Below are 144,179 nucleotides of genomic sequence, written 5' to 3'. Positions count from 1 at the left end.
ACTCACAGTCTACGCTGGTGTGCCTGATTTCAGTAGTACAACAATGTGAACAATCAATACACAACTGCACACTCAAAGTCAACGCTGGTATGCCTGATTTCAATAGTTCAACAATGGGAACAATCATTACACTACAGCACACTCACAGTCTACGCTGGTGTGCCTGATTTCAATAGTACAACAGTGTGAACAATCAATACACAACTGCACACTCAAAGTCTACGCTGGTATGACTGATTTCAATAGTACAATAATGTGAACAATGAATACACTACCGCACACTCACAGTCAACGCTGGTATGCCTGATTTCAATAGTACAACAATGGGAACAATCATTACACTACAGCACACTCAAATTAACGATCGTCGGTAGACTTGGAGTGAAAGGCCTTAACTATAGATAGTGGTCTCGCACCCCCATTGTCTACACTTTCTTTACAAACAGTACCATATGAAATATCTCAAAATATTCAATATTTACCCAATTGGAATTGGGCCAGCATTTAGTCATTATTCTGTACCCTGACATACGGCTGAACAAACCTTGGACAAAACGTCTCTTCACTCATTTCGTACAATTGTTTTATGAGATGTGAATTTTCATAAAAACAAAACAACTCAACATCAATATCTATATATATATATCAATATCTGTACCAACATCTATATTGGGTAATATATAGCAAAGCGAAAGTATATATTACAGGTTTTAAAACAGACACTTATTATGTACTCATCTATACTGACAGGGGCGGTGGGGTAGCCTAATGGTTAAAGCGTTGGCTCGTCAAGCCGAAGACCCGGGTTCGAATCCCCACATGGGCACAATGTGTGAAGCCCATTTCTGGTGTCCCCCGCCGTGATGTTGCTCGAATATTGCTAAAAGCGGCGTAAAACCAAACTCAGTCAGTCAGTCTATACTGACAATATACAAACGCCTTCCTCAGTTCCGTAAATGTGTTCATATCATAACGTGGCTTTTTTTTCATTTTCAGATATACTGGACATTTCAGCATTAACGAAACCCTATATTTAAACTCAATAGAAATAATTCAAATTCATTCACCGTAATATATAAATGCTTATGTCTTTCGTTTTTCTCCTACTAAGCTATTTTGGGATAGGTTTGTTTTTGTTTTTGTGAAAATTTAAATCTCATAAACCAATTGTTCGAAATGAGTGAAGAAACGTTTTGTCCAAGGTTTGTTCAGCCGTATGTTACGGTATACAAAAGTGATAAAAATGCTTGATATCACTGGCCCAATTCCAAACATTATCTCATTCAGCTATTTGTATGCAGTTATCAGTATGTAAACATCAAACCACTTTAACCCATCTTCAGGCGCACCTTTATCCGTCAACATTGGATGTGCCGAATTACCCCTTCTATCCGTCTCATGTGATCACAATCCAGTTCACGCAAATTTCCTCTTTATTTAGTATCATTCATAATTGAGTTTCTCGAACTATATGTGACAAATTCTCGGTTGTCTCGAACTAATTTAGGGATGTCAAATGTCCAAGCTCAGCATAAACGTCCTCGCCATGACTTGAGTAATTAACATGAAACGACCGGTGTATGACATTGATAGCAAATGTTCCATAAATCCAATACAAGTTTTAATGCATACAAGCGACACAACCCTTACGTGTTTACGAGAAATATCTGCTAATGATAATTGTACAAATACCGCTGTTTCATGGACACGTGTTTATGAATCATAGGTAAACAATATGCGCCTTTACATTTATTATGATTGAGATTATCACAGTTTACATTTGCTCTCTCATCTCTTTGACAACCTCAACATTTTGATTAGCAACAGTTATTTTCTGTTGACGTGTCATTACTAAAGCATATCCATTCAAATACAACATACATAGACCGATAAACAAGCTATCATTAAACCAAAATTTATCGTCGACTGGGAACTTGGTAGGGGCATTGTCCTATTTTGATCCTGTCAATCTAGCGTGTGCCAGTGGCAGTTCTGCCGGCTATAGGGGAATACATCACACTGTATTAAAGGCACAGAAAAAGGCATTTCTTACTTGGACTGACGTCATGATGTTGTTTTCAGTGTTATCCGTGGCCTGGGCTGACGCTATGACGTTGTTTGTAGTGTTCTCCGTGGCCTGGACTGACGTCAGAACGTTGTTTTCAGTGTTCTCCGTGGCCTGGACTGACGTCATGTTGTTGTTTTCAGTATTTTCTGTGGCCTGGATTGACGTCATGATGTTGTTTGTAGTGTTCTCCGTGGCCTGGATTGACGTCATGACGTTGTTTGTAGTGTTCTCTGTGGCCTGGACTGACGTCATGACGTTGTTTGTAGTGTTCTCTGTGGCCTGGGCTGACGTCATGACGTTGTTTGTAGTGTTCTCCCTGGCCTGGGCTGACGTCATGACGTTGTTTGTAGTGTTCTCCGTGGCCTGGATTGACGTCATGACGTTGTTTGTAGTGTTCTCTGTGGCCTGGATTGACGTCATGACGTTGTTTGTAGTGTTCTCCGTGGCCTGGATTGACGTCATGACGTTGTTTGTAGTGTTCTCCGTGGCCTGGATTGACGTCATGACGTTGTTTGTAGTGTTCTCCGTGGCCTGGGCTGACGTCATGACGTTGTTTGTAGTGTTCTCTGTGGCCTGGATTGACGTCATGACGTTGTTTGTAGTGTTCTCCGTGGCCTGGATTGACGTCATGACGTTGTTTGTAGTGTTCTCCGTGGCCTGGATTGACGTCATGACGTTGTTTGTAGTGTTCTCTGTGGCCTGGATTGACGTCATGACGTTGTTTGTAGTGTTCTCCGTGGCCTGGATTGACGTCATGACGTTGTTTGTAGCCTGTGACGTCTCCGTGGCCTGGGCTGACGTCATGACGTTGTTTGTAGTGTTCTCTGTGGCCTGGACTGACGTCATGACGTTGTTTGTAGTGTTCTCTGTGGCCTGGATTGACGTCATGACGTTGTTTGTAGTGTTCTCCGTGGCCTGGATTGACGTCATGACGTTGTTTGTAGTGTTCTCTGTGGCCTGGGCTGACGTCATGACGTTGTTTGTAGTGTTCTCTGTGGCCTGGGCTGACGTCATGACGTTGTTTGTAGTGTTCTCTGTGGCCTGGACTGACGTCATGACGTTGTTTGTAGTGTTCTCTGTGGCCTAGTGTTCTCTGTGGGGGCTGACGTCATGACGTTGTTTGTAGTGTTCTCTGTGGCCTGGGCTGACGTCATGACGTTGTTTGTAGTGTTCTCCGTGGCCTGGACTGACGTCATGACGTTGTTTGTAGTGTTCTCTGTGGCCTGGACTGACGTCATGACGTTGTCTGTAGTGTTCTCCGTGGCCTGGACTGACGTCATGATATCGTTTATAGTGTTCTCTGTGGCGTGGACTGACGTCATGACGTTGTTGGATGTGTTTCCTGAGGTATCGTCTGACGAGGTATCGACTGACGTCATGACGTTGTTGGATGTGTTTCCTGAGGTATCGACTGGCGTCATGACGTTGTTGGATGTGTTTCCAGAAGTATGGACACGTTTTCGGGTGCATCCCGACATACGTCCATTCTCTTCTTGCTGTGTGCGTCCCTTGCACGTAGAACTGGCGGCATTGTTGTTTGGGGTTACGTTCCTCCTCGCACAGGACAGGAGGGATTTGGTGGTCTCCCACAACGGTGTGTAGAGAGACAGATAGAAACACAAGCGGAAACAATTATAAATTTTGTCCAGCACAAACGAGAAAGGGGCCAATAAGTTTATAACGTTGAGCGCTGCATTTGAATTTGAAAGACTGACAAACAGCTGAGTGCAAGTGAAGGTTATAGCTTGAATTATGACCACTACAAAGGTCAGTTTCATCAACTTCATTTTGTTTCGTGTAGCAGACATACTTCTGAGAGTGTAATCTGGTTGCACTCTATTTCTGTGAAAGCGGACCTTCAACAGTATAACTATACTCCCAGTTATGATAAAACTACTTTCTAGAAGGTACCCCACTGTCCGCCATCTTGTTGCAACATTCGGATTGGGTACCAAAAAGATTATATCACAGTCCAACACAAAATAGTCATAGGACAAGGGCAGAAATCCCCAAACAAAGCACACTATCCAAGTTGCTGTTATAATGACAACAACCCTTTTCCATGTGACGAGTGTCTTGTAGGAAGTGCCCTTGCACACAGCCAGATACAGATTGACGTTGATGACAAACAGGAGACATATGCTTACAGAATGAGCTGATTCCTTGATAACCTGCATTGTTTCATTAATGGTTCTACTTCGTGTTGTCCTCATGGTGTAGAAAAAAATCCCAGTTGAGATTCGTTGTATTAAACAGGCTACTTGTTCGTTCAGTAGCAAGACGCCTGAGAACCCCTTGAGTGAGGGAGTCAAGCCGATCAGCAAAATGAGAAAGACTGCGTTAACCACACATACTGATTCAGCTATATATATGGGGATATATCCCACGATAAATGTACTGTTACACTCCTCCATCGTTCTGATAGTAAGATGTCCCAACGTTGAACGTTGTAGGTACTAGGTATTGTCTAAGAAACGAACACACTCCTGTGGTCAAAACGAGTTGTTACACTTATTAATGATTTTGTCGTTAGATGTGAACACAAGACAAACTCCGATGTACTGTGAGACGAACCTAAGAATAATGCCGTCCTGTCATTTGAACCGGTGAATCTGAATAGCGGTGCAGTCCATTTTGCCATTAAGGGGCCGAGGGTATGTAAAGCCATAAACTGCTGTGTAGCGTGTCAGTCTACACTCGCTCTTCTGGAACGGGTTCTATTTGCTATTTTGCGGTTGATGATTTCCATACACAACCCAATACAACACTCGAATTATTTTTGTGTTTAACGATAAAAAAAATATACCAAAAGGTTAATTTCTGTCCTAGCCTAGGTTCTGTGTGTGTGAATATGTTATGGATAATACCTTTGTGCTGTCCTCGAGGGGAATGAAATAACAATGTCACTCCATCAGGACCTGTCTGTCTGAACGAGTTTTCCGCCTTTTGAAACCAATTTTTCTTAAACATTTACGCATTGTTTCTTTACTCCCTGTATATCCCAAATCATCAGTAGCCATTTTCATAATGCTTGTCAGTGTTGGCATAGTCTTGGTTACTGTGTAGCAGTGTTGAATATACTGGCGAATTGCGCATTTATCAAAATCATCAAATTCAATTTTCCCTTCCGTACGAGTACGCACTTTCCCTGGGCTTGTGAACTTACTGGTACCCATCGTGGGAACGCATTTACCTTCGTCATTTATTTTGCGCAAGGTACTGACAGATATACCAGTAGCATCGCTGGCTTTTTTTGAGTGCACTGTTTGTGCTGTCGGAAATAGTACACATGTACTGAATGACATTGTAGGCAACCTCACGTGTTTGTGAATGAATGACTTGACCCCGTTTACCCAGTTTAGAGTGCGACTTGATAAGTTTCAAATACCTGCAGAGTTTATACTCTTTTAACAGTCCACTTTACAAGATACTAGTATACAAATGCTCGAGCAGAAACACAACGCTGCCGAATCATTGCCTAGAAAGTGATTACTGCAAGGATCACACAAATCACCTGCGCGAAGTTTTCACACCTGTTCCCCCTTCGAGTGGGTAGTGGATCAGTTCACGGCACGCTCCGTCCTCTCCTTTCACAAACGCGTCTTTCGCGCACCTAAATCTTATGTTGGTTGGAGTAGTCCTTGCGGAGTTCCGCGACACAGACAGACATTAATAGTTGTGAATGATCTTCATAGCAAAGAATCACCCTTTCTTGTAACTACAGTCAAATCCCGATGAGTCGAATGCCGGTGTCTCGAATATTATGCATAACTCGAAGTACCTGTCGGTCCCGACCATTCCCTGTTATAGTTGTCATCATTTTTTTTCTAATCTCATAGACATACCTATGTCTCGAATACATCGATAAGTCGAATTTATTACTTGGTCCCCAGAGATTCGACTCATCGGGATTTGACTGTATAAGGTTTCGTGATCATATATCCATATAGCAAATAAACTTACCGGATTCCACGCCATTCACAGTTCCACGGATATGCTCTCACTAATGACGTACATGTTTGTGCGTGAAGATGTAATTGGGAGTTCCCCAAAAGGCTTACGACAATAGCCTAATGTCACATGGGATAATATAATGAAACACTATCGAGTTACAGAAAATGGTGTGGTGCTTGTAATTCCATCGCCATTCTTGTCTTCCTAATGATGTTTTGGACATGTGCCTGACATTGATTGCCAGCACCGTTAATACCCAGATCTCGACCTTGGTGCCTGGTATGGCTATGGTATGCTTTTTATATAGCATTTATTCAGAGTATTTTAACATTTTCCCAAGTTGAAACAAATCGTTAACCGGGAAACCGCCGGTAAAAGAAATTGGTGTGAAACCAACGAACAACAAAGCAATGTGATGTATTTATGAGTGAGTAAGATTTTAAGTCACATCGGCAATATTTCAGCCATATCGTGACTAAATCAAGTGAAAAATATATTAACAATTAAAGGTAAATTATAAAATTCTGTCATCGAAGGACAGCAAAACAACTACATTATCACAGATATAAATATAAAACTAGTAATTAAATCTAAAATAGTTTAACTATACATGACAATACAATATAAAGACAGGCTATAGGTTGCCAATGACTGAAGGTAGATCACCATACTAGGGACCACGGGGACTTACAGTACATTCGCTTCCTGCATGGACCCTAGCTGGATTTACACCATCCCCTCAGCCGTTAGCAATGTAGACACATGTAGCCATACTGTTAAAAAAACACATATACTACTATTAAAAATAGTGGAAAGTTTGAATTTACTTTGAATGTTTGTGGACTTGCGGATGTATTTATGATTGTGCTCCAAATTTAACTAATATTACAAACTAATACAAATCGTTTCTAATGTATTCCAGTGGCAGTACAAGTGAGTGAATTTAGTTTTACGCCGCACACATGTTGGAGTACAATATAGCATAGAGAGGCAGACAAATACAAAGGCTGGGTTGCGCAGTGGAGTGAGTGAGTTTAGTTTTACGCTGCACTCAGCAATATTCCAGCGATATGGCGGCGGTCTGTAAATAATCGAGTCTGGACCAGACAATCCAGTGATCAACAGCATGAGCATCGATCTACGCAAATGGGAACCGATGACATGTGTCAACCAAGTCAGCGAGCCTGACCGTCACTATAGCCCGATCCCGTTAGTCGCCTCTTACGACAAGCATAGTCGCCTTTTGTGGCAAGCATGGGTTGCTGAAGACCTATTCTACCCCGGATCTTCACAGGTGTTGCGCAGTGGAAATAAACAATGGTGCAGATGTAACTGAATGGTGCAATGTAACAGAAAACCTAATCAACTAAAAATTTGAAACTTACCTTTGGCCTAAACAAGGAACTAAACGTGATAACTTTTTTTAGTGAGAAAACTATGGATGATTTACAATGAACTAAACGTGATTCTCTTAAAGTGAAGAAATAAAGAAAATGAATTTGAATGAACCTCTAAATACTTCTGATTGTGAAACCTCTAAACACTACCATATTCCAACAGAAAGTTCAACAATTTAACAATCTAAACGCCACACGAGCAAATGAACCGATAAGTCTAACAATGCCTAAAATGAAACGAACAGCACGAACGAATAGGATAAAAGAGAAAATGCGCCGGTTTATCGTTGACCACCGTCTTATATATGTAAACCTATTTCGCATTTCATGTGCATTCATCACCGGGTATGATTGAGCTAGCAGCTTTAAATGAAAAACCTAAATGTCTTCAGAACAGGCAGCATAGTACAAAAGCAGTCGTTGTATACTCTTCACAAAAAGGGAACGCATATTCGTTTTCAGCAGTTCATTTCGAAATATTTTGACAGCATTCCTATGACGATTCCTATGTTTGAATCCTGTCAACTGCCTATCTCGCCAATGCAAGAGTCAATGTCCTTCCCTGGCCTTCCAAATCACCTGATCTGAACCCGATCCAGCATCAATGGGACGAACTTGATCGATGCGTCCGTAAACGTCCCCATCGTCCTCAGACAACTGCAGAACTTACCAACGCCTTGCTGGAGGAATGGCGAAAAACTCCCCAAGCAATATTCCGACGACTTGGGCAATCCTTTCCAAGGCAGTTTCGAGCAGTAACAGCTGCAAGGGGTGGTGTCACCAGGTACGGACCTGAACGCCCCCTTGTGTCCACACATGTGCAGTAAGAGAACTGGATTTATGCTGACAATGACAACAATACACATGTTCATCCGTGTGTCGAATTTCCTTCATCTGTGTTCAAGCTTAATCTTCTTAATTACGCTTAGGCCGTCCTTATTTTTTTCTGTGTTTCTCATCTCCCGACCGACCCCAATTTTCCGTCTGACGGAACAAAAAAACAATTTTTGTATTTAACAAAATGCCGCCCACAGCAATAATTTCAGCCCGATCAAACGAAAACTGTGTCTTAAAAGTCAACTTTAAAAAAAGATATTATATTTTGAAAAGTCTCTCAAGCATCTAAATGGGCAATCTTTTTGAATTTATCCTCCGTTCACTAATCCTCCGGGCGGTCCAACCTTAAACTGACAGCACATGTCTTATGCGCGATGGGAGCTGTACGTGTTACTAAACACTTAGAGACAGTTAACCAGTACAGCCTTCACCATCACCGTTAACGTTCACGATGGTGCATATTGACAGTATATCTTTTCACTTCACCGATGATATATCAAGTGTGACATCCTGAAATATTTGTTCCGTATTCCATGATACACCGGGGATAGCCATGACTGCTTATATTGCAATAATGAATCGCGAAATGGCCATTCGAAGCGAGGCGGTGGAATCAGCTGATCGTTTTAAGGTCATGTATTGTCGTTTTGTTGACGTTTTGCAATCGGTAATTTAAGTCTGGCACTAGATGTCTGATTATCACACTTTTAAGCCTGCAGTGTATTTTTATTGCATATGTACTCAAATCTATATCGTATTACGCCGATTATGCTGCATCCATGTAAATCAGTACGGCCGGGAGCTGATGCGGTGCGCGAAATGTGAAAGCATTGTTATGCAACGTGTGAATTTCGTCGAGAATTTTATCTGATATTTTTGTATGATGGTGCGTGTGTACTTTAATATACTCATGCCAATAATGGTTGTCACTCCCCTGACACCAACCCCACACCAGGTTAATTAGGGTAACACCTACGGGTATAATGGAACAATCCCTTGTGAGTAGACCCACTATCAATTACTATCGAATATAAAAACAGGTTTGTCACTGAGAGGTTATTGTTTATTGATAGAAAAGCCCCCTCCCAATAATAGATATATGTACAACAGAACTTAATTGAGAAATGACAACCATTCTGATTTGTAGTAAATGAGACACCTGCATTGCCATGTAAGATACGATTAATACCAATCAGTGTTCTAATTTTAGCAAATACTTTAACAGTTTATGTCTTTTGTGTAGTATACAATGGACATTCAAGGAAGTAATGAAAAACATTATGATGCGTCATTTTAAAAAAATTATTCTAAATATATCGTAATTAATTGCACTCGTCATATATCTTAATATTGTGTGCCCAATGCATATGATGATGCGGACTCCCGTTAGACTAGAAATGTTTATGAAAATAAACTGTTCAAATTACTGTCTTTTCATCCATCTTTCAAAAATAAATAATATAGCTTCTGTTTGTTGCTGCGTTTCTATTTTGCAGGTAACAGGTAGTAGATAATATGTTCACTCGTAAATGTTGTTGTTTTAAGGTGTCTGCGATGACTGGCTGTCTGCGTAATGGAGGACACCCACATGCATGACTTTATTCAGTCATTGCACATAAGTATTTCCTGTTAAATTTGTAAAATATAAATAATGCATACACACATCTACATGGAATGATTGTGGGGTTAAATTAAAATTTATGTCATCAAAAACATATTTGATTTCAAACATATTTTCTATGTTAATTCCTAACAAACAGACATAACGCTTAAGTTTTTTCCAGAACTGTTGAATGAAAATCAGAATATAAAGCTATAGGTGGTAGCATATGGTCTGTCATATGAATTATTTTATCAACATAATGTTCCCAAAACAAGAAGATACATACGTAATTCCATCATACACATCCTCTTGGGTGGTCAGAATGATCCGTTGTTTGTTGAGACAAATCTCTGTAAATGACTACTTATGTTTAGAGGTTGAATGGTGTTAAACTTTTGTATGAAATGGATCAATAAATTAACATATATAATGACTCACAGCACTGACTGATGATCACATTTTATAAGGGCTAAATCTTTTATTTCAAACTATGATGACTGGTATTTATGCTGCAACCGACTAATTGGATAATAGGTGTATGGTACATTAAGTATGCGTCAGAAACAGTGTCAGAATTTAGAAACAAAATGAAATGTGTGAGGAACTGCTGATCAAAACGTACAATTCATATGTATGATTAAATGTTACATTCTACACAGAATTTCTTCAATTGTCAGGGATGTGTAATAATTACACATTTGCGATAACGGCCTTCCAAGGGATACGGGTCCATTGGTTGGAGGTGTATCTACGATTCTTTCTACATTGAGGTCGGTGGTAGTATGAGAACTATTTGTTAAATTTGAATGCGGCAATAGTTGAAGAATTGACATCGGAAATAACATAAGGGCTGATATGTAAAGTGAGTTTTCATTATTCCATAGATGCTATGACACCCGAGACTTACACTGTCTCGTGTTCTGTCTCAGGAAATGCCATGACAATATACCGATTTTTCATGGCGTTTTCACCGTTATCTTCTATCGTGTCAATTCGTTTTGCGCTTGGAAATTAAACAAACTGTGGACCTGCAACCAGTGTGCTACCAGTGGACGACAGCCTTTGACCCGTGGCAAAAAAACCAACAACTTCAAAAGCGATAAATCTGTCCGAAAATAAGCAAAGTGGCAGTCTTGAAGAACTGACTTTGTTGTTGTATTGTGATTCAATGTGACATTTAAAGAGGCTCTATTAATAGTTTGTAGCATAACTTATTTAATTAAGAGTCAATATATGCATTCTCTCAGGATTTCATATAGTTCCTTTATATCTAATGTTATATGAACTGGCTAAAATTGAGAAAAAAGGATTCTCACAATACGAAAAAGCTCTTTTTATGGTCTGGGTACTGTTGTAGGGTTATGTTCTGTCACCAGCTTGAAAAGAAGATGGCAAACCTTTTTTTCTTCTTTTTTTTCATTTTTCGCCCGCCCGCCCCTCATTGGAGATAAGAAACATTAAAAAAAATGTGGATGGCCTTAAACATGTTCCATACATTTCCTTATTTTTGGCCTATGCGTTTCTTTTTCTTTCTTCCTTTGAAGAGTGTAGCAATAATGACAGAGACGATGATATTCGACTCACTGCAACAATGGTGAAGGTTCAAATATAGGCTGAGTAACCAGGGTAGGAATAATCTCAACACAACTGCTGGTATCCTTGTAACTTCAGATGGGAGGCAAGAGTTAGCTCCCTTACATACTTAAGGAAAAGGTTCCAAAAGATTCGACCCGTGAAGGTCCGGGTTAGAATGAACCTTCAGTAACCCATGCTTGTCACATGTTGGTTGACACATGTCATCGGTTCCCAATTGCGCAGATTGATGCTAATGCACTGATCACTGGATAGTCTGGTCCAGACTCGATTATTTACAGACCGCCGCCATATAGCTGGAATATTGCTGAGTGCGGCATAAAAGTAAACTCACTCACTCCATAAGATTCACCAAATTAATGAATTTATCTATTGTTAGATCAATAGATATGTTTAACCAAGAATGGAAATCCACCTAAGATTCAAGCTCACGATATGAATATTACAGAACATTTTTTAACTCCAGTCAGAAAAAAATATTTATCAATAATTACAACATGTAGTTTAAGAACAATGTTTGTATATGATATTATTGAATTATCACAGTTCACGGTCACATGCCGGTCACGTGACGGTGATGCGCTTGCGGGGTTGAAAGGTCAAAACGAGTCCTTACTTACAATAGATACGGATCACCTCAGATCGTGTATAAAGTGGTGTGTTGTTGAGGCAAAATGATGATGACCAGCGCAACGTTAACGTCAATACCCTCCACCCACTCCGTTACGTTTTACGTCACAATGAACCAATCAAACGCCTGACAGAACACGTGGCTATTTCAAATCCATATTGACTATTTCCACCAATATCTGTTCATAAATTCAGTTGAAAATCTATACCGTGTACTCACTACAAAAGACGCCCAGCGGGGGAATGGACTATGATTGTGAAAGGATTTTATCGACTTTTCAATGAAACGCGCCCTTAATGGCTGGAATACTTGCTCCGAGTTTTAGTAGTTTAATATGCGGCGTTTTATAAGTCAGTTGACTTCAAGCTGAGAGCGCAATGGATATATTCCGTCGAGTTTCAGGAGAATGTATGTATTAACACATATTTGTTTCGCTAGGTCCCTTTAAAACATGTTTTAATTGTTACCTTAATAATTACGTCCATATCTACACTACCAAGCGTTTGGTATATTTGGACGAAAGGTGTGTGATTTCCGAGCTCCATACACAGGCGACTCAGTCTCACAGAGCGATTTAATCCCTCGGTTGTCGTAGCAGTGAAGGTGTTATTGTAGCAGTGAATGATTCGTCGTAGCAGTGAATGTTTCGTCGTAGCAGTGAATGTGTTTTCGTAGCAGTGAAGGTGTTTCCGTAGCAGTGAAGGTATTATCGTAGCAGTGAGGGTGTTGTTGTAGCAGTGAAGGTGTTGTCGTAGCAGTGAAGGTGTTGTCGTAGCAGTGAAGGTGTTGTCGTAGCAGTGAAGGTGTTGTCGTAGCAGTGAAGGTGTTGTCGTAGCAGTGAAGGTGTTATCGTAGCAGTGAAGGTGTTGTCGTAGCAGTGAAGGTCTTGTCGTAGCAGTGAAGGTGTTATCGTAGCAGTGAAGGTGTTATCGTAGCAGTGAAGGTGTTGTCGTAGCAGTGAAGGTGTTATCGTAGCAGTGAAGGTGTTGTCGTAGCAGTGAAGGTGTTATCGTAGCAGTGAAGGTGTTGTCGTAGCAGTGAAGGTGTTGTCGTAGCAGTGAAGGTGTTATCGTAGCAGTGAAGGTGTTTTCGTAGCAGTGAAGGTGTTATCGTAGCAGTGAGGGTGTTGTCGTAGCAGTGAAGGTGTTGTCGTAGCAGTGAAGGTGTTGTCGTAGCAGTGAAGGTGTTGTCGTAGCAGTGAAGGTGTTGTCGTAGCAGTGAAGGTGTTGTCGTAGCAGTGAAGGTGTTGTCGTAGCAGTGAAGGTGTTATCGTAGCAGTGAAGGTGTTGTCATAGCAGTGAAGGTATTATCGTAGCAGTGAAGGTGTTATCGTAGCAGTGAAGGTGTTATCGTCGTAGCAGTGAAGGTGTTGTCGTAGCAGTGAAGGTGTCGTAGCAGGTGTTGTAGCAGTGAAGGTATTATCGTAGCAGTGAAGGTGTTGTCATAGCAGTGAAGGTATTATCGTAGCAGTGAAGGTGTTGTCGTAGCAGTGAAGGTGTTGTCGTAGCAGTGAAGGTGTTGTCGTAGCAGTGAAGGTGTTGTCGTAGCAGTGAAGGTGTTGTCGTAGCAGTGAAGGTATTATCGTAGCAGTGAAGGTGTTATCGTAGCAGTGAAGGTATTATCGTAGCAGTGAAGGTATTATCGTAGCAGTGAAGGTGTTTTCGTAGCAGTGAAGGTATTATCGTAGCAGTGAAGGTGTCGTCGTAGCAGTGAAGGTGTTATCGTAGCAGTGAAGGTATTATCGTAGCAGTGAAGGTGTTGTCGTAGCAGTGAAGGTATTATCGTAGCAGTGAAGGTATTATCGTAGCTGTGAAGGTATTATCGTAGCAGTGAAGGTATTTTCGTAGCAGTGAAGGTGTTATCGTAGCAGTGAAGGTGTTATCGTAGCAGTGAAGGTGTTATCGTAGCAGTGAAGGTGTTGTCGCAGTGAAGGTGTTATCGTAGCAGTGAAGGTGTTATCGTAGCAGTGTGTTGTCGTAGCAGTGAGGGTGTTGTCGTAGCAGTGAAGGTGTTGTCGTAGCAGTGAAGGTGTTGTCGTAGCAGTGAAGGTGTTGTCGTAGCAGTGAAGGTGTTATCGTAGCAGTGAAGGTGTTATCGTAGCAGTGAAGGTGTCGTCGTAGCAGTGAAGGTGTTATCGTAGCAGTGAAGGTGTTGTCGCAGTGAAGGTGTTGTCGTAGCAGTGAAGGTATTATCGTAGCAGTGAAGGTGTTGTCGTAGCAGTGAAGGTATTATCGTAGCAGTGAAGGTGTTGTCGTAGCAGTGAAGGTGTCGTCATAGCAGTGAAGGTATTATCGTAGCAGTGAAGGTGTCGTCGTAGCAGTGAAGGTGAAGGTATTATCGTAGCAGTGAAGGTGTTGTCGTAGCAGTGAGGGTATTATCGTAGCAGTGAAGGTGTTGTCGTAGCAGTGAAGGTGTTATCGTAGCAGTGAGGGTGTTGTCGTAGCAGTGAAGGTGTTGTCGTAGCAGTGAAGGTGTTATCGTAGCAGTGAAGGTGTATTATCGTAGCAGTGAAGGTGTTGTCGTAGCAGTGAAGGTATTATCGTAGCAGTGAAGGTGTTATCGTAGCAGTGAAGGTATTATCGTAGCAGTGAAGGTATTGTCGTAGCAGTGAAGGTGTTGTCGTAGCAGTGAAGGTATTATCGTAGCAGTGAAGGTATTATCGTAGCAGTGAAGGTGTCGTCGTAGCAGTGAAGGTATTATCGTAGCAGTGAAGGTGTTGTCGTAGCAGTGAAGGTATTATCGTAGCAGTGAAGGTATTATCGTAGCAGTGAAGGTGTCGTCGTAGCAGTGAAGGTATTATCGTAGCAGTGAAGTGTCGTCGTAGCAGTGAAGGTATTATCGTAGCAGTGAAGGTGTTGTCGTAGCAGTGAAGGTGTTATCGTAGCAGTGAAGGTATTATCGTAGCAGTGAAGGTGTTGTCGTAGCAGTGAAGGTGTTGTCGTAGCAGTGAAGGTGTTGTCGTAGCAGTGAAGGTGTTGTCGTAGCAGTGAAGGTGTTGTCGTAGCAGTGAAGGTATTATCGTAGCAGTGAAGGTGTTGTCGTAGCAGTGAAGGTGTTATCGTAGCAGTGAAGGTGTGTTGTAGCAGTGAAGGTGTTATCGTAGCAGTGAAAGGTGTTGTCGTAGCAGTGAAGGTGTTATCGTAGCAGTGAAGGTGTTGTCGTAGCAGTGAAGGTGTTATCGTAGCAGTGAGGTGTCGTCGTAGCAGTGAAGGTATTATCGTAGCAGTGAAGGTGTTGTCGTAGCAGTGAAGGTGTTATCGTAGCAGTGAAGGTGTTGTCGTAGCAGTGAAGGTGTTATCGTAGCAGTGAAGGTGTTGTTGTCGTAGCAGTGAAGGTGTTGTCGTAGCAGTGAAGGTGTTATCGTAGCAGTGAAGGTGTTATCGTAGCAGTGAAGGTGTTGTCGTAGCAGTGAGGTGTTATCGTAGCAGTGAGGGGTGTTGTCGTAGCAGTGAAGGTGTTGTCGTAGCAGTGAAGGGGTGTCGTCGTAGCAGTGAAGGTGTTATCGTAGCAGTGAAGGTGTTGTAGCATTGAGGGTGTTGTCGTAGCAGTGAAGGTGTTGTCGTAGCAGTGAAGGTGTTGTCGTAGCAGTGAAGGTGTTGTCGTAGCAGTGAAGGGTGTATTATGAAGGTGTGTATCGTAGCAGTGAAGGTGTTATCGTAGCGAGTGAAGGTGTTATCGTAGCAGTGAAGGTGTTATCGTAGCAGTGAAGGTGTCGTCGTAGCGGTGAAGGTGTTAGGGTGTTGTCGTAGCAGTGAGGGGTGTTGTCGTAGCAGTGAAGGTGTTGTAGCGGTGAAGGTCTTGTCGTAGCAGTGAAGGCGTTATCGTAGCGGTGAGGTGTTGTAGCAGTGAAGGTGTTGTCGTAGCGGTGAAGGTGTTATCGTAGCAGTGAAGGTGTTGTCGTAGCAGTGGTGTTGTCGTAGCGGTGAGAAGGTGTTATCGTAGTGGTGAAGGTGTTGTCGTAGCAGTGAAGGTGTTGTCGTAGCAGTGAAGGTATTATCGTAGCAATTGAAGGTGTTGTCGTAGCAGTGAAGGTGTTGTCGTAGCGGTGAAGGTATTATGTAGCGGTGAAGGTGTTTTCATGGCAGTGAAGGCGTTGTCATTGCAGTGATGAAGGTGTTATCGTAGCAGTGAAGGTGTTGTCGTAACGCAGTGAAGGTGTTATCGTAGCAGTGGAAGGTGTTATAGCATTGAGGGTGTTGTCGTAGCGGTAGAAGGTGTTGTCATCGTAGCAGTGAAGGTGTCGTCGTAGCAGTGAAGGCGCGTTATCATAATGGTGAAGGTGTTATCGTAGCGGTAGAAGGTGTTATCGTAGCAGTGAAGGTGTTATCAGTAGCGGTGAAGGTGTTATCGTAGCTTGAGTGAAGGTTGTAGCATTGAGGGGTGTTGTCGTAGCAGTGAAGGTGTTGTCGTAGCAGTGAAGGTGTAAATCGTAGCGGTGACGGTTTGGTATAATGGTGTGGCGTTATCGTAACAGTGAAGGTGTTATCGTAGCGGTGAAGGTGTTGTAGCATTGGGGGTGTTGTCGTAGCAGTGAGGGTGTTGTCGTAGCGGTGGAAGGTGTTGTCGTAGCGGTGAAGGTGTCGTCGTAGCGGTGAAGGCGTTGTCATAATGGTGAAGGTGTTATCGTAGCGGTGAAGATGTTATCGTAGCAGTGAAGGTGTATGTCGTAGCAGTGAAGGTGTTGTAGCAGTGAAGGTGTTGTATCGTATTAGCGGTGAAGGTGTTGTAGCATTGAGGGGTGTTGTCGTGGCGGTGAGGGTGTTGTCGTAGCAGTGAAGGTGTTGTCGTAGCGTAGCAGTGAAGGTGTTGTCAGCCAGCAGTGGATGTGTTATCGTAGCAGTAGGGTGACATCATGAAGGTGTTATCGTAGCGGTGAATGTGTTATCGTAGCAGTGAAGGTGTTATCGGTGCAGTGAAGGTGTTGTCGTAGCAGTGAAGGTGTTGTCGTAGCAGTGAAGGTGTTATCGTAGCGGTGAAGGTATTATCGTAGCAGTGAAGAGTGTATCGTTGCATGTGAAAGTGTTATCGTAGCAGTGAAGGTGTTATCGTAGCAGTGAAGGTGTTATCGTAGCAGTGAAGGTGTTATCGTAGCAGTGAAGGTGTCGTCGTAGCAGTGAAGGTGTTGTCGTAGCAGTGAAGGTGTTGTCGTAGCAGTGAAGGTATTATCGTAGCAGTGAAGGTGTTATCGTAGCAGTGAAGGTGTTGTCGTAGCAGTGAAGGTGTTATCGTAGCAGTGAAGGTGTTGTCGTAGCAGTGAAGGTGTCGTCGTAGCAGTGAAGGTATTATCGTAGCAGTGAAGGTGTTGTCGTAGCAGTGAAGGTGTTGTCGTAGCAGTGAAGGTGTTATCGTAGCAGTGAAGGTGTTATCGTAGCAGTGAAGGTGTTATCGTAGCAGTGAAGGTGGTGTCATCAGCAGCAGTGAAGGTATTATCGTAGCAGTGAAGGTGTTATCGTAGCAGTGAAGGTGTTATCGTAGCAGTGAAGGATTGTCGGCGTAGCAGTGAAGGTGTTGTCGTAGCAGTGAAGGTGTTGTCGTAGCGGTGAATGTGTTGTCGTAGCAGTGAAGGTGTTATCGTAGCAGTGAAGGTGTCGTCGTAGCAGTGAAGGTGTTGTCGTAGCAGTGAAGGTGTTGTCGTAGCAGTGAAGGTGTTGTCGTAGCAGTGAAGGTGTTATCGTAGCGGTGAAGGTATTATCGTAGCGGTGAGGTAGTTAGTCGTAGAAGTGGTGTTGTCGTAGCAGTGAAGGTGTTGTCGTAGCAGTGAAGGTGTTGTCGTAGCGGTGAAGGTGTTATCGTAGCAGTGAAGGTGTCGTCGTAGCAGTGAAGGTGTTGTCGTAGCGGTGAAGGTGTTATCGTAGCGGTGAAGGTGTTGTCGTAGCAGTGAAGGTGTTATCGTAGCGGTGAAGGTGTTGTCGTAGCGGTGAAGGGGTGTTGTCGTAGCGGTGAAGGTGTTGTCGTAGCAGTGAAGGTGTCTTCGTAGCAGTGAAGGTGTTATCGTAGCAGTGAAGGTGTTGTCGTAGCGTAGTGAAGGTGTTTGTCGTAGCAGTGAAGGTGTTATCGTAGCAGTGAAGGTGTTTGTCGTAGCGGTGAAGGTATTATCATGTAGCGGTGAAGGTGTTATCGTAGCAGTGAGGGGTGTTATCGTAGCAGTGAAGGTGTTGTCGTAGCGGTGAAGGTGTTGTCGTAGCGGTGAAGGTGTTGTCGTAACGGTGAAGGTTTTGTCGTAGCAGTGACGCGTGTTATCGTAACGGTGAAGGTGTTCGTCGTAGCAGCGGTGAAGTATTATCGTAGCAGTGAAGGTGGTATCGTGCCAGCAGTGAATGTAGCAGTGAAGGTGTTATCGTAGCAGTGAAGGTGTTGTCATGCTTAGCAGTGAAGGTGTTGTCGTAGCAGTGAAGGTGTTGTCGTAGCAGTGAAGATTGTTGTCGTGGCGGTGAAGGGTATTGTCATCAGCGGTGAAGGGTATTATCGTGGTGAAGGTGTTATCGTAGCATTGAGGTGAAGGTGTTGTCGTAGCGGTGAAGGTGTCTTCGTAGAGGTGTTGTCGTAGCAGTGAACGTGTTGTAGCAGTGAAGGTGGTTTTCGTAGCGGTGAAGGTGTTGTCGTAGCAGTGGAGGAATTATTATACAGCAGTGAAGGTGTTGTCGTAGCGGTGAAGGTGTTATCGTAGCAGTGAGGGTGTTATCGTAGCGGTGAGGGGTGTTGTCGTAGCGGTGAACGTGTTGTAGCAGTGAAGGTGTTTTCGTAGCAGTGAAAGGGTGTTGTCGTAGCAGTGAAGGTGTTATCGCTGGCAATTGGTGAAGGTATTATCGTAGCAGTGAAGGTGTTATCGTAGCATTAGAGGGGTGTTGTCGTAGCAGTGAAGGTGTCGTCGTAGCGGTGAAGGAGGTGTCTTCGTAGCAGTGAAGGTGTTGTCGTAGCAGTGAAGGTGTCGTAGCAGTGAAGGTGTTATCGTAGCAGTGAAGGTGTTGTCGTAGCAGTGAAGGTATTATCGTAGCAGTGAAGGTGTTGTCGTAGCAGTGAAGGTGTTGTCGTAGCAGTGAGTGGTGTTATCGTAGCAATTGAGGGGTGTTGTCGTAGCGGTGAAGATGTGTCGTAGCAGTGAATGTGTTATCGTAGCAGTGAAGGGTCTTGTCGTAGCAGTGAAGGTGTATTATCGGCGTAGCAGTGAAGGTGTTGTCGTAGCAGTGAGGTGTTGTCGTAGCAGTGAGGGTGTTGTCGTAGCAGTAGACGTGTTGTAGCAGTGAGGTGTTGTCGTAGCGGTGAAGGTGTTATCGTAGCAGTGAAGGTGGTATGTGGCGTGAAGGTGTTGTCGGTAGTAGTGAAGGTATTATCGTAGCGGTGAAGGTGTTGTCGTAGCAGTGAGGGTGTTGTCGTAGCAGTGAACGTGTTGTAGCGGTGAACGTGTTGTAGCAGTGGGGTCTTGTCGGTAGCAGTGGAGGTATTATCGTAGCGGTGAAGGTGTCGTCGTAGCAGTGAAGGTGTTATCGTAGCAGTGAAGGTGTTGTCGTAGCAGTGAAGGTATTATCGTAGCAGTGAAGAGGGTATTATCGTAGCATTGAGGGGTTGTCGTAGCATTGGGGGTGTTATCGTAGCGGTGAAGGTGTTGTCGTAGCGGTGAAGGTGTTATCGTAGCAGTGGAAGGTATTATCGTAGCAGTGAAGGGTGTCGTCGTAGCAGTGAAGGTGTTGTCGTAGCAGTGAAGGTGTTGTCGTAGCAGTGAAGGTATTATGCGTAGCGGTGAAGGTGTTATCGTAGCGGTGAAGGTGTCGTCGTAGCAGTGAAGGTGTTGTCGTAGCAGTGAAGGTGTTGTCGTAGCGGTGAGAGGTGTGCTTCGTTGCAGTGAAGGTATTATCGTAGCAGTGAAGGTGTCGTCGTAGCAGTGAAGGTGTTGTCGTAGCAGTGAAGGTGTTGTCGTAGCAGTGAAGGTATTATCGTAGCAGTGAAGGTATTATCGTAGCAGTGAAGGTGTTATCGCAATGAGGGGTGTTGTCGTAGCGAGTGAAGGTGTTGTCGTAGCGATGAAGGTGTCTTCGTAGCGGTGAAGGTATTATTATCGTAGCGAAGTGGAGGTGTCGTCGTAGCGGTGAAGGTGTTGTCGTAGCAGTGAAGGTGTTGTTGTAGCGGTGAAGGTATTATCGTAGCGGTGAAGGGTATTATCGTAGCAGTGAAGGTGTTATCATGTAGCAGTGGGGGTGTTGTCGTAGCTTGGTGAAGGTGTTGTAGCAGCTTGATGAAGGTGTCTTCGTAGCAGTGAAGGTGTTGTCATGGCAGTGAACGTGTTGTCAGCGTAGTGAAGGTGTTTCTCGTGGCAGTGAAGGTGTTGTCGTAGCGAAGGTGAAGGTATTATCGTAGCAGTGGAAGGTGTTGTCGTGGCAGTAGAAGGTGTTATCGTAGCAGTGAAGGTGTTGTCGTAGCAGTTGGGGTGTTATCGTAGCAGTGAAGACGTGTTGTAGCAGTGAAGGTGTTGTCGTAGCAGTGAAGTCTTATCGGCTAGCGGTGAAGAGTATTATCGTAGCAGTGAAGGTGTTGTCGCGGTGGGGTGTAGTCGTAGTGAAGGTGTTGTCAGTAGCGGTGAAGGTGTTGTCATGTAGCAGTGAAGGTGTTGTCGTAGCGGTGAAGGGTGTGTTATCGTAGCGGTGAAGGTGTTATCTCGTAGCAGTGAAGGTATTATCGTAGCAGTGAAAGGTGTTCGTAGCAGTGAAGGTGATATTATCAATATGTGAAAGGTGTTATGTAGCAGTGAAGGTGTTGTCGTAGCAGTGAACGTGTTGTAGCAGTGAACGTGTTTGTAGCAGTGAGGGTTTTGCTTGTAGTAGCAGTGAAGGTGTTATCGTAGCAGTGAAGGTGTTGTCGTAGCAGTGAGGGGTGTTGTCGTAGCAGTGAACGTGTTGTAGCAGTGAAGGTGTTTTCGTAGCGAGTGAAGGTGTTATCGTAGCAGTGAAGGTGTTGTCGTAGCAGTGAGGGAGGTATTTGTCGTAGCAGTGAAGGGTGTTATCGCTAGCAGTGAAGGTGTTGTCGTAGCAGTGAAGGTGTAGCAGTGAAGGTGTTATCGTAGCAGTGAAGAAAGGTGTTATGTAAGCAGTGAGGGTGTTATCGTAGCAGTAAAAGGTGTTGTAGCAGTGAAGGTGTTGTCGTAGCAGTGAGAGGTGTTGTCGTAGCAGTGAAGGTGTTATCGTAGCAGTGAAGGTGTTGTCGTAGCGGTAGAGGTGTTGTAGCAGTGAAAGGTGTTTTCGTAGCAGTGAAGGTGTTTATCGTAGCAGTGAAAGGTGTTGTCGTAGCAGTGAAGGTGTTGTCGTAGCGGTGAAGGTGTTATCGTAGCAGTGAGGGTGTTGTCGTAGCGGTGAAGGTGTTATCGTAGCAAGTGAAGGTGTTATTGTAGCAGTGAAGGTGTTATCGTAGCGGTGAAGGTGTGTATCGTAGCAGTGAGGGTGTTGTCGTAGCAGTGAAGGTGTTGTAGCAGTGAAGGTGTTGTCGTAGCAGTGAGGGGTGTTGTCGTAGCAGTGAAGGTGTTATCGTAGCAGTGAAGGTGTTGTCGTGGCAGTGAAGGTGTTGTAGTGGCAGTTGGGTGTTATCGTAGCAGTGAAGGTATTATCGTAGCAGTGAAGGTGTTGTCATGGCGGTGAGAGGTGTTTGTCGTAGCAGTGAGAGCGTGTTTGGCGTAGCAGTGAAGGTGTTTTCGTAGCAGTGAAGGGTCTTGTCGTAGCAGTGAAGGTATTATCGTACGCGTGCAGTGTTATCAAGGTGTTGTCGTAGCAGTGAGGGTGTCTGTCGTAGCAGTGAGGTGTGTTATCGTAGCAGTGAACGTGTTGTAGCAGTGAGGGTGTTGTCGTAGCAGTGAAGGTGTTGTCGTAGCGGTGAAGGTATTATCGTAGCAGTGAAGGTGTTGTCGTAGCAGTGAAGGCGTTGTCGTATGGCAGTGAAGGGTATTATCGTAGCTTGGTGAAGGTGTTGTCGTAGTGGAGCGTGTTGTAGCAGTGAAGGGACGTTGTCAGTACCAGTTGAAGGTGTTATCGTAGCAGTGAAGGTGTTGTCGTAGCAGTGAAGGCGTTGTCGTAGCAGTGAAGGCGTTGTCGTAGCAGTGAAGGTATTATCCCGTAGCAGTGAAGGTGTTGTCGTAGCAGTGAAGGCGTTGTCGTAGCAGTGAAAGTGGTGTTATCGTAGCAGTGAAGGTGTTGTCGTAGCAGTGAAGGTGTCGTCGTAACGGTGAAAGGTGTTATCGTAGCAGTGAAGGTGTTGTCGTAGCAGTGAAGGCGTTGTCGTAGCGGTGAAGGTGTTATCGTAGCGGTGAAGGTGTTGTCGTAGAGTGAAGGCGTTGTCGTAGCAGTGAAGGTGTTATCGTAGTGTGAAGGTGTTGTCGTAGCAGTGAAGGCGTTGTCGTAGCAGTGAAGGTGTTATCCTGTTAGCAGTGAAGGTGTTGTCGTAGCGGTGAAGGTGTCGGTGCATTGGCGGTGAAGGCGTTGTCATAATGGTGAAGGTGTTATCGTAGCGGTGAAGGTGTTATCGTAGCAGTGAGGGTGTTGTCGTAGCAGTGAAGGTGTTGTATCCTCGTAGCGGGGCGTTGTCGTAGCAGTGAAGGTGTTATCGTAGCAGTGAAGGTATTATCGTAGCGGTGAAGGTGTTGTCGTAGCAGTGAAGGTGTTATCGTAGCAGTGAAGGTGTTGTCGTAGCGGTGAAGGTGTTATCGTAGCAGTGAAGGTGTTGTCGTAGCGAGTGTTGAAGGTGTTGTCGTAGCGGTGAAGGTGTTGTCGCGGTAGCGGTGAAGGTATTATCGTAGCGGTGGAAGGTGTTGTCGTAGCGGTGAAGGTGTTATCGTAGCAGTGAAGGCGTTGTCATAATGGTGAAGGTGTTATCGTAGCGGTGACGGTGTTATCGTAGCAGTGGTGAAGGTGTTATCGTAGCAGTGAAGGTGTTGTAGCATTGAGGGCGTTGTCGTAGCGCTTGGTGAAGGTGTTATCGTAGCAGTGAAGGTGTTGTCGTAGCAGTGAAGGTGTTATCGTAGCAGTGAAGGTATTATCGTAGCAGTGAAGGTGTTGTCGTAGCAGTGAAGGCGTTGTCGTAGCAGTGAAGGTATTATCGTAGCAGTGAAGGTGTTGTCGTAGCAGTGGAAGTGTTATCGTAGCAGTGAAGGTGTTGTGGCATTGAAGGTGTTGTCGTAGCAGTGAAGGTGTTGTCGTAGCAGTGAAGGTGTCGTCGTAGCAGTGAAGGTGTCGTCGTAGCGGTGAAGGTGTTATCGTAGCAGTGAAGAAGGTGTTGTCGTAGCAGTGGCGTTGTCGTAGCAGTGAAGGTGTTATCGTAGCGGAGTGAAGGTGTTGTGGCGGTGGGGTAGCAGTGAAGGCGTTGTCGTAGCAGTGAAGGTGTTATCGTAGCAGTGAAGGTGTTGTCGTAGCAGTGAAGGCGTTGTCGTAGCGGTGAAGGTGTTATCGTAGCAGTGAAAGGTGTTGTCGTAGCAGTGAAGGTGTCGTCGTAGCAGTGAAGGTGTCGTCGTAGCAGTGAAGGTGTTGTCGTAGCAGTGAAGGTGTTGTCGTAGCGGTGAAGGTGTTATCGTAGCGGTGAAGGTGTTGTCGTAGCGGTGAAGGTGTTGTCGTAGCAGTGAAGGTGTTCGTCGTAGCAGTGAAGGTGTTATCGTAGCAGTGAAGGTGTTGTCGTAGCAGTAGAAGGCGTTGTCGTAGCAGTGAAGGTGTTATCGTAGCAGTGAAGGTGTTGTCGTAGCAGTGAAGGTGTTGTCGTAGCAGTGAAGGTGTTATCGTAGCAGTGAAGGTGTTGTCGTAGCAGTGAAGGTGTTGTCGTAGCAGTGAAGGTGTTATCGTAGCAGTGAAGGTGTTGTCGTAGCAGTGAAGGTGTTGTCGTAGCAGTGAAGGCGTTATCGTAGCAGTGAAGGTGTTATCGTAGCAGTGAAGGTGTTGTCGTAGCAGTGAAGGTGTTATCGTAGCAGTGAAGGTGTTATCGTAGCAGTGAAGGTGTTATCGTAGCAGTGAAGGTGTTGTCGTAGCAGTGAAGGTGTTATCGTAGCAGTGAAGGTGTTGTCGTAGCAGTGAAGGTGTTGTCGTAGCAGTGAAGGTGTTATCGTAGCAGTGAAGGTGTCGTCGTAGCAGTGAAGGTGTTGTCGTAGCAGTGAAGGTGTTGTCGTAGCAGTGAAGGTGTTATCGTAGCAGTGAAGGTGTTGTCGTAGCAGTGAAGGTGTTATCGTAGCAGTGAAGGTGTTGTCGTAGCAGTGAAGGTGTTGTCGTAGCGGTGAAGGTGTTGTCGTAGCAGTGAAAGAAGGTGTTATCGTAGCAGTGAAGGTGTTGTCGTAGCAGTGAAGGTGTTGTCGTAGCAGTGAAGGTGTTATCGTAGCAGTGAAGGTGTTATCGTAGCAGTGAAGGGCGTTGTCGTAGCAGTGAAGGTGTTATCGTAGCAGTGAAGGTGTTGTCGTAGCAGTGAAGGTGTTGTCGTAGCAGTGAAGGTGTCGTCGTAGCAGTGAAGGTGTTATCGTAGCAGTGAAGGTGTTGTCGTAGCAGTGAAGGTGTTGTCGTAGCAGTGAAGGTGTTATCGTAGCAGTGAAGGTGTTGTCGTAGCAGTGAAGGCGTTGTCGTAGCAGTGAAGGTGTTATCGTAGCAGTGAAGGTGTTGTCGTAGCAGTGAAGGTGTTATCGTAGCAGTGAAGGTGTTATCGTAGCAGTGAAGGTGTTGTCGTAGCAGTGAAGGTGTCGTCGTAGCAGTGAAGGTGTTATCGTAGCAGTGAAGGTGTTGTCGTAGCAGTGAAGGCGTTGTCGTAGCAGTGAAGGTGTTATCGTAGCAGTGAAGGTGTTGTCGTAGCAGTGAAGGCGTTATCGTAGCAGTGAAGGTGTTATCGTAGCAGTGAAGGTGTTGTCGTAGCAGTGAAGGTGTTGTCGTAGCAGTGAAGGTGTTATCGTAGCAGTGAAGGTGTTGTCGTAGCAGTGAAGGTGTTGTCGTAGCAGTGAAGGTGTCGTCGTAGCAGTGAAGGTATTATCGTAGCAGTGAAGGTGTTGTCGTAGCAGTGAAGGTGTTATCGTAGCAGTGAAGGTGTTGTCGTAGCAGTGAAGGTGTTGTCGTAGCAGTGAAGGTGTCGTCGTAGCAGTGAAGGTGTTATCGTAGCAGTGAAGGTGTTGTCGTAGCAGTGAAGGTGTTATCGTAGCAGTGAAGGTGTTATCGTAGCAGTGAAGGTGTTGTCGTAGCAGTGAAGGTGTTGTCGTAGCAGTGAAGGTGTTATCGTAGCAGTGAAGGTGTTGTCGTAGCAGTGAAGGTGTTGTCGTAGCAGTGAAGGTGTTGTCGTAGCAGTGAAGGTGTTGTCGTAGCAGTGAAGGTGTTGTCGTAGCAGTGAAGGTGTTGTCGTAGCAGTGAAGGTGTTATCGTAGCAGTGAAGGTGTTGTCGTAGCAGTGAAGGTGTTATCGTAGCGGTGAAGGTGTTGTGTAGCAGTGAAGAGGTGTTGTCGTAGCGGTGAAGGTGTTGTCGTAGCAGTGAAGGTGTTGTCGTAGCAGTGAAGGTGTTATCGTAGCAGTGAAGGTGTCGTCGTAGCAGTGAAGGTGTTGTCGTAGCAGTGAAGCGGTGTTGTCGTAGCAGTGAAGGTGTTGTCGTAGCAGTGAAGGTGTTGTCGTAGCAGTGAAGGTGTTGTCGTAGCAGTGAAGGTGTTATCGTAGCAGTGAAGGTGTTGTCGTAGCGGTGGGGTGTTGTCGTAGCGGTGAAGGTGTTGTCGTAGCAGTGAGGGTGTTGTCGTAGCTGTAGGTGTTATCGTAGCAGTGAGGGTGTTGTCGTAGCAGTGAAGGTGTTATCGTAGCAGTGAAGGGTGTTGTGTAGCAGTGAAGGTGTTGTCGTAGCAGTGGAAGCGTGTTGTCATGTAGCAGTGAAGGTGTTGTCGTAGCAGTGAAGGTGTTGTAGCAGTGAAGGTGTTATCGTAGCAGTGAAGGTGTTGTTGTAGCAGTGAAGGTGTTGTCGTAGCGGTGAAGGTGTGTCGTAGCGGTGAAGGTGTTATCGTAGCAGTGAAGGTGTTGTCGTAGCAGTGAAGGTGTTATCGTAGCGGTATGAGGATGTTGTCGTAGCAGTGAAGGTGTTGTCGTAGCAGTGAGGGTGTTGTCGTAGCGGTGAAGGTGTTGTCGTAGCAGTGAGGGTGTTATCGTAGCAGTGGAAGGTGTTGTCGTAGCGGTGAAGGGGTGTTATCGTAGCAGTGAAGGTGTTGTCGTAGCAGTGAAGGTGTTATCATGGTAGTGAAGGTGTTATCGTAGCTGTGAAGGTGTTGTCGTAGCAGTGAAGGTGTTGTCGTAGTAGCGGTGTTGTCGTAGGTGTGAACGCGTTGTCGTAGCAGTGAGGTGTTGTCGTAGCAGTGAGGGTGTTGTCGTAGCAGTGAAGGTGTTATCGTAGCAGTGAAGGTGTTGTCGTAGCAGTGAACGCGTTGTCGTCATGTGAGGGTATTTGTCGTAGCAGTGAAGGTGTTATCGTAGCAGTGAGGGTGTTGTCGTAGCAGTGAACGTGTTGTCGTAGCAGTGAAGGTGTTGTCGTAGCAGTGAAGGTGTTGTCGTAGCAGTGAAGGTGTTGTCGTAGCGGTGAAGGTGTTATCGTAGCGAAGTGAAGGTGTTGTCGTAGCAGTGAAGGTGTTGTATCAGTGAAAGTGTTATCGGTGAAGTGAAATCGTCGTATCAGTGAAGGTGTTGTGTCGTAGCAGTGAAGGTCTGTGATATATACAGGAGTTACTATTGGCAAAGCCTCTCTGACTGTCCCTTTGATTTTACAGTGTTTGTTGTTTGTTTTACGCCGCATTTCAGTAATTTCCCGTTATATCAGTGTATTGAATGATACAGATATATGCTGCCCTGGTTTGTAAGCCTATAAGTGAATGAAGACCCGTGATATCCAGGTTAGAATTGATCTTCAGTAACCAAGGTGCTTGTTGTAAGGAGCGACTAACGGGATCAGTGGATCTGACTCGCTGGCTTGGTTGACACATACGTCATCGTATCCCAATTGCGTAGATCGATGCTCATGCTGTTGATCACTGGATTGTCTGGTCCAGACTCGATTATTTACAGACCGCCGCCACATAGCTGGACCATTGCTGAGTGCGGTGTAAAACTAAACTCACTCTTCTTGCAGTGCATTCTATAGCTATTATATTGCAATAAAGAAGTTGTCAGACCACAATGCTTGATACCTCTTCATCATGCCAACTTCTCCATGCCGCTTAAAGAACTTTATAAGTGAGTGAGGGAGTAAGTTTGAAGTTTTACGCCGCACTCAGCAATATTCCAGCTATATGGCGGCGGTCTGTAAAATAATCGAGTCTGGACCAGACAATCCTGTGATCAACAACATGAGCATCGACCTACGCAAGTGGGAACCGATGACATATGTCAACCAAGTCAGCGAGTCTGACCACCCGATCCCGTTAGTCGCCTCTTACGACAAAGCATAGTCGCCTTTTGCAGCAAGCATGGGTTGCTGAAAACCTATTCTACCCCTTATAAGTGAATTTGTTTGTGATACGATGATGGTGACAGAAACTGATAGGTATCAGTATCCATTGTTGTCTCATCTTAGGCATAAATGTATCTGTGTTTTGTTTGGTTTCCATGTGTGTGCGACTTTAGATCGTTGATCGGTAAGATCATGAATATTTGAATAAATATATGTTGGTACACAAGCGGAAATGATGGCAAGATTACATATAGTGAAGGAACAGAAGGTGTTGTCGTAGCAGTGAAGGTGTTATCGTAGCAGTGAAGGTGTTATCGTAGCAGTGAAGGTGTTATCGTAGCAGTGGGAAGTCTTGTCGTAGCAGTGAAGGTGTCGTCGTAGCAGTGAAGGTGTTGTAGCATCGAGGTGAAGGTGTTATCGTAGCAGTGGAATGATATTATCGTAGCAGTTATCGTAGCGGTGAAGGTGTTATCGTAGCAGTGAAGGTGTCGTGGTAGCAGTGAAGGTCTTGTCGTAGCAGTGAAGGTATTATCGTAGCAGTGAAGGTGAAATTATTATCGTCGTAGTAATGAGGTATGTCGTCGTAGCAGTGAAGGTGTTATCGTAGCAGTGAAGGTGTCGTCGTAGCAGTGAAGGTATCATCGTAGCAGTGAAGGTATTATCGTAGCAGTGAAGTTATTATCGTAGCAATGAAGGTATTATCGTAGCAGTGAAAGTGTCGTCGTAGCAGTAAAGGTATTATCGTAGCAGTGAGGGTGTTGTCGTAGCAGTGAAGGTGTTTCGTAGCAGCGAAGGTATTATCGTAGCAGTGAAGGTGTTATCGTAGCAGTGAAGGTGTTGTCGTAGCAGTGAAGGTGTTGTCGTAGCAGTGAAGGTGTTGTCGTAGCAGTGAAGGTGTTGTCGTAGCAGTGAAGGTGTTGTCGTAGCAGTGAAGGTATTATCGTAGCAGTGAGGGTGTTGTCGTAGCAGTGAAGGTATTATCGTAGCAGTGAAGGTGTTGTCGTAGCAGCGAAGGTATTATCGTAGCAGTGAAGGTGTCGTCGTAGCAGTGAGGGTGTCGTCGTAGCAATGAAGGTATTATCGTAGCAGTGAGGGTGTTGTCGTAGCAGTGAAGGTATTATCGTAGCAGTGAGGGTCATGTCGTAGCAGTAAAGGTATTATCGTAGCAGTGAAGGTATTATCGTAGCAGTGAAGGTGTCGTCGTAGCAGTGAAGGTATTATCGTAGCAGTGAGGGTGTTGTCGTAGCAGTGAGGGTGTTGTCGTAGCAGTGAAGGTTTTGTCGTAGCAGTGAAGGTGTTATCGTAGTAGTGAGGGTCTTGCTAGCCAAGCTAGGCTCGGGTTCGGTTCCCTACTAGAGGACAATTTCATTGGGCATATATTTTTTATGGATTAACGTTTGTTGTCTTTTATGATAAAATTGACCGGATTCGTAAAAATTAGCAAATTTGCAGCATATAAACGGATATTAGAGATAATTGAATTTGCACAGATGCACCTGGTAATTATTACATTTGATTATTACGTATTGCCTTTGATGTACTCCAGAGCGTGGGCGGTGGGGTAACATAGTGATTAATGGGTTTGCTGATTACGCTGAAGACCTGGGATCGATTCTTAATATGGGCGCAGGGACCATTTCTGGTGTTTCCCCCGTGATAGCTGAAAAATTGCTAAAAGTGGCGTAAAACCTAAGCTCACTCACTCACACCCAGTGTGCGAAATAGTTTCCAAATTATGCTAGCCAGTCGGGCTAGCTAGGCCTGAAACCTACTAGCCCATAAAATAATTTCACTAGCCCGAAATTTGAACGTAGATGAGAATACAATATTATCGGCATGACACGGCATGAAACTTCTTTAATATCATGGATTTTATCAGGTCATAATCTTGCATGATTTAAAGGTGTATGATATATTAACAAGTCGGAGAGAATGATGTATTTACAAGATGACCCAATGAAAATTCACTAGCCAATTGGGCCAGTGAATGTGGAGATTTACTGGCCCGACTGGATTTTTACTAGCCATTGGCTGCTCACACCACAGTGACGCAGTCAATGATTACATTGTCTATTACGCCATCCGTAATTTAATATGTTTTTCATTTCCAACGGACGGGTAGGCAATCTACATATAAATAAAATATATATAAAATGTTTTTCACTAACTGTGTTTCATATATTAGGAAATACAAAAAATTAGATCAGTTGGTAGTAGTCTTTAGTTGATTTGTTATGTAAACCGAGGTGTTTCCTAAGGAAACATGTTTTTATAGAGTGTACAGGAAGAGAGATTAAGGGTGGGGTGGATATGTGTGTGCAAGGTTGGATAGGGTGAGGATTGCGGCTGGCACGCATAGGCGGATCCAGAGGGGGTGCAGGAGTGCGCATCCCCCTTTGGTGCTGAAAGTTTGTTAAGTGACCATTGAAACTCGGGTGAAAATGAAATGTGCACCCCTACCTTTCTCAACAGTGTGCAACCCCACCCCCACCCACCCCCCTTTTTTTTTTCTCAAAAAGCTGTATCCAGCCCTGGCACGCCTGGGCTTACATTTATACAGCGAGAGGGTGAACTGAGACAAAATTACCTCTTATCGATTCACGTCGGAGTGGAAATTTATGGCGGGAATGAGATAGGTAACACGGGCACCGTCTTATAGTTGTTCATTTCATGACATCTGACGTGGTTGACAGTTGATTGACGTAAACCACGTGATCTTCCTTCGCCTGGATTTCACTCGTTACAAACCTTCATGATGAAAAGTGAGAGAGAGATCAGTTTTACGCCGTTTTCATCAATATTCCAGAACTCGTGAAGGTCCGGGTTAGAATATTGATCTTCAGTAATCCATGCTTGTCGTAAGAGGCGACTAACGGGATCGGGTGGTCAGGCTCGCTGACTTGGTTGACACATGTCATCGGTTCCCAATTGCGCAGATCGATGCTCATGCTGTTGATCACTGGATTGTCTGGTCCAGACTCGATTATTTACAGACCGCCGCCATATAGCTGGAATATTGCTGAGTGCGGCGTAAAACTAAACTCACTCACTCACTCAATATTCCAGAAATATCACGGCGGGGGGCACCAAAAATGGGCTTTAGTATGTTTCTTAAATTCACAATGCGTGGTTAAAAGAGGTTCTTAAAACCATTTTCACTATTACCCTGCTGATCATCGGTTTTGCATTCAGACAGCTTTCTCATCTCCATGGGGATCATACTAGACGCCGCATATATTCCAGCAATATCACGGCGGGGGACACCACAAATACGTTTCACACATTGTACCCATGTGGGGAATCCAACACTGGTCTTCGGCGTGACGAGCGAACGCTTTAACCACTAGGCTACCCAATAATGGAAATGTCACATTCTACGCTTATACGTTTAGTGTTTTATTACTGATAGTTGATTAAGAACGAGAATTTCGTAGCTAGGGTTTGAAGTACATGACAGAATCAGCTAGAATTACATTTATATCTACGTACAGATTTAAATAAAATAGGACGGAGCTCGCTTTAATGTTCAAACCGTATTGTGTTTAATTAATATCTGGCAACAGCTGGGATGTCAGCAGAGGAAATTGCTACTTTCGCTGAAATGCCATGTTGGTAGATGTACACACGTCAAGCATAAAACCTGCTGTGTTTGTTACATTAGAGGTTTCAAACGTAGATTTGATACTCTTAAACTTTATCCGAATACGATCGCTCTGTCGGCTTTATGTTTTTTTACGTCAGTATTTAGTACACATCTTTATCAGTGGACATTACTTAGAATTTAATTACTTCGCATTTATTTTATTTCGATTCGTTTACTAGTATGTGAATATGAAAGATAAAGATTCTGCTGCAAAACCGCTCACGGATTCTGGTGGCTAGAGCGAAGCGTCGTAACAATTATGTTGAAAGGTGGTACTTGTTGTCACCTTGCCTGGCGCTCGGCATTGGGGGGGTGGGGGTTTAAAACAAGAACTTGTCGACTTGGAGTTCCTCTGAGTGGGATATCCATGATATACTGCGGTATGGTATCTTATTTGGCTACCATGGTATCAAGGCTACCATGGTATCAAGCATGGTTATACCACTCCTAAATCCTGACGAGCATGCAGGCGCACACTCACACGCGCACTCGCAAACACGTGCAATGGTCTTGAACTCAATTTGTCCTCTGTTCATCACCCAAATCGCTTGTAAAATATAAAGATTCTTGAAATCACGAGGGGCATTCAAAAAGTAATCAGCCTCACCTAGAATATGATACAAATGCAGCTGTTTTATGTTTTATGTTTCTACACAATATCTGTCAACCTCAAAAAATTGGTTTTGCTATGGTTTAGCCCCATGATCCCGATATTGTTTGACTGTTTAACTTGGTACCCCAAAATAGCACAAAATCTGCAATAAATGCATCACAAACATCATGAAACAAAATGTGCAAAGAACATTTTGTGTGTTTGAGATAAGAAGTCCGCTAGAGTCAAAATTAGATCTTAAAGTGCATAAAAAAGCAATTTGAAACTACAATCGAAGTGACACTCACACACACACACACACACACACACACACACACACACACACATATTTACTGAAAGAGATTATTTTGGAGACACTACCTACCCCTTAACAGATGACGTAATCATAAGGACATAACATATTCTATTGTTTTCACTTATTCATACATGATGCCAAGGGTTCAAACTTAACACTGAATGGTCACACAAGTGTCAGCTCACAATATATTGTAAACAGTACCAGCTTGAATATCTGGATACATTGTTTTTGGAAGATAAAACTGGGGGTGTCCTTAAAAAACAACCCCCGTCTAATTATAAATTAAGCAATCCAAATATTTGACTGTTGATTATGACGGGAAGTCATCCAATACTATACTTGACATATTTTATATGATATTATCTGAAGGCATACCATTATCCAAGAGGTACCAAATGACAGGTCGTTTTTCATTTTCTGCAATTTTTAAGAAATATTATACCCCAAATGTTGTGATGACTAATGTCTCGTTAACCACATTACCCACACATGTGAAATTTTGGATATGGCTTTGCTAATGATTCCTTAAAAATGAAATGGAAGCTTTTCTAACATTGGACATGGAGAATATAGTTAGGCTGACTACTTTTTGAACGTCCCTCGTAACATGAGGACATCGAAACCACGATCGGCTAATGAAGTGTAAATACTCGGGACGGTAGGGGTACCTAGCCTAGTGGTTAAAGCGTTAGTTCGTCACGCGGGTTCGATTCCCCCACATGGGTACAATGTGTGAAGCCCATTTCTGGTGTCCTCCGCTGTGATATTGCTGGAATATTGCATAAGGCGGCGTAAAACCTCACTCACTCACACATAGTATTACAAGTTTTGGGCATACATTAAAAAATAAATCATTTTGACTTCAGTCTCTTTGGTCCATCCTACATATTCCGTTTCCTGGGCTGAGGTTAGGCTGAGAGGTAAAATATAGTACACACAGTTTGGTCTGGGTTTATTTTTTACAAACTGAAACAGCTGTGGTTAGATTATTACCCACTCAATGAATGGATCACTGAGCACTCTCAACTCATTCTCTACTCCATGGGGTGCATGAGGCATGACGTCACACACTGAGGCTTTAGTGGAGTCTCTCTGCAGGGTTGACGTTTTACGTTTTACTTCATTTTCTTTCTTAAAATGTCAATGAATATTTTTTATAATAATCAACTATCTATCGAAATTATCAGTTATACGTCCTTGGTAGTTGGTAATTAATAACGTCATGCTCAAGAAATTTAACGTTATTTGACCTTTGGGGACGTTTTACATTTTACTCCATTTTCTTTCTTAAAATGTCAATGAATATTTATTTTATTTTAATCAACTACTCGAAATTAAAATGATCAGTTATAGGTCCTGATAGTTGGTAATTCATAACGTCATGCTCAAGAAATTAACGGTATTTGACCTTTCGGGACGAGGATAGAAAATCGCCGATTTACGTTGACAACCGTTCTTAAGGGGACTCTTTAGCCGGGCTCGGAGAACATAAACCGACATGGATGGGGACAACAATTCACGTCACCCAAACGGCCAACAGACAACGAATATATTTTTCTACCCACACACCTAATTACAATACATGCATCCTGAAACCTTTCCAATACATTTTGAAAACATCGTAATTATCCGGGAGAAGGAGACTAACATCTTGAATCCGAGATGCAAAATTGTGATTGGTATGCTGTAAATGTGATGCCAACAGTTAGGCATTTATCACCCTCGATCTCTTTCATTTGGAAAACATCGTAATTATCCGGAGAAGGCGACTAACATCATGAATCCGAGATACAAAATTGCGGTTAGTATGCTGCAAATGTGATGCCAACAGTTCGGCAATTCGATCGGGGAATATAAGAAATATTAAATGTCGCCGGGGTTCATTGACAGCAATAGAATTTGTCTCAACCATTCAGAAACCGACATTTATGTCTCCGTTAAAATATTAGCTAAAACTATTCGATTACATGTCAACCGTTTATACACCAGACCTCTACAGGATATTAAATGCCTGATCTTGAATATTAGTTAATTAAACCATATCTCCGTTTACCGAGGTCACAGTTCCGTTCAAAACTCTGTTTTAATCACTGCAAAAATGCTGCATGTTTTGAAACACAAATATTGACGTAACAAGCACAAGCTCCTTTCATGTCAACATCAACTACACATTAACGAACACTACATGGAACGACATATTAAGATTTTATGAAAGCTCGTTGTAAGATCAATGACCCCGTGACTTTAGTAAATATCAATATGGCGGATTTATGATCAGTCTGTATTGTGTTCACACCAACACACCGGCAACAGGTGGAACGACAAGTCACGTGATACTGTCGGGCGGATCACGTGACATCGAGACATCCGCGCCAGCTGTTATCGATCAGCCTGTGACGTACAGCTATAATTCTGCGACTTGCTAACACCCCTCATTTATATTGTTACTTTAACAGAACGTATTAAATAAATGTGACATTTACCTCAGGCCAAAGGGTAAATGCGTAGAATAATTGTGCTTCATAACCATCCATGAAGTAAGGTTTATAGCTGTTTAGACGTAAAATCCATTTCTCGAAATTTTGGATTGTGTCTCATTCAGGTTGAAGGGCATTATCTGAACGTATCTCATGTCTGGACGTATAATTGACAGATCGTTCCGTACGGTGTCGAGGTTTGCTGTCCAGGCAGGCGACAGTCTGTCTGTTTCTGGAATAACTGTCGCGTACATCTAGCATGTTGAACACGTCGTGCGGTGATTACAATCCCCTGCCTTGATCGCCGATATGGAGTTGCATTGACGGTGTTGTTGTGGTTGTAGTTTCGAGGACGATGGGCGGAACGCTGGGGTTGGTCAAACCTGAGCTGAGTCAGTTCCAGAAAAACAAGCTTCTGCACGAGTTTCACACGTTTTTCGGTGAGTAATTGATTACCGTTATGTTGTGTATTTGGTGTTGGTTAATAACGCGTGTGTAGTCTCGGAAACTCATCATCATCGTCATCATCATCATCATCATCATCATCATCATCATCATCATCAGTTCCCCTGGTTTCCGGTGCATGTAGTCACCAGGAATACATATAATCATCATCATCATCATTAGTAGTAGTAGTTATGTTGCTGGTGATGGTGATGGTGGTGGTGCAGATTGGAAATGATAATTTGTAAGTGTTATGTGAAAATAAATTGACGTTATGAGAGAGAGAGAGAGAGAGAGAGAGAGAGAGAGAGAGAGAGAGAGAGAGAGAGAGAGAGAGAGAGAGAGAGAGAGAGAGAGCACAAGAACACGAGTACACGGTCCTTTGACTCAACACGTAACTAAGGTTTAACCTATAGTCGATCATCCACATATTGGGTAGCTCATACGGTAGAGTGTTTGTCGGTGTGACCACGATTCCAGTCTCGAATTTCCCGAGGCCTCATGTACCCATGCTCTCATTCAAGATAAAGAACAGAACAGTAAATCTCTGGAATACCGTTATTATTACCGTTGGGTGACGCCTCTAGTAACTCAGCATAAGTTAGTCGAGAAAAACATAGTAGCCATAGATATCAATTTTCTGTTTATTACAATTTCACTTACACGCTGTGCCATACTGCCGACCCCGCTGTTTACCTGCGCGCCATATGTATGCTCTTCTATTACCACTGCGCGTATTGATTCAGAATATAACACTATATCAGACGCGAGGTATACTGACATATGTACATATCGACGGTGTGTCGGGCGCTATAATTCAATATCGCAATAGCACAATATTGCTATTTATACTATGATGTTTCCGATGTCATGTTTTTTATTTATGCTTTGCGTGAATTCAGAATTGGTTTTATTGCAGCTCCCATCGATTTTTTTTCATGGAAATGTGTATGGATTGAGATGTTCAGTTAAAAAAAATATATGAGTAGGGGACTTGTCATTGATTATAATATAACGGTGTGAGTCTTTATTGTACGTTTCTAGAAGGGGAATTGTCATATTAGATATCAAGTCATTAAATGTTTGTATCAACGTCATTGTATTTCGTTGGGTTTGATGGTTTTGATGGGTTGGGGGTTGTTCTTGTCTTGGGGGATGTTTTTGTTTGTTTGTTGTTATTATTTGTTGCTTGGAGGTTTTTAATTTATTTTTATATATATATATATATATATTAGTGTGTGTGTGATTGTGTTTGTGTGTGTGTATTATTTGTTGTTGTTTTTTTGTTTAGGGTGGTGGTGTTTGTGTATGGTTCATTTGGGGGGTTGGGGGTACGATTTTAATGAACAGTCTTTGCTGATATCTATGGATGTTTCTACACAGTTTAGTCTTGTGTGGTTACACCGCATTTTTTAAAAAATTTTTTTTTTTGGGGGGGGGGCTTATTCACTTGAAACATTATTATATCACAGCCACATAGTAACGTAAAAAAGGCAATGCAAAATGTCCCCTTTGTGTGATTTCTGTGTATCTGTGTCAATGGCGATCCGCGATGTACATTCTGCAGCATCTTTGCTTGTTCTGTATTTTTGTTGATTCTATTTGTGTGTTTCAGATTTAAACAAAGACGGGTCTCTGGAATGGAGGGACTTTGATCTGGCGAGACAGGTATATCTGATATTATGTGCAGACTTTTACAATTGTAAATCAAAAGGTTTTGTTTGTTTAGTTTGTTGTTTTACGCCGCACTCAGCAATATTCCAGCTATATGGCGGCGGTCTGTAAATAATCGAGTCTGGACCAGACAATCAAGTGATCAACAGCATGAGTGTCGATCTACGCAACTGGGAACCGATGACATGTGTCAACCAAGTCAGCGAGCCTGACCACCCGATCCCGCTAGTCGCCTCTTACGACAAGCATGGGTTACTGAAGATCAATTCTAACCCGGATCTTCAAGGGAATAAATCGAAAGGTATACGTACTTGATCTCAAACATAAACATCATTGACATTAAAACAAATTACAGCTGATTTAAAAAAATATTCTCTCTTGCTTCAAACACGCTTCTTCAGCTTTCTTATTCCTACTGGCCGCCTCCGTGGTGTAGTGGTTAGAGTCTGCCCGGAGAGCGGAAGGTCGCGGGTTCGATCCCCGACCGCGTCATACCCAAAATACGTTTAAATATGGTACTTGTTGGTCCCTGCCTGGCGCTCGGCATTAATGGGTACAACAAGGACTGGTCGGCTCGGAGTCAGTATAATGTGTTTGAGTGGGGTATTCATGCTTCACTGCGGCATGGTATCTCAGTGGGCTAGCACTATAAAACCAGCTTCAGTCTGGGCTAGTACAAGCAGCCGCACATACACATACACGCATGCACGTCGTCATATGAGCGAAATATTCTCAAGCACGACGTTAAACCTAATTTCACCTCACCTCACCTCACCTCTTATACCTACTTTATAAAACTCTTGGTCATGAATAAAAGTAAGTTTGTGTGTTTTGAGTATACTTCTTGTTTCAATGAAAACATAAGTCAAATGAGTGAGTGGTCACATTGAAACCATGTGTGGAATCGAACCCGGGTCTCCAGCGTGACGAGCTAACACTATAACCATCAGGCTACCACACCGCATCTTTCAGCCGGGAAAAGTCTGAAATGTTATGTTTGATTCTAATGGCATACTTTCTTTTGCTCGTCAGTATAGGTTAAAGATTACGCATGTTGTGGGGCACAACTAAGAGTCAGGTGATATGTTACAGAAAATCTGCGCATTGAGCGGATGGAAGATCGGTACAGAAAAATTCATGCGCACACAAGAACTGTTTGTTGAAATATGGCGGCGGCTGTCAGACGAGGCCGACGAGAATAATGACGGCAAGGTCACAGAAGATGAATGGGTAAGTGTTTGGGGTCGTTGTTTGTTTGAATTTCTTCTGTTTTCATTCAGTTATAAAGATTAATTTGAGATATTTCGACAATTTTTGATAATGATAAAACACATCAAGGTCGAGGTCAGTTTCAAGGTATTTTCTATCTCAAAAGCTTATTCACATATTCCATCTCACTCACACACCTACCCACCCACTCACTCACTCTCATTCACTCACACACTCACATACCCATCCACTAGTGGTGGTCCGATTAATTGAAATAATCGAAGATTGGTCGTAGTGACTAAACGACCAAGCAATCGATCATAATTTCTCATAATCGAACACAACCAATTTTGGAACACTTGTTTTCATTAACAATATTTTTCACATGGTTGGTTTTGTCTGTTACATTTTGTAAGCACTACAAGCTCGTTTCAAGTCATGATTGAATTTATCTTAAAGGCTCCAAGAAATTTATGTTCCTAACATACTAGTCATCCTTTAAAGATGTGAAATTTTGCCAAAATCAACAAAAGAACTACATGTTTTTTCCTTATTTTTATGTGCATTAACAAATTTCATACATGACGCTAACCAATTATTTTCGATGATTGATCGGTTGTAATGAACCAATCATCAATTATGAGATTTTAACCAATGCCCAACACTACCATCCACTCACTCACAGACATACCCACCCACTCACTCACTCTCGGTCTAGCCGCATAACATCCACACAATGTCAAATGTTCTCGTCACGATATGGCTGAAATATTGCCGATGTGACGTTAAATATGAACTCACTCACTCGCTCATAACATGCCCACGACGTACATGTAGATGTCTGTATGTGTCGTAGCTGAAGATGTGGGAGATGTTCCACAAGGATGGCTTCAAGAAGAACGAGAGGAAGACCGACAAGGAGAAGAGGGAGATGGACAAACTGGAGGCGTATGACCTTCCCGACTGGCTGAAGCGGTATATCGAGTATAAGTTCAACCTCTATGACAGGACGGGTGGGTACTTGTATCTTCATCTTTTCTAAATATCATATTCTCCTCTGTAGAATTAATAATCGTGTGCGATGCAGTCTGACGTCTCGGTGCTAACATTATTTCTCAAAACGCAGCGTTGCTGATAGCCTAGCTCCAAGGTTGTTCTGCGCGTAGATCGGTGCTCATGATGTTGATCACTGGATTGTTTGGTCCAGACTGGATTATTTACAGACCGCCGCCATATAGCTGGAATATTGCTTTATGCGGCGTAAAACAACAAGCAACAATAACATCACTATAGCTCGTTTCTCAGACAACTAAAACAAAATCCTGATACGTTTCAGCTCCTCCCACTAAAATAAGTCTCGACACTTTGTCTGAACAGGAACAAATTTATATTTTCTTATTGTTTAGATTCAGTTGGCATTACTGGGGCGGTGGGGTAGCCTAATGGTTAAAGTGTTGGCTCGTCACGCCGAAGACCCGGGTTCGAATCCCCACATGGGTACCATGTGTGAAGCCCATTTCTGGTGTTCCCCCGCCGTGATGTTGCTGGAATATTGCTAAAAGCGGCGTAAAACCAAACTCAGTCAGTCAGTCAGTAGTTGGAAACTCGTCCTTAATGACACAGTCCTAATATTCATCTAGTCAGTCTTAATTATACATAAAGAGAACTACACACAAAACCATCCAACCAAGGTTGTACTGAATGCTTAGCTACGGGTGTATAGTAATTCTATCCTATAAAGATGCAAGCATAGATAAGCGGACAGTACTAGAACGCTAGTCTGTTTTGGACAATGTGTTCTTTTTAGCCCTATTATTTAGAAATTATTACTTGAAATTTATATTACCTTAGGGACTTCTGCAAGTCTCAGTTGCTGGATTTCTGGGGTGATTGAAGCTTGGGGGTGAGGTGTGGTGAAATTGAGTTTAACGTCGTGCTTGAGAATATTTCGCTCATATGACGACGTGCATGCGTGTGTACGGGTATGTGCGGCTGCTTGTACTAGCCCAGACTGAAGCTGGTTTTATAGTGCTAGCCCACTGAGATACCATGCCGCAGTGAAGCATGAATACCCCACTCAGACACATTATACTGACTCCGAGCCGACCAGTCCTTGTTGTACCCATTAATGCCGAGCGCCAGGCAGGGACCAACAAGTACCATATTTTAACGTCTTTTGGTATGACGCGGTCGGGGATCGAACCCGGGACCTTCCGCTCTCACCACTACACCACGGAGGCGGTCTGAAGCTTGGGGACTCTTCGAGGGGTGCACGTTGGGATACTGTATCAGCGCTCGTCCCCCGGACCACATTTTTGTCTTGAGCGCATAAAATTAGAATTTACATCTGAATGCATCCGAAAACAGTTCGTTTGGTAAACAAACATTAGGCAATTAATCGTCGTTATTTCCACCACGACATATATTTTATATCTGTGTCTAAATACATTAGTTTGTACTCTTGCTAAAGGAAAAACCTTCGAGGACCCGGGGTTGCAACTGATCTCCAGAAAGCCATGTTCCTCTTAAGAGAGCGTCAGGGGCCCGATCCACAAAGCGTTCGTAGCAATAAGTCATTCGTAATTGTGTGATAAGCTATCCCGTTACGATAGCTCGTAAAGTTACGAACGCTTTGCGGGTTGGATGCCAGCCTCTCTGATTTGGTTGACACGTCATTGTGTCCCAATAGCGTGGCTCGACGCTCTTCATGTCAGTCACTGGATTGCCTGGTCCAGACACAATTATTTACAGACCGCGGTTACATAATTGGAATAGTGAGTGAGTGATTATGGTTTTATGTCGCTTTTAGCAATATTCCAGCAATATCACGGCGGGGGACACCAGAAATGGGCTTCACACATTGTGCCCATGTGGGGATTCAAACTCGGGTCATCGGCGTGACGAGCCAACGCTTTAACCACCAGGCTACCCCACCGCCCCTAATTTTAATAGTGCTGAAACATAAATAACATAAATATTATGTTTATAAGAAATGAAATGAATGTGAAGAGCGTGAAGAGTTTCAAGAAATGTTATATTCTGGACATTTGTTGGTGATGTTGATCAGTAGGCCTCAGAACGAAATGATTTGATTGAGACTTGTATAGGGCGTTCTGGTACGGTATTCTGGATCATTACTGCGAAGATCCAGGGCCAGTGGATCCACCAGTATTGTTTCACGATGTGGCGGATAGCGCAAAACTCGGAAGTTGGAATAAATGAGTGCGAAATCGTTTCCAAGTTTTGCTAGGCAGGCGGGCTAGCTATGCCTGAAAGTTACTAGCCCACAAAATAATTCACGCGCCCGAAAATTGAATGTAGAAACTAAGCAAAAGATAACAAAAGGTAAAATACCATCATTTATCTGGCCATTATCTTGCATGATTTAAAAGTGTATTATAATTTAACAAGTCGGAAAGAGTGACTTATTTCCAAAATGACCCCATGGAAATCCAGTCGGGCCAATGACTGTGGAGATTTAGTAGCCCGACTGGATTTTCACTGACCACGGACTAGCGGTGAGTGGCTATTTCGCACACTGCACAGGCTGATAGCCAGGTGATAGTGGAATTTGTGCTTCATGTTGAACTATTAACAGCTGATACAAAGCATCTGTTGCACTGTCTATTTCTAGCTTTGAAAGGGAAATCGCCATTGAAAGATATGTCAAATAAATGTCATACAATCGACTGGACAGATTTTAAATTAGGATTAATTTGCTCAAAGGCCTTGGGTCAATTAACAATGGCAACGTAATGGGTGTCACCTCACACACCATGCTAGGGCTGTGTATGAGCAAATAAATTGTATTGCAAGATATTCTGGTACCCTGTTCCGATACGTATTGCGATTCATTGGGAGCTTCAGTCTTTCACAGTGAGTGACATGAATATTGAACATGCAGAGAACAGGCGGACCGATGAATTGCAATCTAACTCGAAACTAATAAACATAAAATACTCAATGAAACGCTGATCATAATCAAAACATCATACCCACTCTGTGAGGTTTTTGCAGAATTTTTGTCCTAAAAATAATAAAGTTGTTTAACAAACTATCATTAAAATATTGACACAGTTCACTATTTGTTACGAGGGAGGAGTGCAGAGAAAGGGACAGCCAGGTGTTAGAGAAGCACGTTCACAGACAAAGTTATTTATTCATTAACCTGTGCTGTGCCGTCTCCATCCGTTCTCAAACACCTGGCTGTCCCTTTCTCTGCACTCCTCCCTCATAACAAATAGTGAACTGTGAATTTTAATATATATATTTAAAAAAAAAAATCTTTCCCCACGTGCCGCTTTTAGCAATATTCCAGTAATATCACTGAAGGGGACACAAGAGATCATAGGCTTGACACATTGTACCCATGTAAGGAATCGAACTTGGATCTTCGGCGTGACGAGTGGACGCTTAAACCAATAGGTTTCCCCACCGCCCTGCTAAGACTTCGTAGCTGATGGCCTTTTTCAGCCTGAAATCCCCACTTGCAATTTTCTTTTGTAGGTGCAGAACCGAATTCAAGGAAACCATAACAGCACTATGTAGATGAAAAGACTATTATACGTATATAAAACGTGCACTTACAAATCAAATCCGTGTAATATCAACGTTTGTGAGTGAGTTTAGTTTTACGCCGCTTTCAGCAATAATCCAGCAATATCACGGCGGGTGACACCAGAAATTGCCTTCATACATTGTACCCATGTGGGGAAACGAACCCGGGTCTTGTGCGTGATGAGCAAACGCTTTAACCACTAGGCTATGTCCACCGCCCCTAGACAGGTAAAGAACAGTATATTGTTACAAGTTTGTTATTGCCTGCAGGAGACGGTGTCATCGACGTGGATGAGTTTGAGTACGTCCTGGGGGATTTCGGCGTCTCCTGTAAAGATGCCCGAGCATGCTTCCTGATATTCTCCATGGTAAGTAGCATATATAGTCCATGATCCATAACAGTAGTATGTATAGTTCATGATATCCGTGAGAGTAGCATGTATAGTTCATGATATCCTTGACAGTAGCATGTATAGTGCATGATATCCGTGACAATAACAAGAATATTTCATGATATCTGTGACAGTAGCATGTATGTACATGATATCCTTGACAGTAACATGTATAGTTCTCGATATCCTTGAAAGTAGCCGACTTAGTTCATGATATCCTTGACAGTAACATGTTTAGTTTATGATATCGGGGACAGTGGCATGTATAGTTCATGATATCCTTGATACTAACATGTATGTTTCATGATAACAGTGGCAGTAGCACGTATAGTTCATGATATCCTTGACAGTAGCATGTATAGTTCATGATATCCTTGAGAGTGGCATGTATATTTCATGATATCCGTGACAGTAGCAAGTATTGTTCATGATATCCTTGAGAGTAACATACGTAGTTCATGATATCCTTGAGAGTAGCATGTATGATTCATGATATCCTTGACAGTAGCATGTATTGTTCATGATATCCTTGAGAGTAGCATGTATAATTCATGATATCCTTGACAGTAGCAAGTATTGTTCATGATATCCTTGAGAGTAACATATGTAGTTCATGATATCCTTGACATTAACATGTATAGTTCATGATATCCTTAACATTAACGTGTATATTTCATGATATCTGTGACAGTAACATGTATGGTTCATGATATCCGTAACAGTAGCGTATATAGTTCATGATATCTGTGACAGTAGCATGTATAGTTCATGATATCTTTAACAGTAACACGTATAGTTCATGATATCATTGGCACTAACATGTATGGTTCACGATATCCGTTTCAGTAGCATGTATGTTCCTGATATCCGTGACAGTGACATGTACAGTTCATGATATCCTTGATACTGACACGTATGGTTCATGATAACCGTTGCAGTAACATGTATGTTTATGACATCCTTGACAGTAGCATGTATAGTTCATGATATCCTTGACAGTAGCATGTATAGTTCATGATATCCTTGACAGTAGCATGTATAGTTCATGATATCCTTGACAGTAGCATGTATTGTTAATGATATCCTTGACAGTAGCATGTATAGTTCATGATATCCTTGACAGTAGCATGTATTGTCAATGATATCCTTGACAGTAGCATGTATAGTTAATGATATCCTTGATAGTAACATGTGTAGTTCATGATAACCTTGACATTACCATGTGTAGTTCATGATATCCTTCCCCAGTAGCACGTATAGTTCAGGATATCCTTGACGGTAGCATGTATGGTTCATGATATCCTTGACAGTAGCATGTATAGTTCATGGTATCCTTGACATTAACATGTGTAGTTCATGATATCTTTGACATTAACATGTATAGTTCATGATATCCTTCCCAGTAGCACGTATAGTTCATGATATCCTTGACATTAACATGTATAGTTCATGATATCCTTGACATTAACATGTATAGTTCATGATATCCTTCCCGGTATCACGTATAGTTCATGATATCCTTGACAGTAACATGTGTAGTTCATGATATCCTTGACATTAACATGTATAATTCATGATATCCTGGACAAAGCATGTATAGTTCATGATATCCTTGACAGTAACATGTGTAGTTCATGATATCCTTGACATTAACATGTGTAGTTCATGATATCTGTGCTAGTAGCATGTAGAAAATTATAGGCTGATCTTGAATGAATATTTATTCATTTTAGAACCATGAGAAGAAGATCAACCTGGAGTACTTCAAGGAGCTGTCCTCAGAGTACTACCGTGCAGACGACCCCGGTGCTCTGGGAAACTTCATTACAGGAAGATTGGATTTCTCCTGAACATTACAATATTTACACATACCATGCAGGAGAGCAACTCGTCTGCTGACCCCAGAATTCATGGACATCTTGCCAAAGAATTATTCTTTACGTATATTATTAATCTTATTTTATTTAATAGTCAAAGAAGGTTGACATCGGCGAATTTAATCTTTGATAGACATTTATAAGCTGGAGGAACATGACATCTGTTGTGGACGACCTTTTTAATATTTATATTCTTTTGAGACGTTACAAGAGTTCACAAAGTCGTTATCCATGAAATAGTGTCATGTGTTCATATTGAACGTCAGAGCTTGTTGTTTATTTGTAGGTGCCGGGATGTCAGGTGGGTGGCAGTAGTTGTCATTTAAAAATGTTTCATAAGATGGCAGGGTATGAGAAATATGATCCAGTCTTACAATCATGAGACTATTCTCACCCTCTCTCTCTCTCTCTCTCTCTTCTCTCTCTCTCTCTCACTCACTCTCTCTCTCTCTCTCTCTCTCTCCCTTTCTCTCTCTATCTCTCTCTCACACACACACTGTATTTTTTAAAATCCACACACACACCACTCATTGTAACAAATCACCAGTCACTTAACACAATTGTGTACCACACAAAATACACGAATATGGTGGTCAAATGTAACATGTGTTATATTTGGGATTACACTTTCTTAGTAAAGTACAGATTCTAGTACTTTTGTTGGGTTCAGTCCCATGGGTATTTGAACTCACACCCTACATTTGACCAATTTCTAAATGGCATTGTGTAATCATAGCCGTGCCAATTTACACTTATCAGAGGGGTAAACAAAGTCCGCAGTCTAGACTACCAGTTGTCCGACTTCCAATAATTTGTGGACGGGTTATAGGCGGCTGACTTTGTGTGCTGGCGATTAGGTGCCTAACTCTGAGGGTGTGGGTTCGAATCCCAGATGGGATTCAACCCAACAAAAGTACTCGAATCTGAACTTTACTACGAAAGTGTAATCCCAAATATAACAAATGCTACATTTGCTATCACTCTGGTTTAAAAGTTCATGTCACGATGTGCCTAGTGCAGTGTCCAGTGTTGACCATGAGTAAACCCTAGTCCTATACATCTTGTCCTTTATTGTGCGTAGTGTTTGAAGTTAGGTTTAATTATATTCATAAGGTAATGGTTCATTGTTGTTTTACACTATTGTACAAAGGGTTCACATCTTCTGTTGTATGTACAAAATAACAAATTTAATGTACGCACATCTGATTGGTTTTAGTTGTTTATCTTATAAATTCATCACTATTCAAGCTCTATCACTGCAGCCTGAACATAATCAAGTCGAGAAAAACCAACGAGGAAGATCATTGATCATTCTCTTATAGTCACGGATGGCATTGCAGGCATCAGCTAGTGAAGATCCAGGTTAGAATTAATCTTCACCATCCCATGCTTGTTACACTCCAAGAAGATCCGGGTTAGAATTAATCTTCAGCATCCCATGCTTGTTACACTCCAAGAAGATCCGGGTTAGAATTAATCTTCAGCATCCCATGCTCGTTACACTCCAAGAAGATCCGGGTTAGAATTAATCTTCAGCATCCCATGCTTGTTACACTCCAAGAAGATCCGGGTTAGAATTAATCTTCACCATCCCATGCTCGTTACACTCCAAGAAGATCCAGGTTAGAATTAATCTTCAGCATCCCATGCTTGTTACACTCCAAGAAGATCCGGGTTAGAATTAATCTTCACCATCCCATGCTTGTTACACTCCAAGAAGATCCGGGTTAGAATTAATCTTCAGCATCCCATGCTCGTTACACTCCAAGAAGATCCGGGTTAGAATTAATCTTCACCATCCCATGCTCGTTACACTCCAAGAAGATCCGGGTTAGAATTAATCTTCAGCATCCCATGCTTGTTACACTCCAAGAAGATCCAGGTTAGAATTAATCTTCACCATCCCATGCTTGTTACACTCCAAGAAGATCCAGGTTAGAATTAATCTTCACCATCCCATGCTTGTTACACTCCAAGAAGATCCGGGTTAGAATTGATCTTCAGCATCCCATGCTCGTTACACTCCAAGAAGATCCAGGTTAGAATTAATCTTCACCATCCCATGCTCGTTACACTCCAAGAAGATCCAGGTTAAAATTGATCTTCAGCACCCCATGCTTGTTACACTCCAAGAAAATCCAGGTTAGAATTGATCTTCAGCATCCCATGCTCGTTACACTCCAAGAAGATCCGGGTTAGAATTAATCTTCGCCATCCCATGCTCGTTACACTCCAAGAAGATCCAGGTTAGAATTGATCTTCACCATCCCATGCTTGTTACACTCCAAGAAGATCCGGGTTAGAATTAATCTTCACCATCCCATGCTCGTTACACTCCAAGAAGATCCAGGTTAGAATTGATCTTCAGCATCCCATGCTCGTTACACTCCAAGAAGATCCAGGTTAGAATTAATCTTCACCATCCCATGCTTGTTACACTCCAAGAAGATCCAGGTTTGAATTGATCTTCAACATCCCATGCTTGTCGTAAGAGGCGACTAACGGGATCGAGTGGTCAGGCTCGCTGACTTGGTTGACACATGTCGATAGATCGACGCTCATGATTTTAATCACTGGATTGTCTGGTCAAGATTCAAGTATTTACAGACCGCGAAATACAGCTGGAACATTCCGCATTGATGCATTATGCAACAAACAGACAAAGCAGACATCAACCAGCACCATCAACTCTGACTACCTTGTCATGTTATCTGTTTCGTTTGACTATGCCTACTATTTTTGTGGGGGCGGTGGGGTAGCCTAGTGGTTAAAGCGTTCGCTCGTCACGCCGAAAGCCCGGGTTCGATTCCCCACATGGGTACAATGTGTGAAGCCCATTTCTTCTTCTGTTATGATAGATAGCCAGATAGGTCTGATGGAGTAGGCAAGCTAGATAGATAGGTCTGATGTTCTGGTGTTCCCCGCCGTGATATTGCTGGAACATTGCTAAAAGCGGCGTAAAACTCACTCACTCACTCTATTTTTGTGTCGTTGGTTTACGCAGAAAGTCTTAAGATCTTTGTATTGATTCTCTCAATGGGCTTCTCAAATCCAACAAAATTGAAAGGTGCATCCATTGCTGACACACAAGAGAATAAGTTAGCTCGGTTTTCAGCTGATTTTCAGAATATTCCAGCAATGTCATAAGAGGTACATCGGGCACCTGTTCCACTATGTCAAACCTCTTGTCATAACCACTTGGCTATCGTACTGTACCATATTGCTCATAAGACAATCAAGTAAACTAATGTGTCAGCTTTGACACCACTTTTAACATGACAAATCTTATGGATAACAACTTCTTTCTAAGGCGCCAGGCTACTGATCCAGCGAGGTTGAGGTGCCAGGATCTAGCCCACCTGTGACCGGGTGTAAAAACCTTGGAGTCAACTTTGTGTGCAGACTCTATCAGTGTTGTCACTACTCCTAGTGTAGAGTACACAATCCTGTACACTTAAAAGAACCCACGAATCCGTTGGTAAATGACCAGATGGTGGCCACATGAATACGTGCAAACACCTAGTTGCGAGTACAGCAAAGTACTGTGACTATGTGTACCTCGTAAGGATGGGAAAGCCACATTAACTCGGTGCGCCAAGTGGCTGCAAGAGATTGAAAAATACGATGTGCCGTTGAGATTGATATCCTATGATCGAGGGAAAAGCACAGCGCCTTTGAGCAGCTGAGCTGGATATTGCCGCCTTACAAATATCACATAATAATAATATTTGTTTCTCACGATGTTACTGAGTTACTTCTTGTCCCTTCTTCAGGTGGATGAAGAAGGGACAAGAACTAGCCCAGAAATGCCATGAGACACAAATAAAAAAGTTGTTATCCATAAGATTTGTTTCATATTACTACACCAACTTCTAAATGCCTTTGAAGAATTTCACCCATTTAACACTATTTTTAACACTATTCCAGTCATACCACATGCTGACTTAAAGCAGCTGGTCCGGACTTGATTATTTACAGACCGCCGTCATAAAGCTGGAATACCGTGTGGTGTTAAACAAACAGCAAACAAACAAACAACATGGCTGGAATGTTCTTAGCAATGGAAATCTCAAATATTTACAACTTTGGTGACGTCCATGCGCATGGCTATGGCGTAGAAACACAAACACGGATTTGAACCCATAATCATAGGTTCCTGCTATGCTAAAGGGACACAACTCTGCACATTTTATGCATTGCATGAAAAGGCAGCCTATGTCCCCTCCAGTCAAGCACAAGGAAAGAAGTATGTTGTGAATATGATAGAAATTAAGCAAATAAAATGTCCATGAAATCTTTTCTTTATTCACTGAAACAGGTACAAAACTATGGAATCCGAGAAGGGACATTGTCGCGTTGTCGCATTGTCGCGTTGTCGCCCTCTCAAAAACAAGCAAAATGAGGCAAAATTAACCAAAGCGGGACAATGCGACAACGCGACATTTCGCCCATTTGTCGCATTGTCGCGATGTCGTCGTCGCGTTTTGAATAATATTTTTTATTCCTCCAAAGGGCGACACGCGACATAGCGACAATTTTCAAGGTCAAAATATGTCGCGTTGTCGCATTGTCGCCTATCTATCTAAAAAGCCTGACTAAAAATTGACTAAAATTATTTTATATATTGTAAATTTATTTAGCCAATCAAGTGTGTTTTAGCAGCAAGACAAATTATTAGCGCTACTATTCATTGTAATCACGGCACACGGTGGCCCTGTCATTCAAGGCGGGGCAATTTGCTGTGCAGAGTTGTGTCTCTTAGTCACACCAGAAAACTATGATCATAGGTTCGAATCCCAGCACCATACACATTCATCACTTTGGACATTTCGCCGATATCAAGCTGACAGGTTGTGAAAAAACTGAAATATTGTTAAAATTCAGGCCACATCGGCATAAACATCAGGTGATGTCCTCGAATGGGTCACTATGTTCGACAGTGTGGCTCCTGACAGAGTTTCTTGGTACAGTCCTGTCCGACGCTGATGAATTTGTCCGAGATCTGCCTCTGTTCAGCCAGCAGTGGATGGATACCAGGTAGAATGAGATGGTAATATCACTTAACCATCCAGCACCTCAAAGACAGTTTAGGTCGGCTTTGAACGTGATATTCTTCTTGGGAAAACGCCATACAAATGGACTGTTATCATTATGATATTAAAAACGATGAAATCGCTTGGCAGAGTTGCGTACCCTTGAAGTGCCAGAAACCAACTCCTCACTCACTCACTCACTCACTCACTCACACTCACTCACTCACTCACTCACTCACTCACTCACTCACCACTCCACCACTCCGCTCCTCTCGCTCACCACTCCACTCACTCACTCACTCCACTCCACTCCACTCACTCACACCACTCAAGGTTTAGGGAGCTTGGTAAATTAGCAAGGTATTTCATTACAATAATGTGTTGTGATGTCTGTTTTCAATTCTATTTGAATCCTATATAACTAATCCTGGACATGACATGACTCACATTATATCGATAATGATACTATACCCAGCGATACACATGTATTTGTATCGTTTCAAACATACACCTACTCAATCATAATAATTTTCAGCAAAATGGCCCGTTTGAATACATCCATTCCATTAAGCAACGACTCTTAACCCACAGACTTCACGGGTTATTGTTCTGAGTTTGATCCCTGGGTATCTCAGCCCTTTAAAAACATCGAAAATAACCATGCTTGTGATAGTTTTTAAATTCCGCCGTAACTAATAAAACGCGACACGCGACAATGCGACAACGCGACATTTTGATGAAATGTCGCGTTGTCGCATTGTCGCGTGTCGCGCTTTGTTAAAATATTGAGTATAGTATGTATTATAACGTATTGACTAAAACGCGACAATGCGACATTTTGATGTTTTGTTGTTGCTGACACAGCAGCATTGCATGGGGCTGATGCTTCTTGATCATCTAATTGGCATTTCCTCAGACAAGAAGAGATTAATCTTTTGTTTCTGATAACCCGACCAACCCAAAGATATATATAACATGTGCTCCATAAGGTTCCAGTAATCTATTTCAAACGCAATGATGCAAGAACGCGACTATTAGACAAATGATGAAAATGTCGTGTTGTTACGAAAGCCTAATTGTGCCACTTTGGTAGCATAAAATATTTTTTCCGCGAAAGGTTTCGCTGCTTCAAATATTCATTTCGCTGCTTGGATTACTTTCTCGCTGCTTTGATATATTTCTCGTTTCATCTTTTTTTCAAAACCTTGAAATTTCAAGTATTTACTTGTTGCTTGGAGTATTTGCTAGTTACTTCAAGTTTTTGAAAGAAAGGTGAAGTAGCTCGTCTACTCCAAGAGACCTGTCTAGCTCGTTCCCTCACCAGGCCTGTCCAGCTCTTTCCAACATCAGACCCGTCTAGCTCGTTCCCCCATCAGACCTGTCCAGCTCTTTCCAACATCAGACCTGTCTAGCTCGTTCTCCCCATCAGACCTGTCTAGCTCGTTCCCCCATCAGACCTACCCAACTTGTTCACCCATCAGACCTACCCAACTCGTTCCCCCATCAGACCTACCCAGCTCGTTCCCCCACCAGACCTGCCCAGCTCGCCTACTCCAAGAGACCTGACTATCTCGTTTCCCCATCAGACCTGCCCAACTTGTTCCCTCATCAGACCTGTCCAGCTCGTTCCCCCATCACACCTACCCAACTTGTTCACCCATCAGACCTACCCAACTCGTTCACCCATCAGACCTGACTATCTCGTTTCCCCATCAGACCTGCCCAACTTGTTCCCTCATCAGACCTGACTATCTCGTTTCCCCATCAGACCTACCCAACTCGTTCACCCATCAGACCTGACTATCTCGTTTCCCCATCAGACCTGCCCAACTTGTTCCCTCATCAGACCTGACTATCTCGTTTCCCCATCAGACCTGTCTAGCTCTTCTCCAATATACCGTCAGATCTAGCTATTACACCCCAATAGTCCTGTCAGGTTGTGGTTACATATGAACACTGCATTATACATTCTACAGGCTGACACTATAATTTAATAACATAATGAATGTTCATATTCTTTAGATAACTGAGATTTTAGTTTTCATTCTGTGCATGATTTTGTCTGTTTCATACACCTTTTTCTGTGACATTTGATGAGCTCACGATTTTAATTTAATTCGTGCAGGTATGAGTAAAATGCATCCCTGAAACACTAGAAATTCATTATTTAGAACTGTGATTATTTTGTGACTGATTCGATACTTAAGTTGCCTTTAAATGCAGCAAGAAAAACAGAACACATTCATCATGAAGAGTAGTATACAGAAGACTATAAAGGTTATCAATAAACGGCGAATCACTGGTGAGCAGTTTTCAGTAATTCAGACAAGCACGAGGTCATGGTGTGGTATGTTTTCAAACAAATCGCAGAGGAACAGCAGTAGGTAACTGTTGTGGTCCATTGACATCCCGAACGCCAATTACTCTTCGAAGGGGATGGACCCCTAAAGATATAATCAATAAATAGATAGATAAATGAAATAAATACATAAATAAATGAAATAAATAAATAAAACATGAATAAATCAATGAAAGAATGATTGAATGGATGGATGGATGGATAATAGATAAATTAATAAATGAATGAATGAATTATTTTTTTAGTTTTTGAATGAATGAATTCTTAACTAATAATACATGAATGAAGACATGAAAAGAGAAAGAAATCGGCCATTGTCTGACAAATGAGCTGTGTGTCTTGTTGACAATGTCTGCTGATTATTCCTCCAGAATAGATCATAACTGACTGACTGACTGACTGAGTTTGGTTTTACGCCGCTTTTAGCATTATTCCAGCAACACCACGGCGGGGGACACCAGAAATGGGCTTCACACATTGTGCCCATGTGGGGATTCGAACCCGGGTCTTCGGCGTGACGAGCCAACGCTTTAACCATTAGGCTACCCCACCGCCCCGAATAGATCATGACGAACATCCAGATGGACAACAACCAGAAAACATCTGCAACCCGTCGTGTTTAGGGCAGGGAGTCACATCAGTCAGCTTGATTGGGATTGAATAACATTTCAACAAAACACGAGTTTCATGATATCCCACGCATACCACTGTAAAGTAAATCTGGGGTTTTGTGGGGTGCAACACGTACTTAATTTTTGCGACTTGTAACTCACAATCAAAACACTTTTCAAATTTACGTAATCCTAAAGCAGGTGATGTGTACATTCATTTGTATGTGAGTAATTTATAAAGTACAAGGAAATCCAAAGCCTAGCTTGCCTACACCAACATACCTATCTAGCTTGCCTACTTTAACATACCTTTCTAGCTAGCATACACCAACAGACCTATCTAGCTTGCCTACACCAACAGACCTATCTAGCTTGCCTACACCAACAGACCTATCTAGCTTGCCTACACCAACAGACCGATCTAGCTTGCCTACTCCAGCAGACCTACGTAGCTTGTCTACCCCGTTCAGACCTATCTAGCTTACCTACTCCAGCAGACCTATCTAACTTGCCTACACCAACAGACCTATCTAGCTTGCCTACACCAACAGACCTATCTAGCTTGCCTACTCCAGCAGACCTACGTAGCTTGTCTACCCCGTTCAGACCTATCTAGGTCTTCAGCTTGACGAGCGAATGTTTTAACCACTAGGCTACCCCACCGCCCCAGAAGTTGAAAAGTGAGTGAGGTTAGTTTTACGCCGCACTCAGCAATATTCCAGCTATATGGCGGCGGTCTGTAAATAATCCAGTCTTGACCAGACAATCCAATGATCAACAGTATGAGCATCGATCTACGCAATTGGGAACCGATGACATGTGTCAACCAAGTCAGCGAGCCTGACCACCCGAACCCGTTAGTCGCCTCGTACATTTGTGTGTATCTATCTGGGACATGCATGGTACTGTTGAAAGAACATGCTATTTTAATTGCCTATTCAGGAAAAATTCCATTTGCGATTCTTAAACCGTATATTAGAAATATACATTTGGAAATATAACTTCTTTGAGTGGCATATTGGAAATATAGGTGAACGACTGGTTACAATTACGTTAGAATACGTGTTCAACTAATCATCATCATTGTTATTGTTTAAAACAGGTTAAAATCTTTTAAAACAGCAATTTTCGAATGTTCCAGTAATGTTATTACTGTTGGAATTAAACGTAGTAGTACGCCAATATGAAAAGCTGGGTCCCGTCTCGCATATCCCAATATAGCTTTGGTGCAAAGGTGGTGCGAGCCAGCTTGAATTCTGCTTGGGGGGCACGAGCAGCCTGGTTTCCTAAATATGATGCGCTGAGGATTTCACCTGGGTAAGCTGGTTCCTGGCTCCCTTTGCGTATGTTGCGATATGCGAGACGGGGCCCAGCTTATCAACTGGGCTGAAGCGTCAACGAGGCAAGGGAGGTGACTCTAAAACAATACAAGAACTAAGGTGGCGTCTCTTGTTGCTAGTCAAACGTAAACAAAGATATTTAAAGGTATTTGGTATACTGAGGTCAGTGATTAATCATTTGACTGCGTGATATTAGGCAGTATGAAAGGTTTTTCGTCTCAGCGCTAGAATGTAGTTAACAAAGCTTCGCCTTGGTGACATGATAATTTCGACTTTCTTTTCAAATGAAATCATGATTGGTCTGTAACTGTAAGCGGTTGAACATTTGCCAAACAAACTAGACATACCCCTGTCAATGTTAGAAATGTTTTGGGACAATACAAGCAAATCTGTTGAGATATTCAAACATACTATCAGTGTATGAAATACGCCAAAAATCCAGCCAGACATGAGGGCAGGTAACATTGAAGTTACCAGCCCATAATGGATTTAACCAGACCAAATTTGGTGAATTTACTCAGATGTAAAATTTTTACCAGACCATCGGACTGTCTAGCTGTAAATTTAGACCGCCCGTCAGAAATTTAGACCATCTCGGGCGGTCAGACGGGCCTTATTTCATACACTGATAATATGTCTGATATACCCACTGGCAGTTGTGTATTAGTTGTACTTTATACGTTTTGTAGTCAAATTATATATTTTAAAAAACTTGAAATGATGTTGGAGTTTTTTTTTAAAGTTCTGAGTAAGCATCAGTACAGTTACATTTTGAGATAACTATCTTGATATTTAAATTTGAGGTGAGGTGAGGTTAAATTGGGTTTACCGTCGTGCTTGAGAATATTTCGCTCATATGACGATGTGCATGCGTGTGTATGTGTATGTGCGGCTGCTTGTACTAGCCCAGACTTAAGCTGGTTTTATAGTGCTAGCCCACTGAGATACCATGCCGCAGTGAAGCATGAATACCCCACTCAGACACATTATACTGACTCCGAGCCGACCAGTCCTTGTTGTACCCATGAATGCCGAGCGCCAGGCAGGGACCAACAAGTACCATATATTAACATCTTTTGGTTTGACGCAGTCGGGATCGAACCCGTGACCTTCCGCTCTCCGGGCAGACGCTCTAACCATTACACCATGGAGGCGGGTATATTTAAATTTGATCATCAAACATGTATTATAAGATCATAGGTTTCCAGATGGCAGTGTTTACTTGCACTATAACAAGGCTGGTGGCTTCTCACAGGCACTGTACATGTACTTGATTGCTGGCTTGTGTTTACGATGATAATCGAGACAATTTATGTTCTAAGCAAGGCTGTAACGAGTCACTTGCATATTTGGTGAATCGAACCAGTAGCGCTTCATGAATTCAATTCGTTATTCGTGGTCACCAGAACCGAATATTAACAAATATTTACTATTTTTTAAGGGAGCATGTTTTACTTGAACCTTTATGTCCTTTCCAAAGTGAGATATGCAAGCAATGGAACATGTACTTAGAATCAGTTTGCAAATGTATTTTTGCCAAGACTGTATTGTTTTTATTGTTCATTATACCTATTACATACTTAAGAATTAATGTTGTGAGGTGTGATACATGATATGACAAATCAAAAGTCAACATGATACTCCATATTTAATATCATTCACTTACTACAACATTGTATTTGTGAATAATTATTCCAGTACTACTCCAATATTCATGAACAAATATCATATTCACCACATAGTCTGATGTTGCAGCCCTAGTTCTCTGGTCCGAAAATCCATAATACGATGATAAAGTCAGCTGAGAGGTGACGTTTCATGTGCTTTCCATACACAAATCATTATAAACATTTGCAAAACTGTATTATAAAAGCGTCTGTATTCCTAGATAAGTTCTTTATCCTCCTATGTTTTCAGGTCAGAGAATCCATAAACTGTTGTACAATAAGTCTTGAATGAATGAAGAATGAATGTTTGAGAAAATGTCCCCAAGTGAGCCCAGTATCTGATGGGTTGTGGAAGCAGCACTTCGAGCCCCAGAGAAGATGTGGGGAAGAAAGATGAGGAGGCAGAATTAGCACAACAAAGTCAACAGCACGGGAACTTCCAAACAACACCAACTAAACAAGTACCTCCTACAGCATCAGGTTAGATTTAACATCTGGGTTAGAACTGGTCTTCACTAACCCATGCTTGTCGAAAGAGGCAGCTAACGGGATTGGGTGGTCAGGCTCACTGACTTAGGCCAAAAATAAATGTTGTGGTTCCGATTTCCTACATTTCAGAACTAGGGTAGGTAGGTAGGGTTGTTTGTTTTTTTTGCAAAATATTTTTACATTACTGTGAATACTCATGTGTCAGAAAATAAATTTAATTTATTTTGTGGTGAGTAAAATTGTTAGGCTCGGTGGAAATATTTAGGGTCAGTCGGGAAATCGGAACCACAAGCTTTTTTTTTTTAGGCCTTAGTTGACACATGTCATTGGTTCTAAATTGCGTAGATTAATGCTCATGCTGTTGATCACTGGATTGTCTGGTCCAGATTCCATTACGTACAGACCGCCACCCTATAGCTGGAATATTGCTGAGTGCGGCATTAAACAACAAACCAACCAACCAACAAGGTGAGATTTGGATACTACTGACCAGTGAAGGCCCAGTTTTGAGCCGACTAATTACATCGGGTTGTTAGGCTCGCTGACTTGGTTGATGCTTGCTCCTAGTTCCCCTGTTGACTATTAATCTCTCGATTCACTGGATTGTCTGGTCCAGACTGGATAATGTATGGATCACTGTCATATAGCTGGAATATTGTAGACTGTAGCATTAAACAAACAAACAACAAGCCACTATGAATGAAAATATTATGTAACTGTGGTTTAAAAGATGCTGTATCAAGAAGATGAAAAAAGTACCAAAACTTTCACTTTTAAATTTTAATTTGTCCCCAAAATGATCTGCTACAGAAATGCAAAACACCAAACCTCGGCCCCTCCACACCCCATATATCACTGGTTCTTCCTAATGTTAATTTCACCATCCAGCTACAGCACTGTTAATGATAAACTGTCTGTAATCCCTCTCAAGAAGTATAAACCTTGCACTGTCACTTAATGTATACTGCAGGGGTGCTGGGGTAGCCTAATGGTTAAAGTGTTCGCTTGTCATGCCGAAGACCCAGGTTTGATTCCCCACATGGGTACAGTATGTGAAGCTCATATCTGGTGTCCCCCGCCATGATATTGCTGGAATATTGCTAAAAGCGGCGTAAAACCATACTCTCTCACTCACTCACTCACTACTGTATATTACCGAAAGTATTCAGGGTCTCAAGAAGTGAAAGACTTTACATATACACTCAGTATACTTCCAATAGGCTGAGTTAGTAAGATAAAAATGTCCTTCCTAAGAAATATAAGACTTACTTTGAGTTAACCATAAACTGCCAAGTATAATTTCTTAGCTATTGAATTCCATCGCATGATTTGTAAGACATACCCTTTTACTTACTATATATTTCCAAGTAGAGGTCAAGTTTCTAAGATCAAGGCATAACAGTGAGTGAGTGAGTATAGTTTTACACAGCTTTTAGCAATATTCCAGCAATATCATGCCGAGCAAAGCATAAGAGATGTAAATTATAAAATTGTTTTTCTGTGAAGCAATCCTGCTTCTTTTGTTACTGGGGTGGTAGGGTAGCCTAGTGGTTAAAGCGTTTGCCCTGTTAGATTTCCCTCCTGGGTATAATGTGTGAAGCCCATTTCTGTGTTTTGTGATATTGCTTGAATATTGCTAAATGTGGCGTAATATTGCTTCACTCACGTCTAAAAAAACCTATCACTCACTGTTCACATTACTGTGTAAAATGGTATCAGCTATCATGTTCAAGACTGGTTCCTTTGTATAATGGGGCACAATGTGTGAAACACATTTCTGGTGTTGCCCCCGCTGTGATATTGTTGGATTATTGCTAAAAGCGTCATGAAACCCAATTCACTCACTCACTCACTCACTCACTCTTTTGTTACTGTGATAGGCAATGACATAGATTAGCAGGTTTTGGTACAGTAATATTATTAGTTGATCCAGATATCAGATACAGTCACACTCCATGCCAACCTGTCCTTGTTTTGTTGTCTTATTGTCGACCACCAAGCAGAGAAACAATAAGTACCATCTGTGCATGTGTTTGACAATGTCACCAGGGATAGAACGTACAAATTTACTCTCTCCCCCAATACTCTCCATTCCATATTTGCCTCCTTTTAGTCATTTTGCAGTGTCTCAGTAGGGCATCCAAGTAATAAACTGTGGTCCGGTATCTCCATGGGTTAGAACAACACCAGCATTATCCCATATTAGGACAAGTAGCCTCCACTGGAGGACACATATGAATTTACTTGGTATCCAAGCTAAACTATGTCATGGGGCAGTGGGGTAGCCCAGTGGTTAAAGCGTTTGCTCATCAGATTCAATTCCCACACAATGTGTGAAACCCATTTCTGGTGTCCCCGCTGTGATATTTGTCTTGAACTCACTAAAACCACCTCACTAAGCTATGGCATGTTATCTCAGTAGGCCTTTCATTATAAAGCCAGCTTTAGTCACTAGGACAACCAGTTCCTACCAGCATGTTTGCATTTTACATCTTAGGCCTGGCCAATTTTATTTCTTGTTTTATGAATAAAACTAAATTTTCCCCGCTCGAAAAATAAAATCCCAATGTTAAGATATACGGGAGCGAGACTTCGACTATGCCAAGCAGTTTGTTGGACACTAAAACACCGGTATCTGTTCTCAGAGATTTTAAACTGAAATTATCCAACAATAATTATGTTAGAAATCGGTGCTTCGAGCACCTCAGTGAGTGTGAACTTTAAACAAAATACCTTTGAAAAACTCATAATGGTTTTGGCTTTGGCTGGTGATTTTTTTTCCCCTACTGCCTTTAAGATTTCTGAGGACAAAAATCCATAAAATAAGAAATATTATTGGTCTGGCCTTATATCAGGGCATAAATCTTGAATTTCTGCATCATTTTAAATATATGTCATGACATTTTGGATGACAATAATGAACTGATCTAAAACAGACTGCTGTATTTCAGTACATATTTACACCATTTATAGCTATTAATATGTTGTTCTGTTTTCCATTGTAGCTGAAAACAAAACCTCCAATGCCAATGAACCTATGCCAGAATCCAAGCCAGAACTGAAACCTCAAACCCAGGAATTGGCAACACCTACAAAACCAGAACTGAAACCTCAAACCCAGGAATTGGCAACACCTACAAAACCACCAGAACTGAAACCTCAAACCCAGGAATTGGCAACACCTACAAAAACCAGAACTGAAACCTCAAACCCAGGAATTGGCAACACCTACAAAACCAGAACTGAAACCTCAAACCCAGGAATTGGCAACACCTACAAACCACCAGAACTGAAACCTCAAACCAAGGAATTGGCAACACCTACAAAACCAGAACTGAAATCTCAAACCAAGGAATTGGCAACAACAAACAAACCAGAACCGAAATCTCAAACCAAGGAAATGGCAACACCTACAACACCAGCAGAAAACTCCCAACAACTTGAAGAAGATCTAGTCATGTCAAGTTCACCCAAAATATGCCAGTCCCATCAGTCTCCCATGGAAAGACAACTCCTGAAGCAAAGAAAAATGAGAGTGAGGCAAATGAGAGTTATCTCCCCTTGGAACCTGAATCACAGCGGCGGTTTGACAAAACATTGGGATCTTGTTGTTTGTTGGTGAATCCAAACAGTGTTGTGAATGCAGTAGATAAGAATGTGACAAGGTTACAGCTACATAATGGTTTGCCTCACACATATTCTGTGTATCACTTGCTGAAGAAACTTGAAAATTTACAGGTATGTATGAAAATCATACTTGTTGATTGTGAAGACACTTGTTCAGTAAATAACAACAGCTTTTCATTGACATGAATTACTACTGTAATTTGAAATTTGGTTTGAATTGATCCTTAATTATCCAAAGTGAGTCTATAATTCTGTAGCCCTGTACTGTTCTATGCAGAGGCTGTAGACACAAAAAGAAAACTTGGTTGGCAGTCTTTAGAGAGAGTCAGAGAGACCTTATAATGAGTATTAGACAATTCCAAACTCCAAAGTTTTTTTCTCGTTCTCTCCCTCTCTCTTATCCACTGCCTCACTCCTTCGGTCTTTCAATCCCGCAATCGTTCACTTTCTCACTCCTTCACTCTCTTACCCACTGCCTCACTCCAGTATTTAACTCCCTCAATCCTTCATTCACTCCTTCACCCTCTAACTCCTTCCCTCTCCCACTTTCACTCTCTCAAACTTTCAATCTCTCACTCCTTCACTCACTCCTTCACTGACTGCTCCTTTCACTCCATCACTCTCACTCCTTCACTCTCTCACTCCTTCATTCTCTCACTCACTCACTCCATCACTCTTTCACTCTAACTCCTTCATTCACACCTTCACTCTCACTCACTCCTTCACTCACTCCTTCACTCTTTCACTCTCACTCCTTCATTCACTCACTCACTCCATTCACTCCTTCACTCTTTCACTCACTAACTCCTTCATTCACTCCTTCACTCTTTTACTCACTCACTCACTCCTTCATTCACTCCTTCACTCTCACTCACTCCTTCATTCACTCCTTCACTCTTTTACTCACTCACTCACTCCTTCATTCACTCCTTCACTCTCACTCACTCCTTCATTCACTCCTTCACTCTTTTACTCACTCACTCCTTCATTCACTCCTTCACTCTCACTCACTCCTTCATTCACTCCTTCACTCTTACTCACTCACTCACTCCTTCATTCACTCCTTCACTCTTTCACTCACTCTCACTCCTTCATTCACTCCTTCACTCTTTCACTCACTCACTCACTCCTTCATTCACTCCTTCACTCTTTCACTCACTCACTCACTCCGTCATTCACTCCTTCACTCTCATTCCTTCACTCTAACTTACTCTCTCACTCCTTCCCTCTCTCACTCCTTCACTCTTACTATTTCACTCTCTCAAACTCTCTCCTCCTTCTCTCACTCCTTCACTTCAGAGGCTGTGGGGTAGCCTAGTGGCAAAGCTGTCGCACGCCAAGACCTGGTTCGATTCCCCACATGGGTACAATGTGTGAAGCCCATTTCTGGTGACCCTCGCTGTGATATTGCTGGAATATTGCTAAAAGCGGTGTAAAACCATACTCACTCACTCACTCACTCTCCTTCACTTACACCTTCATTCACTCCTTCACTAACTCACTCTCTCACTAACTCTTTCACTCCTTCCCTCTCTCACTCCACTCACTCACTCCTTCATTCACTCCTTCATTCTCATTCCTCCACTCACTCCTTCATTCACTCGTTCACTCTCAGTCACTAACTCTTTCACTCTCTCAACCATTCACTCACCCACTCACCCACTCAGTCACCCACTTAACCACTCACTCACTCACTCCCCCTCTCACCCACTCACCCACTCACTCACTCACTCCCCCTCTCACCCACTCACTCACTCACTCACTCAACCACTCACCCACTCAACCACTCAACAACCCTCTCAGCAACTAGTTTCTGTTTACAGGTACTGGACCTCTCAGGCAATAATCTTGGTCCCCAGGGTTTCCGCAGTGTCTGTTTGGCGATGTGTTCCAACACATCAGTCGTCAGTCTCAACCTCGCAGACAACAGATCCGACACAGACAGTGCCGTGAGTAGCAGCAATAACTTAAAGCAATGCATGGACTTAGTGGTCTGAAGACAGAAATACACTCTGCTCCCTGCTCCTGCAACACAATCAACAGCTGTTTTGCCCTCTTTGTCAAATTCAATGAATAACTCAGACGATACAACCTTGTCGAATTCTCCACATCAGTTCGTAATTTTTGATCATATGATGTTAAATTGGTGCTATCGTGGTTGGAGCGAAAAAACGTACCCTCACGAACATGGTAAGAGGAAGTTGTACGCGCATGGAATGGGGTAAAATAAGAAAAGCCAGTTTGTTGACATGTGATCGTCCAGCTACAATAAGTATGATATTTAGCGAAACAATATATATTATCCATTTTCTGTCAACTATACTTCATTTTGAGGCGTGAGTAGATGTAATATGATTGCGAATTCTGTGAATAATGTGGACAGAAGCTATAATTATTTGTAACTGTCAGTTGTCTGTGATCTGTGGCCCCATCGTGAGGGGTCGGCTTATGTACGAAACATACCATTTTGATACTGATTTTAAGGGTCAAGTTTTGGGGTCAGCTTCGACCGCCTCCATGGTGTAGTGGTTAGAGCGTTCGCCCAGAAAGCAGAAGGTCGCGGGTTCGATCTACAACCGTGTCATACCAAAATACGTTAAAAGATGGTACTTGTTGGTCCCTGCCTAGCACTCGGCATTAATGGGTACAGCAAGGACTAGTCGGCTCAGAGTCAGTATGTGTGTGAGTGGGGTATTCATTAGTGTTGGGAATTGGTTAAAATCTCATAATTGATGATTGGTTCATTACACCCGATCAATCATTGAAAATAATTGGTTAGCATCATTTATCAAATTTTCCTGGTTATGTTTGTTAATGCACAAAGAATAAAGAAAAATGTAGTTTTTCTGGGTACTTTTTTCAAATGCATGTTGTCATATGAGCGAAATATTCAGAACTATGACGTTAAACCCCATTTCACCTCACCTTGTTCCCTTCAGGAGTGTGTTGGTAGACTGTTGTCTCACAACAAGTCTTTGGTGTACCTGGATGTCTCCAGTAACAATTTGGGCAAGGATTATTTTTCTCGCTGTGTCGGGCCAGCACTCAAGTCCAACTCCACTCTTCAAACTCTGAGGTAGGTAGTTCGAATTCATATATGACATTTTAGAATCTTCTATTCCTGTCTTCAGTAACCCATGCTTGTCATAAGAGGTGACTAACAGGATCGGGTGGTCAGGCTCCCTGACTTGGTTGACACATGTCATCGGTTCCCAGATGCATAGATTGATGCTCATGTTGTTGATCACTGGATTGTCTGGTCCAGACTCGATTATTTACAGACCGCTGCCAAATAGCTGAAATATTGCTGAGTGCGGCATTTAACAACAAACCATTCTGATGGGTCCGAATCTATGTTAGATAGTCCTGTTGACAGTACAACTGCAAACTGAAATAATTACTCAGAACCTCTTCTTATGTGAATTTGCCTGTTTTGAAATTTCATGAAGTGATTTCAGTTCCTTAACATTCCTAGGAGATGTGTTGCAGTTCTTACATAATATACAGCAAATATATATCAGATGAAACCTAGTGTCAGCTATTGCCTCACCACCACAAAACTCACATGGGCAATAACGGGACACAGTCACAGCACTGTGCAAACAAAACAGGAACAGGCTCCGATTAACACCACGATCAACATGATCGAGGTCACTTCCTGTTTAGACACACATGCGAGTGTGTTGTTTACATTGCAGATTTACGAGTCAGGAAACTGCCTCAGTTGTGTATGTCTTGATTTAATGAACAAACCAATAAGAAACATACTTTGTAAAGTTTAATTTTGTATGAATAGTGATTTTTTTATTATCGCTCCACTAATGAAATCAGTAATTTAACAAATTTTATGTTTACCTATGTATTTGGTGTTCTGGTTAGATGCATGCATGTCATAGCTGTCATTGACACAATTGACTTGATGACTTACATTGTACTTGTAGGCCTTTGTGATGTGCATTTATTTCACAGTCTAGGCCTTTGTGATGTGCATTTTTCTGCTTTCAGGGCAAAAAGTATCGGGTCTACGAACATGAAGGTTTTGCTCGACATCCTGGTGGACAACACAACACTGACCAGCATAGATCTCAGCAGTAATGGACTGTCCGATCGGGCGAGTCTTGGCACAGCATTCTCCCACTGGATCAAGGTAGGGGCTAGTCTTGGTACAGCATTCTCCCCTGGATCAAGGTAGGGGCTAGTCTTGGTACAGCATTCTCCCACTGGATCAAGGTAGGGGCTAGTTTTGGCACAGCATTCTCCCACTGGATCAAGGTAGGGGCTAGTCTTGACATAGCATTCTCCCACTGGATCAAGGCAGGGTCCAGTCTTGGCACAGCATTCTCTCACTGGATCAAGGTAGGGTCCAGTCTTGGCACAGCATTCTCCCACTGGATCAAGGTAGGGTCAGTCTTGGCACAGCATTCTCCCACTGGATCAAGGTAGGGGCTAGTCTTGGCACAGCATTCTCCCACTGGATCAAGGTAGGGGCTAGTCTTGGCACAGCATTCTCCCACTGGATCAAGGTAGGGGCCAGTCTTGGCACAGCATTCTCCCACTGGATCAAGGTAGGGTCCAGTCTTGGCACAGCATTCTCTCACTGGATCAAGGTAGGGTCAGTCTTGACACAGCATTCTACCACTGGATCAAGGTAGGGTCAGTCTTGACACAGCATTCTACCACTGGATCAAGGTAGGGGCTAGTCTTGGCACAGCATTCTACCACTGGATCAAGGTAGGGTCCAGTCTTGGCACAGCATTCTCCAACTGGATCAAGGTAGGGGCTAGTCTTGGCACAGCATTCTCCCACTGGATCAAGGTAGGGGCTAGTCTTGGCACAGCATTCTCCCACTGGATCAAGGTAGGGGCTAGTCTTGGCACAGCATTCTCCCACTGGATCAAGGTAGGGGCTAGTCTTGGCACAGCATTCTCCCACTGGATCAAGGTAGGGGCTAGTCTTGGCACAGCATTCTCCCACTGGATCAAGGTAGGGGCTAGTCTTGGCACAGCATTCTCCCACTGGATCAAGGTAGGGGCTAGTCTTGGCACAGCATTCTCCCACTGGATCAAGGTAGGGGCTAGTCTTGGCACAGCATTCTCCCACTGGATCAAGGTAGAGGCTAGTCTTGGCACAGCATTCTCCCACTGGATCAAGGTAGGGGCTAGTCTTGGCACAGCATTCTCCCACTGGATCAAGGTAGGGGCTAGTCTTGGCACAGCATTCTCCCACTGGATCAAGGTAGGGGCTAGTCTTGGCACAGCATTCTCCCACTGGATCAAGGTAGAGGCTAGTCTTGGCACAGCATTCTCCCACTGGATCAAGGTAGGGGCTAGTCTTGGCACAGCATTCTCCCACTAAATCAAGGCAGGGGCTAGTCTTGAGATTCCAGGGCTCGAAGATTCCACTTGTACACTCGTAGTAAAATTTGTTTCGGGCAAGTGAAAAACATAATATGCTCGTCCTACAGAAAGAGTACGTTTTCTGACCCAACTATTTTTGAAAACAATGAGTTGAAGTTTTAACATCGTCATTCCCGATTAGCAGTATTTTCAAATTCCCCAAAAACTAACCGCAAAGTTTAAGTCTTGATGTGCGTTTGGTATCCATTTTTAACAGATATCATGCAGCATGGTTTTGTAACCTAAATGCTTCAATATCGTGATTGGCTGCTGCTATTAATAACTTGACCAATGAGAAAAATCATCACAACATGCATGTTACTGCTGTCAAATCAGAATAAGCTTTATAGCATTGAATACCCAGCTTGTTATTACCGATCGTTTATCGTCGTCAACTTTTCTTTTGGGTGATGATTTGTTTTTATTATTATACATAGGTAATTTCCAGGTTAGATAAAATACTTGATATATTTTACCACGTACACTAAACCGAAAATTAGATTAAACAAACATTTTGTACAGAAGACAAAGTAAGTAATGTTTATTGTAGTTTTATTCCAAGCCAATATTCTGAAATAAAATAATTTTTCCTTATCCTGACTCATGATCTTTGCTTATCTCCCTCTTCTATGCGAATGTTAGTGGAACACTTGAATCCTTTGTAGTTCCCTAAAGCGGACGTAAAAGTACACTCACCCATGAGTTACCTCCCTTTTCCCACGCAAACAGTCATGTGACCAGCTTTACTTGTCACTCTCTCCTTTTCCCCAAGAGGATGGTTGGGCGAGCACTGGAGTCCCGTATACGGCATATATCCTTTATATCTAGATCCTATTTATCGAAATTATGCTGTGTATGGTATTTGGCTATAACTAGCTTGTATTATATGTAAAATTTTGAAGAAATTATTTGTATTTTGTGACATATTTTCATTGTAATGTAACTTGTTTACATTTCATGAAATCTTGCCTTGTTTGCAGGTACCGGCTATCAGTGACTGATCCTCACCCCCAATGCCCGTCATGCATTAAGCCATGTTCTTTCACCTTGCGTTGTACATATTGCATTGGTTTATCAAATTAACAATTTAATCAATACTTGTCTTACATCTATAGACGTGCGATGGATCGGGTGAGGAAGTCATCACAAGTCACGGTTGATAAACCTGGAGATCAAGCCGGTAACCGTATGTTGTTTGCTACCGCTGAGATACATAATTCAAGTGCTATGTCGAGTACGTTGCAGGGGCAGTCTGTTATGGGGTCGAAGAAGAGGTCTGCTACGACGGAGTTGACGCCCTCTCAGAGTAAGAAGAAGACATCTTAATCATCCACAATGCAGAAAAGGGCATCTATAACTAGATCAGTGTCGAAATCAACGTGACCTAGCAAGTCAACTCATCAGAGGTCATTTAATGATGAGATCATCCCACCTCATGAAGCAGACGTGTTTGATGAACCACCGATACTTCTGCGTGAAGTACCTACTAGATCGGCGACGTAGTGGACGACTAGATCGTCTCCTGCAACTACAACAGTGGGCCAGCTGTTTGATGACCAACCACCAACTTCTCAACGTAGTGAAGTTGAAGCACACAACACCTCAGCATTTGCGAACGCGTCGTCTACGCAGCATCAGTTCAAGACAACGCAGAACTTTGATCCAGCATAACCTCATGTTGGCAGGCAATGTTCACAAACCCTCGGACCTGCGCGAACATGATATGCCTCACAGATCTACATTTGAAGACAACGTTCGTGAAGATCATCACAATCAGATGATTCACATCTAGGACTTAGATGGGACTTTATTGCAAAGAATCAACTACCTGGTCAACCAGATAGACAGTTCCATGTACCAGCACTATCTACGATCCTTGGACCAGAGGACACCCAGGAATTATCCTTGTACAGGACGTATCTAAGGACAGCTGATGAATCCAGGAAGTGGCTTGACGCACCACCAACCCGTTGGATTTGTTAAGCAAAAGATCATGAGTCGGGATAAGAAAAAATATGTAATTTTTAAAGTAAAATTGATATTTTATACTTATCCTGACTCATGAGGACAAGCCCACCCAACCTCCCCGCTGGAAACACTTCGGATTTCACAGTAGATCCAGGTGCAGAAAATCAGGAGAGAGTGGCAAGTAAGGCTGGTCACATGACTGTTTGCGTGGGAAAAGGGAGGTAACTCGTGGATGAGTGTACTTTTACGTCCGCTTTAGGGAACTACAAAGGATTCAAGTGTTCCACTAACATTCGCATAGAAGAGGGAGATAAGCAAAGATCATGAGTCAGGATAAGTATAAAATATCAATTTTACTTAAAAAATTACTTTTTTAAAACTTCGGGGGAAAATTAGCTATAAAAAAATAAATTAAGTTCAGAAGTTCAGAATTTGCATATGTTTCTTTCCTTTTCAGATCAGTGAGACTGCCAGCATGTTTACTTGTCAATACCCACGAATATCCGGGTTGGTCTTCAGTAACCCATGCTTGTCATAAGAGACGACTAATGGGATCGGGTGGTCAGGCTCCTGACTTGGTTGACACAGGTCATCGTATCCCAATTGCTCAGATCGATGCTAATGCTGTTGACCACTGGATTGTCTGGTCCAGACTGGATTAATTACAGACCGCAGCCATATAGCTGGAATATTGCTGAGTGTAGTGACAAACAGCAAACAAACAAATAATCTTGTCACTTAAACAAGTCTGACTGAGTTATGATGTAAGGTTAAACAATTTTCATTTCAGAAGCTGGACTGTTGTCTCACGTCTGTCTCACTCAGCAGCTGTGAGATGAACCCTGCCAGCCTGTCTCTCCTGTGTGATGCCATGTCTCACAACACATGTCTCACTGAAATCAATCTCAGTGGCAACGAGGTAATACAGCTGTTTTCACTACTTTCTCAAACTAAATGTTCTCATTTCACTGTCGGTGGTACAGGCAATCACAGTTTGCAATACATGGTTATATCATTTTGACACCTAGAACCTATGCCATGAGTATGTTTTTTGATGTATTTTATTTAAATGTGGGATATTTTTGGAAGATTGCTCAAAGCTGTCCTTACTCAATTACTCATTCACTACATGGCCCAGTTGTGTGACATGAAGATCCGTGTTAGAACTGGTCTTTAGTAACCCATGCTTGTTGTAACCCGTGAAGATCCAGGTTAGAACTGGTCTTCAGTAACCCATGCTTGTTGTAACCCGTGAAGATCCAGGTTAGAACTGGTCTTCAGTAACCCATGCTTGTTGTAACCCGTGAAGATCCGTGTTAGAAGATCAAGGTTAGATTTGTCTTCAGTAACCCATGCTTGTCGTGAAGAGACTCCACTAATGGGATCGGGTGGTTAGGCTCGCTGACTTGGTTGACACATGTCATCGTATCCCAATGCTCAGATCGATGCTCATGCTGTTGACCACTGGATTGTCTGGTCCAGACTGGATTAATTACAGACCGCAGCCATATAGCTGGAATATTGCTGAGTGTAGTGACAAACAGCAAACAAACAAATAAACTTGTCACTTAAACAAGTCTGACTGAGTTGTGATGTAAGGTTAAACAATTTTCATTTCAGAAGCTGGGCTGTTGTCTCACATCTGTCTCACTCAGCAGCTGTGAGATGAACCCTGCCAGCCTGTCTCTCCTGTGTGATGCCATGTCTCACAACACATGTCTCACTGAAATCAATCTCAGTGGCAACGAGGTAATACAGCTGTTTTCACTACTTTCTCAAACTACATGTTCTCATTTCACTGTCGGTGGTACAGGCAATCACAGTTTGCAATACATGGTTATATCATTTTGACACCTAGAACCTATGCCATGAGTATGTTTTTTGATGTATTTTATTTCAATGTGGGATATTTTTGGAAGATTGCTCAAAGCTGTCCTTACTCAATTACTCATTCACTACATGGCCCAGTTGTGTGACATGAAGATCCGTGTTAGAACTGGTCTTTAGTAACCCATGCTTGTTGTAACCCGTGAAGATCCAGGTTAGAACTGGTCTTCAGTAACCCATGCTTGTTGTAACCTGTGAAGATCCAGGTTAGAACTGGTCTTCAGTAACCCATGCTTGTTGTAACCCGTGAAGATCCAGGTTAGAACTGGTCTTCAGTAACCCATGCTTGTTGTAACCTGTGAAGATCCAGGTTAGAATTGGTCTTCAGTAACCCATGCTTGTTGTAACCCGTGAAGATCAAGGTTAGAACTGGTCTTCAGTAACCCATGCTTGTTGTAACCCGTGAAGATCCAGGTTAGAACTGGTATTCAGTAACCCATGCTTGTCGTAACCCGTGAAGATCAAGGTTAGAATTGGTCTTCAGTAACCCATGCTTGTTGTAACCCGTGAAGATCCAGGTTAGAACTGATCTTCATTAACCCATGCTTGTTGTAACCCGTGAAGATCCAGGTTAGAACTGATCTTCATTAACCCAGGCTTGTCGTACCTCATGAAGATCCAGATTAGAACTGGCGTTCAGTAACCCATGCTTGTGGTAATCCGTGAAGATCCAGGTTAGAACTGATCTTCATTAACCCAGGCTTGTCATACTCCGTGAAGATCCGGGTTAGAACTGGTGTTCAGTAGCCCATGCTTGTTGTAACCTGTGAAGATCCAGGTTAGAATTGGTCTTCAGTAACCCATGCTTGTCGTAACCCGTGAAGATCCAGGTTAGAACTGGTATTCAGTAACCCATGCTTGTGGTAATCCGTGAAGATCCAGGTTAGAACTGATCTTCATTAACCCAGGGTTGTCGTACCTCATGAAGATCCAGGTTAGAACTGGTATTCAGTAACCCATGCTTGTCGTAACCCGTGAAGATCAAGGTTAGAACTGGTATTCAGTAACCCATGCTTGTCGTAACCCGTGAAGATCAAGGTTAGAATTGGTCTTCAGTAACCCATGCTTGTTGTAACCCGTGAAGATCCAGGTTAGAACTGATCTTCATTAACCCATGCTTGTCGTACTTCATGAAGATCCAGATTAGAACTGGTGTTCAGTAACCCATGCTTGTGGTAATCTGTGAAGATCCGGGTTAGAACTGATCTTCATTAACCCAGTCTTGTCGTACCTCATGAAGATCCAGGTTAGAACTGGTCTTGAGTAACCCATGCATGTCATAACCTGTGAAGATCCAGGTTAGAACTGGTCTTCAGTAACCCATGCTTGTCGTAACCCATGAAGATCCTGGTTAGATTTGTCTTCAGTAACCCATGCTTGTCGTAACCCATGAAGATCCTGGTTAGATTTGTCTTTAGTAACCCATGCTTGTCGTAAGAGGCGACTAACAGTATTGGGTGGTCAGACTCGCTGACTTGGTTGACACGTGCACATGTCATTGTATCCCAGTTGCGTAGATCGATGCTCTTGCTGTTGATCACTGGATTGTCTGGTCCAGACTTGATTACATACAGGCTGCCGCCATATAGCTGAAATACTGCTGGAATACTGCAACAAACTAACCAACCCAGTTGTCTGATGTGCTACTATACTGACTCACAAAAGCAAGTACACACCTTGTGCTTTGGGGTTATTTTCCGTCAAACAATGTTAATTATTTTCTGAAAAGTGATTGTGATTTACAAGTATTTGTTCCTAAACCAACACAGAAATCATACCCATTTGTTCCTCTCCCAACATTGACGATTTCGGTCGATGTTGACAGATTAATGACATTCCCTCAAATGGTCGATATCCCAGGATGCCTACAACACACTGTTGTCTCATCACTATGATGCAGAGATCCAGCACTGTTGATGCTGATGATGTCACTCTGAGTGTCCAGTAGCGCAGATGGAGAATGCTGGTCATCTTGCTGGGTGGTCACTCTGATGCAGAGATCCAGCACTGGTGATGCTGATGATGTCATCTCGCTGGGTGGTCACTCTTGGTCTTCCAGTTCAGAGACTGTCAGATGCTTGACCAGTCTGGTGGATGAGCCTCATTAGATTGATGATGGTCTACCTTGAACAGACAACACAGTATGGCAGACTAATGCTGAGTCTCTGAATATATATCATTCTGATAGCAACAAATAATCCCATTTAAATTGAAAAGAAACCCCAGTGATATGTGGCGGTGTGTGGTCCTGTGCGGAGAGCTCGGGTCACAATCAGTTGAAGTGAAGCAAAGTTGGTCGCGGACAGTTCTCGGATGGACCCCTGAGTGTTTACTCAAATGGTGTCCACCAGTGAGAGACAGCTGAAACAAAGAACTAGCAGAGTTTCTGACCAATCATCAAACAGTTCAAAGGTCATGTGATGTAGACGACACAACTCAGAAGTGAAGTGATGGGATGGCTTTAACTTTGTCAATGGTACTTTGCTGGAATAAATTAATGTACTTAGTTGAAAATGGCTAAATTATTTATGAAACTGTTAAACTGGAAGCCCAAGAGACCTCGCCACTCCGTGGCTTGTGGCACTACGCATGCAAATTTCCATTATCTATGCGTTTTAGGAACGCAAAACTTTGTTTCCTACCTCAAACACTCTAATTGTGTAATATTCAACACAATAGATCGTTGGTCACAATACTAGTCATTTGATTGTCTGGTCCAGATTTGAGTATTTACAGAAACTCGTCATACAGCTGGAATATTGCTGAGCATGGAAGTACACAAGCAATTTTCCAGCTACTTGATGACTGTCTGGAAACATGGACCAAACAATCCAGTGATCGACAGCACTAGCATTGATGTTAGCCTGATCCCCAGATCCTGTTAGTTATCCCACGCAACACGTTTTGCGGGGGGTATTAAAATGGACTCCGTCAGTCCATGCATATTTGTCTTTTCCGGAGCAGAACTCTAAAACCGTTCAATATTTCTTCCCCAAACTTGGCACATAGATAGATCTGGTGGAGTACTGGTGCCTTTTGGTAGTTTTGGAATTTTGAATAAAACATTTTTTGCGTTTCCATGGCAACAAGTTTGACTTAGAATGAAATTAGTGGTAGTGCTCTTATTTTCCGGAGTTGTCAGTTGCCTCTTACCACTTGCATGGGTTGCTGAAGACCAGTCCTAACCCAGATCCTGTTAGTTGCCTCTTACCACATGCATGGGTTGCTGAAGACCAGTCCTAACCCAGATCCTCAGGGGTCACTATATGATACTTGTGTTGACAGTTCGGCAGTCTCAAGCTCGTGGCAAGGTTCATTGCATCAGCGTGTTCTCAAGGAAAAGTGAGGAATCTCCACATGAACGATGCCAGAGTCCAAGACCAGGTTGTCTCATTACAAGGTCAGTGTCAAACCAGAAGATAATTTAACCTTAGATATCAGGGATGTGATTCGCTTCTACCTCAGCAGCCTCCATTGGTCCTGGAGAACATGTAACCTGTTCAGATCATCTGTCAAATGCTTTGTACAGGTCCATCTGTTGTATACACATGGGACTTTTTATCAAAATCACAGGATACCAAAATACTTGATATCAATATACGCCTGAAATAGCCTGAAAATTTTTGCAAAAAGATATCAATATACGCAGAAGTGACTATATAATGTGTTTCATGTTTAGAGTTAATTGGATTCATACATTGAATTGAAACTTGTGTACTTATGTAATTTAATACATACGTTACTATCCTGACCATTGAGCAAAGGCAGCTTTTCAAAACCGACTGTTCATCAACAAAATAGACTGTCTCAGAAGTGACTAAATAATGTGTTTCATCCTTGATTGGCATTTTAGAAGATGCTATTTGATGAACATAAAGAATTTCCTGGATTTCATCTTCTTTTTATTCTTTGATACAACGTTTCGGGCCTTTTCCGGCCCCATCATCAGGTAAAACTAATGAATAATAAGAACTGTTCACCAATGTGTTTCATGTTTAGAGTTAATTTGATTCTTACACTGAATTAAAACTTGGATACTTGTGGAATTGAATAAATGCATGAAAGGTTCATTTCAACACTGACTGTTCATCAACAAAATAGACTGTGGAGCAGACGGACATTTTAAAGCGCTGCATGTGAGTGTTTGACCTTTCCTCATCCAAAGCATTCATGTCTTCAGACCTGCCCGAGTCACCAGACCCTCAGTCGGTTTCACCAGCGCTGCAAGTCCTGAGTCTACATTCCAGCAACATCGCCAACTCTCTTTTCTCAGTAGTTAGAGAGTGGTCAAAGGGGAGACAACTCCATGTCACGGATCTAGATATCACCAACAACCAGTCACTGACGCCTGACTGTATAGAGGATATCATCAGTATTACTTCAGGTAGCACTAATGTGTGAACAATCATTTGAAGAAAATCTATGTCTGGTTCAAGGAGTTAGTAATCAAAATATAGAAGTTATGTCAATTATATTTGAGATTTGGTGGATGGATGGGGTTGACATTTGGATGACATCACAGGATCACAGAATGATGATCAAACAGTCTGTTATAGCTAGATTGGTAGCTTGTCATTAATGCCTTCATTTTATCACATGTCAAGATTTATGTTAGTGTCCCATTGTCGAAATACTGTAAATCATGAAATTGAAATGGTTCCACTTTTAATAGCGCAATTCTCAGCGAGGACACCAGAAAATCTAAAATGCATTTTGATTAACCTGCCATGTTTAGGATCACCCTGAGTTGGTATTGCCACTATTTTGTCTTTTGACAACATTTATATATGTAATCCGACTTGCAAAGTATTCCAAGTCATCTACCAAGGCCACAACAAACAATGGCTGTACAAGAGAATGAAAAGGTTTCTAACTGATGTGCTCTAAAGTGACTTTAAACAATGGCCAGTGATTATGACCAGTGATAATTGCATTTGGCTTATTTATACTCAAAAGTAGACATGGTCAGACTGAAATGTGTCATTATAATAATAGAACATTCTCAAAACTATTAATGCATAATAATAAAATGTTCGCATTAATTTCATGATTTACAGTAACAGAAATATTAGCAATTGAGTGAGTATGGTTCCACTTTTAGCAATAGTCCAGCAATATCTCAGAAGAGGACACCAGAAAATGGGCTTCATGTATTGTAACCATGTAACCATGTAATCACTAGGCTACCCCACCAACCATCTGAAATATTAGTTAAAGCTTGATCCCACACATGCTGTTTTACAGATTCTTCTGGTCACAGCTCTCTACAGAGGTTTACCTATGGAATGAATAGCTCAGAGACTTTGCCACAGAAGCTGAATATGAGTTCACTCCCTTGCCTTACCTACCTCAACCTGAGAAAAGCTAAGATTTCTCCTGCAAAGATTGTTGAAATATGTGCTGGTTGTCTATCTGGGGAGTCATTGCTGTCTGCGATGGTGTTGGATGGTCTCAAGCTTGCCGGTACAGATGCAGTACCTCAGTTGTGTGGTGAGTGATGATGTAGTTTGGTGTCATTGCCGTCCATGTTGGTGTTAGCCAGCCTCAAGACTGTTTTGATGTGAGACTTTTCAAAATTTCAATACACTGGAATGGGGGTCTGATTCCGTGTCTAGGTTTATTGCCTGAAAGACTCGATTCAAGAGAGGTTGTCGGGTTTTGGAGTGGTTTTGAAGGAGAGGAGTTGGGGCTGTTTGTCCATGAGGAGACTGACATGCTGTGTGTTTAAAATTGAGCAAGCTTAATTACCTACAAGTTCAACCCACACTCAACTGTTTGAAAGTTTGAAATGAACATGCCTTCATGTCACGCTCATGATGCTAAGAAGTATGATTTGACCACCAGGTATAGGAAAGCACCAGATGTGTTGTCCTTGAAACATGTAATAAACTTAGTTCTCTTCTGTAATGGTTTCTGTTCAAAATTGCCACCAGTACCTTGAATGTTGCTGTAACCACAACTTAGAAGGTGATAGGCTTTCATTGTACAAATATGTTTATTACTCACTGTTTAATAAATCTACAGTGTTATTACTCAGTGTGTAATAACATCACATGATGCTGAATGTATGACGTCATAATGGTTTACAGTTATGACGTCACAATGCTAATACCTCTGTCACAATAATATTAGACCTTGCTGTAGACCACACTGTAGGCAGTTTCTATGAACTTATGTTTCACTTGTTTGATACCCAAATCATTAACTTGTTAAATAAAAATGATATTACACAGAAGGCCATTTAGTATCTTCTAAATTACAAAGTACCACCGTCAGTTTTAAAATATTTTCATTTCAAAGACATACTGCTCATGTTGGTCCAGCCATATCTAGTGCCATATGTGTTCACATTTTTCAGGTCACTTGAAACAATCAAAGGTCACAACCTTGAGTTTTGGTGGATGTTCATTGGCAGATAGTGACCTTTCACCCCTCTGTGACCTTATTGGTCAAGGTCATCCAATCCACATGCTCAAACTGTCAGCCAATCGGATCACTGACACAGGAGTCGGGTGTTTGGTGGAGTGTCTTCTAAAGCAGCCGTCACATCCTCTAGGAGTTTTGGATCTCTCCAACAACACGGTGAGATGAATAGATTTTTGCTGCTCTTGCTTTCATCTTAGACATTTGAGAATTGTTGTGTATATGAAATGGAGACAAACATCAGTAATTATCACTTTATTTTGTGATGTCATTGTTGCAATTATTTAAATATTTAACATTTTTAGTCAGTGAAGTAAGTTAAAGAGCAGTGTGTTTTGGAAGACATTGTCTGATTGATGAATTTATAGCATAGTGCGAAATGGTTTGCACAAATCTTCTGATTTTTATCTTCTTTTTTATCAGCAGCATTGCCATCCTTGTGGAAGACCAGCATCACTCTGGCCACCTCGGTCAGATCACTGATAACTGTAGCTCTTTGAACTATGGAATACTAGAAGGGACATTGTCGCTTTGTCGTTGTTGGCCTTACAAAACAAGCAAAATGTGTCAAATTTAACCAACAAGTGACAATGCGACATTTTGGCCAATAGTTGCATTGTTGTGTTGTCACATGTCTAACACTTTCTTTATACATCTTAGATAGGACGACATCGCAACGTATTTGGACCTTGAAAACTGTCACTATGTCATGTTGCCCTTTAGGTTGAATAAGAAAATATTTCTTCAAAGCGCGACAATGCGACAAAAGGCCAAAATGTTACATTGTTGCATTGTCACACTTTGGTTAATTTGGACACTTTTTGATCTTTTGTTTTAAGGTGACAATGCGACAATTTCCCTTGTATTATTCCACAGTTCACAGCTGCGATAAATGTTTTTGTTTGTTTCTTAAGACCACATTCAGCAATATGTAGACAATTCAGTGATTGACGTCATAAGCATTGATCTATACAATGGGTTCTTCAGTGGATCATTATGTTGCATTATGGGTACTTGCTGTATCCATGTTTGGGGTTCTGGGTAAGAATTGGTGCCCAGTTATCCATGCTTGTCATAAGAGGTAAGCAAATAAATCAAGAGCCAGATTTGCATATTTGTTTGACACATGTCACTGTAACCTGACTGAGTGGATTGATGCTCATGATGTTAATCACTGGACTGTCTGGTCCACATTGGATTCTGAACAGTCAAATAGCTTGAATTTTGCTGAGTATAGTATAACCAGGATATTTAGAGTTGAAAACATTATATACATTTTATAAATATTTAAGGAAAATTTGAAGTCAAGTTAAGAAGGGTGAATGTACTGGGAAAGTGCATTGACCAAGCTCTTATTGATTCACTTTTCTTGGGGAATAATAATTTCTCTGAATTGACATAAATGAGGGTGAATGGTTCAAACTGGTGTTTCTACACAATTGGGTGGATGGACATTTGGGATACAGATGGTCAGTTTGGTCAGTTTGACAATAAAGGGACATGCATAGGATCTGAAATGATTTGATTAAGTATCTTCTGGCGCCTACCAGTCTGAGATATTAGTTAGATATGTCAACGTTTGGTTGATGGATGACTTAAGGATAACTAGCAATGTCATTTTATCACTGGAAGAAATTGATGGTACCAAATAAAGTCTCCGAAAGGGACTAATGAAAGTAACTAATTATTAAGATTGGATATGAGTCATTTTTGTATGAGGTAGGACATTATTTCGGGGGGAGGAGCCAAAATTGTCAGAAAATAGTTTTCTCACATGTCGAGGGGAACAGAAGCGACTCTGGGCCCCACCGTTGACTTGAGAGGTTCTCTCTGTATATTGAGAGAATGGCTCAGATGAACTTGTAACTTTAGGAGTTGTACAAGAAACCAACAAGTTCTTCCGTGAGATTTGTGAATATGTGTTGTGTGTAGACCAGGAAAGCTAGAGAATATCTGAGGACCTTTGTGAAAGAACTCATTCCAAAATAAATGGACTTGAACACCATACCGGACTTATGTTTGACTATCCATCTTAGCTACATCATCCCCAGAACCAGAGTGGATAGACAGTTTGCCTAGGGAGAAGGGTATAACACCCGGACACCTTCAGGTAACAATAGCAATAAACAAACCTGGCATGTACCTTGTAATGTGTTGTAAATTCAGATTGGCAACGATGGCGCTACAGCTCTCAGTCAGCTTTACGTTACGAAGACACATCAGTCATCTCTCCACAGTCTAAACCTGGCAGGCAATACTATTCGTGAGTGCCCTAATAACGTACACTTGTGTGCCACATTTGATTATTTAGCAGCTCAATGTTTTCGCACCAATATGAGGTTTACAAAAAGTTTGGGTGCTAAAAGACAAATAAGACATAATGATGTGAATTTGTATGATATGTGAACGATCAAATGAGCGAATGATCAGACAAACAAATGAATATTTTTATTAAAACATTGATACAACTGTCACATAACATTTTCAGCCGCAGAAAATGCATATTACGTACCCCAAGGACGATTCTCTTCAAAGAATTGGAAACCTCTACAAGTTTATCTAAATTGTTTGTGCCTGTTATCAAGGAGTTCTTCATTTGGAGCACTGGCCCCTAGTTTTCAACTTATTTGTAAACACTAACTTGTGAACTGGCAATGTCCTGGCGTTGCAGGTAAAGATGGAGTTACCTCCCTTGTCTCTGTGTTGGGCGGAAGGCGGTGTTTGAAGACACTCTACCTCAATGACCAGCGTGATGCTATAGATGAATCTGACATGGAGGATGTATATGGGAGATTGGCCATAGCGCTTGGTGAGTAGCAAGACATCCCTGGTGTCATGATCCTTGAAACAATCCACCCCTGGTGTCATCCTTGAAATAATGCATCCCTGGTGTCATGATCCTTGAAACAATCCACCTCTGGTGTCATGATCCTTGAAACAATGCATCCCTGGTGTCATGATCTTTAAAATAATGCATCCCTTTTGTCATGATCCTTTAGATAATGCATCCCTGGTATCATGATCCTTAAAATAATGCATTCCTGGTGTCATGATCCTTAAAATAATGCTTTCCTGGTGTCATGATCCTTGAAACAATCCACCCCTGGTGTCATGATCCTTGAAACAATCCACCCCTGGTGTCATGATCCTTGAAATAATGCACTCCTGGTGTCATGATCCTTGAAATAATGCATTCCTGGTGTCATGATCCTTGAAATAATGCATCCCTGGTGTCATGATCCTTGAAATAATGCATCCCTGGTGTCATGATCTTTAAAATAATGCTATTCTTGTCACAATCTCATTAAAAATCCGAATCAGCAGAGTAGCCTAGTGGTTAAAGCATTTGCTCGTCACACCGAAGACCTGGGTTCCATTCCCCACATGGGTACAATGTGTAAAGCCCATTTCCGGGAATAATACTAAACGCCGCGTAAAACTAAACTCACAACACTCACTACCTCAAAACAAGATCAGAAGACTTGGTCATGACCCATAATTTATCACCGAGCCGTGAAGATCCAGGTTAGGATTGATCTTCAGCAACCCATGCTTGCTGTAAGAGGCGACTAATGGGATCGGGTGGTCAGGCTTGCTGACTTGGTTGACACATGTCTGACTGACTGACTGATTGAGTTTGGTTTTACGCCGCTTTTAGCAATATTCCAGCAACATCACGGCGGGGGACACCAGAAATGGGCTTCACACATTGTACCCATGTGGGGATTCAAACCCGGGTCTTCGGCGTGACGAGCCAACGCTTAACCACTAGACTACCCCACCGCCCCTGACACATGTCATCGGTTCCCAATTGTGTAGATTGATGCTCAGACTGTTAGTCACTGGATTGTCTAGTCCAGACTCGATTATTTACAGACCGCCGCCATGTAGCTGGAATAATGCTGAGTCTGACGGTAAACAACAAACCAACCAACCCATGAATTTTCACGAACTTTGGCCAACTAATGAAATGATGGCATACATTGTCCAGTGATAAAGTTTGTATTTTGAATTATAGGCTGACCTTGACATGCTGTTCAAGTTACCTCCCATGTGATCTAATGTTTCCATGGAAACGTTGGTACATTCATGATCAAGATGACACATTCGCATCAATATTAGTCTGTGACTACTATTTTAAACATGCTGAATAATTAAATATTATCACTGCGACTATCGCAAAGTTATTAAAGGATGTGAGTATAATCATCCTAATTGCAGAGATAGATTTGTTGAACCATCCAAAGACCTGTTCAGTTTACACACTGTGTGATATGATGTGATGACTACTATCTCTTACAGATTTGAAAGTGTCCAAAGTGGATGGCAATTTTCAGCCCAACAGCAGTGATCTCCCTTCCTTGCCAGAAAACCTCATGGTAAACCTGAAAAACCTAGGGGGACAGCCAGGTAGGTATTGTAGATCTATCTGTAACAGTGAATTCTTTTTCAGAAGAAGTGCTCCTTGGGGTACATATAAGCATTAAAGTGTCCATTTTAAATACCTACGACATAACAATATTTCAATAAAATATTTTACCAAACAAAAACTCGTTTTGTTTAGTGAGACCACCCCTACAGGGCCCCTCACAGGGCCCCCTACAGCCAAGAGCAGCTAGGTAACTCTGACTGCTTACCTCGTACCTCACTTTTCATGCTGTCGTTGTCTAGAAGGGTTAACACAATTGTGCATGGTCCAGTAGAAGACACTTCTTCGCCTTATCTACGGAAGAGAATGAATGAGAAAGAGTCAAATTCTGTATGTTTGGTTCCTTCTTTTCGCACGGGCGCTAGCTGGAATCTTCGTATGACTTTTTTCATTCATGCTTTGTTGTAACTTTGCCGGCGTGTTACGCTGTTTCCAGTTGAGTGATTTTGTAGCGTGTTCGTTTCGTATCGCTCACAAATGTTGCCCTTTGTTAGTTATGTGCACAATTAGGCTATTGTGCCCTATTGTTGCTTTATGCTCGTATTTAATAGCTTTGCTGTAGCAGTGAAATATCGCCCGTGCGTTGTATTTTTCTGTATTGTTGTGTGCATAGTCTACTATGTTAAACAGTCCTTGCTATTAGTCATAGCACGGTTCTGTTTTTTGCAGTCAAAGGGGTGTGTTACCTGTAGCACTACATTTTCGTCTCAGGATTGCCACCTTTGCGTTGCTTGGCGGAGGAAGCCCATGATGACCAGGGTTGTACCATGTGTCAGGCATTTTCCCCTCGTTCCATCAAGTCGCGACATGCGGACATGATGTTCTACACGTCTTTGCTTCAGTCGAGGGGGGGAACTAATTTGAACTAATCTCCGATCTTTTACAGCAACAAATGGTGTTGGTTCACTTGCTCATATCTGACACGTTGTCTGGTCTCCGTCAGGAGATAAGCGTCTGTCCAGGTACTGGGGGGTGTCCCGTTTCTGTGGCGGGCAGTGTCCCCAACCTTAGCTTATGCTCTGGTGTGGGGATTTCTGTCGGGAGTGCGTCTGCACCGAGTGTCATCTTGGTTGACGGCCACCCCTCCGCTACTGTGCCTACTGCCAGTCCAAGCCTCGGCTCTGGGTCTAGGTCGGTAGTTGGTGCCGGTGCTACGGGTACTGTCCCCGTAGTTTCCGCTACCCCATCACATTTGGCCCCACCGCTTGGCGCCGGCCCCGTTTGGTTTGCCATTGGGGAATCCCATGTGGTGCTCTTCCTCGTCTCGCCACCGTGACTCAGCGTCAAGTCTTGGGTCGGTCGCACCGGGCACCTCGGCTGTGCTCGAACCTCTGTTACTCTCCCTAGACCTCTCGGACGAACCCTCGGAGCTATCTGTAGATACAGAGACTTTGCTCCAGGAGGATGGGTTCGAGGGAGCTATGGAGGAGGATGAGGGTCGGGGAGGGTCTGGTACACCTTCAGTATTGCTCGTTGTGTCCCTGAGGGAGGGAGCCCATTGCCTCCGTCCTGCCTCAGGTTGTCGTCAGTTCTGGCGCCCCCCACCCTGCGGAGTTTCGCCTCCCAGGGGAGGCATTCACTCCTTACTAAGGTGGCAGACTCACGGCTACGCATTTTGCCTTCACTCCTAACTTCACTCCTCAGTGGTACCAGGTCCAGGTTCGACTTGCCCGAGCTGGACCGTCGGTACCTCATGGGTGAGGCTGGTCTATATAATCCCCCAGTGGTAGACGATTGTGTCTATGCGTCGGTTGCCCTGGGGGGTTCATCTGGTAGCTCGCTTGCTTCCGCCAAACAAGGCCATCGGCTTCCCCCATTCGACCCCAACACCACGGCATTCAAGTCTGCATATCGCTCCTTCGAGGAGCAGTACCGCAACGAGGTCCAGAGCCTCAAGGTTATCATCCATTCTGCCTATATCTTGGTATTGCAGAGGCAATTAGTGGATGTGGGCGGGTTTAAGGGAGATGCGTGTCCCTCCACCTTGGCTAAACAGTTGACGGAGGTCCAGTTACATCGGGTGCACGACTCTGTTAGGTCGTCGGCTTTGGCTCTCTGTTGCGAGGTATTCTCCCGCAACGCAACAGGCACTACTGGCGTTGCCATTCCGGATAGGTTCTACCCTGTTCTCCGGTGCAGCTACTGTAGTCCGGGAGGCCGCGGAGGCTGTGTCAACCTTCAAGGACTCTAAGCCCTTGTTGGAACAGCCTCGCTCGTCTTGCTCGCGGCCCCCGGTGCTTGCCTCCACTTATCCTTCTGCCTCGGTGAAGAACCTGTTAAATGGGCTCAGCCTTTTCAGAGGAAGGGGAAGCCAGCACCGGCTTCCCAGCAATAATTCCTCCGAGCTCTTGTCGGTACCAGATCAAGCAGTCGGAGTACTGCCAACTTCTGGCATCCATTGCCTCATGCCAAATATCCTTGTGGGTGGTCGACTTACTCTCTTCCTTCCACACATGCCACAGTGGAAGCGAGACCCACCTCCCTTCTCTGGGATCCGTTGCACTCCCGTGCCGGCTGCCCCGGAGAAGGCGGAGGTGCTCAATGCCGAGGTCCAGTCATCACTTGCTTGAACTGTGTCAAGCATCACTCGCAATAGATGCAACTTTTCGGTGTAGATGCTAACACTGTTGTCAAGCATCACTTGCTTGAACTGTATCAAGCATCACTGGCAATAGATGTGACTTTTCGGTGTAGATGCTAACACTGTTATCAAGCATCACATGCTTGAACTGTGTCAAGCATCACTCACAATAGATGCGACACTTCGATGTCAATGACAACACTGTTATCAAGCATCATTTGCTTGAACTGTGTCAAGCATCACTCGCAATAGATGCGACTTTTCGGTGTAGATGCTAACACTGTTACCAAGCATCACTTGCTTGAACTGTGTCAAGCATCACTCACAATAGATGCGACACTTCGATGTCAATGACAACACTGTTGCCAAGCATCACTTGCTTGAACTGTGTCAAGCATCACTCACAATAGATGCGACTTTTCGATGTCTAGCTAACACTGTTATCAAGCATCACTAGGCTTGAACTGTGTCAAGCATCACTCACAATAGATGCGACAATTCGATGTCAAAGCTAACGCCGTTGTAAAGCATGACTTGCTTGATACCAGTGCTAGCATCAACACCAAAACGTGGCATCTATTGCAATAAAAAAGTTGTCTGTCCATAAAAAGTGTTCTTCTTCATCACACCAGCTTCTCAATGCTACAGAAGTATTATATGTGGTATGATGTGAGTTTGAACTTGATAGTTAGTGCGGTACAAGTATGTCTTCTTTCTATTGTATTTTCTAGAGTATTGATTTTCAGTAACCCATGCTTGTCGTAAGAGGCGACTGACGGGATCGGGTGGTCAGGCTCACTGACTTGGTTGACACATGTCATCGGTTCCCAATTGCGCAGATCGATTCTCATTCTGTTGATAACTGGATTGTCTGGTCCAGACTCGATTATTTACTGACTGACGTCATATAGATGGAATATTGCTGAGTGCGGCGTAAAACTAAACTCACTCACGCTATTGTATTTTCCCTACAGGATCACTTGGGAAGCTATTGCACTCTCGTACTGTTGTAACAGACACTACGCAGGATCTGCTGACTGGGCTCACACTGTCAGGAGTTCTAGAGATGAGTGCTGCACTGAAAGGACTGGGTAAGAAAACCAGCAGGCACGTACAGGCCTACCAAAGAAACCTTTCCCACTGTGCAGAAAAACGCAGTAAAGCCCACATTAATTGTGGGAATAGCAACATAAACATATTACCTCGCTACTGAAACAGTAAAAACTGCAACGAAAGACTATGAAACTTTAACCTCTACTGCGCAAAAAGTATTCAATTTGTCGAAATAAATGCTGTCAATCATTTCATACAAATGGAAAGTAAACTAAACAAGTGTGCACACAAGTATCATGATGACAAATGCCAAATAACACAACAGAAACACTTTAAAAAGGGAACAGAATTTTTGTCCTAGCTGGAAAATGTCAACATGCGGTCGAGACTTCCTCTTCCATGTGCGCATGCGTAAAATCGAAGTTTTTATCCAGTTTTAGTGATTAAAGTTGCCGTTTTTGCTGTTTCTGTAGCGAGGTATTTACTGTTTCAGTAGCGAGGTATTATGTTTATTTCCACGATTAATGTGGGCTTTTCTGCGTTTTACTGCACAGTGGGAAAGTTTTCTTTGGTAGCCCTGGCGTAGCAAGCCAAGTTTTTAGTGTAAGCTCAAAAGTTTGCAAAACTTTATATCTAGATAGAATTGAGGGCTTGCCCAGGCTTTTTTCATAATGGTAGCTACACCCCTGACCAGGAACCTGTCTATGATTCCAAACTAGGTGCCCTCGTGTAAAAGAATGAACTGTTCTTGTTTTCTTAATTACAAGCCTTTAGCAACATATATATCAACATTCCATTCAGTGTAATAACATAAAACTAAGTATTAAAGAATCTGTCTTTTTGAACTCATGAAGATCCGGGTTAGAATTGGTCTTCAGCAACCCATGCTTGTCGTAAGAGGTGACTAACGGGATCGGGTTGCCAGACTCGCTGATTGGTTGACACATGTCATCGGTTCCAGTTGCGTAGATCAATGCTCATACTGATGATCACTGGATTGTATGGTCCAAACTCAATTATTTTCAGCCCTAAAGCTGTAATATTGCTGAGTGCGGCGTAAAACGAAACTCACTCACTCACTGTCTTTTTGATTGGCTGTGTCATCAGTGAAATATGTGTCCCATCTACAAAATCATCTTTTCACAATGTTTGATTTGGTAATGATTGCTGACATATGTTGTAGACTTTCTGCAGACTTGCAGACCCTGTTTTTTGGCCTCTGAGCAGGTCACAGAGAACTGACTGCATCCTTTCAGTATGATTTGGTCCTCGTGGAATTTTCAGCCTGGAATAAGTCCCCAGCAATGCTCAGTGACTTAGTCGGCCCATGTCAATGTTGTTTTCTAGAGGGTTCATTGGACTTTTCTGTGCTTTACGCAGCCTTATATCCCGGTTGATTTAAATGGACACATTGTGACCATTACAAAGCAAAGAGGCCATGTATAGCCACAGATGATGTAGGAACTTAGTGTTATATGTACATTGCTGTTGTGATGCTGATGTACTTTCTGTTTCGGTGTACAGGTTCCTCTGAGTGTGTAATGTCTGTCGAGGAGTGGAATCTCATCACAGGTGCCAACAAGGACAGAGAAGTGCCGTCTTGGCTACAGGTGAGAGAATGAGGAACAGGTGATACATGTTCAGCCATATTGGGGATGTTGTCTAAGTACTTGACTTCTTGGCTACAGTGAGACAATGAGGAGAGGTGATACATCTTCAGACGACTTGACTCTCTTGGCTACAGTGAACAGGTGATACATCTTCAGCCATATTGGGGATGGGGACGTTGTCTAAGTACTTGACTTCACTGTGGTGTGTGGTGCTGTGCATAGAGCCAAAGTCACTCATCGGTGGAAGTTTAGAGTTTCTAGGACTTCATGAAATGTCTTTTTCTGATGCGTTTGATGTGTGACGTTTTTGATTCAATTTCATTGTGGATCATTTCATTTCATGGATCGTTGATCATGATTTCAATCACTGGAATGTCTGGTCCTGATTTGATTATTTACAAGCTGTGTCATGTGGCTATACTAATGATCCATGTGGCATTAAAAAACATAGACACAAATTTGAAGGATTCAGGATTTTGTCATTTTTATTCCTTGTGTCATCCATGGAATGATAATGAGGATTTTTTTTCAGGTTTTACATTTGCGTATAGATCAGTCATTATGTATAAAAACAATGAAATATGTCAAAATTTCTCTGCTATAGGTGGGTGGTGGGGTAACCCAGTGGTTAAAGCACTCACTCGTCACTTGAAGACCCGGGTTCGATTCCCCACATGGCTACAATGTGTGAAGCCCATTTCTGGTGTTCCCTGCCATGACATTGCAGGAATACTGCTAAAAGCATCGTAAAACCATACTCTCTCACTCTGCTATTGATGGACCAGCTCCATAGAGTAATTTACCTTTATTGTTTCCTAACTGGCAGCTTCCAGATCGTCGAGAACGAGCGGTGTACCTGTGTAGTCTCCCTGGCAATGTGTCGGTACAGAAGCTGGAGGGGATGTTGGAGATGGAAGCTGACTGCAATGTGGAGGAGGTGGTGCTCATCAAGGTGCCGGGGATGGGGAGACTGGTTTAACGTAACTGTGATCAGTGTACCAGGTGTATCACGTGTGTCAGCTTGATCATGGAGTCAGCTTGGTGTGGAGGAGGTGCCAGGGATGGGGAGAATGGTTTAACGAACTGCCAAGGTGCCGGGATGGGGAGGACTGGTTTAACAGGGATGGGGAGACTGGTTTAACGTAACTGTGATCAGTGTACCAGGTGTATCATGTGTGTCAGCTTGATGAGGAGGAGGTGGTGCCTCGTCAAGGTGCCGGGATGGGGAGACTGGTTTAACGTAACTGTGATCAGTGTACCAGGTGTATGTGTCAGTGTGTCAGGAGGAGGTTGATGTGGAGGAGGTGGTGTAACCGTGATCAGTGTCAGGTGTCAAGGCGCCGTGGATGGGGAGACTGGTTTAACTGGTAACTGTGATCAGTGTACCAGGTGTATCATGTGTGTCAGCTTGATGTGGAGGAGGAGGTGGTGCCTGGGGCGTTTAACGTGAACTGTGAAGGTGCCGGGATGGGGAGACTGGTTTAACGTAACTGTGATCAGTGTACCAGGTGTATCATGTGTGTCAGCTTGATGTGGAGGAGGTGGTGCTCGTCAAGGTGCCGGGGATGGGGAGACTGGTTTAACGTAACTGTGATCAGTGTACCAGGTGTATCATGTGTGTCAGCTTGATGTGGAGATGAGGTGGTGCTCAGCATCAAGGTGCCGGGGATGGGGAGACTGGTTTAATGTAACTGTGATCAGTGTACCAGGTGTATCATGTGTGTCAGCTTGATGTGGAGGAGAGGTGGTGCCGGGATGGGGAGACTGGTTTAATGTAACTGTGATCAGTGTGCCGGGTCATGGGGAGACTGGTGCTAGATCAAGGTTTAATGTAACTGTGATCAGTGTACCAGGTGTATCATGTGTGTCAGCTTGATGTGGAGGAGGTCAAGGGTGGTGGCTCGGTCAAGGTGCATGTGGGATGGGGAGACTGGTTTAATGTAACTGTGATCTGTGTACCAGGTGTATCATGTGTGTCAGCTTGATGTGTGGAGGAGGTGGTGCTCGCCAAGGTGCCGGGATGGGGAGACTGGTTTAATGTAACTGTGATCAGTGTACCAGGTGTATCATGTGTGTCAGCTTGATGTGGAGGAGGTGGTGCTCGGCCAAGGTGCCAGGGGATGGGGAGACTGGTTTAATGTAACTGTGATCAGTGTACCAGGTGTATCATGTGTGTCAGCTTGATGTGGAGGAGGAACACTTACTACCTGGTGAAACCCCACCAGGACCGTAAATCTATGAATGTTATTTTGGACCAGTGAAGTACAGACAGGACCATAATTATTGTCCACCCACTGGTCCTGTGGTCTAAAGGGAAATTTTGAAAGATTTCTTTCCTGTTAGCCTGAACAGACTCTGAACGTTATATATTATTTTCAGTGGATTTTAGTATTGTTATATTGGCTTCATTGACTCAGCATGCTACTTTACTAGACTTGGCTTCAAGCTGTTGGCTAAAGTTGTTGTTCTTGCCTGAGCAGGATCCAGTGACAAAATCCAACACTGGAGTAGCATGGGTGCTGTTCTCTGATGGAGATTCGTCAAGAAAGCCATTGACTTCTACCGCCAAGGGAGGTAAGTCAAAAATATTGAGTCTTTGATTAACAGATCAGAGCATTGTTGTCGCTTTCACCAGTACTGCAGGATTGTTTTGTGTGGTTTTGGCTGTTGTGGACCAGACAATCAGGTGATCAACATCAAGAGCATCAATCCACGCAATTGGGATACAATAACATGTGTCAACACCAGTCAACGAGCTTGACAACCTGATCCCATTAACGACTGGGATCCGCTACCGCCGAAGCGAGAGAGTGTTAGTTAAGAGAAAGTGTCTAGGATGTTATTTGGTTGTGTTTGTATTTCTGTTGTTGATTAACACAACATTCAGCACACTATAAGAAAGTGGTCTGTAGATAATAAAGTCTACACTGGACAATCCAGTGACTGGACATCATGAGCATCTCTCTGGTACAGGATCTAAAGTGTGGTGGTCATTAGGGGTCACTTATTGAGGGTAAACAACTGGTCATGAGTAGCGATATTCATGGCATTAAAAACATAGACACAAATTTGAAGGATTCAGGATTTTGTCATTTTATTCCTTTGTGTCATCCATGGAATGATAATGAGGATTTTTTTTCAGGTTTTACATTTGCGTATAGATCAGTCATTATGTATAAAAACAATGAAATATGTCAAAATTTCTCTGCTATAGGTGGGGTTGTGGGGTAACCCAGTGGTTAAAGCACTCACTCGTCACCTGAAGACCCGGGTTCGATTCCCCACATGGCTACAATGTGTGAAGCCCATTTCTGGTGTTCCCTGCCATGACATTGCAGGAATACTGCTAAAAGCATCGTAAAACCATACTCTCTCACTCTGCTATTGATGGACCAGCTCCATAGAGTAATTTACCTTTATTGTTTCCTAACTGGCAGCTTCCAGATCGTCGAGAACGAGCGGTGTACCTGTGTAGTCTCCCTGGCAATGTGTCGGTACAGAAGCTGGAGGGGATGTTGGAGATGGAAGCTGACTGCAATGTGGAGGAGGTGGTGCTCATCAAGGTGCCGGGGATGGGGAGACTGGTTTAATGTAACTGTGATCAGTGTACCAGGTGTATCATGTGTGTCAGCTTGATGTGGAGGAGGTGGTGCTCGTCAAGGTGCCGGGGATGGGGAGACTGGTTTAACGTAACTGTGATCAGTGTACCAGGTGTATCATGTGTGTCAGCTTGATGTGGAGGAGGTGGTCCTCGTCAAGGTGCCGGGGATGGGGAGACTGGTTTAATGTAACTGTGATCAGTGTACCAGGTGTATCATGTGTGTCAGCTTGATGTGGAGGAGGTGGTCCTCGCCATGAGGTGCCGGGATGGGGAGACTGGTTTAATGTAACTGTGATCAGTGTACCAGGTGTATCATGTGTGTCAGCTTGATGTGGAGGGGAGGTGGTCCTCGTCAAGGTGCCGGGATGGGGAGACTGGTTTAATGTAACTGTGATCAGTGTACCAGGTGTATCATGTGTGTCAGCTTGATGTGGAGGAGGTGGTCCTCGTCGAGGTGCCGGGGATGGGGAGACTGGTTTAATGTAACTGTGATCAGTGTACCAGGTGTATCATGTGTGTCAGCTTGATGTGGAGGAGGTGCTCGTCAAGGTGCCGGGGATGGGGAGACTGGTTTAACGTAACTGTGATCAGTGTACCAGGTGTATCATGTGTGTCAGCTTGATGTGGAGGAGGTGGTGCCTCGTCGAGGTGCCGGGGATGGGGAGACTGGTTTAATGTAACTGTGATCAGTGTACCAGGTGTATCATGTGTGTCAGCTTGATGTGGAGGAGGAAGTAACGCACTTCTTCTTATTTTACCAATTTGTCGAAACCCCCAATCATGGGGCAAACAAACCAAGAAACATCACCAGGGCTAACCAGGATTCGAACACATACTGGTAACAGGACCATTAAGCAGGGCCAGGGTTTAAGGCATTGCTCAACATTGCTTTGTAAGAATATCACTGAAGTCAACAAAATAAACTTAAAACAACATTTTATTTCCCTGATTGTCTCATGAGAAAACAGGATCTAGTTCTAACAAGATTGTCCCTGATTTGGCTGCCAGCTTTTAGCTGGAAATCGTGAACAAAAACTATGAAATGAAGGAAAGTTATCAGTCTGCTCCAATAACTTTTAGTTGTTAGCCCAGTGTGCGAAATTTATGCTGGTCCTGTGGTCCTTGGCTAGTAAAAATTCATCAGGACCACTAACTGATAAGTTTGCTGTGGTCCTGGTGACCAGTGAATTTTGTATTGATTGTAAATCTATGAATGTTATTTTGGACCAGTGAAGTACAGACAGGACCATAATTATTGTCCACCCACTGGTCCTGTGGTCTAGTGGGAAATTTTGAAAGATTTCTTTCCCTGTTAGCCTGAACAGACTCTGAACATTATTTTCAGTGGATTTTAGTATTGTTATATTGGCTTTCATTGACTCAGCATGCTTTTACTAGACTCTGGCTTCAGGCTGTTGGCTAAAGTTGTTGTTCTTGCCTGAGCAGGATCCAGTGACAAAATCCAACACTGGAGTAGCATGGGTGCTGTTCTCTGATGGAGATTCCGTCAGGAAAGCCATTGACTTCTACCGTCAAGGGGAGGTAAGTCAAAATATTGAGTCTTTGATTAACAGATCAGAGCATTGTTGTCGCTTTCACCAGTACTGCAGGATTGTTTTGTGTGGTTTGGTTGTTGTGGACCAGACAATCAGGTGATCAACATCAAGAGCATCAATCCACGCAATTGGGATACAATAACATGTGTCAACACCAGTCAACGAGCTTGACAACCTGATCCCATTAACGACTGGGATCCGGCTACTGCCGATGAGAGAGTGTTAGTTAAGAGAAAGTGTCTAGGATGTTATTTGGTTGTGTTTGGTATTTCTGTTGTTGATTAACACAACATTCAGCACACTATAAGAAAGTGGTCTGTAGATAATAAAGTCTACACTGGACAATCCAGTGACTGACATCATGAGCATCTCTCTACAGTGGGATCTAAAGTGGTGGTCATTAGGGGTCACTATTGAGGGGTAAACAACTATTGCGATAGCGATAGTCTATTGCAACATACTATTGCAATATTTTGTTTCTCCTTGAATTGTCTCATTTGAAGTCATTTTCCAAATGAATGTATACTTTGTATGAAATAAAAACAAGTAGTTTCGGTCTCTTTTAATAACTGACAAGAAACTTGAAGGTTGTTTAAGAGATAACAGGGGCCGAAAACTCTAAATCAAAGTGAACGAATCTCGTACTTCGTGTATTTTGCGCCGCTGCGCATTTATCAACGGAAGTCAAGTACTAAACTATCGATAGCCACACATACTATCGATGCATTGATAGTTTTTCGCTTTTACCACCGATTAATAGCTATCGGAGACTCAACAGTTGCAATCCATCAATAGTTGGATGCATCGTTACAGCCCTAGTGGTGATGTAACCTGATTTGTATGTTATCTTGATAGGTCACACATGGCCTCCGAGGCCTTGCATGATCTGCTGTGATGCCCATCTGTTGCACACAGGGCTCTGACTGTGTATTGTGTGACAACTACAGCCAAGGACATTGTCCAGCATTACACGGTGGTGGTGGGGTAGCCTAGTGGTTAAAGTGTTCGCTCATCATGCCGAAGGCCCAGGTTCCATTCCCCATATGGGTACAATGTGTGAAGCCCATTTCTGGTGTCCTCGCTGTGATATTCTGGAATATTGCTAAAAGCGGCGTAAAACTAAACTTACTCACTCACTTCAGCATTAAGTCTTCCCATGGTGCACTCATATTGAGGATTTGTGAATTGTGTCATACTGGATGTTTTATTAAATTTGATATTTGCTTTTTTCACTGCACATGATTGTTGTGTTTCACGTTGTTTTTACACTTAGTGACCACGTTTTTCTTGACAAGACCATTTTTAATCAGACTACATACGTACAGCACAACAAGAAACTCTTAATTATTACCAATAGTGTGGATGTTGAGTTTGTGGTGAGTATATTATTATTCATCTAAAAGAACAGCTTGCCACCATTCACTGTTCCATCGCTTATCAATTATGTGTCACTGTCTTTATATTCGGATATCGATTACTTTGCAGGCGAAAATATTTGGTCAACCATTTTCCATCTCTCGGATATGTGTGAAGATTGATGATGAGATGAACTCTGACCTTGAAGCAAAAGCCAGGTAGGGAACCGGATTGAATTACACAAGGGTCAAGATACATGGGTACAATGTGTGAAGCCAATTTCTGGTGTCCCTTGCCGTGATATTGCTGGAATATTGCTAAAAGTGTCGAAAAATCATACTCACTCACTCACTCACTCTCTGAGGCGGTGGGATAGCCTAGTGGTTAAAGCGTTTGACTTGTCACGTCGAAGACCCGGGTTCGAATCCCCACATGGATACAATGTGTGAAGCCCATTTCTGGTGTCCCCCGCCTTGATGTTGCTGGAATATTGCTAAAAGTTGCGTAAAACCAGAACTCAGTCACTCACTCACTCACTCACTCACTCTCTTGGTGGGGATGTGGTAGCCTAGTGGTTAAAGCATGCATTTCTCATGCTGAAGATCCAGGTTCGATTCCCAACATGGATATTATGTGTGAACCCATTTCTGGTGTCCCTGCTATGGTATTGCTGGAATATTGCTAAAAGTGGCGTAAAACTAACTCACTCACTCTCCTTCCAGACAGGACCAGGAGACCCGCGTCAAGGCCCGTCGTGCTGAGGATGCTGCTCACCGGGCCCTCATACAACAGAACACAGAGGAGTCATGGAAACGCCACGCCTACCGCCTCGCTCACCCGGCATACGCTGACGGCAGGATTTGGTGAACGGGTCCGAGAATGGCGGAAACACTGCTCCTCCTGCATGACATTTTGAAGGCAGGATGTGATGATGTGGTTGTTACAACAACGTCCAGAGTAGGACATGGCTCACATGGACAGAACAACAAGATGGAGCCACCTCTGAAGGGTTATACTGCTTATTTACTCTACACAGCTGAAGGAAAGTCAGTCCTGTTAGTCTTGAAGTGTCGGGCGTTATACCCTTCCAGATAGCCACTTAGTCTGACCACTCCACTGGTCTGGGATGATGTAAATCAAGATTTTGTTATTCAATGTTAACACTGGTGTGTCGTTCAAGTCCCTTTCCGGTGTCCCCAGCCGTGATATTGCTGGAATATTGCTAAAAGCGGCGTAAAACCCAACTCACTCACCCATACTGCCTAGCAATCCCTGCAATGCTAAAGCCCTATATGAAGCAATTCTAAATTTCCTTAGAATCCCCCTGGGTCTCCTTTTCAAATTAAATGGATTATTTGTTACGATCAAAATTATATTAAAAATAAATTATATATATATTCAGAGACTAAGCATTAGCCTAGATGTCATTTGGCAGTAGAGATTGTTTTAAGTTTGTGTGTACAGTCCGTTTGAGTCAGAAACGGACCGATGAATTGCAAATTTTATCATTGTACAAAATTGCCACATAAATATAAATAGTACACATGTTTATCATTTACTAATACCCAACAGCCTTCTTATATTTGAAAATTTTCCGGACTCCACCAAAAAAGTTCTTTAAGAAACTATCATTAAAATTTTGACACAGTTCACTATTTGTTACGAGGGAGGAGTGCAGAGAAAGGGACAGCCAGGTTAATGAATCAATAACTTGGTGGGCACTTGTGCACGTGCTTCTCTAACACCTGGCTGTCCCTTTCTCTGCACTCCTCCCTCGTAACAAATAGTGAACTGTGTCAAAATTTTAATGATAGTTTCTTAAAGAACTTTTTTGGTGGAGTCCGGAAAATTTTCAAATATAAGAAAGCTGTTGGGTATTAGTAAACGATAAACATGTGTACTATTTATATTTATGTGGCAATTTTGTACAATGATAAAAATTTGCAATTCATCGGTCCGTTTCGGACTCAAACGGACTGTACATGTAGTTAATTGCAAAGACAGCAAATGATTGAAGTGTCAGTAAAATATCAAACACTGTTGTGGTAATATTGTACACAGTTCTTATGACAATATTTTTATATCTGTGAAGAACAAACATCCACCCATGTTTAACCTTTTGTTCTGACTGTATGATAACATAGAGTTATTCATCTAACATTCCAAGTAAGTCCATTGACGCTGTACCAGCTATCACTTGTTATGGCAACAGTGTTTCGGCGCCAGGCATCTTCAGCCTGTCATCCCCTAATTCAATAAGTCCACTTTGAAAAGGACAGGTGGGAAATTGGTTCTCAATGAGTTTGACTGATTCATAGAATTGAGAATGAATCTTATTAAAATGGGATGATAATGTAGTGTGACCTTTCAGTCATAAGGTAACAAGGACGAGTTAAGGTGTCACATAAACTCATGACAATTTTGAGACCCATGAAGGTCCGGGTTAGAGTGAACTCCCCCAGTAAGCGATGCTTATCGTAAGAGGTGGAGGCTTGCTGGCTTGGTTGACATATGTCATCGGTTCCCAATTGCGCAGATCGATGCTCATGCTGTTGATCACTGGATTGTCTGATCCAGACTCGATTATTTACAGACCGCCGCCATATAGCTGGAATATTGCTGAGTGCGGCATAAAACTAAACTCACTCACTCATGACAAGTTTGAACTGAAATCGATGCGGAATGTTCTTAAAGAAATTATATTTCTGCAGCCAAAACATGGTTTTTTTCTGGTTTTACTGAGATTCTCTCGTTATTCTCTGTGATATGTGAAATGTATTGCCAAAATAGTTAATATATTAATTGTTACTGTTTAAAATATTATTGAAATATTTTATCATTGTTGTGGTATATATTGTTGAAGCATTTATGTTATCCTACTCAAAGCAAGTTGAGGAACACCCACCATTTGAAATCTGAAGTCCTCCACCCAATAGAGCTTCAATTAAAAAATGTGTTATCTTACCTTCATGTAAAATACTTTAATTTCATTGGTCAATGATAAGTATCCATGTCACCCCTTTCCACAAGGCGACAACTGGTAAAAATATTAACGGTACTAGTAACCGCCAAACTCTCCGACAAGAAGCTGTGTCACGTATGACGTCATAATATGGCGCATGCAGTGCACTGAATTGGAAAACCATTCGATCACTGTTTTTTTAGATCACTATGTACACATTTATTTTACCGACTTTCACTGCTTTATTTAAACTGTTTTATACATTGCATCGTTTGCACACTCAACTTAAACATAATTAACCATTTTTAAAGCAGTTTTAAGCTTGTCAGAATATGTTTCACTGATTTTAAAAATCCAGTCGCGAGGCAGACGCCATTTTGTTTACATGTCATATAGTCGGTAACGACCTTATCGTTTTTCAAAATAAAACAAAATGATAGATTTTGTACATTTAACATGGCGGTAAGATAAATAGGTTGTAAAGGGCTCCCTCGGGGAACATGTTGTCTGCCTTTTGGTAACAGTGTTACCTCTCGATTGCCGACACTGCTACAAAAAGGTATACATCAGACCGTATTAACCTTGAGAGAAGCATACAACCTATAATGTTCTCCACTTGTTTTGAGAAGTATAGACCAGTATTACTCAAATCAAAGCATGCTTAAAATATTCTATATTTGATATGGCTTCCTGAATCTTTTATTCAATGTATGACACCAGACACGAAGAACTTGTGACATTTTACAACTGTTACAGAATACGTTTCTGATATGTGATGACATTGTTATTTAAAACTGTTCATTTTCGCGAGTTTGTTTTGTATCTGTTTCAGTGAATGAAGAAAAGATTTCATGGACATTTTATTTGCTTCATTTTTATCATATTCACAACATACTTCTTTCCTTGTGCTTGACTGGAGGGGACATAGTTACAAATCTACACTGAATAAGCACAAAGAAAACATAACAGGTGTAGCCAGTGGGCGTGATGAATTGTGAATCAATTTACGACCTCATCAAACGGGCAGTCTGTGACGTCTTAGTTAAGGTCATGCTGCCTACACCTCGCCATAAAATATAGAAATACGATGTTATTAAAGTTTAAAATTAAAATTAACTTGTAAATACCATTTATGAAACAAGGAATTGGAATTCAGTGTAACCATAGTTCTTTGTAGTGTCTCTTTTCACTTTCACACGAGAAATTCGGATCGGCAGAAAAGTAGGTCATTGTCTGAATTGGTTAATGAGACTCGTGTTTCGGTTTGCTGCCACGGAAATCATTCAGCCTTTTCTAGGGATTGTCCCATTTGGAAAAAGCAGATGGAGATCAACAGGATTAAATTCACCAATAATATCAGTTTTACTGAGGACAAAAAGTTGAAACAGTCAACTTGAACTACTGACACATATGCATCCGTCGCCAGGAAACCATCAGAAACAACCCCAAAAGAAAATGCTTTACCAGTAATTACTGCGTCACATGCCTGTCAAACAGGCTTGACATGGATAAACACGGACACAAATATTGAGTGCAGCGTTAAACAGAACAGATATTCTTTTGTTGGTCAAACAGCTCTCAGGGTTTTCCGAAGTTTTGCTGCTAAACGAACTGGCGGCCTGTTGAATTTAAGAAATGTTTAGGATAGTGCGCATCAGTGCTTGGGGAGGTAGGTCCTTCCGTCAGAATCCGAAGTTTTCCCACGTACTTTATATCTGTTATCCTATGTCTCATGTTTGTCAACATGCATCTTTTTGTCTGAGTGAGAAACGCTACATTCCATACACTCCATACAGTGTGTGAAATCGTTTCCAAATTTTGTTAGCCAGTCAGGCTGGCTATGCCTGAAAGTTACTAGTCCACCAAATAATTCACCAGCCTGAAATTTGAATGTAGAAACAAAGCAAAAGATTGCAAAAAGGTAAAATACCATCAAAAACAAAAAAAGTCTGAAATATTTGGTTTCGGCTCAAATAAGTCATCATTAAACTGCTAAAATGATGAACATTTTTATCAGACCATAATCTTGCATGATTTAAAAGTGTATAATAACTTACCAAGTCGGAGAGAGTGATATACATGTATTTACAAAATGACCCCCTGAAACTTCACTAGCCAGTCGGGCCAGTGACTATGGAGATTTACTGGCCCGACTGGATTATTACTAGCCACGGGCTAGCGGTCCAAAATAACTTCATCTTATTGTGATTATAATTCTCAGTTTAAATCGCTTTTTCATGTTGAAACATATTTATCTTATCAACAGGAGAAATATGTTTCAGTGTAATCAGTTGAATGCTAAATGTATGTCTGCCATGCAAAGAATTGGCAAAAGGAACACCTCTGTGTACTCTGGCATTCTGAACATAGAAAATGAACAACATATATGACTGATATGCATCTGCTATTGCCAGACGAGATGAGGATGGTTTGCAACCGTCTCATCCATTCACAAGTAAATGGGACCTTTGCAAGATTTATGTCAATCGACAATATCAGTAATAAGCTGAGAGGCAAATGAAACTCTACCGAGTTGTCTTCTTAGGTAATTGCAAAATGAAAGCGCTGTGGTTAAATTATGTATATTAAACCATCTCTCATTAAAGCAAGAGAAACAAATCATCTCAGTATATGGTGGGTACAGGCAAATTGGTTAAATGAAAACTGGTGAGAGAAATGAATTGGAAACCACATGACCCACACCATGTTGTTAATGTTGTAAAGAGTGTGTAAGAGACCCTTGAAGATCCGGGTTAGAATTGGTCTTCAGCAGCCCATGCTTTTCTTAAGAGGCGACTACCGGGATCGGGTGGTCGGGCTCGCTGACTTGGTTGACACTCGTATACCAGTTCCTATCGATGCTCATGCTGTTGATCACTGGATTATCCAGACTCGATTATTGACATACCGCCGCCACATAGCTGGAATATTACTGAGTGTGGCGTTGAACAAAAAAAATATAAGTGTAGGACGAAATGATATATATCAAAATAAAACCCCGTAAAAGCATTCTTTAAATTCTACAGCATATAAACTTTGTACTACAAACTTACTACAGTATCTAACGTTGTGCTACATAACTTTCTACAGTATCTAAACGTTGTTCTACATAACTTTCTACAGTATCTAAACGTTGTACTACATAACTTTCTACAGTATCTAAACGTTGTACTACATAACTTTCTACAGTATCTAAACGTTGTACTGCATAACTTTCTACAGCATCTAAACGTTGTACTACATAACTTTCTACAGTATCTAAACGTTGTACTACATAACTTTCTTCAGTATCTACAGCATCTAACGTTTGCTACTACATAACTTTCTACAGTATCTAAACGTTGTACTACATAACTTTCTACAGTATCTAAACGTTGTACTACATAACTTTCTACAGTATCTAAACGTTGTACTACATAACTTTCTACAGTATCTAAACGTTGTACTACTACATAACTTTCTACAGTATCTAAACGTTGTACTACATAACTTTCTACAGTATCTAACGTTGTACTACATAACTTTCTACAGTATCTAAAACGTTGTACTCACATAACTTTCTACAGTATCTAAACGTTGTACTACATAACTTTCTATCAGCATCTAAACGTTGTACTACATAACTTTCTACAGTATCTAAACGTTGTACTACATAATAACTTTCTTTCTACAGTATCTAAACGTTGTACTACATAACTTTCTACAGTATCTAAACGTTGTACTACATAACTTTTTATCTAAACGTTGTACTACATAACTTTCTACAGTATCTAAACGTTGTACTACATAACTTTCTACACTTTCTACAGTATCTAAACGTTGTACGTTGTACTACATAACTTTTCTACAGTATCTAAACGTTGTACTACATAACTTTCTACAGTATCTAAACGTTGTACTACATAACTTTCTACAGTATCTAAACGTTGTACTACATAACTTTCTACAGTATCTAAACGTTGTACTACATAACTTTCTACAGTATCTAAACGTTGTACTACATAACTTTCTACAGTATCTAAACGTTGTACTACATAACTTTCTACAGTATCTAAACGTTGTACTACATACAACTTTCTACAGTATCTAAACGTTGTACTACATAACTTTCTACAGTATCTAAACGTTGTACTACATAACTTTCTACAGTATCTAAACGTTGTACTACATAACTTTCTACAGTATCTACAGTATCTAAACGTTGTACTACATAACTTTTCTACAGTATCTAAACGTTGTACTACATAACTTTCTACAGTATCTAAACGTTGTACTACATAACTTTCTCTACAGTATCTAAACGTTGTACTACATAACTTTCTACAGTATCTAAACGTTGTACTACATAACTTTCTACAGTATCTAAACGTTGTACTACATAACTTTCTACAGTATCTAAACGTTGTACTACATAACTTTCTACAGCATCTAAACGTTGTACTACATAACTTTCTACAGTATCTAAACGTTGTACTACATAACTTTCTACAGTATCTAAACGTTGTACTACATAACTTTTTCTACGTTGTATCTAAACGTTTGTACTACATAACTTTCTACAGTATCTAAACGTTGTACTACATAACTTTCTACAGTATCTAAACGTTGTACTACATAACTTTCTACAGTATCTAAACGTTGTACTACATAACTTTCTACAGTATCTAAACGTTGTACTACATAACTTTCTACAGTATCTAAACGTTGTACTACATAACTTTCTACAGTATCTAAACGTTGTACTACATAACTTTCTACAGTATCTAAACGTTGTACTACATAACTTTCTACAGTATCTAAACGTTGTACTACATAACTTTCTACAGTATCTAACGTTGTACTACATAACTTTCTACAGCATCTAAACGTTGTACTACATACAGCATCTAAACGTTGTACTACATAACTTTCTACAGTATCTAAACGTTGTGTACTACATAACTTTCTACAGCATCTAAACGTTGTACACTTTCTACAGTATCTAAACGTTGTACTACATAACTTTCTACAGTATCTAAACGTTGTACTACATAACTTTCTACAGTATCTAAACGTTGTAACTTTCTACATAACTTTCTTCAGCATCTAAACGTTGTATAATAACTTTCTCTAAACGTTGTTACTACAGTATCTGAACGTTGTACTACATAACTTTCTACAGCAACGTTTTCTACAGTATCTAACTTTCTAAGTATCTAAACGTTGTTACTTTATCTAAACGTTGTACTACATAACTTTCTACAGTATCTAAACGTTTACTACATAACTTTCTACATCTAAACGTTGTACATAACTTTCTACAGTCAGCATCTAAACGTTGTACTATAACTTTCTACTAACGTTGTACTACATAACTTTCTACAGCATCTAAACGTTGTAACTACAGCATAAAATAACTTTCTACAGTATCTAAACGTTGTACTACATAACTTCTTCAGTATCTAAACGTTGTACTACATAACTTTCTACATCTAACGTTGTACTACATAACTTTCACAGTATCTAAACGTTGTACTATCTCAGCATCTAAACGTTGTACTACATAACTTTCTTCTAAACGTTGTATACATAACTTTCTACAGTATCTAAACGTTGTAAACGTTGTACTACATAACTTTCTACAGTATCTAAACGTTGTACTACATAACTTTCTACAGTATCTAAACGTTGTACTACATAACTTTCTACAGTATCTAAACGTTGTACTACATAACTTTCTACAGTATCTAAACGTTGTACTACATAACTTTCTACAGTATCTAAACATCTACTACATAAACGTTGTACTTAAAACGTTGTACTACATAACTTTCTACAGTATCTAAACGTTGTACTACATAACTTTCTACAGTATCTAAACGTTGTACTACATAACTTTCTACAGTATCTAAACGTTGTACTACATAACTTTCTACAGTATCTAAACGTTGTACTACATAACTTTCTACAGTATCTAAACGTTGTACTACATAACTTTCTACAGTATCTAAACGTTGTACTCATAACTTTCTACAGTATCTAAACGTTGTACTACATAACTTTCTACAGTATCTAAACGTTGTACTACATAACTTTCTTCTACAGTATCTAAACGTTGTACTACATAACTTTTCTACAGTATCTAAACGTTGTACTACATAACTTTCTACAGCATCTAAACGTTGTACTACATAACTTTCTGTAGTATCTAAACGTTACATAACTTTCTACAGTATCTAAACGTTGTACTACATAACTTTCTACAGTATCTAAACGTTGTACTACAGTATCATAACTTTCTACAGTATCTAAACGTTGTACTACATAACTTTCTACAGTATCTAAACGTTGTAACTTTCTACATAACTTTTACAGTATCTAAACGTTGTACTACATAACTTTCTACAGTATCTAAACGTTGTACTACATAACTTTCTACAGTATCTAAAACGTTGTATCTAAACGTTGTACTACATAACTTTCTATCAGTATCTAAACGTTGTACTACATAACTTTCTACAGTATCTAAACGTTGTACTACATAACTTTCTATCAGTATCTAAACGTTGTACTGTATCTAAATAACATTTCTACAGTATCTAAACGTTGTACTACTACATAACTTTCTACAGTATCTAAACGTTGTACTACATAACTTTCTCAGCATCTAAACGTTGTACTACATAACTTTCTACAGTATCTAAACGTTGTACTACATAACTTTCTACAGTATCTAAACGTTGTACTACATAACTTTCTACAGTATCTAAACGTTGTACTACTTTCTACATAACTTTCTAACAGTATCTAAAACGTTAACTTTCTACACGTTGTACTACATAACTTTCTTCAGTATCTAAACGTTGTACTACATAACTTTCTACAGTATCTAAACGTTGTACTACATAACTTTCTACAGTATCTAAACGTTGTACTACATAACTTTCTACATCTAACGTTTCTACAGCATCTAAACGTTGTACTACATAACTTTCTACAGCATCTAAACGTTGTACTACATAACTTTCTACAGTAATCTAAACGTTGTACTACATAACTTTCTACAGTATCTAAACGTTGTACTACATAACTTTCTACAGTATCTAAACGTTGTACTACATAACTTTCTACAGTATCTAAACGTTGTACTACATAACTTTCTACAGCATCTAAACGTTGTACTACATAACTTTCTACAGTATCTAAACGTTGTACTACATAACTTTCTACAGTATCTAAACGTTGTACTACATAACTTTCTACAGTATCTAAACGTTGTACTACATAACTTTCTACAGTATCTAAACGTTGTAACTTTCTACAGCATCTAACTTTCTACAGTATCTAAACGTTGTGCATAACTTTCTACAGTATTAAACGTTGTACTACATAACTTTCTACTATCTAAACGTATCATAACGTACAGTACTACATAACTTTCTACAGCATCTAAACGTTGTACTACATAACTTTCTTCAGTATCTAAACGTTGTACTACATAACTTTCTACAGCATCTAACGTTGTACTACATAACTTTCTACAGCATCTAACGTTGTACTACATAACTTTCTACAGTATCTGAACGTTGTACAGCATAACTTTCTACAGTATCTAATCCTACGGTCAACAGAAACTTTACAACAACAATGGTTTGCTGAAGATCACATCTAACCCTGTAGGTGGAAGAAAAGCAGGAATAAGTTCGTTCGGTATCATACCATGTGGCGAAGAGTACCATACACGAGTTCCTGCTCCAGGACAGGTTTAACCAATTAAATCTTTGAATGGCATTTTGAAACAATACTCATAGAAGGGAAAATGTATGGATGTCAGCTTCTGGAATAGAGGAACACAACGCTTCCATTCACCTCGGGAAGGAGGAATGGTATACTCCTTAACTTAAGTGGACAATTGTTAATGTTGTTATGAGAACAATATATGTCATACTTTTTATTCCCTTCACATTTTTGTTGCTAATCCTTTATGCATTTCTGTTTGCAAGGGGGCAACATGTTTTATTATTATAGTATCTGGGATTCCTCTTTTCCTTTTAAAATGAATCTAAGAGAAAATTGGTATTTTGATCACATTTAATGTACAAATATATACTCTCCCAAAAAAGAAACGCATCATGAAAATAGCAATTTCATGTAGCAATGAATCAAAACGTGATTCATTTTACAAAAGGTTTTGCTCTGTTTATGAGTCCTATGGTGTTTATGTTTTGAAACATCACAACAAAACGCACCATCCGTAAAATACCCGTATTTAACAGCATGATTTTCAATTTCGGCGTGTAGTGTCACAGAATACACAATTCACATGCAATGCATGTGAAAGTTGGGGATCAGATAGTCTCAATGATGGGTATAAAAGGTTGATCGCTATCTGTCGATTCTTCACTGTATTTGGAATATTGTTGACGAACGCAAAATGACACGTCTAAGTGAAGCCAACCGTCATATCGCCATTGGTTTGCTTGAAGCTGGCCAGTCTCAACGTGCAGTTGCCCGACGCATGAATGTTCACCAAAGCACCATTTCACGGCTCTGGGAGAGATATCGCCGGCAGGATGCGGTAGCAGAAGCCCCTCGTAGTTGGCGACCTCGAGCGACCACTGCGGCGCGGGATCGCTACATCCGGGTACATCACCTGCGTCATGGAACAGCTACGGCGACCAGTACCGCTCGACAAATACCCGGATTGAGGAGGCTTTCTGCACAGACCGTCAGGAACAGGTTGAGAGAGGCTGGTTTACGTGCCAGAAGACCTTATTTTGGCCCTGTGCTTCGACAACAACATCGTCGACATCGAGTTCAATGGTGCACCAACGTTCAGGCCTGGAACCTACCGAATTGGCGTAGAATCTGATTCAGTGATGAATCACGATTTCTATTGGAACGACGCGATGCAAGAATGCGGGTGTACAGACGTCGACGTGAACGTTTCGCCGACGCTTGCGTTCCCCAGGTGGACAGATTCGGCCGGGACAGTGTTATGATGTGGGGAGCGATTACCTGCCGTAGGAGAAGTGATTTGGTGATGATCCAGGGCAACCTGACGGCTCAACGATACTGTGACGAAATTCTACGCCCACACCTCCTTCCAATAATTGATCGCCAGAGGGAGTTGTTTCAACAGGACAATGCCAGGCCCCACACAACACGTCACACTAGGGACTTCCTCCAAAGCCACAACATCAATGTGCTCCCCTGGCCCTCAAGATCACCGGACTTAAACCCGATCGAACATCTGTGGGATGCCCTGGACAGACGGGTACGACGCCGTTACCCTCAGCCCCAGACACTTCAGCAACTCGCACATGCACTACAGGCAGAGTGGGCTGCGATTGGGCAACATGAGATTCTGAGACTTATTCGTTCTATGCCGAGGCGATGCCGTGCAGTTCTGGATGCCCACGGTGGTCACACGAGGTATTGACTTCAGCGCCACCACACGTCTCCATGTGACACTCAAACTGACTTTCCTCGAGTTGGTGCCAAAGACGGATAAGTCTGCATTCCCAGTGTGCGATTTCGCTATATTTCATTGACTCATAGAGCCTACAAGATGTTTCAAAATAAACATAAAAATGCAGTTGAAATTCCTATATGCGTTTTTTGGGGGAGAGTATATCATTATTAACTTAATCTTCTGTTACATTATGATAAATTCATTGCACAAATACAAATAAATTTGTTATCGTCACGAAAGTGTTGAATTCTCTGCTCATATCTCAGACATCAGAATTTTTTAATAAGTTTAATGTAGACATAACTCTAAGGTGTATGTTATGCAAATACCAAACACTGAAGTCAGCAACATCAACCAGGAAGTATTTACTGTCAGAAAGTTCGTCTTAGCTGTACTGGCATGGCTTTAGCCTACGACTATGTGGCCATACATCATTTGTATGTATGCATAAATTTCATTCTACAAAAATCTGAATGTTCTTATATATCCGACCCAAAATGTCAATGGTGTATTCCTAAAGGACACGTATACCAACATCTCTCAACAGATGAGGTTACTACTTATGTTTAATAAATCTAAACTGCCTGTGTCGTGATCAATAGCAAGACGAAGCAAGCCTGCTCTACTTGCCAGTCCTCAGAGAACCTGTCGCCCTGGAAAGATTCAGGATTCTGCAGTGACAGCTACTACACGCCTTTATCCACAAGGTAATGTCAGCATTTTTTAATACGATGTGGGCATATGATGCTTGGTTATTACAACAAGTACAATCGTTGGGGTCTTTATATTTACTTCTTGATGAATTCGTGTGTTTCAGATTATTTAAGTCTTATGATTATGTCGCGATAAGCATATCCTCCCGTTGCCTTCGAGATGTCTAGATCCTCTATAATATCCGTTGTGGCCGGATGAAATAAACACCCCTAAATTTCACTCTAGAATTATTCTATCCAAAATGTATTTTAATTAAAGCATATAATCACTTTGGAGAGAGGATTTTGGGACTGATGCACTCTAAAGTAAAATTGTCCTTGGATCAGTTTACTCCCCTCCCAGGATAAAGTCAATCCCTTTTAGGTGACATCACTCCACTGTCAAAAAAATGCAAACGATATATTAAAAATCAGAGTAAACAAACACAACGGGATAGAAAGCGTAGCGGTTAGTAACAATCCGCAGTCATATCCAGGTACATTGCCTGCTCACGGTGCTAAAAAGAGTACTGTCCTAAATAGAAAAAAAAAGTTTTGAGGCTGTCATACAGGCACAAGGGGTCATTTCAAAGACATTTTATGCTTTTTTATGTGTGGTGAATATGTTTCATCTATTGATTAACATCTTACGTGTCTTTCTTTCATAAAGTTTATGCTGCGATAAGATACCCATAGAAAAGTTTATATCAGCCATCGTATGAAATGTCTCAAAATATATAGGTGGCATGACCACCAGGAGATCGACAGGACTGGATATTATTTGTAAATAAGTCGACATGGACTTAGAAAAATACACATTGCTCATTTCTGCACTAATCTCTCCTCAGTAAAGTCCCTTTTCTACGTTTCCTATCTCTCTACCACCGAGACTGCAGTTAGGCCGAACTTAGTTTAACAGATATTTCACACTTTCATATATTAACTACATAAATTGTAGATATAAATGCGAAAAAAAACAGTTTCTATTTCCGACAGAACTTTAGGAACATTACTATCCCCGGTCTAATAAACCTCCAGTGACGTCACTCTGTTGTTCTTGCAAGGCAGTATTTCTAGTCATATCCCGATGCCCTGTCGATTAGGGGGCATTACTTCAACATTGTCCCTCTGCCCCGGGACAATACTTCAATATTGTCCCTCTGCCCCGGGATGATACTTCAATATTGTCCCTCTGCCCCGGGATATTACTTCAATATTACTTGTTTTGAAGATTGATATAACTTTGTCTTGCTATCACTGAATGCGATCATAAAACATAACATTATTGAAAACTTCCAACATATAGTGCCGATACCTGGTTTCTAACCTGCAACCCTTCGCTTACTAGCTTGGCGGTTTTACCCACTAGGCTACGAAGGAGCGCTGTAAAGAATAAGATTGTTTGTCAGCATGAACCGTGTGTTCCTCACAAGACGGGTAGTGAGGGCAGCGCACGTGCAGGACACGGCTGGGCATTCCCTTGGGAAAACATCATTACTTCTTAATAATGCCCGAGGGTCATGTTTTATCATATACATTGGACACAATCGTACTTTCCGGTACTTTTTCAACTCCATTGGGATCATACAGCCCTGACATTTCCAGCACATCCTCACGAGTACCCATTTTACAGTTGGGTGAACTGAGATAATGTGCATCTACGTATCATGTCCAAGGATACTACGCAAATGTGCCCACCCCACCTCGGGACCCGAACCTAGGTGCATCCACCAGGGATCGACCCCGGGCCTTCAGCGTGATAGGCAGACGCCTTACCATTGCACTGTTGCGCCTAGTATCAACATGAATGTTACCGTTGCATTATTTGTTCACGGACGTTGACGAGTCTTAGTTTCCTCATCTAAAATACAGTGGTTCAGGGTTTTAAAAAAAATATATTTTCAAGAAACCGTCAGAATAGTTGCACTACTCAGAAGGAAAATACAACCAGTCACATTGTGTCTCAAGTCAAGTCATCATGAATGTATTTTTTCTCAAACATATCTATACATATATAATTGTTTTAATTCAATTGTGCCAATAATGTATATAAACAATTGAATTAAAACAATATTCCGTGGAACTGTACTGAACATAAATCATTACGAACATGTTATTATCATCGTAATATTTCACTTTCAAAATAGTAATGGTCAATAACTAGTTTTAAAACACTTCGGTGTCAGTATATTATGCAAATGTGTGTATGTATGTCTGGGGGATTGTGTGTGAGGTGTGTATAACCAACTTAACAACGATCTGTCTACTGGCCTGTGTGACATGGTCTCTTGCTGTCTAGTCAACAAGGCATGGCAGGAGACATAAAAGCAGATGCTGCAGCTATGGCGGTTCTTGGCAAACTGTGTGAGATCCGGGGTAGAATAGGTCTTCAGCAACCCATACTTGCCACAAAAGGCGACTATGCTTGTCGTAAGAGGCGACTAACGGGATCGGGTGGTCAGGCTCGCTGACTTGGTTGACACATGTCATCGGTTCCCAATTGCGCAGATCGATGCTCATGCTGTTGATCACTGGATTGTCTGGTCCAGACTTGATTATTTACAGACCGCCGCCATATAGCTGGAATATTGCTGAGTGCGGCGTAAAACTAAACTCACTCACTCACTTGGCAAACTGTCATCGCCAACCTTACCCCGGACAGTGATTACTCAATTATGTAATTTAAAAAAACAAAACAAAAACTTAATTTTAATAGCATTGAATATCAGTGTATACTCTTATCACTGTACTTGTAATGGCGGGGGTATTTTATCAAACATTTGACATATTTGGGAAGTTGGGAAAACAGTTCGGAGGAGTGACCATTGGAAGGAAAGATTTGAAGAGTGGTTACCATGCCAACATCTTTGTTAGTCTAAACGACTGACGATTTGTTTAGGAATGTTTAACATGAACATAATTCTAATACAATGTGATGATCCCTCCTCAAAAATGTATGTACATAGTAAGTGAACCCCCCTGCACCCCTGCATGTCATTAACCTAATCAATGACCCCCACCCCCAACCCTCCCATAATTTGTAAGCATGATTTATTTTTATTGTTATGTAAACATTGTTGACCCCTAGTACATGAAATAGGAAATTGATGCCCGCTCTACCTCCCCAGAACAAAATGGGTGACCCTAACCCCCAACCCCACCCCACCCCATTAAAAATAATCATTCTTTCTCTTCCCCTGCTGCCAACCATCCCCAACCCCAACCCCGGCCATAAAATACGAGCGGTCCCTAATGGCTTTATTTCTACTTCAATTATTTAACTAAGGTTTTTAAACTGCCAATCACTACAAAGGTGTAGCTTGGTGAGGTTGGGAGCGGTGATTATCTTATGTATATTATGCAGGAAGCGATATCCATCTTTGAAATATTTCTTTTATTATGATCTTTTGGTAATAAATAACTCTCCCTTCAGCTGTCCTTTCAAACCAGTGGTCTTTTCTATATCAATTCTACATCAAGAGGCACCCGTACAGATCCGGGTTAGAATATTGATCTTCAATAACCCATGCTTGTCGTAAGAGGCGACTAACAGGATCGGGTGGTCAGGCTCGCTGACTTGGTTGACACATGTCACCGTATCCCAATTGCGCAGATCGATGCTCACTAGATTGTCTGTTCCAGACTCAATTATTTACAGACCGCCGCCATATAGCAGGAATATTGCTGAGTGCGGCGTAAAACTAAACTCACTCACTCACAATATCAAGAGGCACCCGTGAAGAGCACGTGTTGGGTGATGGGTACACTCTAATAGCTTACTTGTCCAAAGTTCCGAACATACAGAAAGCTATGCTTCCATTCCCAGAACAACATCTGAAGCAGACCTCCAGTGAGTGAGTGAGTTAGGTGTATTACTCAGCAATATTTCAGTTATATTATGGCGGCAGACCTCCAGTGTAACTAAAGATCTGCAAGCTGTCAGACAAACTTGATATGGGTGAAAACGGATTCTCCTAAGCATTTCCCACCGGGTACCTGCTACATCTACTCAAACAGGAGAATAACTTCCTGGTACATCTCGAATACAATCAGAGACATCTCCCGATCATGAGACATCTTCTCAGTCGCCAATACCGTCTCAACAAGGTCTGGTTAAAACCAAAAGTGAAAAGTCACATTATTAAAAAAACCCTAAGTGGCAGAGACCCAAAAGGGTCAGAAAATAAAATAAAATTATTCAACAAACATAGATCCCTTGGGGACATGGACGTGTCCTAAAACGTCTGTTCTAGGGCACACATCTTGTCGCCTACCAAAACGTCTGTTCTAGGGCACACAACTTGTCGCCCACAAAAACGTCTGTTCTAGGGCACACAACTTGTCGCCCACCAAAAAAGTGCAGGGTGGATCCCCAATAAATCCCCCCCCCCAAAAGATAGATTATCAGAATAATATTATACAGTGGAATTGCAGAGGATTAAGGACTAATTTCAATGAACTGCAGCTAATAGTCCATCAGCGGTTTGTCTACAGGAGACATATTTAAAACAGACAGACCTGCGTCATTTCAAGGCATATCACTGTTTTTCACCTCCGGGTGATAGGGCCACTGGAGGACCTTCGATCCTTGTCAAACATAACGTTATCCACAGCCCTATTATACTTACAACTGATCTCCAAACAGTTGCAGTGCGACGTACATTACACGTTGCATTTACGTTATGCTCTTTACATATCTCACCGTCTTCAGTCATTCAGAAGACTGATCTTCAAACTCTATATGACCAACTACCAAAACCCTGTATTATTATGGGGGACTTAAATGGTCACCCACTCTGGGGTGGTACAACCACTAATGTTAACGGTAAACTATTGGAAGAGTTCTGTTCAGATAATGATTTATGCATATGCAATGACATACTTACATCCTGGCACAGGAACTTATTCAGCACTTGATTTATCAATTACAGACTCAAACCTATTGAATGAATTTGAATGGTCTGTCCACAATGACCTCTGTGGAAGTGACCATTTTCTAACAATATAAAAACATGTCAACCCATCTGATTACCCCATCCTCAAGATGGAACTTTCAAAAAGCTAACTGGCATTTATATCAAACTCTGTGTTGCGCCAGACTTAAACCTGAACTTTTTATAGAAGTTCCTGATGCCATAGAGGATTTGGCCAAACACTCTTCCTCATCGAATTATGTACCTCATTTCCAAAAATATATATAAAAAAACAGGAAAAGAAAACTATTAATTTCAATTCAGATAATGGGGAAGATTACAATGAAATATTTTCTATTCATGATCTTCATACTGCTCTTGAACACGCTCACGATACCGCTACAGGAGCTGATAACATACATTTTCACCTTCTGAAGCACTTAACGGAATCATGTTAAGAGACCTTCTTAAACATATTTTTTGTGATATGTGGACGTCTGGAAAATGTCCCCCTTCATGGCGCGATGCTATTATTGTTCCCATCCCTAAACCTGGACGTGATCACACTGATCCTTCGAATTATCGACCGATTTCATAAACTAGCTGCGTTTGCAAGACCATGGCATGACAAATAATCGACTTGTTTAGTACTTGGAAACCGATAACCTTATAACAGATATTCAATGTGGTTTCCGTAAAAACAGAAGTACCATCGATCATTTAGTTCGTTTAGAATCATTCGTTAAATATGCCATCATTCAAAAACAACATGCAGTGTCGATCTTTTTCGATCTAGAAAAAGCATACGACACTACATGGAAACATGGTATGTTTACTCGATTTGGATTGAGAACCCGTTTGCCTGAATTTATATCCAACTTCTTAAACGACAAGCAATTTCAAGTCCTCATGGGTTCAACCCTGTCTGGTCATTACAAACAGGATCAGGGTGTCCCACAAGGCAGTATTTTGTCTGTCACACTATTAAGTATAAAGATAAATAGTTTATCAACGGGTTAAAACGATTCAATCAATGGATTTTTATTTGACGATGATTTTAATGTTTCTTGTCGTGGCAAAAACATGCATACTATTGAAAGGCAATTACAATTCTGTTTAGATAAAATTAATAAATGGTGTTTAGAATACGGATTTAAATTTTCAAAATCAAAACAAATTGTATCCACTTTTGTCACAAGTATAAACCTCACAAGGAGCCGGAATTAAATTTAGACGGTACTCCTATTAAAATTGTAAAAGAGGCCAATTCCTGGGTATGATTTTCGATCAACATTTGACCTTTCGGCCACCTATCAAATATTTGAAACATAAATGCCAGAAGGCGCTAGATATATTGGGAGTGGAAAATATATCTCTTTCGCGTCTTCTTTCTTCTCCTCCATGGCAATTAGTAAAATCGACCTTACCTTGACCACCTTAAAAAGTCAGAAACTAATGAATTACAAGAACAACACGAATATAATCAATGAAAAACTAACTATAATACATACAAATCGTTATTTACAGATGGGTCCAAGGGCGGCGGTGCAGTTGCTTGCGCCACTGTCATTGGATAAAGAACAATATCTTCTAGATTACCAGGTGATAGTTCTACTTTCACAGCCGAAGCAAATGCGCTTAAATGTGTTTACAAACATCATAAATATAAACAATATATAATCTTTTCATACTCTCTTTCGTGTCCTCAGGCTATAAAAACCTCTCTTGCAAACATCCACTTTTAATCGAAATAACTGAATTATATAATAAGCTTGCTACTGGCCAATACGACATAGTCCTCTGTTGGTTACCCAGCCATGTTGAAAACACAGTGGCCGACTATAGTGTGTGTGAGCAATAACAATATAGTGTGTGGAGGCAATCAACAACAATATAGTGTGGTGGAGGCAATCAACAATATAGTGTGGTGGGGGCAATCAACAATATAGTGTGGTGGGGCAATCAACAATATAGTATGGTGGAGGCAATCAACAATATAGTGAGTGTGGCAATCAACAAATATAGTGTGGTGAGGAGGCAATCAACAATATAGTGTGGTGGGGGCAATCAACAATATAGTGTGGTGGGGGCAATCAACAATATAGTGTGGTGGAGGCAATCAACAATATAGTGTGGTGGGGGCAATCAACAATATAGTGTGGTGGGGCAATCAACAATATAGTGTGGTGGGGGCAATCAACAATATAGTGTGGTGGGGGCAATCAACAATATAGTGTGGTGGGGCAATCAACAATATAGTGTGGTGGAGGCAATCAACAATATAGTGTGTAGTGTGGGGCAATCAACAATATAGTGTGGTGGGGCAATCAACAATATAGTGTGGTGGGGGCAATCAACAATATAGTGTGGTGGAGGGCAATCAACAATATAGTGTGGTGGGGGCAATCAACAATATAGTGTGGTGGGGGCAATCAACAATATAGTGTGGTGGAGGCAATCAACAATATAGTGTGGTGGAGGCAATCAACAATATAGTGTGGTGGGGGCAAATCAACAATATATGGTAGTGGTGTGTGGTGGGCAATCAACAATATAGTGTGGCAATCAAGGCAATCAACAATATAGTGTGGTGGAGGCAATCAACAATATAATAGTGTGGTGGGGCAATCAACAATATAGTGTGGTGGGGGCAATCAACAAATATAGTGTGGTGGGGGCAATCAACAATAATAGTGTGTGGTGGGGCAATCAACAATATAGTGTGGTGGGGGTGGGGGCAAGCAATCAACATAGTGTGGTGGAGGCAACAATATAGTGTGTGTGGGGGCAATCAACAATATAGTGTGGTGTGGGGCAATCAACAATATAGTGTGGTGGAGGCAATCAACAATATAGTGTGGTGGGGCAATCAACAATATAGTGTGGTGGGGGCAATCAACAATATAGTGTGGTGGGGGCAATCAACAATATAGTGTGGTGGGGGCAATCAACAATATAGTGTGGTGGGGCAATCAACAATATAGTGTGGTGGGGGCAATCAACAATATAGTGTGTGGTGGAGGCAATCAACAATATAGTGTGGTGGAGGGCAATCATAGTGTGGTGGGGGCAATCAACAATATAGTGTGGTGGGGCAATCAACAATATAGTGTGGTGGGGGCAATCAACAATATAGTGTGGTGGGGGCAATCAACAATATAGTGTGGTGGGGGCAATCAACAATATAGTGTGGTGGGGGCAATCAACAATATAGTGTGGTGGGGGCAATCAATCAACAATATAGTGTGGTGGGGGCAATCAACAATATAGTGTGGTGGGGCAATCAACAATCAACAATATAGTGTGGTGGGGGCAATCAACAATATAGTGTGGTGGAGGCAATCAACAATAATATAGTCAACAATATAGTGTGGGGCAATCAACAATATAGTGTGTGGTAGTGTGGTGAGGGCAATCAACAATATAGTGTGGTGGGGGCAATCAACAATATAGTGTGGTGGGGCAATCAACAATATAGTGGGGGCAATCAATCAACAATATATAGTGTGGTGGGGCAATCAACAATATAGTGTGGTGGGGGCAATCAACAATATAGTGTGTGTGTGGGGCAATCAACAATATAGTGTGGTGGGGCAATCAACAATATGTGTGGTGGAGGCAATCAACAATATAGTGTGGTGGGGGCAATCAACAATATAGTGTGGTGGGGGCAATCAACAATATAGTGTGTGGTGGGGGCAATCAACAATATAGTGTGGTGGGGGCAATCAACAATATAGTGTGTGTGGTGGGGCAATCAACAATATAGTGTGTGGTGGGGGCAATCAACAATATAGTGTGGTGGGGGCAATCAACAATATAGTGTCAACAATATAGTGGGCAATCAACAATATAATGGGGCAATCAACAATATAGTGTGGTGGGGGCAATCAACAATATAGTGTGGTGGGGGCAATCAACAATATAGTGTGGTGGGGCAATCAACAATATAGTGTGTGGTGGGGCAATCAACAATATAGTGTGGTGGTGCAATCAGGCAATCAAATCAATATAGTGTGGTGGGGCAATCAACAATATAGTGTGTGGGGCAATCAACAACAATATAGTGTGGTGGGGGCAATCAACAATATAGTGTGGTGGGGGCAATCAACAATATAGTGTGGTGGGGCAATCAACAATATAGTGTGGTGGGGGCAATCAACAATATAGTGTGGTGGGGGCAATCAACAATATAGTGTGGTGGGGGCAATCAACAATATAGTGTGGTGGGGGCAATCAACAATATAGTGTGGTGGGGGCAATCAACAAATGGGGCAATCAACAATATAGTGTGTGTGGTGGGGCAATCAACAATATAGTGTGGTGGGGGCAATCAACAATATAGTGTGGTGGGGGCAATCAACAATATAGTCACATGTACAAATAACCATATGATCATGGTTACTTGACCTGATCTGGAATTTCCTCATTCGGGACGTACGTATAGGGAATATGCCTATGTCAGTCCAGATACATGTAAACCTTCTTGAGTGGAATCTCACTCGGATTGAGTTCAGTTCAAATATTTTGAAGTGTTTGTGGTATATTTTTATTTTCCATTTTGTTCCAGCTGGGAACTGTCTTAGCTTGGAATATGTTCTCTTTCAACCTTGACGTCTTCTTCATGGTTGTCACGGTAGTGGCTGAGATACCGAAGTACGAGATTGGGCCTTGCGGTATAAAGCTATGTGAGAAGTTTTGTTGTCAAATACCAGGACGAGCATCTTGCACCTATTCAGTTGACACCTTGAGGTGTCGGGTAATTGACGAGAAACAGGATACGGGAGCTGCTGACGAAATCATATTTAATCAAGCGACTTTAAAAGTAAGTAATACTTTACATTCATTGTGAGTGAGTGAGTTAAGCTTTACGTCGCTTTTAGCAATATTCCAGCAATATCACAGCGGGGGACACCAGAAATGGGCTTCACACATTGTACCCACCTGGAATCGAACCTGGGGTATCGAACCCGGGTCTTCGGCGTGATGAGCCAACGCTTTAACCACTAGGCTACCCCACCGCCCCTCCAGCATAATCAGTCGTAGTTAGAATTCACAAGGATATGTGACATAACTGACCTTATGCATCTGCACAGACACACACACACAGATACACACACACGCAGACACAGATACAGACACACGTACACAACAAATACAGACACACACAGATACAGACACACGCAGACAGATACAGACACACGCAGACACAGATACACAGATAAAGGACACAGAACACAGACAGATACAGACAGAGATACAGACACACAGCAGACACACGCAGACACAGATACAGACATACAGACAAATACAGACACAGATACAGACAACACAGATACAGACACACGCAGACACAGATACAGACACACACACAGATACAGACACAAACACACACACGGATACAGACACAAAATACAGACACACAGATACACACACACACAGATACAGACACACGCATACAGATACACACACAGACAGACACAGATACAGACACAGATTACAGACAGACACAGATACAGACACACACATAGAGACACACAGACACACAGACAGATACAGACACACACATAGATACAGACACAAAATACAGACACACAGATACAGACACACATACAGACACAACACAGATACAGACACAGATACAGACACAGATACAGACACACACAAACAAAGACAAATACAGACACACACATAGATACAGGCACAAATACAGACACAGATACAGAAACACACAGATACAGACACAGATACAGACACAGACATCTGTCTCTGCGTGTGTCTGTATAGATCTGTGTCTGTGTGTGTCTCTGTGCCTGTGGATGTGTGTGTGTCTGTATAGATCTGTGTCTGTGTGTGTCTGTATAGATCTGTCTCTGTGTGTCTCTATCTGCCTGTCCCTGCGTCTGTATAGATCTTGTTTCTGTGTGTATATATCTGTGTCTGTGTGTGTCTTTGTGCCTGTGTCTGTGTCTGTCTATATAGATCTGTGTGTGTGTATGTCTCTGTGCTTGTGTGAGTGTGTGTCTGTGACTGTGTGTGTCTGTATAGATTTGTGTCTGTGTGTGTCTGTATAGATCTGTGTCTGTGTGTGTCTCTGTGTCTGTGTGTGTCTGTATAGATCGGTGTCTTTGTCTGTATCTGTACCTGTTTCTGTTTGTGTCTGTATAGATCTGTGTCTGTGTGTGCCTCCGTGCCGTGTCTGTGTCTGTGTGTGTCTGTACAGATCTGTCTGTGTCTGTATCTATATATGTGTCTGTGTGTGTCTGTATAGATATGTGTCTTTGTGTGTCTGCGTGTCTGTGTGTGTCTGCATAGATAGGTGTCTGTGTGTGTCTCTGTGCCTTTGTCTGTGTGCGTCTGTATAGATGTGTGTCTGTGTGTATCTGTATCTTTGTCTGTGTGTCTGTATAGATCTGTGTCTGTGTGTATCCCTGTGTCTGTGTGTTTCTGTATAGATCTGTGTCTGTGTGTGTCTCCGTACCCGTGTGTGTGTGTGTCTGTACAGATCTGTCTGTGTGTGTATCTATATATGTGTCTGTGTGTGTCTATATAGATCTGTGTATGTGTGTCTGTATAGTTATGTTTCTGTGTTTGCATCTGTGCCTGTGTCTGTGTCTGTGTGTGCCTGTATTGATCTGTGTCTTCGTGTGTCTTTGAAGATCTGTATATGTGTGTGTCTGTATAGATCTGCATCTGTGCCTGTCTATAGATTTTTGTCTGTGTGTGTCTGTGTAGATCTGTGTCTGTTTGTGCCTTTATAGATCTGTCTGTGTCCCTGTGCCTGTGTCTGTGTATGTGTCTACATAGATCTGTGTCTGTCTGTGTCTCTGTGTGTCTGAATAGATCTGTATCTGTGTGTGCCTGTGTCTATGTGTGTCTGTATAGATCTGTCTGTGTGTTTCTCTGTGGTTGTGTCTATGTATTTCTAGATCTGTGTCTCTCTGTGTGTGTATAGATCTGTGTCTGTGTCAGTATAGATCTATGTCTGTGTATGTCTCTGTGCCTGTGTCTATGTCTCGTATAGATCTGTGTCTGCGTGTGTCTCTGTGCCTGTGTCTGTGTGTTTTTGTATAGATCTGTGTTTGTCTGTGTCTGTAAACATATGTGTCTAAGTGTGTCTGTGTCATGTGTGTATTTTTATGGTGTCTGTGTGTCTCTGTGTCTGAATAAATCTGTGTCTGTGTGTTTAGATCTGTGTCTGTGTGTATAGATCTGTATCTGTGTGCCTCTTTGCCTGTGTCTGTATATGTATAGATCTGTGTTTCTGTGTGTATCTGTATCTGTGTCTGTGAGTGTCTGTATAGATCTGTGTCTGTGTCTGTCTGTGAACATATGTTTCTAAGTGTGTTTCTGTGTCTATATGTGCATGTATAGATATGTGTCTGTGTCTGTCTGTGAACATATGTTTCTAAGTGTGTTTCTGTGTCTATATGTGCATGTATAGATATGTGTCTGTGTCTGTGTGTGTTTCTGTAACTGTGTCTGTTTAGATCTGTGTCTGTGTCTGTCTGTGAACATATGTTTCTAAGTGTGTTTCTGTGTCTATGTGTTCATGTATAGATATGTGTCCGTGTCTGTATGTGTATCTGTATCTGTGTCAGTATAGATCTGTGTCTGTGTCTGTCTGTGAACATGTTTCTAAGTGTGTTTCTGTGTCTATGTGTGCATGTATAGATATGTGTCTGTGTATGTCTGTGAACATATGTTTCTAAGCATGTGTCTGTGTCCATGTGTGTATGTTTATATCTTTGTCTATGTGTGTATGTGTGTGTATTTGTATCTGTGTCTGGAAAGATCTGACTCTTTGTGTCTCTGTATCTGTGTGTGTCTGTATACATCTGTGTCTGTGTGTGTCTCTGTGCCTGTGTCTGTGTGCGTCTGTATAGATCTGTATCTGTGCGTGTGTGTGTATAGATGTGTGTCTGTGTCTGTCTCTGTGTCTGTATCGATCTGTGTCTGTCTGTACACATATGTGTCTGAGTATGTGTCTGTGTCTGTATCTGTGTGTATAGATCTGTATCTGTGTGTGTATAAATGTGTGTCTATGTGTGTCTCTGTGTCTGTATAGATATGTGTCTGTGTGTGTAGATATCTGTGTTTGTGTGTGTCTGAATAGATGTGTGTCTCTGTGTGTCCCTGTGTCTGTGTGTCTGTATAGATCTGTGTCTGTTTGTGCCTGTATCTGTATCTATATGTGTGTCTGTACATGTGTCTGTGTGTGGCTGTATGAGTTTGTGTCCGTGTGTCTGTATATGTGTCTGAGTGTTTGTATCTATGTGTCTGTCTACATCTGTGTCTGTGTGTCTGTGTCTATGGGTCTCTGTATAAAAAGCGGCGTAAAACCATACTCAATCACCCACTGTACATGTAGGACTCATGTAGGGTTCGTGCTAATGGCATCGCTATTGTCTGTCATTGGCTTGTATGGTCCTGGCTGGATAAAATACAGATTGCCCTCATAACGGGAATATTAAGGTGTAAAACAACATATAAAATAACGGAAGATGTCAACTGTGTCAAAATTCTCTGAATATGTCAATATTTTACATTTGGGACCGATGTAATGAATGCCTGATCAGAAACTGTGATGCTACATGGAAACATCATCATCGTCACCATCATCATCAACATAAAACGATTTACAGAGCGCCATTTCCAGACCAAAAGCACTGTTCAGTAGCGCTATCCACACGGTTAGGTCCCGTAAGTCCAATCTTTGAATTGGTGTAAAAACAAACTGGACGGTTTGCAGGGGTATATCTTTAGGGCCGACTAGTTCTTGACAATGGGCAGCCAATGCTTTCACGACGGTACAGTTAATGCTAAAATGTTCACTGAACAAGAATCACGCTGTGAAATGTCATTTTTATTTGTTCATTCGTTGGGAAAGTAATTTCTAGTATGTACATTATCTACTTTATTTTAGGCAATGAGGAATACACAATATATGCAAGATTGATGTGGTGGTGCGTGGTCTTGTGCATAGAGCTCAGGTCACAAATCAGGCGTTGGGTGCGGAGAGTCCTTGGATGGGTGACCGTGTTTAGCAGCTTGACTCTTGAGTGTTTCTAGGACGTCAGTCATGCCCCACAACGAAGCACATGTTATACATTTGGTTTCACCTTAGGCAAGGGAATTTGTTCACCCAGCAGAAAATGGGTATCCGGTGGGATAAAGCCATGTGACTATAACCTTCTAGCGCCTAACAGGCAGCTTGGGTTATCCATGGTAATAGTAATAGGCAGATTGTTTGGGCGTTTTGAGCATGCATTGTGCATGGAGAAATGCGCATCACAAATAGACTATTATTAATTTGTTTTACAGATTAAACACAGAGAGGGTTCGGGTGATCCTGGCACAGTCAGGCTGGTAAGGATCATCATCAGCTCAGGGCCATCGACCCCTCTACACGCAGCCCAGACAGCGAATGGGACTTCTCCCAGGAAACGTTGCCTAGTCGAACCCACCAAGCACTTTCCGCAGAATATCTAGACTACCCAACACTGCAGCCTTCTGTATTGCCCAGAGTGTCAGACGGGCCTTGCTCCCGGTGGAGAACCCGGGCACTCACCTGATCTGTGCCAAGAGATCAGGAGGTACCAAACCAAGGGCACCGAGAACAATGGGGAGCCTGACAGTGTACTTGAGATGCACGCGAGACATTTCAAAGGCGAGGTCCGCATATATAGCATGCCTTTCCTGAATCTTGCCAATCACATTGGTGTCAAAAGGGGCCAGAAAATTCAATGATATAAATCAATTCATTGGCTTTATCAAAAAGGACAAATCCAGGTTTGTTGGCTGGAATTCTTCGATAGTAGAAACAACCAGCCATGTCTTTTAAGATATGTTGTTTGGGCCAAGGAAGGGCATCCACTGACAAGGTGTTTGACAGTCTCTGTAAATTCATTGCACAATCGACATGCAGATATTTTCTTTAAGAAACACGATTAGGCGAGTGCGTGTGGTAAGTGGCTGGTCCTAGGCAGCAAAAAGGAAGCCCTCAGTTTCCTATTTAAGACCAGCCCACTTTATCCAGGCGAAGGAGTCGATTGGATTGCTATTCTGTTCCACACATTGCATGTACACACGATGCAATGGCTTCTCAGAAAGCTTCTCCACAAATGACCGACCCTGAGCAGACTTGGTGAAGGACTTCACCTGGTTTACTCCCATCGCTGTACCATCCAGCTGTACATCGCCATCAGCAAAATCAACCTCAAGTATCAGATTCTGTCCAACAACCTTGGCACGCTTATAATTGCTTTGGAATTCTTTGCTTTTATCATGAGTCTTCACATGCATCACCAGAGGATCATCCGATAAATAAATAGTTGCAAAAGTACACACTAAACTTCTATCATGAAGAGCCTCCACATTAATCAAACCCCGATCTCCCAAATTGATTCGCATATATATATATATATATCGCTATTTTCATGATGCGTTTCCTTTTTGGGAGAGTATATAAACGATTAAGAGAGGGCCGATGGTGGTAGGCTCTGTTAGCAGACATATTCCTTCTGGTCAGGCGGACAAGACTCTGGATGTCTTGTCTTGTCCAATCAACTACTCCAAAGGAATAGGAAAGAACAGACACAGCACTGTGACTTTCACCTTGTTTTGAGCATTTACCTCGGAGCTCCATATTATCTGAAAGTGAAATTAATATATTATATTAAAGTGGAGTTTGTCTTGAATCTGGGCATTCTGGATTTTGTCTCGAACTTGCATTCCAAGATAAGTGTTTCCTTGCACCCCCAAAATCCATTTCTTGCCCCCTTTTGCTCTCTAGAAAGTATGTCATTAGAAGAGCAGTAAGATGACACGAGGTTTGCCAAACACCCTGTGAATATTTTATATCGAGTATTCAAACATGTGTTTGGGCGGAAGTTTTGGGGACCAGTCAAGTCTCCTTTTTGGGGAAGGAGTATTGTGCGACCTTTGCAGAACCATGGATGAATATCACATGTGTCCACAAGAGTGTGAGTAAGTTTAGTTTTACGCCGCTTTTAGCAGTATTCCAGCAATATCACGGCGGGGGACACCAGAAATGGGCTTCACACATTGTGTGGGGAATCGAACCCGGGTGTTCAGCGTGACGAGCGAACGCTTTAACCACTAGGGTACCCCACCGCCCCCTGTCCACGAGAGTATTGAATCAGTGTAGTAATGGTGTTTGGACACAGGGAAACAGTTTCCAATACCGGTTTCGAATGCCATCTTTTCATTATTTCTAAAGAGTTTTTTCTGTTTGATGAATTTATTTTTATTTTCCAATTTGTTTTTCTTTCAGTCCAAATCTTAATTTTGCCTTAAGGGAATCGACAATTTGGAGAAGCATCTTTTCTTTTGTTGTCTTATACTGTAATTTAAAGTTTTCTTTTTCTTAATTTTGCCTTAAGTTTCTCGAAATTGACTTTTGCCGTTTAGACATGGGGTTCCCTGACAATCTTAAGTTAAGACACAGCTCTAGCCAAGATGAATACCATCTTTCAACTCCGCAGCCCAGTCAGCCTTCCTCCGGTAGTCAAACCAACCTTACTGGAGATGGGACTTGCCCCTGGGGAAGGCACAGAACCCGACCAAGAATATCTTGGTCAAACCATCTTGAAACCACACTACTTGAGTGTGCGAAAGCGACAGGATGGCCGAAAATCCACGCATCAATGGCAAGTCACTGAAACTGCATTGGGACAATGACCGACTCTGGTAATATTATACACCGACTCTGGTAATATTATACACCGACTCTGGTAATATTATACACCGACTCTGGTATTATTATACACCGACTCTGGTAATATTATTCATCATTCATGTTTGTAACACATGCTCTACATTGTATTGTCAGTGCCACCGGGACCCGGGCAAAGGATGCCCTGCGTATTTTCGGCTCGTTCGGACCAGAAACAAAGGTGACCAGTGTGTGAGATGTAAGTTCAAGAACACGTACCTTGCATCACGTCTCAGGCCCGTGGAGATCTAGGTTAGGATTGGTCGTCAGTAACCCATGCTTCAGCAACTCGACTAACGGGATCGGGTGGTCAGGCTCGCTGACACATGTCATCGTATCCCAATTGCGTAGATTGATTGTCTGGTCTTGATTATTTACAGACCGCCGCCATACAGCTGATTTATTGCTGAGTGCGACATAAAACAACACCATGTCTCACTTCCATTGTTATTTCGTGTTATATGAGTGAGTGAGTGAGTGCGTTTTGTTTTACGCCCCCTCAGTAATAGTCCAGCTATATGGTGGCGGTCTGTAAATAATCGAGTCTGGACCAGACAATCCAGTGATTAGATTTATATGAAGAGGGGGTGAGTGAGTTTAGTTTTACGCCGCACTCGGCAGTATTCCACTATATGGCGGTGGTATGTAAATAATTGAGCCTTGGCCAGACAATCCAGTGATCAACAGCACAAGCTTCGATCTACACAAATGGGATACGATGACCTGTGTCAACCAAGTCAGCGAGCCTGACCAACCGATCACGTTAGTCGCCTCTTACGACAAGCATGGGTTACTGAAGATCCGTTCTAACCCGGATCTTCAGAGGTCGTGTCATATGAAGAGCATTCTGTTTATGACAAAATCAACTGACGATAGGAGAAATTCCTCAATAAAAGCAGGGACAATGTGGCCGAGGTAAAGCTAAGTACGAGCACCAATATTAACAAAAGCTAAAACATGCTGGTGATTATAGATGAGTTGACTGGAGAGGAAATCGTGTCATTTTTACCCTTTGGAATTTCATCAAAGTCAAAATGTACTTTTCTGATGCAAGCTATAGTATGCAAATGACATGTGCTCTCCATAGGTTCGCGTACCTATATGTTATGAAAAACGTCATATTCCATTCATCCTCTATTTCTTCTATCCTAACTGATATGCAAAATAATTGATTTAGGGATTTTCTCAGTACATTTTTCATGCCTGTACTCTTGTTGGAAGTTTACTATTTTCAAGAGTTCATTCAAAGCTTTGATTGTCAGTTGCACAATAGCTATGGCAACGAACGTGCAAATGCATCTTCCCGTCTAAACAATGCTGCAGGCAGTTATTACCACCCGTTGTTTATTGTGACGTAGGTTATAACATGTTTCGAAATTTGTTGATAATATACAAGTTTTTGTTATTTTTACCGATAAACTGGTATTTTGGATGATGATTAGAGGACCAAATTATAAGGTCTAAAACATAGTTATTTTGATATTTTTTTAAACTAACTATTTTAATGAAGTAATACACAAAAAAACCCATTTTATTTCTATTTCCGTTACTACTTTAGTCCAGTATATTTTTTCCCATTTTTCTGAGTTCATATTCTATTCATGCCCATTTCCTTCTCAGCCGTATCATTTCACATTGCAGATGGGGGGCGGTGGGGTAGCCTAGTGGTTAAAGCGTTTGCTCGTCACGCTTAAGACCCGGGTTCGATTCCCCACATGGGTACTATGTGTGAAGCCCATTTCTGGTGTCCCCCGCCGTGATATTGCTGGAATATTGCTAAAAGCGGCTTAAAACCAAACTCTCTCACTCACTCACATTGCAGATATTGGTGGTTCAGACCCAGAGATCGCTGAAGGAAGAACTTACCTACTGATAGCTCCTTACAGTGAAAAGCACAGATCCCAATTCCATCGGTTAAACCTTAAAACCAATGTTGTGGAGACTTGGACCTTCTGGGAACGAAAAGGAGTAGAGATTACAGACATCGTGTACAGTTCCAGTCTAAATTCTATCATTATATCCCAGCTGTGTGGAAACATTTCTTTGATCAACCTGACCAGCAAAGAAGAAAAAGTCCTCGATCTTGGTTTCATTTCGTACAGTATCGATATGGATGATATCAATGATTATATATTTGTAATTTGTTTGAAAAAGGGAAGTATGAAGGATTTCGTCACGTCATCTGTAAGGGTGATGAAGATGCACTCAGATGGAAGCTCACAGACCATTATCCACAACGTCAAAAAAATTAACCAATGGGACCTATCGATAGATCCGGTCAGAGAGATTTTTATCATCAGCATGCCTCATTGTATATATGTAGGAACTTATGAAGGTGTCATTGTAAACAAGATCAGAATACTTTCCGGTAGTGAGATTCGACTGGCGCTTGATTCCATTGGCAATGCGTTGTACTATAATTCACACAAGAAATTGTTCAAATTGCCCAAGCCTGCTAGTAACATTAGGGCTGCTGAGATCGTAACTGTTGAATGTCCCTCCTTCGATATGATATATTACTTGAACCATATATACATGTCTTGTCGCGGCGACATGAACGTTCGCCGCATCAACCCCGCTTCTCGAAAGGTGAAGGCGTTGCAAACTGACAGCGGGGAGTTAGTGGATGCTCGTGTTATAACAATGTTGCCATAGCAACACGACCCACCGCTGTACATTCGTGACCAACTCGTGCTATTCCGGGACAAGCCGAATAGAGGTTACGGAAAGGGACGAGTGGTGACGCATGTGGCGAACAGGCATAGAGTTATCGTTCTTGTTTGAAGTGGTTCTGAAATTTAACTGGAAATCAGCCCGTAAAACAACTTTGTGTGAAACGAACAAACTGCAGAGACGTGTGATATGTTCCATGCGGCCAGCATAGTACCTCTTCCACAGGCCAGAGAGATATGATGTTTCGGCACAACTTGAAGAGTCCATTCAATACATTGTATATATTCCTTAACGCTTTTATTTTGACGAGTCTACACATTTAATTATACTTCTTTGATAAAATGGTTTAGCTTCAGTGAGAAAATATCCTAAAACGTGTAACACTATTTCAATTTGCGTAGCGATATTTGTTTACATAGGCTGTAAGGCTCCACGTGCTGTCATCGAAGCCAGACGGTGATGCAGTCGTTTTGATTTTTAGTTTGGAGAGGAGGTAGAAGCGTTAACAAACGCTTCAAAGACGGACATCTTATGAACGCACCACCATTTCTCTGTATCACCACCCCTATACACAACGCATGGGATGCACGTGCACCACGCAGTATCCCCAATACATGTGCATGGGGTGTCATTCTTGATTTTTTGGTCTTGATCAGCCCTTGGATCAGTTCTTGGTTCATACCTTGGATCAGTCTATGGTTCATACCTTGGATCAGTACTTGGATCAGTCCTTGGTTCATACCTTGGATCATACCTTGGATCACACCTTGGATCAGTCCTTGGATCATACCTTTGATCAGTCCTTGGTTCATACCATGGATCATACCTTGGATCAGTCCTTGGTTAATATCTTTGATCTTACCTTTGGATCCTTGGATCATGCCTTGGATCAGTCCTTGGATCAGTCGTTGGATCATGCCTTCGATCAGTCCTTGGTTCATACTTGGGATCATGGACCTTGGATCATACCATGGATCATACCTTGGATCATACCTTGTTCATACCATGGATCAGCCCTTGTTCATACCATGGATCATACCTTGGATCATACCTTGGATCAGTATATGATTCATACCTTGGATCACACCTTGGATCAGTCCTTGGATCATACCTTTGATCAGTCCTTGGTTCATACCATGGATCATACCTTGGATCAGTCCTTGGTTAATATCTTGGATCTTACCTTGGATCAGCCCTTGGATCAGTCGTTGGATCATGCCTTCGATCAGTCCTTGGTTCATACCTTGGATCATACCTTGGATGAGTCCTTGGTTCATACCTTTGATCAGTCTATGGTTCATATCTTGGATCATACCATCGATCAGTCCTTGTTCATACCATGGATCATACCTTGGATCATACCTTGGATCAGTCCTTGGATCATACCTTGGATCAGCCCTTGGTTCATACCTTTGATCAGTCTATGGTTCATACCATGGATCATACCTTGGATCATACCTTGGATCAGTCCTTGGATGATACCTTGGATCAGTCCTTGGTTCATACCTTTGATCAGTCCTTGGTTCATACCTTTGATCATACCTTGGTTCAGTCCTTGGATCATACCTTGGATCAGTCCTTGGATTCATACCTTGGATCAGTCCTTGGTTCATACCTTTGATCAGTCTATGGTTCATACCATGGATCATACCTTGGATCAGTCCTTGGATCATACCTTGGATCAGTCCTTGGATCATACCTTGGATCAGTCGGTTCATACCTTGGATCAGTCTATGGTTCATACCATGGATCATACCTTGGATCAGTCCTTGGATGATACCTTGGATCAGTCCTTGGTTCATACCTTGGATCAGTCCTTGGTTCATGCCATGTATCAGACCTTGGATCAGTCCTTGGTTCATACCTTGGGTTCAATCCTCGGATAAGTCCTTGGAACAATCTTTGGTTGATACCTTTGATCAGTTTTTCGATCATTTTTAGTTCATACCTTGGACCAGTCCTTTCATCAGCTTTTGGATCAGTCTTTAAATTAATCCTAGGATCAGCTTTTGGATCAAACTTTGGTTCATACTTAGCTCAGCTCTTGGATCAGTCTATGGATCAGCCCTTGGATAGGTCAGTGATTGAATATATGTTTCTCAATTGTGTTTCTTAAGCAAGGCTCATTCTTCCAGTTGACCGTTTAAAGGAGTGATTCAAGGACTGATCCAAGGATCGACCCCAGCACTGATCCAAAGTATGAATCAAGGCACGAACCGTTGACCGTTCAAAGAAGTTATTCAAGGACTGATCTAATGATTTCTCCCAGGACTGATCCAAAGTATGATCAAGGGATGAACCGTTGGCCGTTCAAAGGAGTGATCAAGAACTGATCCAGGTAGTGATACCAGGACTGATCTAATGGCTGATCCAAGGCAGGATGTTTTGTTTGGGTATTTGTCCATGTAATTGAGTTGAAGGGAGCTAATCTTTATTCCTGGATTCAATGTCACATCCTACTAATTGCCCATGGCTTCGTAAGAGCCGACTAAGGGGAATGGTTTGTCAAGCTTGCTGACATTGGTTGAAGGATATGATAGTTCCCAGTTGCGATCCGGTTTCGTTAATTTACATGTAGATGGAATATTGCGGAGAGATGCGCCAAACAATAACACAACCCTGATGAACAAATTGCTATGACCCAGATCACATTTATTTGGCCTGTATTCGCCTCACTGACGTTTTGTCTCTGTCTTTGTCTGTCTGTCTGTCTGTCTGTCTGTTTATTTGTTATTTAACGTCGCACCCAGCAATGTTCCAGCTATATAGCGGCAGTCTGTAAATAACCGGGTCTTCACCAGACAATCCAGTGATCAACATAATGAGCATCGATCTACACAATTTGGAAACCGATGACATGTGTCAACCAAGTCAGCGACCCTGACCACCCAGTGCCGTTACTCTTGCGACAAGCGTGGGTTGCTGAAGACCAATTCTCACCCGGACCTTCACGGGTTCTACTGTCTTTTTAACGGATACAAATATCACTCCGCTTTAGCCAGAGGTTCACAAATAAACCTTTTCATTCTCAAAGTTCCAGATGTTTATATTTGGGAATTATTCATGCCCCATGAAGACTAGCTCACATTAAAACAGGATAACAACACATCACTCCTTTACTGTAGAGTGAATGAGTGACTTTGGTTAATGCTGCTTTGAACGGCGTGTCAGATGCAAGCTTAAAACATTTACCAGTTTAGTGAAATCGACCTGCTGGCACCTGTAGAGCATAATTGGGTTTCGAACCCACAGCCAAAGGTTGCTGGCGTGGATTATAATTAGGGTTGGTTGGTTATTGTTGAACGCCGCACTCGGCAGTATTCCACTATATGGCGGTGGTATGTAAATAATCGAGCCTTGGCCAGACAATCCAGTGATCAACAGCACAAGCTTCGATCTACACAAATGGGATACGATGACCTGTGTCAACCAAGTCAGCGAGCCTGACCAACCGATCCCGTTAGTCGCCTCTTACGACAAGCATGGGTTACTGAAGATCATTTCTAACCTGGATCTTCATGAGGTACGACAAGCATTGAGTTACTGAAGACCAATTCTAACCCGGATCTTCACGGATTACCACATGCATGGGTTACTGAAGACCAATTCTAAAGCAGATATCCATGAGGTACGACAAGCCTGGGTTACTGAAGACCAATTCTAACCCGGATCTTCACGGATTACCACATGCATGGTTTACTGAAGACCAGTTCTAACCCGGATCTTCATGAGATACGACAAGCCTGGGTTACTGAAGACCAGTTCAAACCTGGATCTTCACGGGTCTGTGGCTGAGACAACGGGGCCACAAGAGACAAGGAAACAAGAAAAGGCATTTGCCATGCACGATAGTTGGCGAAGCTTAGTTTACTGGCTTATTAGGCGTCAGCTTCTGGGGGCTTCAAGTCAGTCCGTACGAAAACTCCATGGTTAGATCCTGGACTTGCTTTTTATCACAAATCACTGAATATCTATACGGAATCGGGTGGTCAGGCTCGCTGACTTGGTTGACACATGTCATCGGTTCCCAATTGCGCAGATCGATGCTCATGAAGTTAAAGAGTGGATTTTCTGGTCCAGGCTCGATTGTTTACATACCGCCGTCATATAGCTGGAATATTGCTGAGTGCGGCGTAAAACTGAACTCACTCACTCACACACGTAATCCCTATACCTATATCATTCATAAATATAAACAAGAAATCATTTCCACTTAAATGATAAAGATCTTGAAAAAGCTCATCCGATCATGAACATGTGTTTACGAATCGATTAGTGATGATGTCAGATGTTCGATCACCCATCACAAACAACTACAATGTCTGTACATTTGTAAACACACGGTACAAGTCAAATTAAGACATCACTTTTGTCACTGGTTTGAATCTTCTCCACGTCTAAAATAAAACAGTTTGAAACTCAACTCAGGACATGAGTGATGTCAAAAGGTAAACATGTAGACGGCATTTCCCAATTTGATGCACCTGTGACAAAAACAATGTCCAGTGCAATTACCTAGTTGGACTTTGAACCATATATTATGTGGTTTTCTGTTCAGCTGAGTCACGATATAGCTGAAATATTACCGATGTGACGTTTAATCTTAACTCACTCACTCACTCACTGTTCAGCTGAATCCAATGGTCAACATCATGATCATCGATCTACGCAATTGGGATACTATGGCGTATGTCAACCAAGACAGCGAGTCTGACCACCCGATCCCGTTAGTCGCTTCTTGCGACAAGCATGGGTTGTTGAAGACCAATTCTAACCCGGATCTTTATGAGTCTTTTCAGCTGAAGACGTGGCTTGCCTTTTGTGTGTGGTGTATGTCACTAGTGGCAGGGTACGCTCTATGTTTCACGAACACATGTTATGACTAGTTGATACTGATTCACAAACACTTGCTCTTGATATCTTAGAAATGGGAAGTCAACTCTTTCCACAGATTTATTTTAAATATGGCGAATAAAAAGTTCAAGATAAAATGGAATTAATTATCGACCGTGATTGGTACTCGTTCAAGTGAAAACTAAGAGTAAGAAGCCACTACATAGAGTTCATGTAACAGTTTTATTCTCCCATGCTGAAGTTAAGATGTTGCATCTGAACATTCCACTTTTATGAAGAATTCGGCATTGCAGCCTCCGCAGTAGTTGGATCTGAAACATGAGTTGAGATCTAAGTTAACAGGACACAAAACATATGCTGAAAGAGTATTCCTGAATTATTGTTGCTTTAAGACGGTTAACTGACGACCAGCTCTACAGCTATGCAACATTCTAAGCTCTACAGCTCTGAAATAATCAAGTATTGATCCAGACTTACAGAAGAGCATGTGATAGCACGTACACCTATTCCTGAAAGAGTGTATCTTTAAGCCAGTTAACTGACGACCTGCTCTACAGCTATGCAACATTCTAACTGAAACAATCAAGTATTGATCCAGACTTACAGAAGAGCATGTGATAGCACGTACACCTATTCCTGAAAGAGTGTATCTTTAAGCCAGTTAACTGACGACCTGCTCTACAGCTATGCAACATTCTAACTGATCGCCCCATTGATCGAAGACTTACAGAAGAGCATGTGATAGCATGTACACCTATTCCTGAAAGAGTGTATCTTTAAGCCAGTTAACTGACGACTTGCTCTACAGCTATGCGACATTCTAACTGACATAATCAAGTGTTGCTCCAGACTTAAAGTAGACCAGCATGTGAGGGCATGGACACCTATTCGAGCGTTTAGGGAGAGGTGACACCAAATCATCAATGGAACGTTTTGTAATAATCTGATCCTCATTTCACTCATCACATACAAAGAGTGAGTGAGTATGGTTTAACGCCTTAAGCAATATTCCAGCAATATCAGGACGGGGAACACCAGAAATGGGCTTCAACCATGAGGCAAATCAAACCTGGTTTTGGGGCGTGACGAGCAAACGCTTCAACCAGACTACCCCCACAGCCCTTCCCATACAAGTATGTTGTACAGGTGGGTACAGTGTTCTACAAATGACTCCATAATCAAGATATACAGCAGTATATTGTGAATCTGTCAAAGGTAGTTTGATATGTAAAGACATTACGGGGCGTACCTGCAGACAGCTTCTGGGTGGGAAGGACAAGTAATAATAATGTCCACTTGTATGGCGCCGTCTCCACACACTAGTGTATGCTCATGGCGCCCCGTGTGCACAGCTAAAAAAAAAGTGGCCTGCGAGCATGGGTCAACGAGACAATTGACCAGTTCGACTCCAGGTGGACATGGGCCTTGATCTCCTTGCCGAACAAGAGAACCTTCCGTTTCCCCTGCTGGAAGATAAGGGAGTGCGTGAGTTTAATTTTACGCCGCTTTTAGCAATATTCCAGCAATTTCACGGCGGGGGACACCAGAAATGGGCTTCACACATTGTACCCATGTGAGGAATCGAACCTGGGTCTTCGGCGTGACGAGCGAACGCTTTAACCATTATGCTACCCCACCGCCCCGGAAGATAAGAGACATCGTTAGGTTCAGTGACATTTGAGCTGACCAATTTTATTTCAATGTCTTTGGTTTGGTATCACAGTTTATTTTGAAGTTTCTACTCAGTGTGTCCAGAGTGTTCACTCTTCTACCCAAGTATGAATATGCGTTGTCAGAAAAGGCTTGGTTAAATACTCAAAGAAATACAAAACCTAAGTCTTGTTGACATTTCTTAAATTTTGTTAAAAGAAAAATGGATAGAATTTTCATTAAAACGCCCGCATGTCATCAGAAATGAGCAACTTGTAACTTGATAATGCCCCCAAATCGCTTGACGACGGGCCATTAACATGCCCGTTGTTAGGTGACGTCAGCACTTGATGTTCAAATCACTTACGGCTCGATTGAACTTGGGTTCAATATTGACGATATTTCTTACTCACATCCCCGGCAGAGGAGGGCTATTTGTGGCCCCACATTTACTTTCGTCACATGTACCTGTGCCATTATGCACTTTCGTGCCGGTGCCAACCTTATCAGTTGTACCATATATTACAACATGCAGCAATGAAAACATCGACTGGAACTCTAGCGTTGTTGAGCATTGAAACAAATGGCCACTTGTAGTATGGGCAAATGTTAAGGTCGAATGTCGTCACTCTCAGTAGTGACCTAATCTGTTTTGTTCTATGACGTGTCCATGTTTGTAAAAAGTGTGTCAATTACCTCCGTTGTTTGTTGTTAGCAGTAAATGCTTCAAAACTGATACCGTTGTTTGTTTTAATTTTATTATAAATTATATCCAGTTTAGCTATAATAACGGTAACGCTATTTGTCAGGGCATTATCACTTGCAGAAGCCCTCTGTCTTTTCAACTGTTAATGAAAGACTTCAGGCTTTTGCAAATGATAATGTCCTAAAAAATAGCGTTATCATTTTATTACTCGCCCGTGTAGGACACATCAGTGTAATACTTTTACGGCAATATTACACTAGTGTAATACCGCTAGAGGTATGGCGTCATAATGGTTTACAGCTATGACGTCACAATGCTAATACCATACTGTATCCAGTGATAAAGTTTGTATTTTGAATTTTAGGCTGACCTTGACATAAAGGGGGCCTGTTTGGAGTTCAAACCAGGGCGTACGAAATATGGACAAAAAGGCCGAAAATGTCTCTTTACAGATGGTTTGGAGAGTGCGGACCAGTTGTCATAGAGCACCAAAATCCCACGTATATATGCTGGTACAGTTCAACTAGTTGGGAAAAAATATCAGATGCATTCATACATTACAGCAAACGTCAAGGCACAGTGAGCAGTGAGACTGTTTGGGATTCAAACACAGAATTGATGAAATACCACAAAATGGGCTATTTAGATAGTAGGCTGCGTTTCTTATGTCATCATGAATGTATACATAGTCCAATGACTTCTGGTACAAATGCTAGTTGTATTCAATAAGAATTGTCCACTAAAACCTCTTTACATGTGAATTAACAGTGATTAGTGTGCATATCTTCGCATTGATGTTTATCCAGCTTTTCTATCCATGATAGTCTATACTGGAATAGAACCCTTTCTGCCTCTTCCCTCAGAATATACAATAGTAGTTAGTACCATAATTGCAGAGAGGCATTGCGACTTCCCCCAACATGTAAATATGTCTTAAGCTATTAAGCTTACCTACCACAGCATCCTATGTTTGTGATGAAATTGTTAATATTATAAGAACGCTTCATTTTTGTTGAAAGAAGCGTTAGTAAAATGTGCTAAAAAACACCGTTCATTGTCTCTGTGCAGACCCCGGAATGAGCGGAAACACAACAAGTAGTTCACACTGTGATCGATAGAATTACAAACCAGCGGTTGATAGTATGACTAAGCCACTCCAAATAGAACTTCGACAAATTAGTTGGTTGATACACAGATTGAGCTATTACAAACCAGTGGTTGCTAGAATTGACTGAACTTCTACAAACAAGTGGTTGAAAGTGTGATTTAGCTTCAGTGAGGTTTATATTTTATCCATGACACCCTGTTGGCAGTAAGCGGGGATGCAACAATGATATGTAAATAGTGTACCGCATGCCTTTCTGTTTTCGGCAGCATGTTATGTTTCATTCCAAAGGGTGGTGGGCACTGAAGCTGGCGGAAAACCTTAGGTCAATATTCTCAAAATCACTCATGCGTTTCTTTGTTCTTAAGAGGTATGTATAAGGCCATAGAAACAGCACGTGGACTGTAAGGCGTGTTAGTCGTACGGAAATCGATAGAATGGTCGACAAGAATATTGCCATTAATTGGCGACCACAACAGTTCACCGTCATGGGATTCGAACCATGGACCTTCTGTAGCTCCATTTCCGTATGCGGCTTACTTCCGTTTCCGAAGGCGGTGTCCGTACGATTATCGCACGATTCTACGGGGGCCATAGCCTCTACGATTTTGTCAAACAGCGAAGTTTGACAAATTGAAAATAATCGTAAGCCCGTAGCCCGTAGGTGGCATCGCACGAGCACTGCACGGGCACCACACGGTGATCCAAGACATCGTACGGCGATCGTAGGATCGTGGGATATCCGCACGGCCATCGCATGGCTACCGCACGATCACCGTGCGTGCGGCCTCCGTACGGTGCCCGTGAAATCGCACGCACATTGTGCAGTCATCCCACGGGAGCCGCATGATGGCCGTGTGGCAACCTTGCGATGTCCCAATCATTTTACCATGAGTATATACATAAGCAATCCCTACAAGTTCTGTCATTTGTCTCAGTTCATGAGAGAGGTCCAAGACAACAAGATGTACATGGTACACCGATCTCCGCTCAGCCTCCGCACGGACGCCGCACGGGCTCCGCACGATGTCCGTGAGGTAGCTGCGGAGACCGTACGGAAAACGCACGATCTCCGTACCCTCTCCGTACGATTTCTGTGCAGCCCCCGTGCAGGTTTGCCTCTGCCTGTCCCCAAGGAAATCGCACGATGCCCGTAGACAATGTGAACACAAACGTCGTAGCTCCGGTCACCCACGATGCCTAAAATGTCGTACGAAAAATCGTTGACTACTTTATCGTACGACGCCCGTGGCAAATGTGGTCCAGGTCTAAGCGATTGACCCGACAGCGAGGTAAGGATGTCTTCTCTGAGAAAGATTTGCGCCCTGCACCACCGAGAGCGCAAATTGTCAGTAAACGAAGCACACGTAAAATAAACGGAATTTTCCCAATTGCATATTTAAAAACGTCATGTTTAAACTGAGGGTCGAAATTGTCTTTCGTGTATTTGGGTATTTGTAAGAACCGTTGTAAAACAGGATTATGTATATCCATCACTCATTTCTGCAATGCAGTGTAACACAGTGAAGATCCGGGTTAGAATTGATCTTCAAGAGGCGACTAACGGGATCGAGTGGTCAGGTTCGCTGACTTGGTTGACACATGTCATCGTATCCCAGTTGCAGAGATCAATGCTCATGCTGTTGATCACTTGAGTGTCTGGTCAAGACTCGATTATTTACAAACTGCCGTCATATTCCTGGAACTTTGCTGAGTACGGCGTAAACCAAACTCACTCACTCATGTACCCGCTACTGTTGGACTGCATGGAAGCATCTGTGGTGTTGTGTGGTCCTGTGCATTAAGCGCAGGTCACAAATCAGTTGAACGCGCAACGTTGGGCGCGGAGAGTGCTTGGATGGGTGACCGTGTGTCACAGACTCCTGAGTGTTTCTAGGACTACAGTCCTACCCAGCAACGAAGCACACGTGGCACATGTGCTCTCACCCTAGGGAAATAGGGGAGTTTGTTCAAAATTTACTCGCCCAGCAGTGAATGGGTACCCAGTGGGATAAGAAGACTGTTAAACGCCTAGTGCCTCACAGGCAGCTTTGATCGGGGCAGTAATGTCTGCACTTTACGCATAGTTTGTCCTTAGCGCCACTGATCATGTTTGAGGTGGATACTAGTGGCTCTATAAATGTACTGTAGTAAAAATGCCGATAAATTAACACAAGATGTATAAGAGTGAGTGAGTTTAGTTTTACGCCGCACCCAGCAATATTCCAGCTATATGACGGCGGTCTGTAAATACTCGAGTCTGGATCAGACAATCCAGTGATCAACAGCATGAGCATCGATCTACACAATTGGGATCCTATCCAACATGCATGTGTTTTCAACACGAAGTGGAGGAAAACTAGCGTCACTCTGACCCACATGAAATGCACGTCGTGATTTAATTGGTTGTTTGTCCTTTTTGTTTTGTTTAACGCCGTCGACATTCCTGGTTTATGATCGACTATGGACCAGGCAATCCAGTGATTTATACATCGATCTACACTCTTGGGATATAATCAACCCAGTCAACGAGCCTGACCACCCGATCCCATTAGTCGCCTCTTACGACAAGCATGGTTACTGAAGATCAATATTCTAACCCGGATCTTCACGGGTATGATGTATAAGAACTCCAATGAGTCAGAAGAGGATACCCTCAATGGCACCTTCTTCTACAGGATTATAGTCTGTTTGCAGTGAAAACGTACCGATGAATTTTACCTTGCCAATTGAACATTCAAATCTCAGAATTTTATTCAACTTAGGATAAAAGTTGTTTAACAAACGATCATAGTTTCAAATCGCTATTATTGGTTTGTCTTACAAGGGGGTATGCACTTTAAATGAAACATCGAGAACAATTAGTGTTGGTTTAAGTTAACGCTCATCACCTACTGCACGTGCTTTTGTTTCACTGTTCCATCTACTGCGCTCACCCCCTTGTAAGACAAACCAATAATAGCGATTTGAAACTATGATCGTTTGTTAAACAACTTTTATCCTAAGTTGAAAAAAATTCTGAGATTTAAATGTTCATTTGGCAAGGTAAAATTATGAGGATTCGCAATCTTAACTTCACTTAACTTGATTTACTTTTTTGTTTAAAGTGAAATTCATCGGTACGTTTTCACTGCAAACAGACTATAGGTATCGTCAGTAATGTACTTATCGAAACAATGACAGCGATAACGTTCTTTTAAACAGGCTTCGTCTTGGGCATTGGGCTGTTTTAGTCACAATATGGCTAAAATATTCAGTTCTGGTGTGACTGTAAATTTTAACTCACTGACTCACTCGGGCATTGGGTGTCTTGTGTCTGTCTCAACATTCTGAATAAAGAAATTGATGCAAATTGTATAAATTGTGTATATTTCCTGATTCCTGATTATTATAATTAACCTTTTGGGATTCAGTGTTAGAACTGGTCTCTAGTAGCCTTTGTTAAACTGGTAAGGTGGTCAGACTCGGTGACTCGATATTTGGTGTGCCACGTGCCAAGATGGCGTAGGTCGTCGCTCCAAATATCAATCACCTGGTTGTCTGGTCCCAGATGCGATAAGTTACATGCTGTCTTCATATAGCTGGAGTTACGCACGCACACACGCACACACGCACGCACGCACGCACGCACGCACGCATTCACACATACACCGACCCCACCCCCTTCCCAACCTCGGTGAAAATAGCTTCCAGAGTACCTCACTGCAGGTGGTGAGAAGCACCCATAATCGGCAAATCTCGCCCTTTTCCGTAAACGCATATTTTCAGCAGAAATACCCGACACAACAGCAACAAACAAAACCAGCAACAAAAATCCACACACGTTTGGCGGTGTCAAACTTCAAGTACGGCGATATAACATATTTGGAGATGGGGCCCGTAATAACCAAGTCAGCGAGCCTGACCACCCGATCCCGTTAGTTGCCTCTTACGACAAGCATGGGTTACTGAAGATCAATTCTACTCCGGATCTGCACGGGTTTGGTATGTAAAGACGAATACGTACATCTGAGACGTGATCGTCAGACGTCTACGCCGACGTCAAAGCCACTCACACTGTTACCCTCAATCCCATGAAAACAAGATTCGTGCGAAGTTTATAATAAGTTTATTCATTATAGTCACGAGAACGAGTAAAAAATATAATATTTACTGCTAATGATGTCATGCTGTGTAACCAACCAGTGACGATTTTTTACGACTTTTAAACATGCACTATAGAACAATCAGAATGAGCAAACAGGTGCTTTATTATTTGTCAGCCTTGAGGACATGTTTAGCATTTTCAATCAACATTTATAATGAAATCTCACGGTAGCTGTTGTCACAGTACATCGTCACTGCATCTGAATCCCCTGGAGCTTAGCATATCAAACACGTCGGTTCAGTGAACTGTTTCAAACAGCAGTAATCAAAGGGTTTTTAAAATGTCGACGGTTTAGAAATTGATGTAGGTGAATATGCCCATATCCGATTGAATTTAGCACCGGCTGGGGCTCGTTCCAGTGTGCTATCTCAGAACTGTTTGTCGTAAGCCAATATTAGGTGTGAGTGAGTGAGATTAGTTTTAGGCCGTTTTTAGCAATGCTTCTGTAGTAACACGGCGGGGGAGACAAGACATGGTCATCACACATTGTACCCATGTGAGGAATCGAACCCGGGTCTTCGGCGTGACGAGCGAACGCATTAACCAATAGGCTACCCAACCGCCCGTTTGGAGTTCGTCTATGATCGATTTGTGGAACGGGGCCCTTTCATTTTGTTTCTTTGATGTTTAACATCACACTCAGCAATATTCCAGCTATATGGCCGCGGTCTGTAAATAATCGAGTCTGGACCCCACAATCCAGTGATCAACAGCACGAGCATCGATCTACGCAATTGAGATACGATGACATGTGTCAACCAAGTCAGCGGGCCTGACCACCTGATCCCGTTAGTCGCCTCTTACGACAATCATGGGTTGCTGAAGATCAATTCTAACCCGGATCTTCACGGGCGGCTCTTTAAACTAAGGTGGACACAGCAACTACGCATTAGAACTCGCGAAACATAGATTAATTGAAAGAATTGTTGTTAAATTTAATTGTTGTAAATTTAGTTCATTCCTCTTGTCTATATGGTTTGTAAAAAGTAAGCTTTGACTGGAAACAAATGTGTGAAAATATAACTGTGTGAAAGAAGTCTTTGAGTGTTGAGAAGCAACAGTGCCGTTCCATTTGGGGATATGATGTCATTTACATCAGATTGTTTACAAGATTGACGACATAGCATCAAGCTGTGACATAATGTCATGTTGAACGTTGATCTGTGACAACCAGTCAATATGAACGATGAACTGTAACATAGAATCAAGTTGAACGATGAGCTGTAATATTGTCTCAAGCTGAATAGTGAGCTGTAACATAGTATAAGATGTCATTTACTTCAAAGATTTCAAGATTGACGACATAGTATCAAGCTGTAACGTATTGTCATGTTGAACGATGAGCTGTAACAAAGTATCAAGTTGAACGATGAGCTGTAACATAGTGTCAAGCTGAACAATGAACTGTAACGTGGTATAAAGCTGAACGGTGAGCTGTAACATAGCAGAAGGATTATTCACTATGCAATAATGTCAAGCTGACCAACTGTAACATCAAGCTAAGAGCTTAAGATGTTTTATAATTATAACTCCATACGACCATAACTCCATACGAACGAAACCAGCCTATTGTTTTGTGCGCCGTGTTGCTGAGCTGTAACAGAGTATCATGTTGAACGATGAACTGTAACATAGAATCAAGTTGAACAAAGAGCTGTAACATAGTATCATGTTAAATGGTGAGCTGTAACATAGTATAAGGTTGAACGATAAGCTGTAACAGAGTATAAGGTTGAACGATGAGCTGTAACAGAGTATCAAGTTGAACGATGAGCTGTAACAGAGTATCAAGTTGAACGATGAGCTGTAACAGAGTATAAAGATGAACGATGAGCTGTAACATAGTATAAAGATGAACGATGAGCTGTAACATAGTATAATATAACCTACAAAGCTGTAACGAGTTAAACAAGTATACAACACTGTCAAGATCAGTGCTTCAAACTGCCGCTTCAATGACGGACGACACTGGGGCGTTTAGTTAGGGACGGAAGAATTTCGTCACTGTCCTATCATACAAAGCCGGCTCCTTGGCCTAGATACAGTTGTGAAAGGAAAGGAGTGGAGACTTGTATCTCATCACGTTTCAAATACGTCTAGAGGTTACCATAACTTATTTTATACAAATGGAAAACGTAGAACGTTCTCCACCACCGAGTAAGTGAGTGAGTGAGCAAAGTGTCCTTGACCCTTTGTGTGTTTTTCTTCTATATATTTTGACAATATTATTCAAGTTTTGATAAAATCCACATTTGGTAATGATAGCTTTGTGAGTATTCAAAATAAAGGCCAGGCTATAGGGAATTTCGTAATCAATAGGTAAATGTTTTTAATAATGTAATGTTTTTAAAGTGCTGGGTCTAAATTTTCGAAGCTATCTTAGCGCTAAGATAGTCGTAGGTTAATGTTAATGTATGGCACTTACGACTATCTTAGCGCTAAGAGAGCTTCAAAAATCTAGGCCCTGTTTGGTTATTATTATTTTCATCATACAACACTGAAACAAACGTACATGCCTATGGAACAAAAGAAAGTAGAAAGAATGATATTTCATTGAGAACTGAAATAACTACATTCTGTATCTTTAGCTCACTCACTCACTCGTGCAATAATAACAAAATTTAGACTGATGTAAGAACAATAATTTTCACGACATGACCCTGCCACTTTTGTAATATTGTACACTCTCCACGAAGACAAAAATAGCAACAAAATTTGAATTAATCTCAAAGGTATGATGTCTAAGCTGCCCATTGGTAGTTGTGTATCACAGAATAAACTTGTCACTTGTCACTTGTCACTATTAAGCTTAATTTTAATTAAGAGTTAAGAATGGTTTCAATAAAATAATAGTAAGTTTAAAGTAAAAAAAGTCAAGAAGTATTTTTGGTAAGCTTTCTAAGCGCTAGCACAGTTCTTTGAGTGCACACACACACACACACACACACACACACACACACACACACACACACACACACACACACACACACACACACACACACACACACACACACACACACACACACACACACACACACTGTCGTTCTCTCTTAAGTTTTCGGTAAATAAGACTTACACGTACTTAAGTTATACGTAGTTTCTTTCCTCGGCTTCCGTCCGTGTGTGTGAGTGAGAGTGAGAGTGAGAGATATTTATTGTATAACTAACTCTAACAGCGCTGGTATTTCTTGACTTGATAGTAGTTCCACTAGTAGCTACAACACGGTCTGGTCAAATTATTCGAAGACAATTTTCACATTCCTAGACAGACACCCTGTGCTGTCAATGCGTTGATCGATGCTCATGCTGTTGCTCAGTGGATTGCCTTGTTCAGACTCAACTGTTGACAGACCGCCCCAATATAGCTCAAATATTGCTGAGTGCGGCGTTAAACAACGTACAATCTAATTGTCGTACAATTTCTATTACTATTATGGTGCGGTGGGGTAGCCTATTGGTTAAAGCGGTCGGTCGTCACGCCAAAGACCCGGGTTCGATTCCCTACATGTGTACAAAGCCATTTCTGATGACCTCGCCATGATATTGCTGGTATATTGCTAAAAGCGGCGTAAAACTAAACTCACACACTCACTGAAATGATGTTTTGCATCCACACCATCGCGTCAACAAACTTTCAACCAGGTCACCGACCATGAACCCCTCCTCCATTACGTCGCCCACGTCAAACATGGCTTCCTGGGGACGTTTCTCAAGTGTTCAGCCTGAAAAAGAAGTAGCTGAGTGCATTAGCATGATCTGTAAACAAACCCCCAAGAAAAGCATTCTTTACAAACGGAAACATTAATCCCGCTGACCAGTCATTAAATTGTATGGTCAAGGATCCGGACTTTGGGGCCAGATTAACGCTGTTTTCGGTGCTGGACTCTTTGGAGACAATGGCTGACGTGGTGGAACATGACCAAGGTTCACATACACACCTTCGTTTGAATGGCAGTGGTCAGTTTATAGGTCAATATCGACCTTGTTTCCACATCTGTGCTTTTGTTGCGATGCAGATGTTCCAGGAGGCCAGTTTTGATTACATATCGAATGCAAGTTGTTGTGACTCGTGGACTTGTGTACGTGGGTCACAAGTAGATGACGTTAACGTTGCTGGTCTTGAGAGGAGCTGTTGGTGACGTGTACACCTCTCTCCGCCGAGCTGTGTGTTGGGCACGTCTGTGTAGTCGTAGTGTGAAAATAATAATAATAATAATAATAATAACAATGAATAAAATATTATTTTATTTCTAAAGCACCTTATATCCATCGACGGGTGCAAATCCATGCATATACATGTACAATGTATATAAAAACACACAATCCCCCCACCCCCTTTGTCCTGACAGTTTATTGAATGACCACTGAAACTCGTGAAATCGGGTGAAAATGAAGTGTGCACCCTCACCCACCACCGCCCACCCCTTCTCAGAAAGCTGTATGCGCCCCTGATTATCATTGTGTTTTACTGATGTTATACATTAAGGTAATATCCGCTGTATATTATAAGATACGAGGGGCGATCAAAAAGAATGTAGAATCACCAAGAAAACGATACAAATGCAGTTATTTTTATGTTTAAATAAAATGGAAGCTTTTCAAACATTGGACATCGAGAATATAGTTAGGCTACGCACCTTTTGATCGACCCTCGTATGTTAAAAGATCTGCCACATCCTAGACTTCCAGACGCTATTACAACAGTAGGGCAGTGGGGTAGCCTTGTGGTTAAAGCGTTCGCTCGTCACGCCGGAGACCCGGGTTCGATTCCCCACATGGGTACAATGTGTGAAGCCCATTTCTGGTGTCTCCCGCCGTGATGTTGCTGGAATATTGCTAAAAGCGGCATAAAACTATTGTCCTACTTTACGAGTAAACATGCTTTTCAGGATATCCTTCTACGCATCCCTCCGAACCCACTCACTCACTAACTATTACAACATTAAACTACAGCAACGCCCATATACTTAGATGATATATAATTGCATCTCAGAGCTTAATAATTCACAACAAAAGTTGCGTTTATATGCCAATCATTGCAAAAATGGCATAGCATGTGTTGTAGCAGGTCGAAGGTCTGTATAAAAGTATACGAGTGGGGTGGGGGTGGGGGATTTGGTAGGGGTAGGTGGGGTTTGGGGAAGTCTGCGTTCTGGCATGCCCCTCTGTGTCGAGAGACCGCCTCCGTGGTGTAGTGGTTAGAGCGTCCGCACGGAGAGCGGAAGGTCGCGGGTTTGATCCCCGACCGCGTCATACCAAAAGACGTTAAAATATGGTACTTGTTGGTCCCTGCCTGGCGCTCGGCATAAATGGGTACAACAAGGACTGGTCGGCTCGGAGTCAGTATAATGTGTCTGAGTGGGATATTCATGCTTCACTGCGCTATGGTATCTCAGTGGGCTAGCACTATAAAACCAGCTTCAGTCTGGGCTAGTACAAGCAGCCACACATACACATACATGCACGTCGTCATATGGGCGAAATATTCTCAAGCACGACGTTAAACCCAATTTCACCTCACCTCACCTCTGTGTCGAGGTCGGCTTACACGATAGAAGTGCACGTACCTAAAAAAGTTTGGGTTTTTTATTTTAACATGATACAGTTTCGTTATTTCTTTTCATGCGCATTGGATCATTCCAGTTTTCTTTGAAACCACATGTGCAGTCATCTGTTGTCTTCGATTCATGTAGAACATCAGTAATGTACAGAGGCTTGTTGTTTTAGTGACAGCGTTAAAAGGTTTGTCTTCATTTACATCACAAAAACGCGTGATCTGTTTTCCATACTTATGTTGATTTTGATGAACAATCTCAGGTGGTGGTGTGTGGTCTTCAGCCTTGAGCCCAGGTCACAAATCAGTTGAAGTTAAAGCGACGTTGGGGACTTGCTTGACAACGACATTAGAGTCTATGTCGAAACGTCGCCTATATAGAATAAAGAAGCTGTATATCCATAAAAATAATCCTCATTCTTCATCTACCCTACTTCTAGAATGCCAATCAAAGAAGAAATTTAATATACACACAAAGTTGAGATGTATGACTAGTCAACTAAATTATTATCTGTATCGTTTCAACATGAAAGATTCTGCTTCTTGTCACTGTGGAAATGCTTGTGAAACAGCCAGGTAATCAACAAGCGTGTGTGGGGAAATTTCAATTTCACATGTGGAACTCGCACGGTGTAGGCCCGGGAAAGAGAAATTTCAATATTCCCTATTCCCGGTAAAGCGAAAACCAAAGTTGTGCTAGAAGTGCCGTGAAAGCGAATTGCTATGAAAACATCGGATTACCGAACTTCAGATTAGCGCGCGACCCCAATACTCGATCTGTTAGCCTCTTAGCTGAGATGAAGTTTCAGCTGTTTCAAGTTTCAGCACTTGATCTATGACAAGTTTAAGCATCGGTGTAGGAAAACCCTCCGAGAAAAGAAGTATCGTGCAAAGACGGTTGTTCGAGCAGATCTCACTAATTCTCAGTTAACTGGGACAATTGCTGTCGCCGACATTTTGGCTGTCGGTGCTTTTAAATTTTGATATTTAATCTAGGTGTATCTGAGCAGGTATTCTAAATAACACTAAATTGACAATAAGTATCAACCTTCATTAAGACTGCGTCAGAAGCAAGCATTTGGTTCTATGGTGGCATGTTTGCTATGTCGGTAGTGCGTATTCTTTGCATTTAAGTTTGCTGCAAAATTTTATCCAACGGAAGTTTTGTTATATTTAGTGTCATGAAAGAACCAACATACATATGGGTTAATTCGCCCATGGTAGCATGTCAATGGTTCACCAACCGAAACCCCAAACCCACGTTTACATTCTGTCGGTAGAGTCAGAGTAATTTACGTTACGTTGTGTTTGTTTCCATCTTTTCTTGTGGTAAATCATCGCACAGACCCACAAGATAATTTTTCTTGATTGGCCTGTTCATCTATTCTCGATATCTAAAAACATAACTCAAAATCTAGCATCCCAGTAATAGTCTTCATCACTGTACATTTGGGGCCCGGCGATCTGTTATACATGTGCCCCAACCAAGCATTCTGCATTTATTCATCTTGCCATAACATTATTCATTACCAGAACTAATTTACGTTACGATAATTTACGTTACCGCCATATTTGGAAATTTGGAAAGTTTCCCGAAATCTTTGTGTTTTGCTGTCTGGTATTGCCGAAATATCAAATGTGAATCAAACTTTGACAAGTGAAAGTAGTTTTAGGTTGTTATCGCCCGATATATATAAGTAACGTAAATTACATTGCGGTAACGTAAATAACGTCAATGAATGCTTAACGATGTAAGTTGTCTATGCACGATATTTTCAATTCCACCTCCACATGATCCATCCATGTGACTTATCGGTGAACAGTCTGTCTATTGTTATTTATTTATTAAATTTCTACCACGACTACGGTATCAGACGACGACTCACACTTCTTTGTTTTTCTTGTGTATTGAGAGTCCCGGGAACGCGAAATTCAGTGTTAACTTTAGCTTGACCGTTCCCGCGAAAGCGAAACCTAAATTGAGGAGGTTTAGACCAGATTTCGCTTTCCCGGGCCATAACCACTCGCACACATGGCTGTTCTACCAGCAAGTGGCCCCCCCTCGTAAGAAATA

At 42.0% G+C, this 144,179-nt stretch overlaps 4 protein-coding genes and 1 long non-coding RNA gene across 6 annotated transcripts; 2 read left to right on the top strand and 3 right to left on the bottom strand.

Annotated features, from left to right (window-relative positions):
• Nucleotides 1-2,014: 2,014 nt before the first annotated feature.
• Nucleotides 2,015-3,082, bottom strand: LOC124283904 (putative uncharacterized protein DDB_G0285119). The gene has a single exon (XM_046719941.1). It carries the CDS (start codon nt 3,080-3,082, stop codon nt 2,015-2,017), a length of 1,068 nt encoding a protein of 355 aa, XP_046575897.1.
• Nucleotides 3,083-34,472: 31,390 nt separating this feature from the next.
• On the top strand, nt 34,473-45,363 carry LOC124283881 (calexcitin-2-like). 2 transcript variants are annotated; one of them, XM_046719906.1, is made up of 7 exons: nt 34,473-34,579; nt 34,864-34,959; nt 36,579-36,631; nt 37,730-37,867; nt 38,703-38,859; nt 42,674-42,771; nt 44,529-45,363. In XM_046719906.1, exons 2-7 carry the CDS (start codon nt 34,875-34,877, stop codon nt 44,643-44,645), a joined length of 648 nt encoding a protein of 215 aa, XP_046575862.1. In that variant the 5' UTR covers nt 34,473-34,579; nt 34,864-34,874; the 3' UTR covers nt 44,646-45,363. The 2 variants fall into 2 exon arrangements, with proteins under 2 accessions (XP_046575862.1, XP_046575864.1); XM_046719908.1 differs by having other exon boundaries at nt 34,475-34,538.
• Nucleotides 45,364-59,253: 13,890 nt separating this feature from the next.
• On the top strand, nt 59,254-93,115 carry LOC124283880. The gene is made up of 18 exons (XM_046719905.1): nt 59,254-59,909; nt 61,622-61,747; nt 62,738-62,874; nt 63,804-63,945; nt 68,783-68,911; nt 72,335-72,449; nt 73,230-73,433; nt 74,294-74,539; nt 75,408-75,631; nt 77,639-77,735; nt 78,144-78,281; nt 79,775-79,882; nt 83,457-83,573; nt 85,060-85,145; nt 85,972-86,097; nt 90,193-90,288; nt 91,788-91,876; nt 92,381-93,115. The coding sequence occupies exons 1-18, from the start codon at nt 59,649-59,651 to the stop codon at nt 92,523-92,525; spliced, it is 2,586 nt and encodes an 861-aa protein (XP_046575861.1). The 5' UTR covers nt 59,254-59,648; the 3' UTR covers nt 92,526-93,115.
• A 31,667-nt stretch (nt 93,116-124,782) lies between these two features.
• On the bottom strand, nt 124,783-126,024 carry LOC124283903 (testis-expressed protein 29-like). Its single transcript, XM_046719940.1, has 3 exons — nt 125,954-126,024; nt 125,440-125,499; nt 124,783-124,855 (listed from the first exon to the last, which is right to left on the bottom strand). Exons 1-3 carry the CDS (start codon nt 126,022-126,024, stop codon nt 124,783-124,785), a joined length of 204 nt encoding a protein of 67 aa, XP_046575896.1.
• Nucleotides 126,025-129,151: 3,127 nt separating this feature from the next.
• LOC124283908 lies at nt 129,152-130,303 on the bottom strand. The gene is made up of 2 exons (XR_006900430.1): nt 130,193-130,303; nt 129,152-129,254 (listed from the first exon to the last, which is right to left on the bottom strand). It is a non-coding gene; the product is annotated as an uncharacterized LOC124283908 (long non-coding RNA).
• Nucleotides 130,304-144,179: the final 13,876 nt, after the last annotated feature.

Source organism: Haliotis rubra, unplaced genomic scaffold (assembly GCF_003918875.1).
Source record: "Haliotis rubra isolate DU_JTF1 unplaced genomic scaffold, ASM391887v1 Scf324, whole genome shotgun sequence".
Lineage (NCBI taxonomy): Eukaryota > Metazoa > Mollusca > Gastropoda > Lepetellida > Haliotidae > Haliotis > Haliotis rubra.
The sequence above is the reverse complement of the archived record's forward strand: the minus strand, read 5'-3'. Positions and strand labels throughout refer to the sequence as shown.

What these genes read in the sequence shown, in the direction of transcription:
- LOC124283880 (XM_046719905.1), top strand. Translation starts at nt 59,649, where the DNA reads ATGCCAGTCCCATCAGTCTCCCATGGAAAGACAACTCCTGAAGCAAAG. An exon ending in CATTCTCCCACTGGATCAAG is followed by an intron (nt 63,946 to 68,782) that starts GTAGGGGCTAGT and finishes TTTTCATTTCAG; the next exon opens with AAGCTGGGCTGTTGTCTCAC. An exon ending in ACTTCTACCGTCAAGGGGAG is followed by an intron (nt 90,289 to 91,787) that starts GTAAGTCAAAAT and finishes ATTACTTTGCAG; the next exon opens with GCGAAAATATTTGGTCAACC.
- LOC124283881 (XM_046719906.1), top strand. Translation starts at nt 34,875, where the DNA reads ATGGGCGGAACGCTGGGGTTGGTCAAACCTGAGCTGAGTCAGTTCCAG. An exon ending in ACTTTGATCTGGCGAGACAG is followed by an intron (nt 36,632 to 37,729) that starts GTATATCTGATA and finishes GATATGTTACAG; the next exon opens with AAAATCTGCGCATTGAGCGG. An exon ending in GCTTCCTGATATTCTCCATG is followed by an intron (nt 42,772 to 44,528) that starts GTAAGTAGCATA and finishes TATTCATTTTAG; the next exon opens with AACCATGAGAAGAAGATCAA.
- LOC124283903 (XM_046719940.1), bottom strand. Translation starts at nt 126,024, where the DNA reads ATGATCGAAAAACTGATCAAAGGTATCAACCAAAGATTGTTCCAAGGA. An exon ending in ATCCGAGGATTGAACCCAAG is followed by an intron (nt 125,500 to 125,953) that starts GTATGAACCAAG and finishes GACTGATCAAAG; the next exon opens with GTATGAACCAAGGGCTGATC. An exon ending in GATCCAAGGTATGATCCAAG is followed by an intron (nt 124,856 to 125,439) that starts GTATGATCCATG and finishes GACTGATCCAAG; the next exon opens with GTGTGATCCAAGGTATGATC.
- LOC124283904 (XM_046719941.1), bottom strand. Translation starts at nt 3,082, where the DNA reads ATGACGTCAGCCCAGGCCACAGAGAACACTACAAACAACGTCATGACG.